We start from the raw sequence: 144,179 nt of genomic DNA, 5'->3' as shown, positions 1-144,179 counted from the left end.
CCGAACCCGCCGCGGCCCCTTGCCTGCGGGAATCCCGCACCCCGATGACTTGGAGCAGCAAACCGGAGTCTTACCGGTTCCTGGGTTCCTGCTAAGAGCCCGGGGCTTGCCCAGACTGAGAGAGTTGGCGCAGTCGGGACTCGGCGGTCCCTTAGGCGCTGCGCTTTTACAAAACCGGGTGTATGAAGAAATCGTTTCTGCTTTTTAATCCAAACACAGCGCGCGCGCACGCACCCCGACACACCCACGGCTACTTGTTCTCAATGTGTATATTAATCAAAAGAGTTATGGAAATTAGTGTTGGTGTAGAATTTTAGTTTAAAAGGTAAAACACTTTTTTTTTTTTTTTTTCTTTAAATCACGGATTTGACAACAGATTCCTTCTCGTTTAATCAGACCCCTAATTCTTGTGGGCCTGACTGCCAAGGGAGGAGGCCGCCCTACCTTGCTGGTTTGGTTTGACCTTCCTCGAGGCACCTATGAAGCTGTTTTTGTTCTGTTTTGTTTTGTTTTGTCTTGATTCTAAGGTGGATTTTTGGAGTAGGGAACAACCTTTTGCTTTCCTGTTTTTCACCTGGGATGTATGTAAGTCTCCCACCTATTACAGAGGCTGAACTGCTTGTGGTCTTCCAGTTTCCAGCAGCCAGGCTGGGGCTGCAGGACAGATGGAGCAGAGAGGCTCTGGCGGAAAGGAGGACCTCCGGTTCCACCTGGAAGGGCGATACCTGCTGGAGGACAGGGGTCTCAGGAGCCTCCAGGAGATGATCCTGTAGGAGGCTCACCAGAAGTGGCCTTTTGTAAGAGCAAAGGATTAAAAAAAAGTCCCTTACATCTCTGACTTAAAAATTCCTTGATTCTCAGTCCAGTCGCTGGAGTGGAGTTTCTCAAGGATGTGGGGCCTGTAAGAGCCATTATCTGGGCCCACCTCTCTCCCACCCAGCCCTTCCTCTCTGCCCTGACCTAGTGTAAGTGAAAGGCTGGCGATCTGACCTCACAGCTCCTCGTGTGCCACATCCTGTTTTCAGATTAGTGAGCTCATTCGCTGGAAATTTACCAAGGGAAATAGTTTAATTTTGGAAAGTACCAAAAACTTATTTGTAGTCAGTCAACTTAATTTTGGGGGCTCTTGGAATAGAGGGGGGCATCACTGGAGGACCTCTGAGAGGCCAGGGAACAGTAAGGCTACAGAAATTGAAAGTGAAGCTCTCTGAGGCCGAACCTGATCCAGAAAGGAAATAAACCTTTTGGAAACCACGCATCTCAACCCAATAGATTTTTTTTTTTTTCTTTCTAAAAATGGCCTGAGATCTGGTGGTCTGAGTATGGGGGCGTGATTGAGGAACAAGAAAGCAAAGACAGGGAAATGAGATGTTTGAGCTCCAGTAGGCTCTCTTCTTATCCACATCTGTTCCCCTTGTTCTCAGAGGCACAGAATGACTTTCATTCTTCAGTTTTGCCCCATCCTCCAGCTGTCAGACTCTGGACATTGAAGTGGCCTGGCATAGTCTTTAGAGCTTGTGATGGCCAGGAGGACTGGATAAGGGCCATTCTGTGTGGAAGATGGTAGAGTACAGTTGGATCCCCTGAGACTTGCCTCCAAGCGTCTGACAACCTCTTGGCCTGGGGAATAGGTAGGAGCCACCTGATTCCTTAACCCAGTCCAACACACCAGACTGCTCTTCAGTCTCTTAATTTTGACATTTGTTTATCAAGAGACTGATCCATGAGTCATGGTGACCTATATTTCCATCCAAGGATTACAAAGAGTCTCTCATGGGAACAGGTTGGGAGAGAAGGAACTGGAGAGTCCAAGGTGGGGGGAAGGTGAGGCTCCATGGAGAGGTGAGAAGCAGCATGGACTGAGGTTGCAGCAGACATTATTGTTGACCCCCCCCACATTTATTGAACACTTATACCATATTAGGCCATCAGCACATTCCACCTTATAGCTGCAAATGAGATGGACAAGGCCCTCATTTCCTGATGGCTGCCGCTAGGGCAGGATGATGTGAAAGAAGTGAATGAAACCAGCTGGCTAACTACAGCCATTTGGATACATCCCTGTTTGTCAACAGCCCTTAAAATGGGGAGCCCCAGAGTGGGCTGCCACTCCCCTACTTAATGCCAAGCATTCCTCATTTTCTCCTTATGTTCTTTTTTATCATCACCAGCAGCATGTCTTGTCTCTGTCATATTTGGTAAAAACAATAGTGACCGGCCTTACCATTAGCATCATCTGAATCTCCTATGATAACTTCTGACTCATGAACCAGGAAATTTAATTAAACAGATGATTACAAGCTATCTGCAGTGCACTAGATTAAAAGACCAAATGGTGCTGGATTCTTCAACCCAAATTCAATGTCTCCTGGTGTGGCTTGCATATAATTGATATTCACAACAAAATGAAGAAACATACCAAATGGTCTTATCAAAACTAGAGCTTATCAGATGTATTTTTTGCTTGGTGTGATGATTAAACACGTGTTGAGTTTCTTTGTGTTACTCTCCGTCTTGGTTGTTCTTATATTTATTTTAACTGGAAGTTTGAAAAATGTGCCCATTTATGAGTTTTTCCTTTTGGTCCTAGTAGAATAGATGAGCCCACGAAATGATAAGGACACATGAAATTAGGTATATGAATACATAAACTATATGAGACAAAGCCATAGAAATAAAGCTGTGTCTGACTTTACTGTTGTTCCTCTGATTGAGCTCAAGGCACCTGGATACTGTCAAGAAATAAATGTTCCCTGACTGGCTAACACGCACGACACTATTCATGAAAATGTTTGCTTAAGGTAACAATAGTTAAGGATGATTTCACTACACTCAGGAAGCATTGATTCAGTGTATCTTTAACCGGGTCTTTTCCGGGATGTTGTGAAATTAGAAATAGTATTCTAGTAAAATATTTGAAAAGAAACCCAGGAATGTTTTGTTGAAGGGAGTTTCTGTGTCTCAACAGATTTCCATATTTTAAGACAGAAACAAAATAAAACAAATGAATCAACCAACCAAACCAACCAAAAAACCCACCTTTGAAGTTCTTTGAATTACAAGCATTGAGAGGTCCCTGGGGTTTTTCCAACAGTCTGGGACCGGCAGCCAGTGACACTCATGAGTGAATGAGGTGGTCCAGGGAGAAGCTTAGCAGATAGACCTTTGGATAGGGACAAGCTCTAAGGTGACCATAACAAGGAAGGCCTCGGTGCTAGCCCACCTCTGCTTCTTTTTTTCTGCTCACCCGTATGCCCTGTTCTGAGTCTGCCTTGGCCATTGTCCATTCCTTCTAGAATGTGTGGACTCTGGAAGCAAATCCTCTCCCATGGGTGGATGCTAGACAGGGGCCTTTTGCTGGGTTATGGAATTCCTGTTCTTCCTTCGCTCTTACCTTCGTCAGGCTCAGTTTCCCTGGCAGTTGGTTAGTGCAGGGTGGGAATGCTCGTGTTCTGCATCAATAGCCGCCGGCATCTGGTTGAAGAGGGTGCAGCCTGGCGGCTCTCATCTTGCTCCATCCTGAGGAAGAAAACTCGAGGAGTTCCACCTCTGTGTTTGACTAAAGGTCTGTGGGGAAAGTTCCCCCAACCAAGGTCTTATTCTTTGCATCTGCAAAGTGGGAGAACAACCTCAGAAGAATCATCATGAACTCTAAGCATTTAGACTTTCATCATTCAAACTCTGGTGCTGGGGAAGGGGAATACCCTCCCACCTGTCTAAGGGGAGGCTTCTCGTCTGGACTTGGGGAGGCACCAGGGACCCTGGTAAATGATGCCAGAAGCTCCCACCAGAGGCTAGTTCTTTTGGACTCCAGACCTTCCTTCCTTCCTTCCTTCCTTCCTTCCTCCCTCCCTCCCTCCCCTCCCCCCCTCTCTTCTTTTCTTCTCTTTCAGAAAACCTATGTGAGAACCTCTTCTGATGGATTTCTTTCAGAGCTCAAGCCAGATGACTTACCAGCACAAGCCAAGGCTTGGGAGCAGGAATATGGGTAGGAGTAACAGGCTAGGACACGGGTCTGCAGCCCTTGCTCTGCAGAGAATTCCCAAGTTGGGGGCCAGGAGGACTGTGAATGTGGGGTTGGTGTTTGCTTATCCTTTCTGATCTCCTTGTCTTACAAAAGGGGAAATGGGCCCAGAGAGAAAAGTCAGCTCACACAGAGGGCCAGAAGTGTTTTTCTCTCTTCCTCTGCCCTTTTGTCCCAAACTGTCTCAGTAATACCTGTCCCTTTGTAGCTGCATTAATTTCTCTTGTAATATTTCTGCAACTCTGGGCCTCCTGAGGGCCAAGGAGCAGGGCATATACATCTTTGTAATCCCCTGGACCCATTCTACATATTGCACACAGGGAGAGCCCAGTTAATATCTACGCAGAGGGACCAATTCGCTATCCTAAGAGGATTTAGTGATACCAGGAAAATATCAATCCCACCCTTCACACTTATGGGCTCCCAAAATGTATTTAACAAATGCGTATTTAGCTTCTGCTATTTTTTTAAAAAGTATCCCTTGCATAAATATGTGGCACCACTTTCTGGGGGAGGTCATTATCTTACTCATTTCAGATCTACACTTGCAACATTTTTAAATGCAAAATCAAACAGACAAGAAAAGCTGTTCTGTCTAGTTGCCATCCTCAGTTACTGTGCTCTGTAAGTAGCATCCAGCTGCAGAGCAGAGAGCCTTGGGTTGGGCCTGCAGCTCCCTTTGGCCCCTCTGCTGAAACCAGAGCTGCTGAGGGAGGCCCAGGGCCTGGCACCAGCTCCTGCCCCATCCTGCTTCTCCTTTCATACAGAACATGTCTGCACACAAGCTCTCCTGAGCCGCCTTGGAGGCCCTCCAAGGACAGCCCTGGAGACCAGCCAGGAGAGAGGGTGCCCCTGGGAAGGACACATTCAGCAGGAAGCAGAGACCACGGCAGGCAGGCACTCACATGCACATTTGCAGGATGGCTGGCTCTTGCAAGGTTTGAAAAGAAACTGGAAATCTGGACTTTGATGTGAAATGTCTTGATTTTTAGAACATTCTGTGAGCCAAAAAACAAACCCAAACCACATGAGATTCCCCACAAACCACGTCTGTGGGCCACTATTTGCGACCTCTGGTAGAGCCTGGCACTCCATAAACACATCATGAGCAGACGTGTGAACGTGCTGACATGGAGCTCACCCGACTGCACACATACTGTGTGTGTTCATCCAGATGTGGACCGGGTGCACGCACCAGAGGAACCGCCATTGAAAAGCAACACAAGGTCTCCTAGGATGTGGTTTTAATATTCTCGTTTTCCAACTGAGGAGACTGAATGTCAGAGCCATCTCCAAGGTCACGTAGCTAGTGGGTGGTTGGACTAGGATCCCAGGCTGCCTGACCACAGAGCCTGAACCACCGCACAAACTGCCCTGTCTCTGGCCTCTGGGTTGAAACTGCCTGTGATTTTGCATCCCCCACTAAGCTAAGCATTTGGAGACTGTGTCCCCATTACCTATCGCTGTGCCTAGCACAAAATAGAAGTTGCTCAGTAAATTGTTGTGGAATTGCACCCACAGGTGCACACAAACAGGTATAGGCAAGGCACAGGTACACACCCATAATGCCACCAGTCCCAAGAACACAGCACACCCAGGCTCCCACATGCACACCACCACCCCTGTCCCACCTCCCAGGGTGCTGGAACCTAAGCTGTGCCGACCCAAGCTCCCTCTGCCAGCCTCCTGCCAGCCTTGCCCAAAGCCTTCCCAAATAGTTTCCTGGAAATCTCTAGGCAGATGTGGTGTTCTGTTCCCCTAACTCAGGAGACAACTCAGCAGTTTTGTTTTTCAAAGTCTGGGACTCATAAACCTGGAATCTTTTCTTCATTTTTTCCACTAGTTTTTTTCTTGGCCTGTTGCCTTTCCCCAGGGCCGTGGTCGGGAGGTTACTCTTGGAGCGCCCTCTACTGGGGGCCTAGCGGGCAGTTGCGGAGTGGAGGGAGACCTACCTACCTCAGACTGCTTTGCTCATGGGGAAACGGAGTCAGAGGGTGGTTGGAAGGGGAGAGACGGGGGATGTGGACTCGTTCCAGTGTGTGTGTTATTAATAAGTGGTCATTTGTGATTTTTTTGTTATTGAAAACAATAGAAGAAACAGTTCCCAGAGCTCTCAGGTCCTCTACTCTACCTAGGGTCCTTGTGTGGGACAGATGACAGAGATTTGGGGACATCACTTGATTCAACTTTATTCTTGAATGCCCATCACATTTAATAGACGAGGAAGCTGAGCCACAGATCTTGGGGAAAGGGGAGGCAGAATATTTACTGAGCATCTGCCAGTTGCCAGTTCTGCTTCTAAATCTCTATCGTTTAATCTCTGCAAGCAACCCTGCGAGGTGGGTGCTTTTGTTTTCATTTTACGGATTAAGACTAAGGGGCTCAGCGAGGTCTCCAGATCAGAAAGGGAAGGGGAAGAGCTGGGATTGGAATCCACCCGGCTGTGCTCTTGGCTTTGCAGCTTCTTGGCTTTTCCCCATTTGGCTCCAGGTTTGAATTCAGTGAGGCCCAGGGCAGAGTCTGTGGCAGGACTCATTGGAGGTGAGGGCTCCTTGGTCAGAAAGGGAAGCCCCTCTCCTTGGACTCCGCAGACTGCCATGTTTGGGGGGCCCGGCACGTGGTCAGACAGACCCCCCCCTCTGGCTTTTGGAGCCTGGGTCCTGGCACTGGCAGTGGTGCCAGGGTCCCTTAATAAACAGTGACAGCAGGGTTGCATGTCTTCATAAACTGAACCCCTGAGAGGCTCCCCGGGGCAGGAGTTTTCTTGGAAAAGAAAGTGGGTCCTGGAGGTGTTTGTTTTGTTTTTCTTCTTAATGGGGCTGTGGTTAATGACTCAAGGAAATGAAGAACATGTTTCACCAAGAGTCAGTCACTGCCCTCCCTCATCGACCTCCTCCCGCTGCCCCGTTCAGAAACTCAAAACGTCTCACTTCCTGCAGGAAAATCTCCAAACATCCTTTCTTGTTCATCTTTGGTCCCACTTGGCTTTCTCTTCCACTTGTCTCACAAACAAGGTCACATTCTGGGCACGGTGGGTTAGAATTTCAGTACATCCTTTGGAGGAACACGGTTCAACCCGTAACATCTTTCTTCTTTTCCTGAATGTGCACCTTCTCCTGTCTCCCCCACTGTGTCAGTGGCACCTGTAGTAGCTCAAGCTAAGGGTCCACGCACAGTCCTTGGTTCTTCCGCTTTCCTCGCCATCTCGATTCCTTCGCCAAGTCCTTCAACTGCACCTCCCAAATTACCCTGACTCCATCCATTCCTCTTTAACTCCATTTCTATGGTTCGGTTTCAAGCTAGTCTCACCTTGCCCCAGACAGCTGCACTAGCTCAGGGTCCCTTTTCTCATCTCCAGTCTGGTTGCAGGCCCTTGCTTAATACTTACAACTGACTACAATCCAAATGCCCCACAGGTGCTTATAAAATCCTATTGATCTGGTCCCTCCCACCCCTCCAGCCTCATGTCCCATAACTTGGTTTCTTTGATCCAGTCACATCCGCCCTCCTGCTGTTCCCTGGACCACTGGGTGTTTACTTTCACTAGCTTCCCTTCTAGAAAGATCTCTTCTGCACCTTCATATGGCTGGTCCTTTTTGTCACCTTACATAGTGACATTTAATAGACCTTCCCTGACCATCCAATCTCAGCAGCCACCCATTATTCTCCATCACAAACCTTTATTTTAGTTCTCTGCAAGGAATTTAGCAAGTATATTATTTTTCTAATTTATGTAGGTATTGTTTTTCTCCCCACATTTCAAATCTCCAGGAGAGCAGAAGCCTTGCTTATCTTGATTACACCACCTAGAACTGCCTCTGGCCCGTAGGAGGTGCTCAGTAAATATTTGTTGAATGAATAATTAATCTTCCACAGAAGACTTTTGTGTGTGAGCTCTTTTTTTCTGTTTGGGAATTTAATTACAGAAATAATTCATCAGAAGGAGGGTTATCGGATCAAGAGATATAAACATATTTTGACTCTTGAAATTTACTGTCAAATGGCTTTGCAAAGAGGTTAAGATCAGTTTTCATTTGTTAGGCAACTTTCTGAGTCCTAAGTGCCAAGCCAGTGATTTTTGGTATGTGGGGGGAGGGGAAAGGAGGGCATGCACCAGAGGAGGGGGTGGCCAGTCAGAGCTGCTGCCCTGGAGGGTCAGGGAGGGAGCTGCAGCGGCAATGAGCCAACTGAGCAGGTCTGGCGTGGGGGCAACAGCCCGGCCCGGGCCGAAGGCCCGCACAGGTGGGGTGCTGATCTGTTCTGTGAACTTGGGCAGGCAGAAAGCTGACAGGTGCACCTGCTCTTGGCTCAGTGAGGCCCGTCCTGCGTGCCTGGTTGGGCAGCAGTGGGGGGACAGAAATGAGGACACAGAGAGGACTTGGATCTTGTGCTTGAGGGCTCTTTGTAGAGGCTATTTTTAGATTGGAGCTATTCTGCTTAGGACATGGGGTCTGGGACATGAAGTGACATGAGCACCCCTGTATATAAAAGCCTGTAGGAACAGAGAGACCTGTTGGATGCTGTTTCCACGGCCAGGCCTGTTCAGCAAGACCCTGCCCTGTGTCCCTGCTGGGCTATTAGAGCAATGGCTGGAAGACAAATGTCACATGCTCACACACAGAAGCCAAAATAGTTGATTTCCTAGAAGTAGAAAGCTGAACGGGGGTTCCCAGAGGCCCAAAAGGGGGACAGAGGGAGTTTGGATAACAGTACCACAATGCAGATAATGGCGCCTCCTGACAGGTAGCTGGATGTGAACGTGCTCTCTAAAGGAAAGTGCTGGGCAAGTAATCGGTTTGCTAACTGGATGGCATAATACTGGAGAAAGTTCTACTCAGTGTCTTCTGCTTGGTGAGGGAGCCTTGGAAGAGCTGGAGGTGGGCACAGGTGGCTGGGGTGTTGGGAGGTTATTTATGGTGCTGTGTGCTTGGATCTAAACACTGGCATCTTCCCTGCTTAGTGTACGTGGGACACTCCCCCTCTCACCTCCAGCCCTACTGCGCACTGTGACCCGCCTCCTTCCAATCAGTGCTCTGCTCTTCCCCTACGTTCCCTGGATCTTTCAACCTCTGTCCTGCAGGACACAGCCCTCCACCCTCCTGATTGTTCTCCTTAGGATCTGCTCTGATTTAGGTTCCATGTAACTTGTGAGGCTTGGTCTGCCCTCTTTTCATCGCCAGGGCCACAAGCCAGGGTGCTCACCAGCCTCTGTCCTGGCTTTGTCTCTTTGCTTCTCCCTTCCTGGGATCTGAGTGTCTCCATTCTATCTTTGCCTTTGCACCATGCATTGGTTCCGTGCTCTCTCTCTGTCTCTCTCCTTCTTTTTCCATGTTTCTTCCTGTTACTGGGCCTCTGTATAGGAGCAGTTTCCCTGTATTATTATTGCTACCAATAAATATTTAATTGCATAAACAATGTCTTTACTGTCAGTATTCCCTTCCAGAAGCCGAGTGTTTTTGTCTGGCCTCTTGTGTCTTGCACATATTTACTGAATGTACAATCAGCCCAAACCAGAGACTGATACTTCCTAAAATATCATTCACCTCTGAACTCTTCCATGGGTGCCTCTCGGCTCCAAAGGAAGGCCAAACTCTGAGTCATGACCTTGGGACTCCTCATGACCCCCACCCTCCTTACCTCTCCATCTCCTCTACCCACCAAGGGACCCACCACACTGAAGGGTTTTGGTTTCTTCACATCTTTGATGCCTGGTCCCATTTTGCTCTCGCAGCTCCCTCTGCTCAGCTGTCCCTTTCCCTCTGTTCCACTCTGGTCCTCTTTATCTGCCAAGTCCTCTTACTTCAGATATCAGCTCAAATACCACTTGCCCCAGGAGGCCCAACTAATGGGTTCGGTTCCTCATCGCACTCTCCACTTCTAGCAAAGGCCCCCAGGCAGTGCCTGGCGGGCCTGGGCTCCTCCAAAGTGTCTGATGTTAGGCAGGTTCACTTAATCACTTGATTATAGAGGGAAGACGACAATCATGGTCCCTGTCACACAGGCTTGCTCCAGGACCTAGGGTAGTAAATAGATGTTAAGTGCTCGGAGTGGTGCCTGGCACGCGCAGGGCATCATCCCAGCGCTGGTTGGGTGGAACCAGCCAGTTTTCCCCTCTGGACTGTAGGCTTCCTGAGAGACTGTGTTCGCAGCAGCAGAGTTTAGTGCCAATGAGTCAGGCAGCCTGGGTTCTTTTTTTTTTTTTATTATTGTAAACAAATGGGATACATGTTGTTTCTCTATTTGTACATGGCGTAAAGGCATACCATTTGTGTAATCATAAATTTACATAGGGTAATGTTTGATTCAGTCTGTTATTTTTTTCCCTTCCCCCCACCCCTCCCACCCCTCTTTTCCCTCTATACAGTCCTTCCTTCCTCCATTCTTGCCCCCCTCCCTAAACCTAACTCTAACCCTAACACTAACTCTTCCCACCCCCCATTATGTGTCCTCATCCACTTATTAGCGATATCATTCTTCCTTTGGTTTTTGAGATTGGCTTATCTCACTTAGCATGATATTCTCCAATTTCATCCGTTTGCCTGCAAATGCCATAATTTTATCATTCTTTATGGCAGAGTAATATTCCATTGTATATATATACCACATTTTCTTTATCCATTCATCAATTGAAGGGCATCTAGGTTGGTTCCACAATCTGGCTATTGTGAACTGAGCAGCTATGAACATTGATGTGGCTGTATCTCTGTAATATGCTGATTTTAAATCCTTTGGGTATAGGCCAAGGAGTGGGATAGCTGGGTCAAATGGTGGTTCCATTCCAAGTTTTCTAAGGAGTCTCCATACTGCTTTCCAGAGTGACTGTACTAATTTGCAGCCCCACCAGCAATGTATGAGTGTACCTTTCTCCCCACATCCTCGCCAACACCTGTTGTTGCTTGTATTCTTGATAATCGCCATTCTAATTGGGGTGAGATGGAATCTTAGGGTGGTTTTGATTTGCATTTCTCTTATTACTAGAGATGTTGAACATTTTTCCATATGTTTGTTGATTGCTTGTAGATCTTCTTCTGTGAAGTGTCTATTCATTTCCTTAGCCCATTTGTCAATTGGATTACTTGCATTCTTGGTGTAGAGTTTTTTGAGTTCTTTATAGATTCTGGAGATTAGTGCTCTATCTGAAGTATGATTGGCAAAGATTTTCTCCCACTCTGTAGGCTCTTTCTTCGCATTGCTGATAGTTTCCTTTGCTGAGAGAAAGCTTTTTAGTTTGAATCTATCCCAGTTATTAATTCTTGCTTTTATTTCTTGTGCTATGGGAGTCCTGTTGAGGAAGTCTGGTCCTAAGCCGACATGTTGAAGCTCTGGACCTACTTTTTCTTCTATAAGATGCAAGGTCTCTGGTCTGATTCTGAGATCCTTAATCCATTTTGAGTTTAGTTTCATGCATGGTGAGAGATATGGGTTTAGTTTCATTCTGTTGCATATGGATTTCCAATTCTCCCAGCACCATTTGTTGAAGAGGCTATCTTTTCTCCATTGCATATTTTTGGCCCCTTTGTCTAGTATGAGAAAATTGTATTCATTTGGGTTAGTGTCCGTGTCCTCTATTCTGTACCATTGATCCACCTTTCTATTTTGGTACCAATACCATGCCGTTTTTGTTACTATTGCTTTGTAGTAGAGTTGAAGATCTGGTATTGCGATACCCCCTGCTTCACTCTTTCTGCCAAGGATTGCTTTAGCTATTCTGGGTTTTCTATTCTTCCAGATGAATTTCATAATTTCTTGCTCTATTTCTGTAAGGTACATCATTGGGATTTTAATTGGAATTGCATTGAATCTGTATAGCACTTTTGGTAGTATGGCCATTTTGACAATATTAATTCTTCCTATCCAAGAACATGGGAGATCTTTCCATCTTCTGAGGTTTTCTTTAATTTCTTTCTTTAGTGTTCTGTAGTTCTCATTGTAGAGGTCTTTCACCTCTTTTGTGAGATTGATTCCCAAGTATTTTATTTTTTTCGAAGCTATTGTGAATAGGGTAGTTTTCCTAATTTCTCTTTCTGAAGATTCATCGCTTATGTATAGAAATGCCTTAGATTTATGTGCATTGATCTTATATCCCGCTACTTTACTGAATTCACTTATGAGATCTAACAGTTTTCTGGTGGAATTTCCTGGTTCCTCTAAGTATACCATCATATCATCAGCAAATAGGGATAGTTTGAGTTCTTCTTATCCTATTTGTATTCCTTTAATTTCTTTGGCCTGTCTAATTGCTCTGGCTAGAGTTTCAAGGACGATATTGAATAGAAGTGGTGAAAGAGGGCATCCCTGCCTTGTTCCAGTTTTTAGAGGGAATGCTTTCAGTTTTTCACCATTTAGAATAATATTAGCCATGGGCTTAGCGTAGATGACCTTTACAATGTTAAGGAATGTTCCCACTATCCCTATTTTTTCTAGTGTTTTGAGCATGAAGGGGTGCTGTATTTTATCAAATGCTTTTTCTGCATCTATCGAAATAATCATGTGATTCTTGACATTAAGTCTATTGATATGGTGAATGACATTTATTGATTTCCTGATGTTGAACCAACCTTGCATCCCTGGGATGAAACCCACTTGATCATGGTGCACTATCTTTTTGATATGTTTTTGTATGCGATTTGCTAAAATTTTGTTGAGAATTTTTGCGTCGATGTTCATTAAGGATATTGGTCTGAAATTTTCTTTCCTCGATGTGTCTCTGTCTGGTTTAGGTATCAGGGTAATATTGGCTTCATAGAATGAGTTTGGGAGGGTTCCCTCCTCTTCTATTTTATGGAATACTTTGAGAAGTATTGGAATGAGCTTTTCTTTAAAAGTTTTGTAGAACTTGGCTGAGAACCCATCTGGTCCTGGACTTTTCTTTGTTGGTAGGCTATTGATGACTTCTTCTATTTCATTACTTGAAATTGGTCTATTTATATTGTGTATGTCCTCCTTGTTCAGTTTAGGCAATTCATATGTCTCTAGAAACCTGTTGATGTCTTCGAAATTTTCTATTTTGTTGGAGTATAGATTTTCAAAATAGCTTCTAATTATGTTTTGTATTTCAGTCGTGTCTGTTGTGATATTTCCTTGTTCATTCCGAATTTTAGTGATTTGGGTTTTCTCTCGTCTTCTCTTTGTTAGTGTGGCTAAAGGTTTATCAATTTTGTTTATTTTTTCGAAGAACCAACTATTTATTTTGTCAATTTTTTGTATTGTTTCTTTTGTTTCAATTTCGTTGATTTCAGCTCTGAGTTTGACTATTTCCTGTCTTCTACTACTTTTGGTGTTGGTCTGTTCTTCTTTTTCTAGGGCTTTGAGCTGTAGTGTCAGGTCGTTTATTTTTTGAGTTTTACTTCTTTTATTAAATGCGCTCCATGAAATAAATCTTCCTCTAAGTACTGCTTTCATAGTGTCCCAGAGATTTTGATATGATGTTTCTTTGTTCTCGTTTACCTCTAGGAATTTTTTAATTTCCTTCCTAATATCTTCTGTTATCCATTCATCATATAATAGCATATTGTTTAATCTCCAGGTGTTGGAGTAGTTTCTGTTTTTTACTCTTTCATTTATTTCTAACTTCAATCCATTATGATCTGATAGAATACAAGGTAGTGTCTCTATCTTCTTGTATTTGCTGACATTAGCTTTGTGGCATAATATATGGTCTATTTTAGAGAAGGATCCATGTGCTGCTGAGAAGAAAGTGTATTCGCTCTTGGTTGGATGGTATATTCTATAAATGTCTGTTAAGTCTAAATTATTGATTGTGTTATTGAGATCTATGGTTTCTTTGTTCAATTTTGGTTTGGAAGATCTGTCCAGTGGTGAGAGAGGCATGTTAAAATCACCTAGTATTATTGTGTTATGGTCTATTTGGTTTCTAAAATTGAGAAGGATTTGTTTAACATACATGGATGAGCCACTGTTTGGGGCATAGATGTTTATGATTGTTATATCTTGCTGATTTATGCTTCCCTTAAGCAGTATGAAATGTCCTTCTTTATCCCTTCTGACTAACATTGGCTTGAAGTCCACATTATCTGAAATGAGGATGGATACTCCAACTTTTTTGCTGAGTCCATGTGCATGGTATGTTTTTCCCCATCCTTTCACCTTTAGTCTATGGGTATCTCTTTCTATGAGGTGAGTCTCTTGCAGGCAACATATTGTTGGATCTTTCTTTTTAATCCAATCCGCCAGTCTATGTCTTTTGATTGATGAATTCAGGCCATTAACATTCAGGGTTATTATTGAGATATGATTTGTATTTCCGGTCATTTGGTTCATTTTTAAAATTTTATTTATTTATTTCTTTTTTGACACATCTTGGTTCCTCCCTTATTTGACAGTTCCTTTAGGATAATTCCTCCCTTTGCTGATTTGCTTCTTTGTTTTTTATTTCTTCCTCATGAAATATTTTGCCGAGAATGTTCTGTAATGCTGGCTTTCTTTTTGTAAATTCTTTTAGCTTTTGTTTATCATGGAAAGATTTTATTTCATCGTCAAATTTGAAGGTAAGCTTTGCTGGGTCTAAGATTCTTGGTTGGCATCCATTTTCTTTCAGAGCTTGAAAAATGTTGTTCCAGGCCCTTCTAGCTTTTAGGGTCTGGATTGAAAAATCTGCTGATATCCGTATTGGTTTCCCCCTGAATGTAATTTGGTTCTTTTCTCTCACAGCCTTTAAAATTCTGTGTTTATTTTGTATGTTAGGTATTTTCATTATAATGTGCCTTGATGTGGGTCTGTTGTAATTTTGTGTATTTGGAGTCCTATAAGCCTCTTGGACTTGATTTTCCATTTCATTCTTCAGATTTGGGAAATTTTCTGATATTATTTCATTGAATAGATTGTTCATTCCTTTGGTTTGTTTCTCTAAGCCTTCCTCAATCCCAATATTTCTCAAATTTGGCCTTTTCATGATATCCCATAGTTCTTGCAGATTCTGTCCATGATTTCTTACCATCTTCTCTGTTTGTTCAACTTTGTTTTCGAGGTTAAATATTTTGTCTTCAATATCTGAAGTTCTGTCTTCCAGGTGTTCTATCCTATTGGTTATGCTTTCTATGGAGTTCTTAATTTGGTTTATTGTTTCCTTCATTTCAAGGATTTCTGTTTGGTTTTTTTTCAATATCTCTAACTCTTTATTGAAATGATCTTTTGCTTCCTGAATTTGCTCTGTTAACTGTCGATTGGTGCGATCATTCAATGCCTGCATTTGCTCTTTCATCTCATCATTCAATGCCTGCATTTGCTCTTTCATCTCATCGTTTGCTTCCCTAATCATTTTAATTATGTACATTCTGAACTCCCTTTCTGTCATTTCTTTTGCCATGCTGTCGTTGGATTCTGTTGATGTAACATCTAGATTTGTTTGGGGCATTTTCTTCCCTTGTTTTCTCATATTGTTCAGGAATCAGTGGGTCATTAAGATATTGCACATTTCCTCTACCGACTTATAATGTCCCTGTAGATTTCTAGTATATCCCCTCTTATCCTTCAGTAGCCTGAAGTCTTGGAGGAAGTTGATAATGCGGAGCTCCACGTAGAAGCTGCCTCTCTAGGGTGGTGACCCTCAGGTGGCGTATATTCCCTGCTAGTGGTCAGAGGTGTCTCCACTTGTTGACCAATGGTCATCCAATGGGGAACTAGGCTGCGGGCTGAGGCAAGTCCTGTTTGTGCCTGTGTCTCTGGTTTTACCGTCCCTGTGGGAAAACCTCTCCCGGCAGGGAAGACTCACTCGGTGGGAACATCTCGCTGGTCAGTTCCCCTCCTAGAGGTTCCCCTCAATCTACAACTACTGCCTGGGCTGTGCTGTCTTCCTCTGCAACGTTCCCAGGGGCCCGGACCTACCTCCTGGGCCTGGGAGCCTCACCCTTCGCAGGCGAGTCTCCTTAGGCTGCCTCTCCCAGAGAATCTGCCCGCAGTCCTGGAAACTTCGCTCTGCCCCTAGGCGTGTCTCTGTGCGGCTCTTCCAGCAAGAAGCCACCTAGCTCCTGGGACCCTGCTCTGCACCTAATCGCCTGGCTATGCGGCCCCTCCTCTGAGCCGCCACCTGGAGCCCTGTACAATAGCTCTGAGACCCAGAGACCCACCACACACCTCCTCCACCTGACAGCAGCCCGGTTTCCGACGCAGTCACTAGGAGCCCAAGCAATTCACTTCGCGTCTCCTCCTCCCGCCAACCTCCCGTAGCCCTAGGCAGTCACTCCAAGCCCAAGTGACCCACCCTGTTCCTCCTCCTCCTCCTCGGGGTAGCCCCCCGGGTGTTCAGGGGCGGTGGCTCCGAGACCAAGTGACCCACCACGCTCCTCCTCCAGGCAGGCCACCGGTGTTCAGGAGCGGTTGCTTTGAGTGCAATCAACTCACCACTCGCCTCCTCCTCTGGCAACCGCCTGTGGCTCTGATGCAGTCACTCCTAGACCAAGCGACCCACCGCACCGCACTTCTCCTCTTCCTCCGGGCAACACCCCCCCCTCCCCCCCCCCCGGTGTTCAGGAGCGGTTGTTCTGAGTCCAAACAGCTCGCGATGCAGCTCCTCCTCTGGCAACCGCCCTCCAGCCTGAGTTCTAAATCCTGGTTCCACTGCTTACTAACTGAGTGACTGAGGGTAAGTTACTTAATCTCTCTGTTTCTCTGTTTACTTCTCTATAAAATAATAATAGTACCCACTTCTTGGGTGATTTTATTAATTCATTGATTTGGTGAATCAGTGGAGGATCCTGTAATCCCAGCGACTCGGGATGCTAAGGCAGGAGAATCGTGAGTTTGAAGCCAACCTCAGTAACTTGGTGAGGCAGTATGCAACTCAGTGAGACCCTGTCTCTAATAAAATATAAAAAAGGGCTGGGATGTGGCTCAGTGGTTAAGCACCCCTGGATTCAATCCCCAATCCCAAAACCAAAACAAAACAAAAAAACCAGCACATCACACATAAAGGGCGTTTGGTGAGTGAATGGATTAGTTCACGCCCAGACCTGTCCTAGACACATTCTGCACAGGCAACTGAATTTTCCTTTAGTGCCCTCCTTTTCCCTTAAGATCTCTTTCTGATTAATATCTGTTTTTCTTGTCCCTAGTGTCTCTAAACCTTTTCTTCTGCAACACATTCTTGAAAATCCTGTGCAGAATTGCTCTCAAGAGGGGTATTTTCCTTCATGCCGAAATCTCTGACTTCATAGAACATTCTAGAACCTTGTTCAAGGTTCAAGAACCAGTTCTCTCTGGGCATCAGCTAGATGTGGAGGCTCTAGCCCACCCCAGTCCTACAGAACCAGAACCTGCATTTTCACAAACTTTTCAATAACACTTCTTAGACTCTGACGTACCTGTAATTTTCCTGGAAAATTTGTTAAAATATAGATTTCTGGGGTTCCCTGGGATGAAGCCTGAGGCTCTGCTTTTCTAACAACACCCCAGGAGAATGGCAGCCTCCAAGGACCAAAGAAAGAAGGGCTAATGGGGAGATTGGAGGCACTGGGGGAATCCTTTTTTCAAGATGGTGGTTTTTCCCATCTTTTAAAATCACCAGGCTCACTCTGCCTGTGGTTTTATGGCACAAAGATGCTTGTGGTTCTTGATGCTATGTCCATGTTTGTTTAACATTCCACGGTTTAAAAGTTCTTCCCTTTTTTCATTTTATGTCCTCCTTGCAACAATTCTACAAATGACATCGAAAGCCTTCTTTTCAAAAGAGAATCGAGATGCAGGAATTCAGAGAGGTAGAGGCCCACAGCCACCAGCTGCCACAGCTGCATGAGTGGCGTCTCCTGGGTTGGCACCTAGGTGTCTCTCTAATACTTAACCACCTTCAGGGCTGATAACATCACGCCCACTTTATAGATGGACACACCGAGGTGAGGTGAGGTTCGGGAACCTTTCCAGGGTCACCCACACAGGTGAGTGGGTTCTCCAGAGCAGTAGCTCTGCTTCCTGAAGCACCGGGCTCCTGTCAGGGAATGCGGCCCTCCTATCTGCTGGCCAGGCTCCTAATTCTTCACCATGTGGTTATTCACAGTAACAGCTCCTTTCTCATGGTCTGTGTCACACACACACACACACACACACACACACACACACACACACACACGAGGTGTAGCCAGCCGATGGTCCATTTACATTTTGGCTCCATGGAGCACCGTTGCCCTTTGCTTTTAGAGGTGAAAGGAGCTGGGAGGAGGGATGGACGATGACCAACCCGGCCCAAGCCCCTCGGATCCAGGAAACCATTCTGTTTCCTCCTTCTCGGGCCCTATCTCTTTTTGCTTCCTCTTCTTCTGCTCTCAGAGAATTACAGTCCAGTCCTGGCTCCAATTTCCTACAGATTCTTTATTTGGGGGTGGGGAACCCCTTTAAGTCAAACAACCCATGCCTTCGCTTCAATCTCTCTCATCTCATTTGGTTTCAATCCCCCTCCCACCTGCCCCACAACACGCACACACAGCCCAAAATCCAACCAAAACGCTCTCTTTCTGATTCTTCCTCAGCAGAAAGTTCTGATTTCTCTTCTGTGGCTGTTAGAAATGTTAGCCCTGGCCCCTTGCCCTCCCCAGGGCTCTGTTCTGCTGGCCTTTGCTGGCATGGCTCCCGTGAGGCCCAGCTGGCAGGAGGACACACCTGGCTGCCAACAGAGGGCAGAGGAGCTTGGTGCTGTGGTTCTGGGCCCAGTTGGGCTGTGGAGCCCTCGGAAGAGTCCATGCTCCTTGTGGGCTGTTCCCTCGGCTGTGAAATAGGGAGGGTTGGTTAGAGTACCTCCAGGGGTGCTTTAGACATCAATATTTTATGATTCTAAGTGGAATGTTCACAAGGAAAAGTTTCATTGCATTTATTGCCTATGGTGTGCCAGGGACATGTTATTAGGCAGCCACAAGTTACTTTTACTATGCCAGGTACTGTGCTAATAACTTGATATGCATTATCTGTATTAGCTTATTTAAGTCTCACAGAAACCCTCCAACCCGGGAATTACTAGTACTTCCGTTTCTCATATGAGAAAACTGAGGCTTAGAGAAGTGTTTTCCCTAATATCAATGGCCTCTCACAACTGAAGGGAGGTTGGACGGTGATCAGGGCCAGCCCCTCACCTTGAATTGTGCCTGCCCTATTTCTGGAAGGTGGCACCTGGACTCTACTTTCGATGTCCCCAGTGCTGGGGAACTTGGTGTTTTGGAATCATTTTTTGGTCCATTTTTGGAACCACTTTTTGACTGGTCCTGAGTATAAGGAATCAACTTCTTTCTCTGTAACTTCTGCTTATCTGTGTGGTGGAAGGAACACAGGGCCGGGAGTCAGAGGCCTTGGGCTGGAGTCCCAGCCCTTCACTTAGCACCATAACCACAGGCAGGCGGCTCCTCTGGAACTCGGTTATTCCAGGTGAACATGAAGGGATTGGAGGAGCTGAACTCGGGGTCCCTTCTGGTTTGGACACTTGAGGATTATATAATTCGGGATGGAGTGTGTAACATACACATATCTGATTCCAGTGATGGAAACAGTGAAGGAGTGTACGTTGTGTTCCAAGAACAGATCTGTTTCTGCCAACATGTCTGAGAGGGTGGCGACCCTGCCAGCTGAGAAGAATCCAGGAGGTTCTTAGAAATGGAGTTCTCATCTTGTCTTAAAACCAAATCCCTCCTTTTCTTCTCCTTTTTTCCCTCCTTCCTCCTCTTTTTTCCTCCTTCCTCCTTCCCGTCCTTCCTTTCTGATTAAGAGAATGTCTCTAAATCACAAATATTCTAATTTCCCAAGGTTAGAGATCATGTCCCTGGTAAGGTACTTCTCTGCATGTTAAATATACTGAACCGATCTCTTTTCAGGAGTAGAGAAAAACCTATAAAAACATAATCCAGAGTTGTTCCATGCCTCTCAGAATCTTCAAATTTGGTTGCAAAATTCCTGGCTGTTGGGACAGTGGTTTTCAGTCATGAAGTCCCTGCATGGACTTTTGGGGGACCTCTGAATTCATGTGCAAATGTGTGCTTTGTGTGAACATGCATTTTCTGGGAAAATGCATCTGTGAAAGAGAGGAGCAGCCCTTGACCCTGGAGATGGTTCTTGGCATCTCTAGGAGCTAGCCTGGTGTCCGGAGCTGGGCTGTGGTGTTCTCTGTATCTGATGTCACAGAACACCAACCCTCGGACAAAATGAATCAAGACAATAAAAAAAGTACTCCATAATCATGTTTGAGCAGAGAGTAAAAACAAGAATATTGTCCAAGACAGAAACAACCACACATGCCTCTTTCCTGGCCAATGTGAGAGCTGCTTCCCTCCCTTCTTGCTAGAAAAGAGTCCAGATGGCCCAGTATGGTATCGCCCCAGCTTCCTGACAGCGTCCAGTCCAGGGTAGACCTCCATTTCCTTGAAGTTTCCCCCAAATGATCTACTAACAGCCCAAATCCTATGAGGAGTCTGTTCTAACGGCCTCTTTTGGAGAAACCTCTTGAGTTTCATTGCATGTGCTCTCCCTTGTTCCACTCAATAAACTTGACCTTGTCCAAAGACAGGTGTTTCCCGTTGCCTTGACTGCAGGGAATTGATAAGTCTATAGCTTTTTAGAATCTGAATGTGACTAGAGAAAAATATCCCACAACCCACGCTGACCAGTCCCACTTGAAATTCATGACTAGAAACCACAAGTGGACCCTTGAGTCTGAGAGGCAGTTATATCACAAGTCCTTAGTCCATTCAGTCTCCATCTCTTCTAGACAATTGCTCCACCACTTCCTCATTTCAGGTGAGGAAGGAACTTGCACAGGTTCTCTGGCACATCTACCCACCCCCCAGTGTCTACCTCACATACTCTCTCCCTGCCTATTGCTGTGGATGGGGGTTGGGTCCACTGTAGTCCAAGTGCTGAATCCAGCCTGCCTGCCCCCTGCCTGTGCTTAGTCCCTGATCTTGGCTGCATTTATGCTGCAATGATGTTGCAACAGAGACCTTGTGACCTGCAAAGGCTGAAGTGTTACAGATATTTTAATGCATGGCCCATTACAGAAGAAGCCTGCTGATCCCTGGCATAGATGAGAAGGCGATGCACCTGGTTAAAGCCCAGCCTCCATTTGGACTCTAGATCCCATGCCCTCTGACCTTTCCTAGGACATTCCTCTGTCAATCATTTTTTCTCTCCTGCAGGGTCAACAATGTCCTCTCCTCTGGATCACTCCCTTCATGCACAAATGTGTTCTTTCTTCCATCTTAACCTTTTCTTCACTCTACTTCTCCAGTATATTTCTTTTGCTCCCCTTTGTGGCAAAACTTCTTTAAAGAATGATCCTCCCTGTCCCCAAATTCTCTCCTCCCTTCCACTCCACCACCTCTGCCCTGCCCTATAGTGAGGACTGAACCCAGGCTTGCTTTACCACTGAGCTACAGCCCCAGCCATTTTTATTTTTATTTTGAGAGAGGGTCTTGCTAAATTGCCCAGGTTAGCCTTGAACTTGTGATCCTCCTGCCACGGCCTCCAGAGTCACTGAGATTACAGGTGAGAGTCACTGTGCCTGGCTCATTCACTTTTTCTTTTTTTTAAACAAAATTCACATTTTATTTAGATTGAAATAAACTATACAAAATTGATTTTCTTCACCAAAAATAACAGCCATATTTTCTATATTATTTCTAGATAAACCACAACACATTTATTTTGTATGTTTTCCGGGTTTTTGCTTATAAATCAAGATGAGGCAGTCATGGAAAAAGAAAACAGACGAGTTGCCCATATCAACAGCCTCTGATTGTGTCTTGGCCATGAAGCAGAAGTGTTCACCCTTTATCTGCTAACATGAAGGTGTAGGCTTGTGAAGATGCAGGCTCAACAGAGGAATGTAGACAGCAACAATCGCCTGCCGAACGACAACGGCAGGCTGTCCACTCACACTGTGACTTGTTCTTTAAGTTCATTTGATAAAGACAAAATCTATACTGAAATCTGTTTGGTGAGCTCACAGCTCTCGGGTTAATTCCTTTAACTGTCCATTCCAGATTTTAACACACTTAAAACTCCTAATAGTCAAAGGTCAACAGTAGGCTTCATGGTAACATATCATAAGATGCATTTTTTTTCTTATAGCTCCTTGAAATTGATTTCTTCAAAATTGGTAACAATACCTGACAACTGGATCCATGGTAATAATACATTCATTCACTCTCAGTCCACTCTAATTAGACTTTTGCCCCCACTACTTCACCTAAGTGGCTTTTCTCAAAGTCTTTTCTCCATCAAATTAATCTCGGGATGCTTCAGGGTCTGTGCTTGGTCTTCCTCCCCCTCTTTTATCTATATTCACATCCTTTGTGATCTTGTTCAGTCTAATGGCTTCAGGTATGAACTTCAGATTTATATCAGCTCAGACCTTTCTCTTGAACTCCAGAACTACACGACCAATTGCCTCTTTGACTCCTTCCCTTGGATGTTTCCTAGATCTTTTCTACAACTCCACACAACCAAAACGAACCCCTGCCTCCCTCCTGCCTCCCCGTGGTCAGCTCCATCAGCGGCCTTCGCAATCGTTGCCAATGGCAACTCCATTCTTTCTTTTCTCAGGTGAAAAATCTTGGTGTCATTCAGACTCTTCTCTTTCAAACTTACTTCCAATCTATCAGAGAATTCCATCGAATCTGCTTTTATAATATATCCAGAATTCAACTGTGTTTCAATACCCACTGATACCTCTCTGGGCTGAGGCGCCAACACCCCTCTGGTTTACTGCAGTGACCTTCTAACTGGTCTCTTTACTTCTACCCTCACATTATTTCAATGTTGCAGTCACAGTAGCCAGAGGGTAGCCACAAGGGTAGGTAGATTGTGACACCCCTCCATTCAAACCTGGCAGGCGCCAAAGCCCCTTCCATCGGCCTACGTAATCTTTACTGTTAGCCCAGCCTTCTTGCTTGTCCTGTGGCGCCCCATGCTCCTGCTGTAGGCTCCTGCCTTAGGGACCCCGGAGTACCTGGAACACTCTTCCCCTGGCTACCCACTCTGGTCACTCTTTCATATCCTTCAAATCTTGGTTCAGATTTCCCCACTGAAGCCCACCCTGGCCTGACCACCCTATCTAAAATGCAGACCCCCCCCAAAATAAATAAATAAATAAATAAATAAAATGGAGACCCTCCCCCATTCTCAGTCCCCTTGGTCTGCTCTACTTTCTGTTTTTCTTATATTTCTTATCTTCTAACATCCAAGATCAATTTCCCAATTATTGTCCTTATTGTTTCCTGCATGTCTCCCTCAGCTGGAGTCTAAGTTCCACAAGGGTAGGAATCTTGGTACCAACCACCTAAAAATGGACTTGGCCTAGAGTTGCCAATCTGTACATATTTGTTGTATGTTGCTGAATAAATGAAATACTGAACATTACTTTGGTCCAGATTTCCTCACCGATTCCTTGAACTTGGGTCACAGTCAATTTTATGTATCTTCTTCAGAGTTTCTTAGACTTTGAACCACCTGCCTGCCAACCTCTTGATTTCTGTCCCAAGAATAATCTGTATTCTTATTTACTTTATGTTTTCCTTAAATAAAGTTACTTTTTGACAAATAAATTTATAAGAAAAGTTCATATCATGGCTGTGATGTGCTAGCTCTGTTTCTTTTAATACATGCTAAAATAAACACATAGCTATTAAATGAAAAAGGCTTATTTGTTATTAGCTAAGACCATCTTGCTTAGCCTCTATGGTGACCTGCTTATTCTTTTTCCTTCCACCAGAAAGGCCCTCCAGCCTCTCTCACCTCCTCAAATCCCATTGTCCTCTGAGAGGCCTCAGGCAGCTCCTCCAGCCTCCTTCTTCGAACTTCCTTCACACTTACACACAGAGATGCATAACCCAACACTTGGATGCTGACGTTTGGTGTGGTTGGGCTCATGTGTTGAAGGTGTGTTTCCCAATGCAGCAAAGCTCATAGGTGGGCTTTGGGCAGTGACTGGACCAGGAGGGCTCTGACCTCATCAGTGGATTAATCCCTTGATAGCTGAATGGACTATGGGGCAGGGGTAGAGGCTAGAGGTGGTGGAGCATGAGTGGAGGAAGTAGGTCACTGGAGGCGTGCCCTGGAAAGGTATTTCTTTTCTTTTCTTTCTTTCTTTCTCTCTCTTTTTTTTTTTTTTTTTTGGTACCAGGGATTGAACCAAGGGGTGCTTAACCACTGAGCAACATTCCCAACCCTTTTTTATTTTTGCTTTTGAGACAGGATCTCAGTTGTTTAGGGTCTTGCTAAATTGCTGAGCATGGCTTTGAACTCTCAAAGCCTACCTCCACCTCTTGAGCTGCTGGGATTATAGGTGTGCGCCCAGCTGGAAAGGTATTTATTGACGCTGGCTTCTTTTTCTCCCTTGCTCTCTTGCTTCCTGACCGCCAAGAGCTGAGCAGCTTTCGTCCGCCATGCCCTTCCACCACTGCGTTCTTCCTCACCTCAGGCCCAGAGCAGTGGAGCCAGTTTGTAAAAAACTGACTGACATGTAATTTAGTTTTGTTTTCTGTTTTGCATCATAGGATTATCACATGTCTTCCTAGAGCTATAGATAAAAGAAATGTTAGAGTGTTCAACTTCCTTATTTTACAGGCTGTTAAGGACATTAAAGGACTTTCCCCAAATCACTACCAATTAGGGACAAAACCAAGTCTCCAACTTGGGTCTTCTGATTCTTCACTCTCAGTGGGGGAATCCACCAGCACTTACTGGGTCCCTGTAATGTGTAGGAAAGAACTGTGACTAGAACGGACTCAGACCTTGCTCAGAGCTTGCAGCGTGCTCAGGAAGACACCACTCCACACACAATTCTACATGATTAAGTAAATCACACCCACTTTGGGACTGACAACTCAGCTGCATTATGGGTTAATTAGGCCACGGTGGCCTCACTTATTTGCCACTGTGCTTAGGGAGAAGGCAGCGAGCTCAGGGACACTCAGCCTTAGAAGCAGCTCCAGGGTTTCTACCTCGCTGTATTCAGCTGGAAGGTGACAGGAGAGACTGCCAGGTCTCCTCTGGAGGTGACCCCTCAGTTTTCAGAGTTCGGGCATCGTGGACATGGTTTTGCTTTGGTATTGGCGATTGAAGCCAAGGAACTTTACCACTGAGTTACATTCCCAGCTCTTTCTATTTTTAAAATTTTGATACTGGGTCTTGCTAGGTTGTCTTGCTAAGGTGCTCAGACTGGTCTTGAACTTGCCATCCTCCTGCCTCAGCCTCTTGAGTTGCTGGAATTACAGGCATAATCCGCCATAACCTGCTTGTTGGTCATTTTTGCTAGGGAGGTACCCTACAATGTGAGCTTTGATGTTGAAAAAAAAAGGTCCTAAGTTTCTGGATGTGGAAATCTTAGTGTCATTTGTGAGGCATACTGCAAAGCCTGAGATAGTTTCACCTAACTGGTAAAATGCAGGTTCTTCTAAAGGGGATGCACTTTTGTCCCTGTTACCATTACATCCAGAGTTTGTGTATTTCCTTGAGATAGTTTGGTGGGGCTGGTTAACTCATGGCTAAGGAACTCCAATTCCATCCTGTCTTAGTCTTAGAAAATTAAACCTAAGAAGCAATGCCATGTGTAGTGATTTGGAACAGGGGTGCGTTTAACTGAGAAAGCACCGTGGGGCTTCATCTCTGATTCTACCCCTTGTGAGCCTAGGCAATTGGCTTCCTGTTTCTGAGCCTCAATTTCTACTGCTGTCAAGTGTGGACAATAATAACTGCTGTACCTTGTGAGAGACTTGAGACATTAGATGGGAATACATGTGAGAACCCTTGTAAGATCTAAAGTGCAACAAAATGTCACTTAAAAATTAACCTCCTATTATGAATCATCTTTTGTGAAGTTCACACAGATGCTCAGAGAGAGACCTGTTAAGGCTAAAACCAATGTCTCCAGATTCTTACTCAGTTTTCTTTTCACCAGGTTACTGCACTGGGGCCTGCCTTCTGGTAGAGCAATTATTGGCAAGAGCAAGTTCCTGGGAAATTAATAAGGGCTGGGAGGGAAAGAAAGGGAGGAGAGTAGAGGGATCTCCTGTCAGGGTATGGAAAGGGCAGCGGAGAGGAGGGGGCAAAGCTGAGCTCTCCTACCTTCTCAGAGTGCGGAGGCTGTGAGCTTGGGCCTCCTCAGGGTCAGGTTCTCTGCTGCCACCTTTCTTACCCTCTCTCAATTTGCCTATGTGTGGGTGAAGATGATCTAGTATAAAATAACATGCATTCTAGTACATTTTGAAAGTCAAGTTTTAATGATCAGTTTTCTGTCGCTTGGTATTTTTCTTTCAAGCAAAGGCCATGTTTTTATAAGATACTCCACTTCAATGAGGCTATTCTTTTGCCCCAGCAAACATTCCTGAGTGGTAGGGTTTAGAGGCGTTCCAGTTTATTGCTTCTGGTGTCCAATAACTTTAGAGGATCCGTCTTCATATCCCCCAAGGTCATGTTATTTCAGAAAGGTACAAGCTCTTAAAATTGTACACTAATAAAAGCAAGTGCCAGTAATTCTAAAGGAAAGTGGGCTTTCCAAATAAGACAAGCTGTGAATGTTGGGAAAATAAAAAAGGAAAAAGTGGAATTTCAGCAACAGGAATCATAATTCAAAATTCCATGCAACTGGACTTCTTCAAACATTTTCACAGCCATTTAAAAAGATATCTTCAGCAAACTCATCTAAATGAGCTATAAAGGCTTGGCATGATGGACACGACGTGTCTGTGGGCCAATATTCAATCCAGGTCGAGGAGTCTAATGGGTAGATGTACCTACCGAGAAGAAATGGAGACAGAGTTTGTGAGGACCGCCACACAGGGAGGGAAGCTGTATCAGATCTCCGTGGTAAGAGCCCATGGGCAGGGCCCGGGGTCCTGGCTATCAGCCACACTCTTCTGGACCAGCCTGGGGAAGTGCATAAACCCTCAAAAGACCAGGAACAGCTTGGGGCTCCCATGGCTAAAGGTGGTCAAGGCATTATGTCATGGTCCAGTTTTTGTAAACAGATTTTACGGTGCATATTTAAACATTTTCTGAGGACAGAGCGAGGGAGCCGGTGTGGCAGTCAGGGAGGTCGGAGGAGCACCTGAACTGGTTCACCACACTGGTTGGGTCGTGCAGAGCTGCCGCGACGTTCCCAGCACTGCTCTGTTGTAAGCCTGTATTAGTTCTGTTACGTTCGCAGTGGTTTCTTGGCTCACAGCAGGTGCATACGAAATATATGGCACAGATAAGAATGAACTATGCACAGTTTTTTTTTTTTTTTTTTTTTTTTTCAGTACTGAGGATCGAACTCAGGGCCTAGTGCTTGCAAAGCAAGCACTCTACCAGCTGAGCTATCTCCCCAGACCTACGCTCAGTTTTGAACAGAAGATCAGAAGCCTCAGACTACTGGTGACTTACTTGAAGCTGAAATTGTATTTTATCTGCAGGGCTTCTTTACCCATCATTAAATACTGTCTTCCTTTTACCAGGGCTGCGTTAGCACAGGTGGTCTTTTTGATGAAGGTGATTTCAGACCCTTTCTCAGCGACGGCTTCTCCTGCAAGATACACAAGGAAGCGTATCACATTCTTGTTCTCATATCACAGTTATGGACCTTCTCAAGCCGTCCAGTTCCTCATGGCTTCTGAGAGGTTAATGGCTGCTGGACAGTGGCAATATCCATATGGTTAAGACTTCAGACTCTGGAGCCAGACTGTCTCACTGAAACTCTAGCTGTGCCACTTCTTGGCTGTGTGGCTCTGGACAAATACTTTATGCTGTCTGTATTAAGGACTCAGTCCTCCCATTTGAAAACTGGGCATGAGGATAACCTACCTTGTGGAACAGTTGGGAGATTGAATGGGTCAATGCGTGCAAAGTGCTCAGAACATAGTAAAAACTGTGTGTGTTTGTCCTTTCTACTCTTGTAGACGCAGAATTATTTGGTCTATAGTTGGTCTATAGTTGACCAATATTAATCTCCATGTGTCATATAGCAAAACAGAAAAGCATTTGTTAACTGGCAATGGTCAACTTTGTTGAAAAGTGTAAGACATGAAAGACTTGGAAAGTTTTAAGGAGAATAACTGGAATTCCCAAAGGACTCAGAGGAGCCTAGAAACTGGTTCTCCTTCCCGGAATGCACTCCTCCCCATGTTGGTCTATTGAATTTTACCCATAATTTTTTTTTGGTGGGGTGGATACTGGGGATTGAACTTGGGGACACTCAACACTGAGCCACATCCCTAGCCCTATTTTTAAAAAATGTTTTTTAGTTGGAGACAGACACAATCCCTTTATTTCATTTATTTTTATGTGGTACTGAGGATTGAACCCAGTACCTCACATGTGCCAAGCAAGTGCTCTACCACTGAGCCACAACCACGACCCCCACCCCCTCAGTCCTATTTTGTATTTTATTTAGAGACAGAGTCAAACTGAGTTGCTTAGCACCTCACTCTGGCTGAGGGTGGTTTTGAACTCTCGATCCTCCTGTCTCAACCTCCCAAGCCGCTGGGATTACAGGAATGCGCCACTGTGCCCAGTGAATTTTACCCATCTTTAGACTCACTTTCAATCTCCGCAGTACCCAATAAGACTTTCTTGTCTACTCTTTGTCATATGAGTAATGGGGATGGAACCCAGGGCCTGGAGCAAGCTGGGTGAAAGCTCTACCTCTGAGCTACACCCCCAGTCCCTCCCTCACTTCTTTTATTGTGAATTTCTATCAGTGTTTCACACCACATGTGTGTCTCCTTAACTAGACTAGAAACTTCATAAGGCAGGGACTGTGTTTGATCCACTGATGTATATTCAGGACTGATATTTAATTATTAAACTCTGGCAGAGCTGGGCACGCCTATAATACCAGCAATTTGAGAGACTGAGCCAGGAGGATCACAAGTTCAAGGCCATACTCAGCAACTTAGAGCCTTCCTCAAAATAAAAAAAAAAAGAAAAGGGTTGGGGATGTAATTCAGTGGTAAAGCAATCCTGGGTTTAATTCCCAATACCAAGTAAATAAACGAACAAACAACAAGAACACACACACGTGCGCGTGCACACACACGCACAACCCTCTGATGGAGTCATTTTTAATTGAAAAAAGTTTGAACCTGTCTAGAAACCATGTTTAATAACTGTGTACATGGAAAAACTTTAATTTATAATGTAAGTTGCTCAAGCTAGTTTTCTTGGGCTGTCCCAGTGACATCGAATCCTGTTACAGCAACATCTGAGCCACACACCCAGAACTGTCTGCCAAGTCAACCACTGTCACACTATGCAGTGTGGTTATATGGGCCTTATTATTTAAAAAAACCTTTTTTGTTAGTGGAAAATTTCAAGCATCTTCAGGAGAAAGAATAGTTTATTAATGCCAGCTTCAACAATCACAAATCCTTTTTCTGTTTATATCCTCACCTAATATAAGCACTCTTATGCTTTAGGAGAAATACCAGTTTATCATTATCTACCAACTGCATCATTTATCCTTGATTCTGAATGGCTTCTTGTTAGTATGCAACAATTCTTAAGCAAGTAGTGTATGTTGTTTTAATATTTATGTAAATTCTAAATTTATAAGTATTAAAAATGAATATTCAGAAAGGGGAGATAAAGTATGTGAAAATGGCTTAACATTCCCTTTTAGGTATCATAAAAGTTAATCTTCTGCATCTGTAGAGTAATGAAATGACACTTGTAAAGGACTTGTAAAGGACTATGGCTTGGGAATCATCTGATACTGTGTAAAACTCAAGACAATCTTGAATTTCTTAATGCATTGCAAAAATTGCAAACTAAAATAAGTAATTTTATTTTGGGAATGAAATGCACTTTATTACCTCAGTAAAAAAGGAACAACTTATTGTTTGTGATGTGGATGTTGAATGCAAATGGTGCTCAAAAAATGAATGCTGGAATGATCAGAGTGCTAAAGGCAATCTGTTTAAATGGAGAAAACCTGTGACCACCATGGAGGAAAAATGAAACAGCATCACAAATCAGTTTTATAAAGTGAAACATTTAAAGTAATAAAAACTAGGGAAAATGTCAGTATCGATAAAGCAAATTAAAATTTGGAGAATATTATTATAATTTTTTAACCCTATCTTGAGGAAGATTAAAAATAATCAAACATTTTCAGACTCAAATACTCAAAATACTTGATAAAAATTCAGAAGAGAAAAAAATTGATATAAACATATTATTACAATTTATGTTTAGAATCTACTTATTACTGAACTTACATCTACTGAAATGAGAAAATAGCTGTTTGGAAGATACAAATAAGGCAATAAGAAAATTTCATCACATTGCATAAATAAACTGTTTCATTTAAAAAGTGTTTTAAGTGACTCAAAACAACAAATTGAAGACTTTGAAGTTGGTTTATGGTTTTTGTTGACCTCAAAGTGCTGGAAGGAAAAATCAAACAACACATCAAACTCTTTTGCTGAGGTTTGAGATTAAAGGATTCGTTGAGAAATATTTATGTAAACACCTATAAAAGATGTGTCTCCCCAAGTATAATATAAAACTTTATCAAGGCAAAAGTCAGGCTGCTTTATTCAAGTTGATATAACATTGGGTCTAATAGAAGGCCTGTCAAATGGAAAGTGCTAAAGTTTTGTTGAATGAACGAAGCAGTGTGTGAAGGCTCACCTGCTTTGTAGATATCCAGGAGAGTTGCAGAGTACTTGACAAAAACATTTTCTTCAGTGACCGATGTGATGCTAACTTTGTAAGCTGGTCAGAGAACAAAGCAAAATAGGACAAAAATGAACAATTTGGGCTGAATACCACTGATACTATGTTCAATAAAAGTCAGAATTTGACAAACAAATGAGAAATGAAGGTTGGCAGCTATTATGGGAACCCCGAGGTAGATCTTACCTCTTCCAAGGAGCCTTCGTAAGCCCCTCAGACTATTAGAATTATTAGCCCTGGCCATGGTTACAGAACAGCTGATTAGGGTAAGAGACATACCAAACGAAATGACAGAAGCACATAAAACCAAAAAAATAAGATAAACCTGTGTTAGATGTAAAGTTCAGATGTTAATCCTTTTAATTACAGACCCCCTTCCTTCTCTACCTGGAACAGGTGGAGTCTTTATCTTTCTGTCAGGCCTTCCGTGGGAAACAACCTACCAGCTTGTTTCCTTGCTTTGCTTCCCCATACAGCTTCTCTGGTTCCAATGTCCCATTTTTAATAGGATTCTGTTTCCTAACTCATCCTTGCTTGGATGGGCAACTGTCAGACATGGGCCAATCCTACATTTAAGGTTTAGGTCTCAGGGTTTGACTTATGGTATGTTGGACCTCAGCTCTGGAATGACTAGCTTGAAGGGACCCATCCCTTCTATTTGGCTTCCTAATAGACTCCTTTCTTATTTTTGCTTTTGTTGGGGATAGAGTTGCAATAAAAGAATTATTTATTTCTGAGATCCTTGTAGTTTGTCAGTCTACACCAGACAAAGATAAATGATTGATAGTGAACTCACCGTGGCAGAAGAAAAAGTTATGTAATTCCATGGCTTAGGATGTAAGAAAAATGTCCTGAATTTCAGATTTGTGTCTTTGGACTGGACACAGACAATGTATTTACTATGTGAGGAGGGGTGGAGTGAGGGGACTATTTTGCTTCCATTGTGCTTTATGGTACTGGTCTATGGTCATTAGAACAAGTCAGCTAGGTTTTTTTTTTTTTTTTCAGTGCTGGGGATTTGAACCCAGGGCCTTACACTTGCAAGGCAAGCACTCTACCAACTGAGCTATATCCCCAGCCCTAGGTCTGTTCTTGAAAGTAATACTCTGAATCCAGGTTGCATGTGTTCTCTATGTGAAAATAGGTTTCTGATATTTTGGAGTAAAAATAGTTCTAAAATGGAAGGAAAAAAGAACTTTAGCAAAAATTTTGTTTGCTAAAGAATATAATATTCTCTTTAAGTTTTGATACATTTAAAAAACTGCAGTGGGTCTTGGCTGAGTCAGACTTTTTAAAAATCAAGATGAATTCACAGAAAAGAAACAGTTTAAAGCATTCAAAATTTATTCTGATAGCAGTGTTTCCTTCCAGTGAGAGATTTCAGTATATTGTGATGGAAATAATATTGGAGATCAGGATGCATTCTAGTTCTACAACTTCCTGCATGACCTTGAGTAAAATTTTAAAATCTCCCTAAGGCCCATTTTCTTAATGAGTAGAACAGTGATAAAACTCTATTATCTCAAAGTTTTTTTCCCCACCCTGTGCTGGGGACTGAATCCAGGGCTTCCAGAGCTTCACACTTGCTAGGCCAGTGTTCTACCACTGAGCTACATGTCCATCGCTTTTTTTTTTTTTTTTTTTTTTAATATAAAATTGTAAACAAATGGGATACATGTTGTTTCTCTGTCTGTACATGGCGTAAAGGCATACCATTTGTGTAATCATAAATTTACATAGGGTAATGTTGTTTGATTCATTCTGCCATTTTTTCCCTTCCCCCCTCCCCTCCCACCCTTCCCCTCCATCTATACAGTCCTTCCTTCCTCCATTCCTGCCCCCCTCCCTAAACCCAACTCCAACCCCAACACTAACCCTTCCCACCCCCCATTATGTGTCATCATCCACTTATTAGCGATATCATTCTTCCTTTGGTTTTTTGAGATTGGCTTATCTCACTTAGCATGATATTCTCCAGTTTCATCCATTTGCCTGCAAATGCCATAATTTTATCGTTCTTTATGGCTGAGTAATATTCCATTGTATATATATACCACATTTTCTTTATCCATTCATCAATTGAAGGACATCTAGGTTGGTTCCACAATCTGGCTATTGTGAACTGAGCAGCTATGAACATTGATGTGGCTGTATCTCTGTAATATGCTGATTTTAAGTCCTTTGGGTATAGGCCAAGGAGTGGGATAGCTGGGTCAAATGGTGTTTCCATTCCAAGTTTTCTAAGGAATCTCCACACTGCTTTCCAGAGTGGCTGCACTAATTTGCAGCCCCACCAGCAATGTAAGAGTGTACCTTTCTCCCCACATCCTCGCCAACACCTGTTGTTGCTTGTATTCTTGATAATTGCCATTCTAATTGGGGTGAGATGGAATCTTAGGGTGGTTTTGATTTGCATTTCTCTTATTACTAGAGATGTTGAACATTTTTCCATATGTTTGTTGATTGCTTGTAGATCTTCTTCTGTGAAGTGTCTATTCATTTCCTTAGCCCATTTGTCGATTGGATTATTTACATTCTTGGTGTAGAGTTTTTTGAGTTCTTTATAGATTCTGGAGATTAGCGCTCTATCTGAAGTATGATTGGCAAAGATTTTCTCCCACTCTGTAGGCTCTTTCTTTGCATTGCTGATAGTTTCCTTTGCTGAGAGAAAGCTTTTTAGTTTGAATCTATCCCAGTTATTAATTCTTGCTTTTATTTCTTGTGCTATGGGAGTCCTGTTGAGGAAGTCTGGTCCTAAGCCGACATGTTGAAGCTCTGGACCTACTTTTTCTTCTATAAGATGCAAGGTCTCTGGTCTGATTCCGAGATCCTTAATCCATTTTGAGTTTAGTTTCGTGCATGGTGAGAGATATGGGTTTAGTTTCATTCTGTTGCATATGGATTTCCAATTCTCCCAGCACCATTTGTTGAAGAGGCTATCTTTTCTCCATTGCATATTGTTGGAACCTTTGTCTAGTATGAGAAAATTGTATTCATTTGGGTTTGTGTCCGTGTCCTCTATTCTGTACCATTGATCCACCTTTCTATTTTGGTACCAATACCATGCCGTTTTTGTTACTATTGCTTTGTAGTAGAGTTGAAGATCTGGTATTGCGATACCCCCTGCTTCACTCTTTCTGCCAAGGATTGCTTTAGCTATTCTGGGTTTTTTATTCTTCCAGATGAATTTCATAATTGCTTGCTCTATTTCTGTAAGGTACATCATTGGGATTTTAATTGGAATTGCATTGAATCTGTATAGCACTTTTGGTAGTATGGCCATTTTGACAATATTAATTCTTCCTATCCAAGAACATGGGAGATCTTTCCATCTTCTAAGGTTTTCTTGAATTTCTTTCTTTAGTGTTCTGTAGTTCTCATTGTAGAGGTCTTTCACCTCTTTTGTGAGATTGATTCCCAAATACTTTATTTTTTTCGAAGCTATTGTGAATGGGGTAGTTTTCCTAATTTCTCTTTCTGAAGATTCATCGCTTATATATAAAAATGCCTTCGATTTATGTGCATTGATCTTATATCCCGCTACTTTACTGAATTCACTTATGAGATCTAAAAGTTTTCTGGTGGAATTTCCTGGTTCCTCTAAGTATACCATCATATCATCAGCAAATAGGGATAGTTTGAGTTCTTCTTTTCCTATTCGTATCCCTTTAATTTCTTTGGTCTGTCTAATTGCTCTGGCTAGAGTTTCAAGGACGATATTGAATAGAAGTAGTGAAAGAGGGCATCCCTGCCTCGTTCCAGTTTTTAGAGGGAATGCTTTCAGTTTTTCACCATTTAGAATGATATTAGCAATGGGTTTAGCGTAGATGGCCTTTACAATGTTAAGGAATGTTCCCACTATCCCTATTTTTTCTAGTGTTTTGAGCATGAAGGGGTGCTGTATTTTATCAAATGCTTTTTCTGCATCTATCGAAATAATCATGTGATTCTTGACTTTAAGTCTATTGATATGGTGAATGACATTTATTGATTTTCTGATGTTGAACCAACCTTGCATCCCTGGGATGAAACCCACTTGATCATGGTGCACTATCTTTTTAATATGTTTTTGTATGCGATTTGCTAAAATTTTGTTTAGAATTTTTGCGTTGATGTTCATTAAGGATATTGGTCTGAAATTTTCTTTCCTCGATGTGTCTCTGTCTGGTTTAGGAATCAGGGTAATATTGGCTTCATAGAATGAGTTTGGGAGAGTTCCCTCCTCTTCTATTTTCTGGAATACTTTGAGAAGTATTGGAATGAGTTCTTCTTTAAAAGTTTTGTAGAACTCGGCTGAGAACCCATCTGGTCCTGGACTTTTCTTTGTTGGTAGGCTATTGATGACTTCTTCTATTTCATTACTTGAAATTGGTCTATTTAAATTGTGTATGTCCTCCTCGTTCAGTTTAGGCAATTCATATGTCTCTAGAAACCTGTTGATGTCTTCGAAATTTTCTATTTTGTTGGAGTATAGATTTTCAAAATAGCTTCTAATTATGTTTTGTATTTCAGTCGTGTCTGTTGTGATATTTCCTTGTTCATTCCGAATTTTAGTGATTTGGGTTTTCTCTCGTCTTCTCTTTGTTAGTGTGGCTAAAGGTTTATCAATTTTGTTTATTTTTTCGAAGAACCAACTATTTATTTTGTCAATTTTTTGTATTGTTTCTTTCGTTTCAATTTCGTTGATTTCAGCTCTCAGTTTAACTATTTCCTGTCTTCTACTACTTTTGGTGTTGGTCTGTTCTTCTTTTTCTAGGGCTTTGAGTTGTAGTGTCAGGTCATTTATTTTTTGAGTTTTACTTCTTTTATTAAATGCGCTCCATGAAATAAATCTTCCTCTAAGTACCGCTTTCATAGTGTCCCAGAGATTTTGATATGTTGTTTCTTTGTTCTCGTTTACCTCTAAGAATTTTTTAATTTCCTTCCTAATATCTTCTGTTATCCATTCATCATATAGTAGCATATTGTTTAATCTCCAGGTGTTGGAGTAGTTTCTGTTTTTTACTCTTTCATTAATTTGTAACTTCAATCCATTATGATCTGATAGAATACAAGGTAGTGTCTCTATCTTCTTGTATTTGCTGACATTAGCTTTGTGGCATAATATATGGTCTATTTTAGAGAAGGATCCATGTGCTGCTGAGAAGAAAGTGTATTCGCTCTTGGTTGGATGGTATATTCTATAAATGTCTGTTAAGTCTAAATTATTGATTGTGTTATTGAGATCTATGGTTTCTTTGTTCAATTTTGGTTTGGAAGATCTGTCCAGTGGTGAAAGAGGCGTGTTAAAATCACCTAGTATTATTGTGTTATGGTCTATTTGGTTTCTAAAATTGAGAAGGATTTGTTTAACGTACATGGATGAGCCACTGTTTGGGGCATAGATGTTTATGATTGTTATATCTTGCTGATTTATGCTTCCCTTAAGCAGTATGAAATGTCCTTCTTTATCCCTTCTAACTAACATTGGCTTGAAGTCCACATTATCTGAAATGAGGATGGATACTCCAGCTTTTTTGCTGAGCCCATGTGCATGGTATGTTTTTCCCCATCCTTTCACCTTTAGTCTATGGGTATCTCTTTCTATGAGGTGAGTCTCTTGCAGGCAACATATTGTTGGATCTTTCTTTTTAATCCAATCTGCCAGTCTATGTCTTTTGATTGATGAATTCAGGCCATTAACATTCAGGGTTATTATTGAGATATGATTTGTATTCCCAGTCATTTGGTTCATATTTAAAATTTTTGACACATCTTGGTTCCTCCTTTATTTGACAGTTCCTTTAGGATAATTCCTCCCTTTGCTGATTTGCTTCTTTGTTTTTCATCTCTTCCTCATGAAATATTTTGCCGAGAATGTTCTGTAATGCTGGCTTTCTTTCTGTAAATTCTTTTAGCTTTTGTTTATCGTGGAATGATCTTATTTCATTGTCAAATTTGAAGGTAAGTTTTGCTGGGTATAAGATTCTTGGTTGGCATCCATTTTCTTTCAGAGCTTGAAAAATGTTGTTCCAGGCCCTTCTAGCTTTTAGGGTCTGGATTGAAAAATCTGCTGATATCCGTATTGGTTTCCCCCTGAATGTAATTTGGTTCTTTTCTCTCACAGCCTTTAAAATTCTGTCTTTATTTTGTATGTTAGGTATTTTCATTATAATGTGCCTTGGTGTGGGTCTGTTGTAATTTTGTGTATTTGGAGTCCTATAAGCCTCTTGGACTTGATTTTCCATTTCATTCTTCAGATTTGGGAAATTTTCTGATATTATTTCTTCAAATAGATTGTTCATTCCTTTGGTTTGTTTCTCTAAGCCTTCCCCAATCCCAATAACTCTCAAATTTGGCCCCTTCATGATATCCCATAGTTCTTGGAGATTCTGTTCATGATTTCTCACCATCTTCTCTGTTTGTTCAACTTTGTTTTCGAGGTTAAATATTTTGTCTTCAATATCTGAAGTTCTGTCTTCCAGCTGTTCTATCCTATTGGTTATGCTTTCTATGGAGTTCTTAATTTGGTTTATTGTTTCCTTCATTTCAAGGATTTCTGTTTGGTTTTTTTTCAATATCTCTAACTCTTTATTGAAATGATCTTTTGCTTCCTGAATTTGCTCTGTTAACTGTCGATTGGTGCGATCATTTAATGCCTGCATTTGCTCTTTCATCTCATCATTCAATGCCTGCATTTGCTCTTTCATCTCATCGTTTGCTTCCCTGATCATTTTAATTATGTACATTCTGAACTCCCTTTCTGTCATTTCTTCTGCCATGCTGTCGTTGGATTTTATTGATGTAACATCTAGATTTGTTTGGGGCATTTTCTTCCCTTGTTTTCTCATATTGTTCAGGGATCAGTGGGTCATTAAGATATTGCAGATTTCCTCTATCAACTTATAATGTCCCTGAAGATTGCTAGTATATCCCCTCTTATCCTTCAGTAGCCTGAGGTCTTGGAGGAGGTTGATAATGCAGAGCTCCACGAAGAAGCTGCCTCTCCAGGTGTGGTAACCCTCAGGTGGCGTATATTCCCTGCTAGTGGGCGGAGGTGCCTCCACTTGTTGACCAATGGTCATCCAATGGGGAAGTAGACTGTGGGCTGAGGCAAGGCCTGTTTGTGCCTATGTCTCTGGCTTTACCGTCCCTGTGGGAAAACCTCTCCCGGCCGGGAAGAGTCACTCGGTGGGGACGTCTCGCTAGTCAGTTGCCCTCCTAGAGGTTCCCCTCAATCTACAACTACCACCTGGGCTGGGCTGTCTTCTTCTGCAACGATCCCAGGGGCCCGGACCTACCTCCTGGGCCTGGGAGCCTCACCCTTCGCAGGCGAGTCTCCTTAGGCTGCCTCTCCCAGAGAATCTGCCCGCCGCCCTGGAAACTTCGCTCCGCCCCTAGGCGTGTCTCTGTGCGGCTCTTCCAGCAAGAAGCCACCTAGCTCCTGGGACCCTGCTCTGCACCAATCGCCTGGCTATGCAGCCCCTCCCCTGAGCCACCACCTGGAGCCCCGTACAATAGCTCCGAGACACAGAGACCCGCCACACACCTCCTCCTCCGGACAGCCGCCCGGTTTCCGACGCAGTCACCAGGAATCCAAACAACTCACTTCGGGTCTCCTCCTCCCGCCAACCACCCGTAGCCCTAGGCAGTCACTCCAAGTCCAAGTGACCCACCCTTTTCCTCCTCCTCCTCCTTGGGGTAGCCCCCCAGGTGTTCAGGAACGGTGGCTCCGAGACCAGGTGACTCACCACGCTCCTCCTCCAGGCAGGCCACCGGTGTTCAGGAGCGGTTGCTTTTAGTCCAATCAGCTCACCACTCGCCTCTTCCTCTGGCAACTGCCTGTGGTTCTGATGCAGTCACTCCCAGGCTAAGCGTCCCACCGCTCTCCTCCTCCAGGCAGGCCACCAGTGTTCTGGAGCAGCTGCTCCGAGTTCAAACAGCTCGTCACGCAGCTCCTCCTTTGGCAACCGCCCGCAGCTCTGATGCAGTCACTCCCAGGTCAAGCAACACGCCGCGCTCCTCCTCCTCCTCCGGGCAACCTCCCGGCACTCAGGAGCGCTCGCTCTGGGTTCAAACAGTTTACCACGCAGCTCCTCTTCTGGCAACCGCCTGTGGTTCTGGTGCAGTCACTCCCAGACCAAGCGTCCCGCCGCGCTCCTCCTCTTCCTCCGGGCAGTCCCCCGGCACTCAGGAGCGCCCACTCTGAGTTCAAACAGCTCACCACACAGCTCCTCCTCTGGCAACCGCCCGTGGCTCTGATGCAGTCACTCCTAGACCCAAGTGACCCGCCGGGCCTCTCCTCCTCCTCCGGGCAACCCCCTGGTGTTCGGAAGCGGTCACTCTGGGTCCAAATAGCTCGCCACGCAGCTCCTCCCCAGGCAGCCACCCGGAGCCCCAGCGGCTGCTGGAGTCCAAGCGCTATGCTGAGCCGCCTCCTCTACGATGATCCCAGTTGTCCGTGTTTACCGCTCCAGCGGGGGGAGGGGCGTCTCGCCGAGCAACTCCACTTCACAAATTCCCTGCGTTCCGGGGCTACCGCCCCATCTGGGACGCCTCCCCAACGGGAGAGACTCACCCGGCGGCTTTGAGTTGGTCCCAAGTCTCTCACTATCTCCTCTTTTGAATCTTGCGTCCTGGAGCAGCGTGAAATGCAGCCGCCCTCTAGTCCGCCATCTTGGCCCCTCCCTCCATCGCTTTTTAATTTTATTTTGAGACAGGGTCTCGCTCAGTCACCCAGGCTGGCCTCAAAATTGTGATCCTCCTGCCTCAGCCTCCTGAGTTGCTGGGATTACAGGTGTGTGCCACCACACTCGGTTTTCCAAAGGGCTCTTCTGGAATTCCATTGAGAAACCACACACAAAAGCAGTTGGTAATTACAAAGTGCCAAATCAACTGTACCTGGTTTTTTTTTTTTTTTAACTTAGAAATGATACCTTTCAAATTTTCAAAAATAGATTTGAGATAGTGTACAATATGATCTCTCTTAAGGAAATAAAAAGGGGCAGAAATATACATGGGAAACTATGGATAGAAAACAAAGAAGCTAATTCTATCAGGAACTGGAGACAAGGCTACAATGGTACTTGGGTATTAATTTAGCTTTGAGTTCTGGACAACCAGAAGGTGATCCTCCTTTGAAATACAGTCTGAAACATGGATTGCAATTCTGAAAATATTAAACATTATTTAGTACTTTTATTTTTACCTTGAAGAAATTTTTAAAAGAACCAAGTTCCCCAAGTCGCCCTTCCCGCTGCTTCCTCTGTCAACTGGAGGAATACACAATGGAAATCTTAAAACCCTCTGGAGTCTCAAAAGTTCCCTTTGAATAGGTTTTAGTGTCTGTAATTCAAAAGGATCTAGTAAAGAGTCTGGATAAGCATGCCACTTTTATTATTTATAATGAAAATCATATTTCTTTGCTAGAGAATAAATAACTTTCCATGTTAATGTTGAAAATTGATACCATTTTCCTTCAAGGGAGCAAATGGAATATTGTATCCATATAATCACTATTTAAGGCTTTTGGCCTTTCTAATTGATCATGGATTCATAAAATTTCATGTTTAAAAGAACTCTAGTTGAACTTACCATATGCAATCTCTGGTTTACATGCTGTTGCTTTCCTAGTATTTGCAGAGATTGTCAGATCCAAGTCTTCCTGCATTTGCCCACAATCAGCTGGGTGTGAAAAATGGCACAAGTTAGGTCACTGTGAAGAAGCCGGTGCTGTCTTTGGGAATAAACATGGTGTCTTATGAGCCCTGAGACAATCCAATATAATCTTACAAGTGCCAGATTGCTAGGACCTGTCCATTTTCTTGTCTTCCATAAAGTGAAACGGTACATAAAGCAAAAATAAAACCAACAACCCAATGCATGCCAAATCTAGAACATAAGACTTAGAATAGGTATTCACTCCATAGCCAGTTTGTTAGAAATGTATATGCGTCCCTTGAAGAATGGGGGAATTTTTTCATTTGAGTCTAATCAAAAGTCCCTTGAACAACCTAAAATGAAAATATGACTGATTTATAGCTATAAGATGGTGTGATATGTACATAGCAAACATGTAGATATCAAGGATTTTGAAAGAACCAAAACCAACCCAGACCCTCCTGGAACCTGTGGTTGGTTACTAGGGAGTTCTGGATCTTTTCCTTGGCCAAGAAAACCGTTTTCAATTTATGAAAGATGGAGCTGAACTAGACCATAAAGAGACTTCCCTGAACTGGGAGGGACAAGGAGAAAGAGGAGCTAGTGGTTTAGCTCTGAGTCCACTCTCTTGGGCTGTGGTCCTATGATAAAAAGACTTGGTGAAAGTAAAAATTTGCCATCACGTTACCCTGAGGTATCCAACGAGCACCTGGACAGTGTGTCTCTGCTCCAGTGCAGTATTCCATGGAGTTGTTCAAGAGTTATGGAGAAGTAGCCTCGCAATGCTCAAGGAAAGGAATCATCACCTTTCCATCAGTTGAGATTACACTTCTACTTCTGAGAAATAATGACTTGCCCAACAGCTTCCCCCAGATTAATTTTGGATTATTAATAAGCATACAGTCTAAGCATGTTAAGTGAAGTTTACCTTCTATACACTTGCACGTTGGTCCTTCACAGACTTTTTGAAGTTTGGTGTCAGAAGTGCTATAAAACATGGTGCACTGTTTATCTGTGGCAATAAAAGAGTGGTTATGAGAAGTGGCTAACAAACAGAGCTGCCCAAGTTCAAGTCATACACCTTGTGAACCACGGGCTCTTCAATCACCTATCTTGGGAGTGACTGAGTAGTTCAATGTAGGATCATTCATTCAACAAACACTCTTTGGGAACACATCATGTACCTGACACTGTGTAAGGTACTAGGGATGCAAGGGTGAAAACACTTTGGGGTTGGTGAGAAAGATAGACAGCAAATAATTTCAATGCCATGTGGCAAGTGCTGTAACAGAGCTATCTGCAAATTGTAACGGGAAGACAGGGTAGAAATTGTTCTGGGAGGGTCAAAGAAATAGAAGGGTAAGTGGGCTTCTCTAAAAAGGAGTGATACAATGAATACTGGCAGCGAACACCACAGATAAACTTGAGGCAAAGAATTTTAAGTTTAGGCAATATAATTCAGTTCTTTAAAAAATATATTTTTAGTTGTATCTCGCCTCACGTTCCATGTGGGGCGAGGGAAAGGGTTCCTGTAGGAGGGATGGGCTGGCTGGAAATAAAAGCTATGAAATTTATTTATCAGAAATAACAACAGAAGACAGAATTATCTTAAGAGCAGGGGCATGACCTATTGAGCTGTCCAGAAGGGTCTGGCTCTAACAAAGGAAGGAGCCCACGCTTGCTTTATTTATAGTGGTATAGATCAAAAGGGGACCGGTAGGAGCTTCTTTGAGAAAAACAGGATGGGGGGTGGAGTTAAGCAAGTTATTTTACTGTAGCGGGTCACTCCCACAGCCAGTGCTTGTATTTGAATTTCAGAGGTGAAGCAATGCAGGATAACCACATGACTCAGGCAGTTCCTGAGGACAGATCCTCCTGTCTAACAGCTCAACCAAGCTTGGCTCTCATACAAGCCATGGATGGCTCCCTACAATTGTAGATGGACATAATAACTTTATTTTATTTATTTTTATGTGGTGCAGAGGATCAAACCCAGTGCCTCCTGTGTGCAAGGCAAGTGCTCTGCCACTGAGCTACAGCCCTGATTCAGTTATTTTAAAAACAAGGAAAGTGAGAACTGAGACATGAAGTGATTTTCTCAATGTCATGAAGCGGTTTGTATATAGTAGATTAATAAGAAACTTGTATGCAGTAGTTTGAATGTTCTGATTGGGACTTTTATGAAGTGGGTTCTAAGAGAGGCCATATATAAGTTGCATAGATCTCTAGTGGGTTTCTATTGGTTAAGTGAAGACTATCAAGTAGTCTTCTGAAGAAATTTTAGAGTAGAGTTGATTACCTGGTCTGTGATATTCATACACTGTAAAAGTGGCAGGATTCAGAAAACCAACTTGGAAAAGTTCAAATATCCGGAATCGGACACAAAGGAACTCATTGGAGGGAATCTGTTTGATAAATTCAAGGATTTAAGGAAATTATGAAAGAGAAGACATTCATAATAGCTTAGTCTATGAATTTTGAATAGCAGTAGTAAGGGGAATATTGCAGGAGGTGGACCTTACCGAATTCAGTTGCAGGATGACATGTCCATCTTTGATCTGGTAGTCAGTCAGTAGTTGATCTACCCCTTCCACAAACTAAGGAAGGAAAGAGCAAAGCTTACATTTCATTTCATCATCTTTTTGTTTCATTGCATTCATTTGGTGATGGGATGTTAAACCACAGGCATGTGATTCACTATTTAAAGAAGTTCAAGTGCAGTTTTCTCCTCTTGAAAAAGCCTGAACATGTTAGCACAAGCACTCACACTTTTTGGACCATGCTAGTATAGGTCCTGGTTTCACTTGTGTAAATCAAAATGTAGGTAGATTGCTGCTTTGGAAAGAAAAATTGGGGTGATTACATAAAAGTGGCATATGAGAATGAAAAGACAAATGTGCCTACAAAAATAATGCAGAAAAGAAATCCAAGCATTCACAGCAACCGTTACAAGAAAACACTTACCGCTTGTAAATCCTCTTGGTTTGCACCGATTCCAGTAGGCAAAGAGATGTCCATCACTGCATGGGAGGACCCGGATGATGATTCCTCCCTGCTGGACTTGTAACTAAGATGAATAAGAGATTAGGAATTAGAATAAGATGCTTTAATAAAGGACTCCATGCTCTAGATTTTGAATTTGGGTCTCCATTTATCTATTCCTCTCCATTACATGAGTTAGAGTTTCTGAATTTTAGAGTTTCAAGAGGTCTTTGACTCATCTCTTCTGTTTCCTTGATTTGTCCAGTAATCTCAGTACACCCTATTCTGGAGCGCAGAAGGCATCACTCCAAGAGAACTAACTGGAGAAACTGAGGATCAGCGTGAGATGCTCACCCAGCCAAGGTTACATGGCTAGTTCATTAGAATCCAGGTTTCTCGATTCTCACTCTAGTTCTTTTTAATTGGGTACATTTGAAGTTGAAAACTAGTTGTATTATTGAAGAAGACTCCATAAGCAAGTCTAGGAACAGATTGGAAGAAAATACACTTAAATGTTAGCAGCTACTTTCTCTGGAGGGTGAGATTACACTTGATTATCTCTTCTCTTTCCCATGCTTTACTCAGTTCTTAAACATTCCCTCAAAAGGTTGATTTAAAAAAGTGGACCTCAAGGATCGTCCCTTTCTGAGAATCATGCTAGGGGGAAATTAAGGAAAAAGGTGAAAATGGAGCCGGAGGTGTTTGGGTTTTTTGTTTGTTTGTTTTTGGTTTTGGTAAGAGAGAAAAGAACACGGAGAGGGAGAAACAGGAAACCTGGCTTTACCCCAGTTCCGCTGAGAGATTTCCAGAAATCATTTCCCCTTTCTAAGCTCATTTTCTTATTTGCAAAATGATTTGTGAAGAAGCATAAACTCAAGTTTTACGTTTGTCTTTATGATTCTGAGGCTTTGGCTGAGTGGCAGAGGCTCGGCACTACCATTAAGGGCAGTCAGAGGATTGAAAAGAGGGACAGGCAGGGGCAGAGGCAGGGCCCCAGCAGAGAGCTGACCTCCAGGTTCCAGCCTCCACACAAGATGCCTCGGAGGCAGCCGTGTCCTGGAGGCTGGAGCTGGGAAGAGCAGAAGAAACCAAGAAGACAGTTTCAAAAGGTGCGGGGAGGATGAACTGATCTCACCCAAAGGAATGAGTGGTAGTGAGGCAGGAGACTTTGAGTCGGTGAGGGGTCAGGCACCTCTTTTCCTCAACCACACATAACAGAGCACTCACAAAACACCTCTATCAGAAGTTTTAGGTAGACTATTTACCCCAGTAATAAAAAAGGATTAGAAAATCTCTGACTCATACAAATGTAACCCCATTCTCCACCAAAGGAACCATTTAGAAGAGAATATAAGACTTCTTTGAATGTACTGTGACACCCTAATTGGATGGGTAGAGGCAGAGAACTCTGGCTCACAGATGCAAATACTCCAGGACAGGATGGAAAAGGGCCCCCGGGGTGGAGGGTGTCCATGAAAAGGTCGCTGGAGCCTTGATGACTGGTTGCCATGGAGACTGTTTCAACCACGGAACAGAAATCCTCCTTTCAGGAAGCCCTTTGCCTGCTGCCAAAACCAATCTTCCCCAAGGCATTTTGTTGTGAGAGAAATGAAATCCTCTTTTTTCCGTCTCCTTTTCTTATGAATACAACAGAGAGGCTGTAAAAAGCTAAATGCACGAAAGAGACCCTCTGAACACAGAGACTGTGTGCTGGCTTTTTTTTTTAAATCAGGAGAGAGAATATTTGAAGGCAAAGAATTTCTTACATGAATAAGGATTACACAGTTACTTTTGGAATTGACCCAACCTAACTTCTGTATCACAGAGCCAAAAACATATTCCACCCACCTTTTTTGAATATTCAGTCTCCAACATGTACAAACGGAAAGAGAGATATTCAATATGACACTTTTACTTTCTTTTGTACATTGACCATGTGAAATTAGGCTTCCGATCAATGAAGACGAATGAATGAATTTTTAAATAAGAGCCTTTTGATCTGTAGCAGAGTTGTGGACGTTTGGAACTGGCAGAAATGTTAACATAAGACTGTCCAGTGGATCTTGCTTTACAAAACGGTGGAGAAGTGAGCTGATTTGCCGAAGGTCACTTGAGTGCACATGGGTAGAGGCGGCTCGCAGGTGTGCCACTCCGTCACCAAGAGCCTGGCCTGGTGCCGACTCTAGAAGCCTCCCTAGGGAGTCCCGCACACTGATTCTGACTCTGCCCAGAAGTTTGCTCACACCTCCCTATGACAATGGCGACGGACTTAAAGATAACTATGATTGTGTCTCCTAAGTCGACAGGTACCCAAGATGAGGCATGGGCAGTTAGGAGGAAGGAAACTGCCTTTCATAGAAATATGCTGTCTCTGTCAAGAGAGAACAGAGAGAGAACTGGCCAAGGCAGGAAGCACAGAATACTGGAAGGAAGGAACGCTGCCAAGGAAAGAAGAGGACTAGGGAGCGAGGGAATAGCAAGAGTGGCGTGAAGAGCTGGGAGGCGGGCAGTGGGAAACAGTTGCTTTCTTGGGATCAGTGGTCTCAGATTACACTGATGGACAGAGTTGGTTTAGATACCGAATTGGGTGTCAGGGGTCAGGGAGTTGAGCACCTGGCTCTGCATCTAACTGTGAGAAGGTGGCAGCTTACATTACATCGTTGGGTCTTAGTCTATTTCTAAAATCAGCCTATCTCCACATCATCCCCAAAGTCCTCTTGCGCTCTAATCTGTTACACAGCCCCACTGAATGTCTAAGTCGTCCACAGTGAGGGCTTTGGCAACATACGTGATTACAAGTAAAAACAGCAGAAAGCCTTCCACACATGCCACTGTGTATGACAATATGAAGAGTTAAGGATGTGACAGAACAGGACAGGGGCCTCAAGAGGAGAGGGAAGGAGCTTGGGTTCTCGCCTGACTCTACCACTAACTGATGCACTCTTTGTGAAGCAAAAACACATGCATATTTTCAAAACCAGCGTGTTTTGAAATGTTCACAAACATTTGAGGATGGTGACTTGGTAAGAGACTAATGGCTCCCAAGCTCCATATCCTAATCCCTCAAACCTGAAATTATGTTAGTTTATGTGGCAAAAGGGAGTTGACAGATGTGATTGAATTAAGGATCTGAGGTAGGGAGATATCTGGGATTTTCTGGGTGGGTACAATAGAATCATGGATCTTTTAAAGGAAAAGAAGCAGAAGAGTCAGAGAAGTGACGAGGAAAGCAGGCACCAGAGTCAGGAAGGGCAACAGGAAAAGCTCTGATGCTGTGTTGAAGCTGGAGGAAGAGGCCACAAGCCAAGGCACAAGGCAGCCCCTAGAATCTGGAAGACGCAAAGAAACAGAATCTTTTCTAGAGCCTCCAGTTGAAACACAGCCCTGCCTACTCCTTGATTCTAGGATTTTTGATCTCTAGACGTACAGGAGAATAAATCTGAATTGTCATGAAGTTGGTAGCAAATTGTTACTTAACAGCAATAGGAAGCTAATGAAGTAGCCAATCCAGGCCTCCGGGTTCAGTCACAGATGGTTTAACATAGATGATTCTCAACCTTGGCTTCATTAGAATGGCCTCTGGGGCGAGGTCTGAGCTTTGGTCATTTCTGAAACTTCTGATTTCAATGAGCAGCCTGAGTTGAGAACTGCGGGCAGATAGTGGCCAGGGATTTTGTTGAGTGAACATGATTTTTCTAAGAGGGCAGGAGGTGCTAATGGGAGGGTCTTTTGTATTTTCTTTTCCTAACACATCAAAGATGGAAAAAGTCATATGGTTTAAACAAAAATAGGGGAGAAAACTATATGTGAGCAGAACCCAAGTTCTTCTCTATAATAAGCAGTTATAGAAGAACACATGTTATATTTAGAACTTAAATAAAAATGAACAACTTTGTATCTTCTGGACATCTTAAGAGATACAAAGGAATAATACTATGATAAAAGTGAGACCCTTGAACTCCACACTCCACTCTGTGGAAATGGCTCACCTGGCACATGCTACAATGCGCTTGTATCCCGAGTCACCGAAGCCACTGTAGCCGGACGCTAGCACACACAAAGGAACAAATGAGCAAATACGAAGCAAACTGTTTTGATCAAGTCTCTGAACACACTTCAAAGGATTTGTCATTTGGAGGTTGGCACTTTTGGTGATTTTAATGGAAATTCATGGCTATGGCAATACTAGGAAATCTTTAAGTCATTAGAACTGCTCTCTGTTCTCAAAGAACTTATAATTGAAGGAAGATATCATTTAAGGTAAGTATATATTGGCAATGTGTTTTGGAGATTTGGAAGGAGGAAGAGCCGATGCCTGCATTTGCAGTAGTTGCAAGAAAGTTGTAGGAATAGGCCTCTGAGCCCGAATGGAAGCTTTCAGGGCAGAGGCAGCAGCAAGCACCTTGACCCTGGGGCAAAAGTCAGAGGAAATGGTCTGGAGTGTGCAAGTGGACATGCTTTAGGACAGGGGAGTGAGGTCCAACTAGCAGAGGCATGGGAGGACCACAGGTCAAAAAAAAAGAAAGGCACATAAGAAAAGGAGGAGGAGGGAGAAGAAGAGGAGAAAGAGGAGGAGAGGGAGGAGGAGGAGGAGGAAGGTGAGGAGAACGACTTCGAGTATTGAAGAGAAGAACAAGATAAAGATGGAGGCAGAGGACTATGCATTTGCTGGACCTCTTGGAATCCAGCAGAAAAGCTAGGGATGGAAAATAACAGGGTTACAAGAGAATTCAAGGTCCTGAATGAAATGCTGACACAGAATTAACAGAAAATCAAAGGAATTAGACCTTTCTGCAGCTTTACAACTAATTACAATCTTTAAAAGTAACATGATCAAAACAACTTCTTCATCAATAGTGAATACACTTAGGTTAGTCATTAAATCATTTAGTTTCCAACAGTTATTAAGAATTACAGTTATTATAATTGCAGTAATGTTTCCTTGGATATTAACCTGCTTAGGAATTAGATTAAGAAATTTTGTTTTTTGGGTGAGTACATTTTTTTCTAACCAGGGAAACTTTCTCTTTGGCATTCTTTGTGTTTAGCCAAAATCACAGGTAAGTCATTCTGTTTTACCTTCAACGTCCTGGGTATCAATTTTCAAATAAAAGCTGCAAACTTCCTCAGAGGTACTGGTTTTGTGAACTATAGTTTTTACCTACATTAAGACATGGAAACAAGAAAATTCTATTTAAAACAGGAAAATGAAAAAGGTATCATGGCAGTACTGCTGCTGAAAACGGGAAGCTTGAAGTTTCGCTTTCAGAATCCGGTATGAATGGTTTATACTAACAACTTCCTTCCTGGCAGCTGAACTTTCAGCAAACTCCAAACCTGAAACATAGCTGGGAAGCCCAACATAAGTGAAAAATGACCTTTGGCCACGCAGACTCTCTCTGAGCACCTTACACTATAGAAAATTCCCAAGGGCCTCATCCCTGAGCTTGTACACATTAATTTTACACATGACCCTACAAGACTGGGAAGTGTGGTTTTACACCAGCCCACACACCATCAAGACAAGCAACACAGCGGTGTTTGGATGGGTGAGGGAGTTGCCAGAAGTAGGTACAGTGAGAGCGACCAGAAGGGCAGAAAAGTGGGCTACCCCTCCTCATGCAATCTTATAAACAAAGCTTGAAGGAGTAAAGGGATTAAAGACAAGAACATAATTAAAACCACCAATAGATCGTTAAATTCAGCTCAGAACACACGGTTTAAGACTACACAGACATATGTAAAGAAATTAGAAAAACTTGTAGCCACAGAATTGTTAAAATAAAAGAAACTTAATCCTTGATGTATAATCCTTCAATCCCTAAACATGCTGGATAAACAAGATGTGACTACATAGCTAACAAAAGAAAACATACATATCCATACGTGATGTACAATGTACTCATATATAGCCAAAAAATTATAGACCTATACATAGTCATGCACCACATAACCCTGGGGATATGTTCTGAGAAAGGAGTCACTAGGCAGTTTTGGTGTTGTGTGATCATCGTAGAGTTTACTTGCAAAAGCTAGGCAGCTATGACATCACTAGGTGGTATAATCTTATGAGACCATTGTCTATGTAGTCCCAGGGTTGACAGCAAAGTCATTATGCAGTGCATAGTTGTGTATAATTAGGTTTATATAATTTCCACAAATATACAGAAGGTAGGCATACAAGGATTAACATAGTCATTATCAAAACTAAATTGTATGAACAGCTGTTAAGATAGCTAGGAAGAATTAGAAAATTCTCTGAATCCTACTATGGCCATGGTTATCTAAGTTCAGATTTCTGTGACTTTGTGGCAAAGTCCTTAACTTTTCTGTTACCTAGTAGAATAGAGACAGAGTTCCCTACTGGCTTTCAGGTACATACTTACGTGTACCGTAGCCAGGCCATTGCTATATCCTGTACTGATGACAAGGTCATCATTGAGAGGCACCTGGAAAGAAAGCACGCTTTTTATTATTCAATAGGGAGAGAGGACAGAATTAATGACAAGATATGACTGACACCCGCCAGCCTCCTCTCAGAGCTCTGGTGAGAATCAGTGGAGAAGACCTATGACTATAGTTGGCACAAAGTTGCTGGAGCTTCCCCTTCGCTCCCAGGCGTAGTTAAGATGCCCGCACTCTCCTAATGAGAGCTCACTCATGTCAGAGGTCACTTTTGGTTGCACTACTGTTTACAGATGATTGTAGTAAACCTGGGTCTTTGTTTCTTTTTGCCAGCCAACTACGTTTCTAGTTCAGGAGTGGGTATCCTATGTGCCAGCGGAGACTACTTTCATTAGCATGGAGACACATAACTCTGAAGTGGGTGCAGAATGTCCTAGGTCCTCTCCCACCTTCCCCTGTGCACCCCTCTTGCACCTCTTGATGGTTCATCTTCCCCCACGAGTTGCTGGCCTTGTTTGTTCAACCCCCTGGCAGCCCAGCCAAGCCTCCTAAATCCATTGCTGCTGTTGCCTTTCTTCCCAGCCCACTAGGAGCAAAGTGAAGACATGAACTCCATTAAGTACTTCTCCTCTCCAGAGAAATTCCAGTGCTCCCTGATTTGTGGGAAGCCTGGGAGAGGTCATGCTGAGGTGTCAGCCTGCAGTCTCCCCTCCCTGTTCTTAGCACACTAGTGTAAGAGGGATCCAGGGTACATTAAAGTTGGTCATCCTTCCCCTGAACGTTAGCAAGCCTAGATAATCGACTGACTTTCCTATTCTACCTGTCAGAATCTTGCAACATTTACCGGAAAGCTAGAGAAAAGGTCTCTTCAGACAAATAAGTTTGGGAAATGCTGTGCACCCGGCCCCACCTACACCACCCCAGTTGCTCACATACATATTAAAGAATAGGAGAATCCTGTACTAAAGAACTCGTTTCACTTAAAGTTTCCATACTTAATTGAACCATCTAACATTCTTTCATTTCATGTAACATGTTTAAAGAAATGCAGAGTGTAGAGAATTCCAAACTAGATAGTAACAGACCAGGTTTCACATGGAAGCAGGATTCTGGGCTGAGGTTTAAAGTATTTTAAGATGACAACAGACTCCTTTCTCTGAGGGAGAAAAGTGCTTCCAGCTACCTCAAACAAGCCACTAGGATCCTCAAGCCAATAGCTCCTCATTAGAACTTGGACTCAGAAAGTGAATCCGGTGAATTCTAAATGCTCTGGGGTGGGGTAGGTTTGGGTGGGGTGGGGATGGCTCAGTGGTAGAACGCTTGTCTGGTAAGAGTGAGGCCCCAGTTCTACAAAAACAAAACAACAAACAAAATAAAACAAAAACCAATAACTGAATGCTCCCAGGGGCAGTGACACATTCCCAAACCAAGGACCACAAGAGCAAATGCCTGCAGAGGCCCAGGGAAGCTAGTGTGGACATAAATTCATATGTCATTGACTAGTGGAGATTGCAGCAAATTAAAAATGGCATGCCAATCAACGCCTAGAGCCCTATCATGGATCTTTTGATTTTTTAAGGGAAGTTGATAATCAGATTTGTATTTGATGTCTCTGGATCTTTAAATGTTGACATAGATCGGTATCCATATCCATATCTTTTTAAAATTATGGGCCACTGGTTTGCAATTTTTGTGTTAATTTTATTTTTATTTTTCATGCCTATTTAATACTTTTCACAAGTATGGAATTGTGGAGGATGTAGACAGTGAGGACTATCCCAATTATCTGTATCTTTAAATATGCCTAATAATACAAGCATAATAATCAGAAAAATAAATATTTGCAGCTGCATAGTGACTGCTAATAGTAATACAGAACCCACTTTCCCCAGCACGTCCTTTTCTTTGGGAAATTTTCATAAGTCGTTCAAGTTTTCACTTTTAAAAACTGTCAGTAGCAAAGGACATGAGGCAAGGAGTTTGGGAACCCACAGCCAATTCCTACTTGGCTACAGTCTGGTATAGGATGGAGGCCACAGAAACCACCAGGAGTCTCCCAGACAGGTCTTCTTTCCCACTGCACAACTGTACCTTTGTGTGTGAGGCACCCATACAAAGGAATGTTCCTCCCTTTCTTTGCCTGGCTATCTCACTCTGATTGCTCCAGACCTGACCCACACATTGGGACAACTTAGACAATGCCCCCACCTTTCAGCCTGGATCAGGAGGCCCCCCTTGGAACGCCCACGTACCTATGGAGGTTCTTAATTGTCACTGCTTAAATGACTGTCTCTCCCCAGTACACAGCTTCGGGTTTTACTTTGGAGTCCCCAGCACTCAAGTTATAGCAGGCACCCCTACTTAGGGCACAGCAGGCACTCAGCAGATGTTTAAATGGTGCATAAATACATTTGTTCAGTGAGGGCGGGTCAGATGATTTTGGTGGTCTTATCCAATCATGAAATATTATGAAAAAATTCTTTATTTACCTCTACTGGCCTTCCAAGGAAATTCTTCTCGGTCACCTTGTAATGGTGGAAGTTACCTTTGTTCTTGTAGGAGACATTGATGTCCATATTCAAGTGGAGTTGTTTAACCAGGAGTGAATATTCTGTCAGGCCCTCGATGGCATTGATTGTATCCTATCAACAAACAGCAAGGCACGAAACACGTTGAGCTTATTCGTATCCCTCCGCTGACAAATGCCCTTCCTTACGAGGTGCCAGGCATCATTGTCGTTGGAGGCAGGACTCTAGCGCCCAAGCGAGACCCTAGGTGAAGGTCCCCATTGTGGAGGTGGAAGGGAGGTCTCTCCTCCTCAACAAGGATGCTGCTGTTAGCAGCGACAGAAAGTACGCGTGGCCTCAGACCTGGGTGCTCTATGAATTCTGCCCACGGAACCTCAGGCAAGTCACTCTGCAGAATCCCCCTGACCCTGTGAGAATCTCTCTCTCTAGTATTTAGGTCTCGTTTAAATACTGTCCCCACAAGGACAAAAAAAAATCTCCCTTCCTAATATTCCCTGTGTTAATGTGCCCCTTCTTCCCTGTGTAGCACCCATCTCAATTTACGATACTTCTATTTATAGTTAGTGGCCTCGATTCATGGTGAAAGTGGGTACTGAATCTTTCTTGGTATCCACTATGGTTTGATTGTGTCCCTCGGGTTCAGAATGGAAATCTAATTCCCCAGTGTGGCAATTTTGGGAGACGGATTCTAATGGGAAATTTCTGGGTCATAGGGCAACTGTCCTCACTAATGGAGTAATGCCATTTTTGTCCCTTATAAAAGTATGAATTTGACGCTCTTTCGTGTGTGATTGTTCTCTCTCTTTCCTTCTCTTAACCTTTCTTTGCCCTTCCTTCATGGGATGGTGCAGCAAGAAGGCCCCTGCCAGACACTGGCTCCTTAATCTTCTGCTTCCCAGCCTCCCAAACCATGAGCTAATACCCTTCTGTTCAGTATAAATTGCCTTGTCTGTGGTATTCCGTTCCAGCAGCAAAAAACTGACTTACATAACATATATTCCATTTAGTAGGTAAATATGATAGCTACTCAAGAAGTATTTGTTGAAGGAATAAATTTTATCATTTTGGACATCATCTTCCTCATCTATAAGATGAAGAAATGTGGCTAGATCCGAGATGTTAAGTACACAGCTCTTCTGCCTGTGCCCATGGAAGCCAGTGCTAATCAGTAGGGCATTTTTTCCTGCTAAGCCTACAGGAAAGACAAAACCCATAAGATGATCACTAGATTAATCCTGGAGGAACTCCGTACTGTATATTTACATGCATCTATATAAATACATGTAGATATACAAGCTCCATCATTATTTAAACATTCAGAGGACAGGAAAAATGTTAACATTTGAGCTAAATTTTGAATACAGATGTATAGTCATGTTCTGCTTAAAATGCATCATGACTATACATTGTTAGGCAATTCCATCATTGTGCAAACATCACAGAGTATCTCATACAAACTGAGGTTTCAGGACAATCACTCAATGTGGCCTCTTGATAAACAATAAAGAGATGTGGTCAACACAAGATGTATGTGGTCTTCACAGGTGATACGTGGCGTACTATTTAACAATGAGTTTTTTTTTTTGTAAGTAGAATAAGTATACTCTAAAATAATGACAGGAAGTGCATGTAGAGGTGGGGGGGCATAGGTCAATGTAGAGCAGGTGCTTGGCAAACTCAAGGCCTAGGGTTTAGTAATCCCCAGCACCAAAAAAAAAAAAAAAAAAAAAAAAAAAAAATATATATATATATATATATATATATATATATAGTATCAATAGACAAACCAGTACCATACTCATTTATTATCATTATCAAGTATTAAGTACACAACTGTATGTGCTATGCTCTCCTAAGGCCAGTAGTGCAATAGGTTTGTTTACACCAGCGCCACCACAGGCAGGTGAGTCGTGAGTCACACTTTAGCATTATGATAAGCACAGGTCACTGGGGAACAGGAATTCTTCAGTGCTCCATGGAACCACTGTTGTATCTGTGGTCTATCCCTGACTGAAATGCTAGTGTGTGGCACATGACTGTATTTTATACAACCACATAATAGAACATAAGCTATGCAGAGTCAAATGATTGATAGGTAGGTAAACATATAACCGTGAGTGTTTCACTTTTTAGTTGTTTTCTGCAGGGACAGGGACATCAGTACCTTTGTCTACATGGTAACCACTACATGTTACCTAAGACATGATGTACTTGTTAATAACCTTACCAGTCTTTCATGGTGTCTAAGATCAGAAAGGAAGCCCTGGGCTGAGTCAGGAGACCCGAGTCCTGAGTTATCTGCCACTAACTCCCTGCGGGAACCCCCAGCTCCCTTCCCTCTCCACAGGGGAAGGCTATCAATGCAGATGGCTCTAGGGCCTTCACTTCTGAACATTCATTTTTAACTATAACGTGCTCATTTGGTGGGCAAAGCATGGAGACCAGAGTAAGGGGGCATGTGGGTGTGGGAAACAATAAAAATGTCTACAGGAGGGTCAAAGAAGCCACAGAAATACTACCTGGGTGGAGTAGAAGCCGCCTCCGAACCTCTGCTCCTCCGCTAGCCATTTGATGATTGGGTTGACATAGTTCATGTCTTTCAAGCTGAGACTGGTGAGCAAGGCGTAGGCGGTGGTTTCCACCATCCCCGCTGTACCAGCGTTAGGCGTGGAGCTGCCTGTGCGCTGGAGGCTGTCTTTCCAAAAGCGGTAAATGGGTGGATTACCTGGTATCAATACATCACATTTATTAATATGATCAAAAACTGACTTTGATGCCACTTTAGTAGTGAGTATATATTATGGCCTTCTCATGTGTATAAGTTATTTATTTTCTTTATATGAAGAAATTCCTCAAGGGACCAATACAAATGAGATCCATTAAAACAGCTACTTGTCTTTATTTAAAAGGTCAACATGGAAAGGCCACATGTACCACTGCAAGGTGCTTCAGTGGAGTGGAAAGTGCAATAAGCTGGAGATGAACAGACCCAGGTGCCAGTCTCTCCTCTAGGACTAACTTCTGTCAACTCGGGCAAGTTCCCTTGGTCTGGTGGAACTCAGTCTCCTAATACTTCATGTAGATAATACTTTCTTCCCTGCAGCGAAACTCAAATGAGATTCTAGATGCAAAAGTATTTGTAAACCAGAAAACTCCATGCATATGTAAGAGATTACTACTATTATTGACACTACGAAGTAAATTGGAGATCCTTTCTCACTGAAGAAAAGAATTCACATCCTGGGAATTATTAGATCCCACCCACATCCTTATTAGATCTTTTATTATCTTCTCCCAATTTAAAGTACCAAAGACCGTTTCATATATGCAGCGCTTTTCATAACATAGATTCTAAACTCTCTTTCTCTCTTTATATATATGTATATATATACACATATATATGCATATATATAAATATATGTATATTAATATTATTATATATATTAATGCTTTAGTTGAGTAACCCAGTCACCTTAAATCCTTTTTGGAACAAATTATTATTTTTTTAAACAACAGTATATTTTGAAATCATTCTTGAAGGTTAGTAAAAAATTCCATGTGTCTGTTTATGATTCATTAATTGCATTATTTTCAGGATCTTGGGCAAGAGACTTTCCCATCCCACTCAGAGACTCACATTTGCTACATTTGAAAGGAAAGATTTAGTTTAGGTTCTGAAAGAAACTTCCAGCTTGAACATTATTTGAATTATTAAGTTTTCTTCTAGTTCTTAAATTCTATGATTTTAAGATCCATATCATAAAATGCAAAACTAAACTAAACTAAAATTAAATTAAAATTAAAATAAAAGCATAAATTGCTTTTGGGTGATTTTTGAAGTATCTTACAAGAGGCTTGGAGGTACGTGATAACACTTAGTCATTTTTACATGATGACAGAGCGAAGCTTTGTAGGCCGTAAACCTGTTTACGTTTCATCCACTTTAGAGACCCCCCCACCAGCAGCAGCCTCGAGGGTACCCAACCATGCGGGCGACCTCTGCTTCCTGGAAGAATAGAGGCCAGGCCGAGCGCTCCTTTGCTCCAAGTCCTCCCAGGGCGTCCCTTCTCACTCCAAGTGGAAGTTAAAGATCTGGGGTGCCCTCTGTCCCTCCAGCGCTTTGAGGTGATGAGACACAGACACCTCTTGCTCTGGAGGGAGGCTGCCCTGAAGCAGGGCGTGTGCCTTGAGGAGAGGAGCACAGGCTGGGGTGCTGCTCAGTTTACCTATGGCTTGTCCTCCCCAAACTCATGGTGCAGCAGGGATGGGAGATGGAGCCTAATGGGCAGCGTCTGGATGGGGGCGGGTCCTCATGAGGGGATCAATGCCTTTTCTCATGGGAATGGGAGAGCTACCCCTGGAGTTCAGTCCCCTTTTCTCTTTCCGCCATGTGCCTACTCACCCATCTGCTTTCCTCCACAGGGCTTCATCAGAAGCTGAACGGGGGGCGGCACCATGCTCTTGGACTTCCAGAACTGTAAGCCCAAATAAACCTTTCTCCACTATAAATTGACTGGTCTCTCCCATTCTGTTACAGCAACAGAAACTGGACTAAGGCAAGTAAGTGCCTTAATCATTGCATAACACATACAGAACCCTGAAGAGTTCCTGGAATGGCCTCCAGTGTGTTACATAAGCTTCCCTCACTCCCTTATCCTCTCCTTCCCTGACCTCACTTCCTGTTCCTCATCTCAACCTCTCCATGGTCACACTGGCCTCCTGCTATTCTTGGAGCACCAGGCATGCTCGTGCCTCGGGGCATTTGTGCCTCGGGGCTGGCTGTGTCTCCACCAGAAACACCCTTGTAGCACCACAGGGCTCTCTTCCTCACCTCCTTTCAGGTCTTCACTCACACACAGTCACATACGGGACTGTATGATGACGTTTCAGTCAACACTGGGCTGCTTATACAGGGGCATGTACCACAGGGTCTGGGTGTGTACCAGGCCTGCCTTCCAGGATTGTGTAAACACACTCCACGGTGTTCCCACAATGGAGAGACCCACTGCCAATGCATCTCTCAGAACGCAGGCGGCTGTCAGTCACACGCAGCTGCACTGTCTTCTCTGTGAGGCTTAAGCTGAAGCATCTTCCCTAGCATCCCAACCTTTCCCTGCTCTTAACTTCTTTTCCTGCTTTATTTTTCTTCATATCAGCTACCACAACCTGTTGGCAGTTTCACTTTCGTATCATGCTTTCTCTCCCTGTGGAACGTGAGCTTCATAAGGGGTAGATTTTTTTCCCCTTTGGGGTCGGTTTTATTTGTTTCTTTATTCCCAGAGCCTAGAACAGTGCCTGGCACACAGAAAGTTCCCATAGGACACTCAACACACCGTTTTTGAATAAAGGAATGAATACATATTTACTGCATGAGTGAATAAATAAATGAGTAACAACATTGTCACATCGACGTATGATGTCTTGTTCCTTGTTGCCTTGCTCAACCTCACGGTCACCTGCTTCCCCGTGTTAGCAGACTCCATGTGCTTAGTAAACACTTGCTGAATAACCGTGCAGAATGAGTCTCACCTTTAACCAAAGCTTCCCTCTTTAAGGCCGAAACAATTAACCGGAACCGTGGGTGCATTTTATCTCCCAGCGAAAGAGCATAGGCCACGATGGCCAGAGTAAAGGTGTTCCGGGGCGGGAGGGCGTTTTCATGCAGGAAGGAGTCAGCTTTATTTAGGGCTGTGTTGATTTTCTGGAAACAAGAGCAGAAGAAACCCAAGTTTGCTTGGTCAAGCATGGCTCTCGGGTGGCACGGTCCCGGGCAGGGGAAATGAGGGTGGGAGGACCACACTCGGCGGACACGGACAGTGTGTCAGCAACACAAGCCCTTCTGAGAGAAGGGGAAGAGCATGGCTGAGAAGAAACCTGGTCGTCCACATCGGGTCAGGCTTCTCACCTCTAACTCCCACTTTCCTTTTAGAGTTTGTCCCTTAGCAATGTCTGTCCTGGCCTCTGGAGAGAAGTGCCAAGCACAGACAGAACGTTCCCCCTTCCCTTTCAGCACAGGGGAGACGGTGCATGTGTTCAAAAGTAATTACACTCAAAACTACGAACAGCAGGAAAATAGAGCCCCGTTGCCAAAGAGTTTCTGGTCCTATGAATTCCTGGGAGAAGGTTTCTGTCACTTTGGGTGGAGACCACTAGAGGAGTATTGTGTCCACAATGCGCGGTCGGGGAGAGCCTGAAGCATGCGGCTGCCGTCCGCCTGCTCCTCCTCTCTCGCCCACGCTCTTCTCACTCGCGTGGCCCGGGTGCCAACTGGTCCTTAGGCACCTGGTTACCTGGTGTAACTGCAAATGCTTATTAAACAACTGGAAGTGTTTTGGTTCAGGTTCTGCAAATCCCCTTGGGTTTTTCCATCTCAGCTCTGTGTCCTGGATTGACTCTGCTGTGCAGAGAGAAGTATTTAACCTTAGCTCCAGGATCTAGCTCTTCCCACCCCAAGATAACATCTCCATTAGCATCTGGAGGCTTCTATGTTGGTTCACTTAGGAGGATCCTCTTTACTCCCCTCAACTTCCAAGCAAGCAAAACAGCACCACCCAAAGGAGCAGACCTGTGCCTGTGTGGCCTAAATACTTGCGAACCACAAAGCTTCGATTACTAAATTTAACAGCAACACACATAGAGCAATACTTACAGTCAGAGAGGGAAGCTGGAGACACGGGGTCAGTCCCTCACAGTCCCGTTACTGTGCCAGTTCTACAGTTTTGTAGCCTGTGCCACTGGGTGATTAAGTCACCTTATTTACAGGTCTCAGGTTTCTTAAGTGTCAAGGAATTGAGACGCCATGGTCTCTAATAGCTATCGTAGTTCCCAAAGCCTTTGATTCTGGAGTTAGAGTCATTTTCAAGGAATGTGAAAAGGAGGAAAATAAATCTTTGAAACAAAGTGTTCTCCGATTGGTGGCCTCCCGTGTGAGACACGGCAGAAGCTGGAAGGGAAAGCAGACTCGTACTTACCAGCAGGGGGCATATGTCAAAAGCCTTTCTAATCCCAATGACAGCAAAGGCTGTAAGGTACAGTGCGTTCTCTCCAGCCTCCACAGGCAAGGTGCCCTACAAACAACGTTTTAAGAGAAAAGTAAAATGATCCGGTTCTGATTTCTCTTTGAGACTCACCTCCTCGCTCCCTTCACGCACCCCCGCTGTACTGCTCACGTTCTCCATGAGCTCAGGTCTTATTCCAGCGCCTTCTCTTGCCCGTCTCCCCGCCCCACCCTCTAACCCCACCTCCTACCTCTTCACCACCCTCAAACTCTCCCCCTCCACGAAAAGGACTCCTCTCCTGCAAAGCAGAGCTCTGGCCTCTGTTCCCCGACTCTTCCCTCCCAGGTAGTGATCACCCAGAGCCACGCCTGCAAGGCCTCGGTGAGGTGGATTTGCCCTCCAGCTTTATTTCACGTGGCTCACCAGCTAGTTCTCCAGGTCCCAGTTCTTTAAATGAACCGCCTCCCCACCCCCCTGCAATTCAAAATGCCAGGCACAACAGGCGCCTGAAAGGATCCTCAACGCCACTAACCATAGGGGCATTGCACACTGACACCCGTTAGGATGCTCCAAGCTAGAAGGCAGGCAGTGAGTGTTGGCCCGGACACAGAGAAAAGGGACCGCCGCACGCTGCTGTGGGAATGTACCGTAGGCCAATTAGTGCAGAAAACAGGTTCCTCAGAAAGTGAAGAGAAAGAGTTAATATCTTCCAATGCCGCCACTGGGAGTATGTCCAAAAGAAAGGCCACCAAGGTCTCAAAGCTATATTGTCCCTCCCACATGCACTGCAGCCTGATTTACAAAGGCCAAGATATGGAATCAGCCTCAGGGTCCATCCATGGATACGGGGGAATACAGTGCATATACACACAATAGAATATGACACAGCCTTCAAAAAGAAGGAAATCAGGGCACTTGTGATCAAATGGATGAACTTGGAGGACGTTATGCTGGGTGAAATCAGCCCGTCATAGAAAGACAAGTCCGCTTATGTTTGGGATCTAACAAAGTGGAACTCACAGAATCAGTAACCAGGACCAGGAGCTGGGCTGGATTAGGAAGAGATTGGCCAGATACAAAGTTTCACTTAGACAAGAAGATGGATGGTACAACACTGAGACTACAGCTAATAACAACGTATTGTATATCATTGGAAAGCTGCTAAGAGGGTAGATTTTCAATGTTTTCATCACAAAATAAGTGTGTGAAATAATCATATGCTAATTAGCTTGATTGAAACATTCCACAATGTATACATACAGCAAAACATCAGGCTTTATGCCACAAATAAAAACAATTTAAATTTTAGTTAAAAAAAGAAATCTATTAATACTGATGGAAAAACATCAGGCATGCTGTGACTTTACTTGGAATGCTCTTTCTGTGTCCCTCCTGCTTCTCTGAGGAGGTTGGTCAATGCATTTTTTTTTCTAATTCCTCCAGTCTAGGTTAGATCCCCTGCTTTTAGATATACAAGACTGTAACCTCTATTACATACATGGACTATGACTTCTCGTTCCTGTGACTTCCCATGATGTGGAGTTACACTGGTTGTGCATTCTTATATGAACATAGGAAAGTTCTGTCCTATTCCTTCTGACTTTTCCATTCTCATTCCCACTTCCTTCCCCTGATTCCCCACTGTCCAATCTGGTGAGCCTGCACCCCCCCTCTCCCCTGCCCCGCATTGAGACTCAGCATCCACATATCAGAGAGAACATTCAGCCTTTGGTTTTTTGGGGGATTGACTTATATCACTTAGCATGATAGCCTCCAGTTCCATCCATTTACCAGCAAATGCCATAGTTTTATTCTTATTTATGGCTGAGTAATATTCCATTGTGTATATGTGCCATATTTTCTTATCCATTCTCCTAGGTTGGCTCCATAGCTTAACTCTTGTGAATTGAACTGATATGAACACTGATGTAGCCATGTCACTATAGTACGCTGCTTTTAAGTCCTTTGGGTATATACTAAGGGGTGGGATAACTGTGTCAAATGAGTTTTCTGAGGAATCTCCACACTGTTTTCCAGAGTGGTTGCACCAATTTGTAGTCCCACCAGCAATGTATGAGTGTACCTTTCCCCCCACATTCTCACCAACATTTATTACTTTCTTGATAATTGTCATTCTGACTGGAGTGATCTCAGTGTAGTTTTAATTTGCATTTCTCTAATTGCTACTGATGTTGCACATTTTTTCATATATTTGTTGACCATTCATATTTTTTCTTCTATGAAGTATCTGTTCAGTTCCTTAGCTCATTTATTGACTGAGTTATTTGTTTCTTTGGTGTTAAGTTTTTGAGTTCTTTATATATCTTGGAGATTAATTCTGTGCCTGAGGTGCAGGTGGCAAAGGTTTTCTCCCATTCTGTGGGCTCTCTCTTCATGCTCTTGATTGTTTCCTTTGCTGTGAAGAAGCTTTTTAGTTTGATACAATTACATCTATTGATTCTTGATTTTACCTCTTAGACTTTCAGAGTCTTGTTAAGGGATTTGGTTCCTAAGCCAACATAATGGAGTCTGGGGCCTACTTTTTCTTCTAGTAGGCACAGGGTCTCTGGTCTAATGCCTAGGACCACTTCCAGATGAGTTTTGTGCAGGGTGAGAGATAGGGGCTTAATTTCACTTTATTACATATGGATTTCCAATTTTTCTAGCACCATTTGTTGAAGAGGTGATCTTTTCTCTAATGTATGTTTATGGTGCCTTTGTCTAGTATGAGATAATTGTATTCATGGGTTTGTCTCTATGTCTTCTATTCTATACCATTGGTCTCTATGTCTGCTTTGGTGCCAATACCATGCCATTTTTGTTACTGTAGCTCTGTAGTATAGTTTAAGGTCTGGTATTGTGATGCCTCCTGCTCCACTTTTCTTGCTGAGGATTGCTTTGGCTATTCTGGGCCTCTTATTTTTCCAGATAAGTTTCATGACTGTTTTTTCTGTTTCTATGAAGAATATCATCAGAACCTTAATAGGAATTGCATTAAATCTGTACAGCACTTTTGGTAGTATGGCTATTTTGATGATATTAATTCTGCCTATCCAAGAGCATGGGAGGAGATTTTTCCATCATCTAAGGGCTTCTTCAATTTATTTCTTTAGCATTCTGTCATTTTCATTGTAGTTTTCACCTCTTTTGTTAGATTGATTCCCCAATTTCTCTTTGAGGCTATTGTGAATGGGGTAGTTTTCTTAATTTCTCTTTCAGTACATTCATCACTGATATATAGGAATGCAATTGATTTATGGGCATTAATTTTATATCCTGCTACTTTGCTGAATTCATTTATGAGTTCTAGAAGTTTTCTGTTGGAGTTTTTTTTAAGGTCTTCTAAATATAGAATCATGTTGTCAGCAAATAGGGATAGTCTGAGTTCTTTGTATCCCTTTAATTCTTTCTTCTGTCTAGTTGTTCTGGTTAGTGTTTCAAGGATGATGTTGAATAGAAGTGGTGAAAGAGGGCATCCTTGTCTTGATCCAGTATTTAGAGGGAATACTTTCAGTTTTTCTCCATTTAGAATGATGTTGGCCATGGACTTAGCATAGATAACCTTTACAGTGTGGAGGGATGTTCCTACTACCCCTAGTTTTTTTAGTGTTTTGGACATGAATGGATGCTGTATTTTGTCAAATGCTTTTTCTGCATCTATTGAGATAATCATGTGATTCTTATCTTTAAGTCTATTGATGTAAATTATATTTGTGATTTCCAACTTTTGAACTAACCTTGCATCCCTAGATCCCCTACTTTCAATGAAACCATTTTCCCCTTTTCTCTTTTCTTTTCCTTCTCCCTTCCCTTCCCTTCCTTCCTTCTTTCTTCCTTTTTTTTTTTTTTTTTTTTTTTTTTTTTCATACTGGGGACTGAATCCAGGGCTGCTCTACCACTGAGATATACCTCCAGTACTTTTTTTTGAGACAGTCTCTCTAAGTTGCCCAGGTTGGTCTTGAACTTGGGATCCTCCTGTCTCAGTTTCCTGAGTTGCAGGGATTACAGGTGTGTGCCACCATGCCTGGCTCTTTTTCCTCCTTTTAGCATTTGCCACACACTTGAAGTTATCTGGTGTCTGACTTCTCTGCTGGGTCCCGAGCTCAGTGGTTGCAGGGGCCACACTTCTTGTGTTCACTGCTGTGTCCCTGGCATCAGGCCCTTGACTCACACTCCAAAGGCATTTATTAAGCAAATTAGTGATTTGTATCCACTTTCTCTACCAGCGTATGGACTCCTTTGTGGCAGTGATATTATCTGGGGTCCACTCTTCCCAACTCTTCTGTCCTACCATGCCTCAAATAGGCTCTTGCATCTATCAGGCTCAGTGGATGGTTGTTGAATGAATATGGATGGGTGGATGGGTGAATGAATAGATGGGTACATGGGTGGATAGTTGGATGGGTGGATGGGTAGATGGGTAGATGGGTAGATGGGTGGATGGGTGGATGGGTGGATGGGTGGATGGGTGGATGGGTAGATGGGTAGATGGGTAGATGGGTGGATAGTTGGATTGGTGGGTGGGTAGATGGGTAGATGGGTGGATGGGTGGATGGGTGGATGGATGGATGGGTGGATGGGTGGATGGGTGGATGGGTGGATGGGTAGATGGGTAGATGGGTAGATGGGTGGATAGTTGGATTGGTGGGTGGGTAGATGGGTGGATGGGTGGATGGTTGAATGGGTGGATGGGTGGATGGGTAGATGGGTAGATGGGTGAATGGTTGAATGGGTAGATTAGTGGATGGGTGGATGGGTGGTATCTGAAGAAACAAGTGATATAGAATTTACTGTTCAAATAGTACCTTGATGATGTTAGTTTCCCCAATATTATGCTATTGATGTAACAAGGGACCACTATGAGATCCACTGTCAGTCATGGAGGTCACTTGTGCTTGATGTGAAAGGGATTAGATTAGAACAGGCAGAAAAAAAATTTCTGTTGAATCTTAAGTAAGCATTCTAAGGTGCAGAAGAAATTTCTGAGCTATCTTGGAGTGTTGTAATTTCTTTGTAATTCAAGTTTGTAAATAGATTTTAATCTCAGAAAACTCATTATACTTTTTAAAATAAATTGACCCCCATCTCTCTTTCTAACAGGATCTAAAGAAGTTCTCATCTTTCATGACAACATCTTGTTCTGTAAGAAGACTCTGAACTTTCGGTACAGATTTCACACCAAGGGAAGGCAGGCAAATTCGTACATTATACTTATTCTGAGATCTCTGGAATTTAGCTCGTGTGAGCCACAAATGCTTGTTCTACCAGTTATTTATCTGACTTCCAGGGAGCTACCTGAGGATCTCTCCACTTCAGAGAGTATAGGAGGGCCTTTAGTATTCTTTGCCTCTTCACAAGGGGAGTTTCCTACCAGATTACATATATATTTTTCCTCTTTTCTTCATCCTCCCATAGTAGAATGAGAATAAAACTCAAATTCATAAACAAAATTATTGCTAGTGTGTATATTTGACTTCCTTACCTGTAATTTTATTGGTTGATACTGAGAATTTTCCTTGAAAGATCCATTTTCCAATTGACAATTCTCAACCAGCCACAGTAAAGAATTACAAATGGAATTTTGGTTCTGCTGTACGTATTTATTTACTTGTCCAAGTACTCTTAAAGCAAAAGCTGTTAACCTTTAAGACAAAAATCAAATAAATGTTTAGCACCCTGAATTCCTTTGGGCTTTCGATTTGCAGGGTATGTTATTTCATACAATTTTACGCTGCCAAAGAAAGTAAAAAATTTGAAACACACAATTCCAAAGGAAGTCACCATTTTACAAGGTGATAAGAGAAGATATTTGAAAGATCTCTAAAACATTCAGTCAATAATAAATGCGAACAGCATGTCTTCTGTGATTACAACAGTGTTAGCTAGCACATAAACTAAAATTGATTCCTGATGACAAAGAAAAAAGATTACTTTCTCAAGTTAAAGAAAACCAAGGTGAAAGGAAGAGTTTTGAGTCAAGATACTGACGCATGAACACAAGTCATGGAAGAGTAAAATTGTAAATTCTAGGTGGTAAAATGTGCACAGCACTGGCATCTAAATCACTAAAGCTTGAATTTCCTTTCCCAACACCCCTGGGGATGGTCTGTCCCACTTCTTCCCCTTGAACTCTGCCATTGACACAAAACTTGTCACTACACAGGAAATTTTAACATCAGGATTACTTAGACAAAAGGCAATTTCAGGCTCTCTTAGTATCTAACACAGAGCTATCAGGCAGGATGGAATTTGTGACCTCCCCAAACACCTCTTTCCTCTCTAGCTGCCCAAGAGCCCCCAACACTCAGCCTGCCTCTCAAGGTCTCAAACTCAGATCCCTTGACTGCCCCCTCTACTTCCCCTCACTTTAAAATTTCGATATTTTTTTATCACTTGCTGTTTAAAAATATATTTTAAGTAATTATTTTCAAGAGGGAAAACTTTCATATGATTCAAAAAATTCAAATGTATAAAAGCATAGATAATGAAGACTTCCTCCCAACCGTGCCCTGCCCCCACCTCCCAAAAGGCAGCTAATACTGTTTCTATCGGATCCTTCAAGACAATGAGCTCCCTGTTACCCTACCATCCCAGCCACACCAAAGCAGCAGAATATTTACGTTATCCTGTACTTGGCTTTTCTTATTTAATAATACATCTTAGAGTCTATATTAATACAAACAGTTAATCTATATTAATACATAGTTTCCTTATTCTTTCACAGATTATTTTTTACAGTATTTTGGTACAGATGCACAAGACTATTTTAGCTGTGAACCTATTTATGGGTCATTAGGTTGTTCTCAATCTTTGTTTCAATAGCTTTATTTTTTTTAAATTATTTTTTGATGTTAATTGGGGTTTGCTTCTCCACAGGTGGGTCCCTTTTCTTAATCTCCCTCCGATAACATCAGAAGGCCAATTTCTATTCTGTTGACTTTTAGGGGAAAGAATTGAGAGAGCCTCTTCCTGCAACCCCCGTGTGCTCCCAAGCAGGAGGAACACCTCCACAGATCGGTCATGACCAGAACCCTCACTGGCCCACATTTCATGCTGGGGCTCCCTTGGGATGTAGCTTCTGGAATCGCTCTTCTGTTAGCAGCCTAGAGAGGCCTAAGAGTGGAGTCAGAGGCCACCAGTTAGCTATCTGGCCACTTAAGTACCCTCCCTGGGCTTCAGTTTCATTTCTGAAAAAGGCAATAGCAATAAATGGGGAAAAGTTCTCGCTTCTGGAATCTGTTATGAGGGTTAGTCACGTGACCACACCTAAAAATAGTTCCGGCTTACAGTTAAGTGTCTAAGTGTGTCTCTGCCTCTATTTGGTCCTGGGGAGCCTGGGCGCCCCAGGAGTGGATATTTAGATAGCTCTTCATTAGCAATGAAGCAAGAGCATCAGGCTCAGCCTTTTTGGGTCTCTTCTCACTGACCTGTCTCTTTTCATATCGGTCTGAAATTCAAAATTTAAGTGTGAGGAAAGGAGAAATTGTAGATTATTTGACTTGCATTTGTTCTAGACCTCAGGCTACCTCTAGAAGTTCTTGTAGACTGGCTTAGCTTCTCCAGCTTTATAATTGGGTCTGGTATACTAAGAATTTATAGTGGAAAAGAATGTTTGAAACCACCCTGAAGAGAAATCTAACAAAATGTGATAAAACTGAAATCATGCATGCCCTACATCCCAGAAATTCCACTTCTGGGGTTATATCCTACAGAAACCCACAGGCGTGCATGAAAAGACGTACAAAGATGCTCATGTGAGTGTCGTTTCTGAAAACTGGAAATAATTATCCATCAAATGAGAATGGACAAGGAGCACATGACATGTGGAATATCTGTAGAATGTAATACTGCATGCAATGGGAGGAATGCAGATCTCCCTATACTGCTAGACCTAAAAAAGTAAATATTGAAGGAAATAGGCAAGTGGCAGAATGATAGATAGCTAGTTTGATACTAGTTTTGAAAACTTAAAAAACATACACACAAAAAGGACTCTTTATGAATTACAATAAACTAACACCAAAAAGTTCACCATCATTAATTCTGGGTTTCGTTAATATGAGTGGTATACTTTTTTGTATACGTGTACTTTTCAAAGTATTAATGATACTTTTTTCTATCTTCCTTTTATTTTTCAAGAAAAATTTTGAGGGTATTCAGGTGCTGGCTGTTTCCTCTTATGCATATTATTTCTTTGAAGGAACTTATGGAGTTGAGGGCAGTACCCCTTGCACACAAGTGCTCCTGGGTTTCTGGCTGAGCCCTCAGCCTTGCCCCGACCTCTCGAAAGACTCAGTGTTAACCTGGAGGTCATGCCACATTCTCTCGGGATTTCTGTTCTCCAGGCCTGTTTCCCAGTTCCTCTTGGGGCAGTTTCCGGTCTTCATTGACACCACCCAACTCCAGGAACCCAGTGGTGATCCTCTGGTTGGTGTGCTCCAGGGATCCATGAGTCTTCGAAAATGTGCCACCCACACCCAATTCTAAACTGTGGCACTTGGTGACTGATTGGACTTGGAACCAAAAGGGAAGGGAGGGGTCAAAAGCCAACCGAGGATTCTGACTTGACAGGTGGGGTGAGGGTAGGCATTGTTGTGCACCGAAGCAGGGAACAGAGGAAAGCATGCTGAGAAGGAAAGAGTCTGGCACAAACTGTGCTCGAGGTCTTTGGCTGCAGAGCTTAAGAGAGAAGGTCGGCCTGCCTGGAATTAGGGAGCCATCAGCATTAAGTTATGGAAGTCAGGGGCAAAGATGAGATTGCACAAGGAGAGATTACAGGACATAAGAGGCCAAGGAGGAAATCCTGGGGACTCTTGAGTTAAAGGGAAAAGCTAAAATTAAACTTTTAAAAATGTGTTTCACATAGTGCTACCTACAGAGCACCTGGCACACTGTGTTTTGTTAAGTACTTTGTCAAAGCATGATAGTATTTTTTGAAAACAGACTGCCATGTGGACTTTTAATTTATTCAGACTATCTGTACCTCAAATTATCAGGATTACAAAGTTATACTATGTTGAATAAATACTTATTGAGCATCAGGTATGTACCAGGCATTAGGAATATTTGAGACTGCCTATATGCAGCTTATGTTCTAATGGGAGAGACAGATGGTGAAATAAGCAAGAACATTAGTACTATATGTTAAGGAGAAAAGGAACACACAGAGAAGGATAAGGAGTGATGGAATGAGCTGATACGGTGGCACACACCTGTAATCCCAGCAGCTTGGGAGGCTGAGGCAGGAGGATCTCAAATTCAAAACCAGCCTCAGCAAAAGTGAGGTGCTAAGCAACGCGGTGAGACCCTGTCTCTAAATTAAATACAAAAACAGGGCTGGGGATGTGGCTCAGTGGTTGAGTGCCCCTGAGTTCAATCCCTGGTACCAAAAAAGTGCTGTAATGAAAGTGAGTTGCAATTTTAGATAGAATGATAAAGCAGGGGCCTAAGACGGTGACTTTTGGTAAAGACTGGAGGAAATAAGGGAACCAACCTTGCTAACACCTGGGAGGTGGTAATCAGACAGGGAACACTCAGTGGAAAGGTGCAGAGGTGGAAGCACCTTTATATGTGGAGAAATCATATAGATGAGGAGAGCCAGATCAGATAGCGCTTTCTCAATTAAAAGTTTGGGTTTTACCCTGGGCAAGATGGGAAGTTCCTGAATGGTTTTGAGTGATGTGGCCTAACTTGTGTTTTAACAGAGTCACTCCAGCTGCTGCGTTGAGCACAGACCAAAGAGGATCAAAGTCTGCAGTCAGAAGGCTAGAGGAGGCTAGTGCGATCATCCAGGGAGGATGCTGGCTTGGGCCAGGATGGTGTTCTGGAGTTGGTGAGAACTAGTCAAATTCAGGATATATTTTGAATGTGCAGCCAAGCATATTTACTGGACCAGATGTGGGTTGTCAGAGAAAAGGAGGAGTAAAGAATGAGATAGGCTTTTAGTTGGAGCAACAGGAGGAATGGAGTTCCCATTATGAGTGCTATTCTTTAATTAATCAACTGCTTTATGACAACACAAGTAAAAAATCTACTTACCAAGTGCTGGCGCTTCCGCCCTTCCACATGCTGTAAGAGTGGTCAGCATTTTTGTAGGACATGATGCTCACCATCCCTAAGAAGCACCAGAAAAAGAACACAGAGCTCCCCTGAACTCCATTTCTACTCAAAGGGTATCAGCCCCTGGGAGCAGTAAACTCCCTTTGGTGTTGGGCAGCAAGCATGTGCTCTGTGGCCAACACTCAACTTTTCAAAGGAGGTGCAGGAATTGCTCGAATTGGGAATTATCAACTAGAACATTCTAATCTCATTCAAAGAGGAAGGAAGTGTTCAGTAGGGTTTGGAATGCAGGTGTCTTGTCTTCCATCCAGGCATTTTGTTAAGTTAAGCCAAAATGCTAAAGAAATAGTATCTATTTATAGGGTAGGGTCCAAATCATTTTTTTTGGCTCAAATTCTTTTATAATTGTTTTTATATAATTCATAACTTAAGTGCTAGTTTAAGTAGATATTTGCTTAAAAAAACCACTAGATTATTATGTAAAATAGATTATTTTTACCTTCTTTTATTTTTTTCTTCAGGTTCTGTTTTTTAGTTAATGAATTAGGATGAAAAATATTCCAGTGATTTCCTGTTTCCAGGTAGTGATAAACATAGAATACAGGGACGATGCTCATCAGCTCTGCCTCTGCACTGCCCTTGGGGAGGTGGGTTAGGATGTCAATGCCTTCCGAACTCAGAACAGTAGAGAGCACTTCACCTAGAAGCAATCCTGAAACAAAAAGAAATCAAAGTTGACATACCCCTTTCTATCACCTTCTAACAGTGTACTCTAAAGACAGAAGATCAACCATCTCTACTCTGCTTCTCAGAAATGGTTGAGGAGAATGAACTGGATAGGAACATGAACTTTAAAGAATCAAAAAAAGAAGACTTAAAAAAGATCACTATTATATGGCGGTAGATCATGTAATATGGCGGACAGATTACTGCCTAGGGAACATGGCAACTTGGTTTCCATTCAACCTGATAGATTTAGACCATTGTAAATCATACTAACAATCCTTCCATGAGGCAAAGAGCCAGAGAAGGGAGTGCTGGATCACTCTGCTACACCTCCCTGTGCAACCTTAGGCAAGCCATTTTCTTATACATCCAACAGCAGCATTGCATGTGATCAAAAAGGTCCTTTCTGGTAGCAATGATCTGTGATTCCAAGGTTTTGTCTGAGATAAAACACAGTCAGGACATTCTATCATTTTGTGGCAAGTTATTGAATTGTGAAGGCCAGAGACCAGGAGAAACCCACCAAAGATGTTGTGTCTGCAAACATACTGGAGGGAGAGAAGCTCGCGATGATTGGAAGGTATGTGCCCCTCCAGAACCTACGCTGAACCCTAATCTCCAAGGTGGTGGTATTAGAAAGTGGGACTGAGAGAGAGGTGACGACTAGGTCATGCAGGCTGAGCCCTCAAGAAGGGATTAATGACTTTATAACAGAGGTGTGGGACGCTGTCCCCGCCTTTTTATCATTGAGCCCCTGTCTTTGGCCTTGTGAAGATGCAGCAACACACGGCTACTTGGGAAGCGAGAGCAGCCCTTGCCAGACACCAAATCTGCTGTCATGTTGATCTCCAACCTCCAACCTCCATGACTGTGAAAAATACATTTCTGGTCTCTATTAATTACCCAGATTGAGGTATTTCGTTATAGCAGCACAAATAGACTAAGGCTCCTCTGGGACTGGTCATTCCATAGGGTAGTGGGCACGTCACGAAGCCTTCTGTGGAGCAGGGCTGGTTAGGACCATTGAGTCCAGAAGCAGCTGCACGCCCGTTTTAGAGATGTCTCTGGGCCCACAAGAGCCCTTATCCTCCACCATGGGAGAATTAATCTCCATTTAAATCAGGTCAGTGGAAGAGGACAGCTGCAGAAGTGACCGAGTGTTTGAGGGGCGTGTGAGTGGGAGTAGTGAGGGACAGGGTACGCTCAAAGGCAGATCTGTGTGTATCAGGAATCGCAGAAATGTAAATCACGAGGATATTCGATTTTTATGTGAAGCACAAAGCGAAGTAAGTAATAAAATGGAATTTGTTAATTTACCTTTTACACTCAAAATCCTTTTGACACTTGTTTTGGGGACCAAATCTAATGGAATCCTGTATGGGAATTCCTTTCGTCTGCTAATGGCACCTGTAAATCAAAAAATGATGAGATTTACAGACTTCTTAGGGGAAGAGACTCTTTGCAGATTATTTATAAGTTACCTACTGCCAAATAATTTTTCAAAACAAAAGACTTCAATAATAACAATTAAAATCTTAAAAGAAAGAAAACTCAAATCCTAGGCTTATATAATCTTTTTATATAAAATACTAAATTTGGCTGTAAGCTTCCTACCATGGAATAAGTAGGATATATCAAATTTATCCACCAGTATAGGGTAGCATGCCATTTTGTCCAAAGGGAGAAAATTGTTCCTGGAACTGAAATCTAAAAATAACTAACATGTAATTTGTTCGTCAAGGTTATTTGAACACTGGCTCTGTTGGGAAGCATGACCTGAAATTCTTTCCACTTTCCCCTCCCAGTCTAATTTAGACTCTATTTTTCTTTATGTTCTCAACGACAGAGTTTTAGCATACTGGTATCAAGAGAATTTTTCTATTATAATCATTCAGTGGTTTATATCATAAAATGATAACATTTATCATTGTCCTGATGGAGTACCAAGCGCTGCACTAAGTTCTTTAGATGTGTTATTACAATGGATCCTCACAACACTTCTGTGTACTACATAGATAAGCTAATTGGGTTTGGAGAGGTTGAAGGCCACAGGACTTGTACAGGGGGAGCTGTGATCTGAGCTAAGGAAGTTTACTACAGTCCTTTGTAGTCTCCAGAAAGAGACTTGACCTCCTGTTGTCCTGCTAAGAAGACTCTTTCGGGGCAGGAACTATCTCTGACTCAAGTTGAAGTTCCAGCACTTCACATAGTCCCTGGCTCATGGAAGATGCTGAAGAAAGAGTGACAGTTGGTGATTTAATGGACACACCACGTAGCTTTGCCAAAGATGTAGGAATGCTCCTTGTGAAACCTCTTCCTCCATGAACCCTAAAAAGTGCCGAGGGTATTATATTAAGATGAAAGTCAGTGAAGGCATTTAAGGGGCTTGCGGTATGGCTGACGGAAGTTGGACTTCAGAGAGAACTTACTGTATAAGTGGCACTGAGCAAGACACAACCTTTCTATGCCTCAGTTTCTCTCTTAGTTGGATGGAGGTAATAATTTTTTCCTCAAAGGATGTGTGTGAGGTGAAAATAGTGTAGATGGAGAGCTTGGCATCCAGTTCATGCTCAATGCATGGCGCTTACTCACAGAGAGGTTGTTTATGAATATCTAAATTTGAACCTCTGCCATTCTCTCCGTTGATACCTGCTCTTGACTATTTTAATTGTCATCGACAACTCTACTACCAGATGGAAAAGCTAAAGGAGGAGGTTAGAACTCAGGAAGTCAATTCGACTTCTTTTAAGAGATCATGAAAAAAGAGCCGTCATGGCATCACAGATTCCAGAGAGAGTACAACATGAAAAAGCCAAATCTGTAAAGCCAACAGAATAAAATATTCAGCGATGTCTTTTTGAACTAAGGGTAGAGGAAGACTTCTTAATGATTACCCCCAAAATAAATAATCGTAAGTCGACATTATGATGGATTTGACTATCTCAGCATAAAGAATTATAGTTCAAAACCCATTAAGAGTTCTTTTTTTTTTACTTAAAAATGAAGTACATTTTTTACAAAATGAAAATGAAATAGACAAGTCCAGTGGAAAATAGAAAAAGTTCAAAAGATGTGAATGGGCAATTGGTAGATGGAAAATCCAAATGGCTAATAAATAGATGAAGAAATGCTGAAAATCATCAGTAACCAGAATAATCCATACCAAAATGATAATAAGATATTATTTTATAACTATCAAAAAGATGCCACATTTCAGAGAGGTGAGTAACAGCAAGAGTTGGTGATGGTGGGGGAAGGAAGAGAGCCCTCGTGCTGGTAGAAGCCCAGGAATACTGAAGAGTAAATGACATTAAATACGTGTGTGCCCTTTGACCGGCAGTCCCACTTCTGGAAATATAGTCCAGATAAATGCCTTCCAGATTTTTCAAGGGTAATACTTCCCAGTTTGAAGTGAGACCCTGTTCTTCCTCACTGACACATATATTTTCAGATTTCCTTTAATAGTATTATTGTCCATTCACTTTTTCAGATACATCTTGACTTCTTCTAAAAAACTGAATTCTGCAATGTCAATATATAAATATTGGTATAGCAATTTCAATATATAAATATTGGAAGCATTTAATAAAATCTCTAAAATAACTGGACAGAATGGATTGCCACCTTTAGCTCCTTAGAAGGTAACAAAGCTGCCTAAATCTAAGTTGGCAAAAATTTACAAAGAAAAAAAGGCACATGATCAGATTGGAAAGAGGCATAGACTTGCTTTCCCTTCTCGGTGCTGGGTTGGAACCCAGGGCCTTGTGCATGCTGGGCAAGTGCTCTGCCCCTGAGCTACATCCCCAGCTCAGGAATTTTGTAAACTAAGAAATTCTCTGGAGAGATTTATTCTAGGAAAAGAATTCCTTCCACTCTTGTGGCCCTACGGTTCACACCCAGGACAAATAAGACAGGGTTGAGTTTTTTCCTGCAATAATATCAGGATAGGAGGCACTGTTGGTGAAAAGGACACCGTGGCTCTGAGGCTCGATGGCCCTGCCCCAGGGCTCAGATCTCAGAACACACAGCGTCTCCTCCACCCCTACCCACTCACCATGCCCTGTGGGTTCGTGCCTATATGGCTACCCACACATAGGGAGGAGTTTCTGTGTATTTCTCTTCTGAAATCATCCTTACTCAGTTTGTGATATCGAGCTGATTTAAAATGTAAAAGTAGTAGCACTTTGTTCTCCCAGAGGAAACAGCACCCTGAGTCTAGTGGTCTTTATTTGTAAGTAAATTTTTTTCACCCCACTGTTGAATCATGGAAAGAAAACAAGAATGACTGGATATGACAAGAAGGTGAATTGTAACAACTTAATATGAAGACAGCCTGTCTTCCCTTGTTGAGAAGAATCGTTAACAAAGCGCATTCTAAATTTCAGAAATATATATTGTATATTTGCGTTTAGGCCTTGACCTAATACTCAAATATTTGCAAGAGTCTAGCTTTAAGGAGATTCACAGTATCTCAGTTAAGGGAAAAGCAGGGAATGAGGAGCAATGAGGAATGGATTTGTTAAGTGATCAATCAACATTACTGTGTTTTCAAATAATGCATGCTAAATAATTATGCAGATGACCTTTTCTTTGGACTTATGGTTCTATAATATAATAGTATAAATTATTATTGTGACGTAATATTGTCAGGATAGGAGGCACTGTTGGTGAAAAAGACACATAACTGATGTAACTGGTGTATGAGGGAATCCACACAGTTCTTAATATTTCAGTATTTTGTATTTAAGATTAACAGAATAATCTTTGGTCTCAATCATACAGTTTATACCATGACACATGTTATCAGGAAGGTCAGTGATTTAGGAAGCCGATACTTCTGATTTTACACATTTAACATTTCGAAAAGTAGTGTTTTAAGTTACACTTGCATTTCAATTTCTAGAGTAAAAAGACAACATATAAAATACAAAATCATTTTCTTACCATAAATTCCCTGAGGATCCAGAGTAACACCAGCATAACTCTCCCTTTTGACTCCTTCTGGCTAAAGTGAAGGCAGAAAACATTAGCTAAGAACATAATTACATTTATATGACCTGAATTCCTTGAATCAACTTTTTGGGTCTAGTTTCCCAATTTAAACAATCCTCTTTTCTTGAAAAGGCAAACTATGTATAAATACTTGTATATAATAATAAGATTTTCTGGCTATTTGTATAACAAGCAGAGCAAACCCTTAAATGGAAGTTATGATAGGCTGGGTAATTTGTCTAAATGCATTGTTTTTATTAGCTTTTAACCTCTAAAATACTTTATGAGGAAGGTGCTATAATTACTCCCATTTGTCAAATGAGAAAATTGACATACGCAGAGATCAAGTAACTCATGCAATGTCACACTGATGGAAGTGTGAAGCCAAGCAGCTTGCTCCAGAGTCTGTGCATGAAACCATGAGGTAAGGATGCACAGCAACGTGCCTTGCACAGAAGTGAATTCCATAACTGAAAGCAGAATTTGGAGGATGGAGATTTAGGGAGACCTATCAGTAACTAGTCATGTGACCCTTGCCAAGAATCTGACCTTGGTTTAAATTAGCATTGTTTTAAGTTGACAAATCTGAATTGTATGAGAGAGTCTTAATCTTGACATGGAAACATTCAACAGACTATGGGATTAATAGGATTTCATAAATCATTATTTTCTTCCTTTTTTGGCCTGTTTACTCGTTTAAAAATCAGAAAGTTTTCTAAACTGTGAGTTCTTGAAAGTCAAGGACCATGTGTTATTTTTTGTTTTAACTTCAGAACCTAGTGTGATGTCTGACACGTGTATTTCAAGATGTACTTTCTGAATTTGTCTGGAGAGAGCCAGGAAGACACGTACCAATTATTAAAATCGGGAATCTCTGGGTGTGGGGATTACTGGTGACTTTTTTTTCTTTCTGTGTTTTTTCAGTATTCATATTTTCTACAATAAGCAAGTGTTATTGCTTTATTTTAAAAATCGAAGCATAATTTCAAACTTACAGGAAAGTTGGAAAAATAGTACAAAAAAAATCAGGGATGTCCTCCATTCAGATTTCTTGACTGTTAATATTTTGTGACATTTACATTATTATTTTTTTCCTCCTCTCCTCTGCTCACCTGAATTATTTAAGCCTAAGTGATTGAGAACATTTTTTTTTCCAGAAAAAGGTATTTTTTAAAAGAATGCATTTCTTACCACCACTCGCAATGTTTTTACTAATATTTCTCTTCCAAGTATCGTCTCCAGGGAGAAGTTGATGCGGTGAAGGCCGATTTCCAGGGGGAGCAGACTGAAGGTCACCAAGTGACTGGAGGAGCCCTCTACTCTCTGGCGCACACATTTGGAGGACCATGTCCCCTGAGGGTCAATGGTTGAACTTCCCGAGGTACAGATTCCCTCCTCAGTTGACATTTTAACACAGAACTGAAATATCACCAGGCAAGAATCATATCATCACATGTTATCATTTGAGTCATACATTTTATGAGAAACAAAAACAAAACCCTTTACTTCTGGGAACATTTACCCTGAGTTATTAGACACACTCTTCCCTGTGGCTTTAGTGATATTAAGGTAACTCCTGAGGTTCCCAGGCATGGCAGAAAGCTTGCTTCTGATTTCCTAACATACACACAAGCTGCTGGGGAGTTTAGTGATGGGAAAGGAAGTCCAGAAAACTCAGCACTGGCGTGGAGATGCCTGGCCTTTCTTAGGCCATTGCCTCATAAGTGAGGTGCAAAGGCACTGTGGTTCTTCATGCTATTCTGAGAGCACTTACATTGTCTCTCTGCGTGTTTATGTTTGGAACAGTGGGAGCCTCTGGCTCAGGTCCTCCATGTCTTATTCCTCTTTGTATCTTTTGGCTCAGCCTCCGATTTTCACTAAATGATGGTTTGATGAAAGACTGAAAACTACTATTTTGGCCCATGCACAACCCTGTCCACTATCTCCCCACCTTCTTTTTCCAATATTATTAACTTCCCATGTGTACCCTGTTTTACAATTAAACTCTAGCTCTAGAAATACCTAGATTCAAACCTTGGCTCTCTTCTTATTAACTGTGACATGGGAATGGATTGCATGACCTCTCTAGTCTTCCATTTCCTCGTCTTTACTATGGGAATAGTAACGGGACTCACTGACTTTTGGCTCAAACACCGAATATGTTTCACCTTCCCTCCAAAACCTGGTGAACTGACAAAAATCAAGAACTATGCCTGAAAGATTGAATCCATAAAATCCAGAGTGAATCAAGATAAACAAAGAAAGCATCAACATTTCATAACTAATTTTGAGGAATTTTTAAAAAATGTGACGTTCCTTCTCCCTCTTAACCACCCTCATGACAGTGACAACCCGGGTTAGTTAGGAGCTGAAGAAAACTACAGGGTTACCTGAAGCCAGTGATTCCCCCATCCTAGCCAGAGCAGGATGGAGAAGGATGGAAATGGAAGGGTCATTTGATAAAACTCAACATAATTTCATTATAAACATTCCTAATAAGTTGAAAATAGGAAGGGACTTTTGAAACCGATGGACAATACTGATAAAAACCTACAGCAGCAGTTCTGGCTTCCAGCAATAGCTGAATAGCTCATACTGGGCAGCCCTTCTATAAAAATAACTATAATCTCTATGCAAGAAAAATACTGAAACAAATAAACTCTTGCCTGAAGGCCCTACAGAGCGGAAGGGACAGTGACACTTGGAAGAAGGGAATGGCACTGGTTAACTGTCCTGTTCCTTACGACTTTAACTGAGGGCAGCCCCATTGAGCAGTGAATTCCCAGTAGAAACCCACCATCTTGCTGGCTTGAGGAACCAGAGGACACAGCCCGAGGCAGCCAGGCAGATGACCAGGGAAGGAGCTCTGAGTCCTGTGTAGAATCTGCTCAAACCCCGCTGGCCCCTGAACTATGCACAGCACGGACTCCACGCATCGAAACTAAGCCTATGAGAACTGAAGGGGGATTTCAGAATTTGGGATCAAATTCAGCCAATTGCTTGTTAACATATACGATCCCAAATGAAAGCCCATAGAGGAAAATAACAGAATCCAGAACCTCTATGACATTTCATTAATAAGGTGCAAGGTTCAATCCGAGATATAAGGAAATAGGAAAGCATAACCCATATTCAAGGGGAAGGTAATTAATAGAGACTAACCCTGAGATATCATAGGTGAACTTGTTTTGCATCTCAGAAATACACTGAAAACTTTAAGATTAAATAAAATATGGCAGTGCAGTGATATGTGTGACACTTTATAATGCTGTAAGTTTTAGTGGTTTCATTGCAATTTCTAGGGCACCTTCATCACGTCTACTCAGCTCTGCTATGGACAATGTCTGCAAAAATGACTGTGGCTGTAGAGTTTATTTATGGCCATTGAAATTTGAATTTCATATAATTTTCATGTGTCATGAAATCTCCTCCCCCAGAACCATTTAAAAATTCAAACACCATTCTTAGCTTCTGGGTCATAAAAAAGAGGTAGCGGCGATCCAAGATGGCGGCCTAAAGGGAGACTGCACCCCCTGTCGCTCCAGAACCCAGGAGTTAAGAAGGGGAGGCATTGAGAGACTCGGACTGAAATAGAGCCACGGGTGAGTCTGCCCACTGGGTAAAGCTCGGCCCGGGGGGCAGGCCCAGATAGAGGTGGCTTATCGGAGCCGGGCAGGGCAGCTAGAGTCATCCACAGGCAGCCCTGCGCACTCCGGCGGTGGGCCCCGCCCACACAGCCAGCTTCTCCAGGTTCTCGGAACGGAACTGGCCCGCTAGTGAGAGCCTTTCTGACCAGAACAAGCTCCGAGTCCCGGAGCCAGTGCAGCTCAGCGTACTCTGGCACGCAAGCAGATTCAGGGTCCAGACAGGGCAGCCAGAGACTTCCCCAAGTAGTCTGGACCCCTGCGGTGGGAGGTGCCGTTCAAGGCTAGTTTCTCGGAGCTGATCGCCCAGTGAGAGACTTTCTACATAGAACCAGCCACAAGCCCCCGAACCAACGGAGAGCCTCGATCTGCAAACAGCCTCTAGGATCAGGGCAGGGCAGCCAGAGACCTCTTCAGGCGGCTCTGCCCACTCCGGCTACAGGCTCTCTTCTCGGGGCGATCCAAGATGGCGGCCTAGAGGGAGACTGCACCCCCTGTCGCTCCAGAACCCAGGAGTTAAGAAGGGGAGGCATTGAGAGACTCGGACTGAAATAGAGCCACGGGTGAGTCTGCCCACTGGGTAAAGCTCGGCCCGGGGGGCAGGCCCAGATAGAGGTGGCTTATTGGAGCTGGGCAGGGCAGCTAGAGTCTTCCCAAGGTAGCCTTCCACACTCCGGCAGTGAGCTCCTCCCACACGGCCAGCTGCAAGGTGCAGGCCCACAGTGAGAGCATTTCAGCACAGAGCCAGTTCCAAATCGTGGAACCAGTAGGGGGCTAGGGGCAGTTTTCTTTGGATACGCTGCTTTCTCAGATTCCTCCAAGACATCAGGCTACTGAAGGCTGGGAGGTGATACACTGGAAATCTACCGGAACACTATAAGCCAGTAGCGGAAAACTGCAATATCTCAGGGTCCCACTGACAGCTGACCAATATGAGAAAACAAGGGAAGAAAATGTCCCAAACAAACCTAGATACTACATCAATAAAACCCAATGACAGCACAGCAGAAGAAATGTCAGAAAGGGAGTTCAGAATGTACGTAATTAAAACGATCAGGGAAGCTAATGAGGAGATGAAAGAGCAAATGCAGGCATTGAAGGAGGAGATGAAAGAGCAAATGCAGGCATTAAATGATCGCACCAATCAACAGTTAAAAGACCAAATACGGGAAGCAAGAGACCATTTCAATAAAGAGTTAGAGATACTGAAAAAAAAACAAACTGAAATACTTGAAATGAAGGAAACAATAAACCAAGTTAAAAACTCCATAGAAAGCATAACTAATAGGATAGAACACCTGGAAGACAGAACCTCAGACATTGAAGACAAATTATTTAATCTTGAAAGCAAAGTTGGCCAAACAGAAAAGATGGTAAGAAATCATGAACAGAATCTACAAGAATTATGGGATATCATGAAAAGGCCAAATTTAAGAATTATTGGGATTGAGGAAGGCTTAGAGAAACAAACCAAAGGAATGAACAATCTATTCAATGAAATAATATCAGAAAATTTCCCAAATCTGAAGAATGAAATGGAAAACCAAATACAAGAGGCTTATAGAACTCCAAACATACAAAATTACAACAGACCCACACCAAGGCACATTATTATGAAAATACCTAACATACAAAATAAAGACAGAATTTTAAAGGCCGCGAGAGAAAAGAACCAAATTACATTCAGAGGGAAACCAATAAGAATATCAGCAGATTTTTCAATCCAGACCCTAAAAGCCAGAAGGGCCTGGAACAACATTTACCAAGCCCTGAAAGAAAACGGATGCCAACCAAGAATCTTATACCCAGCAAAACTTACCTTCAAATTTGACGATGAAATAAGATCCTTCCATGATAAACAAAAGCTAAAGGAATTTACAAAAAGAAAGCCAGCATTACAGAACATTCTTAGCAAAATATTCCATGAGGAAGAGATGAAAAACAATGATGCAAATCAGCAACAGGAGGCGCTAGCCTAAAGGAATAGCCAAATAAAGGAGAAACCAAATCATGTCAAAAACAAATATGAGTCAATTGACTGGGAATACAAATCATATCACAATAATAACCCTGAATGTTAATGGCCTGAATTCATCAATCAAAAGACACAGACTGGCAGATTGGATTAAAAAGAAAAATCCAACAATATGCTGCCTACAAGAGACTCATCTCATAGAAAGAGACACCCATAGACTAAAGGTGAAAGGATGGGGAAAAACATACCATGCACACGGACACAGCAAAAATCTGGAGTATCCATCCTCATCTCAGATAATGTGGACTTCAAACCAAAACTAGTCAGAAGGGATAAAGAAGGACATTACATGCTGCTTAAGGGAAGCATAAATCAGCAAGACTTAACAATCATAAATATCTATGCCCCGAACATTGGCTCATCCACATACGTCAAACAAATCCTTCTCAATTCCAGAAATCAAATAGACCACAACACAATCATACTAGGCGATTTTAACACACCTCTCTCACCACTGGATAGATCGTCCAAACAAAAATTGAATAAAGAAACTATAGATCTCAACAACACAATCAACAATTTAGACTTAACAGACATATATAGAATATACCATCCAACAAAGAACGAATACACTTTCTTCTCAGCAGCACATGGATCCTTCTCTAAAATAGACCATATTTTATGCCACAAAGCTACTGTTAGCAAATACAAGAAGATAGAGATACTACCTTGTACTCTTTCAGATCATAATGGATTGAAATTAGAAATAAATGACAGAATAAAAAACAGAAACTTCTCCAATACCTGGAGACTAAATAATACACTATTATATGATGAATGGATAACAGAAGAGATCAGGAGGGAAATAAAAAAATTCTTAGAAGTAAACGAGAACAAAGACACATCATATCAAAATCTCTGGGACACTATGAAAGCAGTACTTAGAGGAAGATTTATTTCATGGGGTGCATTCAAAAAAAGAAGTAGAAATCAACAAATAAACGAGTTAACACTACAGCTCAAAGCACTAGAAAAAGAAGAGCAGACCAATACCAAAAGTAGTAGAAGACAGGAAATAGTTAAAATCAGAGCCGAAATCAATGAAATCGAAACAAAAGAAACAATTGGAAAAATTAACAAAATAAATAGTTGGTTCTTTGAAAAAATAAATAAAATTGATAAACCCTTAGCCACAGTAACAAAGAGAAAGAGGGAGAAAACTCAAATTACTAAAATTCGGAATGAACAAGGAAACATCACAACAGACACGAGTGAAATACAAAACATAATTAGAAGCTATTTCGAAAATCTATACTCCAACAAAACAGAAAACCTCGAAGACATCAACAAATTTCTAGAGACATATGAATTACCTAAACTGAACGAGGAGGACATACACAACCTAAATAAACCAATTTCAAGCAATGAAATAGAAGAGGTCATCAAAAGCCTACCAACAAAGAAAAGTCCAGGACCAGATGGGTTCTCATCCGAGTTCTACAAAACCTTTAAAGAAGAGCTCATTCCAATACTCCTCAAACTATTCCATGAAATAGAAGAGGAGGGAACCCTCCCAAACTCGTTCTATGAAGCCAATATCACCCTGATACCTAAACCAGACAGAGACACATCGAGGAAAGAAAATTTCAGACCAATATCCTTAATGAACATCGACGCAAAAATTCTCATCAAGATTTTAGCAAATCGCATACAAATATATATTAAAAAGATAGTGCACCACGATCAAGTGGGTTTTATCCCAGGGATGCAAGGTTGGTTCAACATCTGGAAATCAATAAATGTCATTCACCATATCAACAGACTTAAAGTTAAGAATCACATGATTATTTCAATAGATGCAGAAAAAGCATTCGATAAAATACAGCATCCCTTCATGTTCAAAACACTAGAAAAAATTGGGGTAGTGGGAACATTCCTAAACATTATAAAGGCAATCTACGCTAAGCCCATGGCTAATATCATTCTAAATGGTGAAAAACTGAAAGCGTTCCCCCTAAAAACTGGAACAAGGCAGGGATGCCCTCTTTCACCACTTCTATTCAACATCGTCCTTGAGACTCTAGCCAGAGCAATCAGACAAACCAAAGAAATTAAAGGGATACGAATAGGAAAAGAAGAACTCAAACTATCCCTGTTCGCTGATGACATGATTATATATTTAGAGGAACCTGGAAATTCCACCAGAAAACTTTTAGAACTCATAAGTGAATTCAGTAAAGTAGCAGGTTACAAGATCAATGCTCATAAATCCAATGCATTTTTATACATAAGTGATGAATCTTCAGAAAGAGAAATTAGGAAAACTACCCCATTCACAATAGCATCGAAAAAAATAAAATACTTGGGAATCAATCTCACAAAAGAGGTGAAAGACCTCTACAATGAGAACTACAGAACACTAAAGAAAGAAATTAAAGAAAACCTTAGAAGATGGAAAGATCTCCCATGTTCCTGGATAGGCAGAATTAATATCGTCAAAATGGCTATACTACCTAAAGTGCTATACAGATTCAATGCAATTCCAATTAAAATCCCAATGATGTACCTTGCAGAAACAGAGCAAGCAATTATGAAATTCATCTGGAAGAATAAAAAACCTAGAATAGCTAAAGCAATCCTCAGTAGCAAGAGCGAAGCAGGGGGTATTGCAATACCAGATCTTCAACTCTACTACAAAGCAATAGTAACAAAAACGGCATGGTATTGGTACCAAAATAGACAGGTAGATCAATGGTACAGAATAGAGGACATGGACACAAACCCAAATAAATACAATTTTCTCATACTAGACAAAGGTTCCAACAATATGCAATGGAGAAAAGATAGCCTCTTCAACAAATGGTGCTGGGAAAACTGGAAAACCATATGCAATAGAATGAAATTAAACCCCTATCTCTCACCCTACACAAAACTCAACTCAAAATGGATCAAGGACCTCAGAATCAGACCAGAGACCCTGCATCTTATAGAAGAAAAAGTAGGTACAAATCTTCAACTTGTTGGTTTAGGATCAGACTTCCTTAACAGGACTCCCATAGCATAAGAAATAAAAGCAAGAATCAACAACTGGGATAGATTCAAACTAAAAAGCTTTCTCTCAGCAAAGGAAACTATCAGAAATGTGAAGAGAGAGCCTACAGAGTGGGAGAATATTTTTGCCAACCATACCTCAGATAGAGCGCTAATTTCCAGAATCTATAAAGAACTCAAAAAACTCTACACGAAGAATACAAATAATCCAATCAACAAATGGGCTAAGGAAATGAACAGACACTTCACAGAAGAAGATGTACAAGTAATCAACAGATATATGAAAAAATGTTCAACATCCCTAGTAATTAGGGAAATGCAAATCAAAACTACCCTAAGATTTCATCTCACCCCAATTAGAATGGCGATTATCAAGAATACAAGCAACAATAGGTGTTGGCGAGGATGTGAAAAAGGAACACTCATACATTGCTGGTGGGGTTGCAAATTAGTGCAGCCACTCTGGAAAGCAGTGTGGAGATTCCTCAGAAAGCTTGGAATGGAAACACCATTTGACCCAGCTATCCCACTCCTTGGTCTATACCCAAAGGACTTAAAATCAGCATACTACAGAGATACAGCCACATCAATGTTCATTGCTGCTCAATTCACCATAGCCAGATTGTGGAACCAACCTAGATGCCCTTCAGTTGATGAATGGATAAAGAAACTGTGGCATATTTATACAATGGAATATTACTCCGCAATGAAGAATGATAAAATTATGGCATTTGTAGGCAAATGGTCGAAATTGGAGAATATCATGCTAAGTGAGATAAGCCAATCTCAAAAAACTAAAGGACGAATGATCTCGCTGATAAGCGGATGAGGACATATAATGGGGGTGGGAGGGGTTAGCATTAGGTTTAGGGTTAGGTTTAGAGTTAGGCTAAGGAGAGCGGTAAGAATGAAGGAAAGAAGGACTGTATAAAGGGAAAAGGGTGGGAGGGGTGGGGGGGAAGGGAAAAAAAATAAACATCATTACCCTATGTAAACGTAAAAAAATAAATTAAAAAAAAAATAAATAAATAAAAAAAAAAGAGGTAGCAAACCCAGTTTGGCCTGTGGGCATAGATTGCTGACCACTGATCTAGTACATAAAGCAAAAGAACAAAGAGATGAGAAGGTTCAACATTGTAGGCAGATCAGTTTCTCTTACCTTAATTTACAAATTCAAGATAATATCTATAAAAAAAATCCTAACTCAATTTTAAAAGTAGAATTTGACAAAAAAAATGTATTTGGCAAAGTACATGTACAAAAATAACAACATAAAAACAGTTGAAAACTAAGAATACCAGAGAGTACTTGGCTAAAAGATACATGATTTAACCATAAAGCTATGGTACTTTTACACAGTGTGATTTCGGTACAAACAAAAACTGACAGCTCAATGGAGCAGAGCAGAGACTCAAGGGAGACCCACATATATGATCGAGATGACCCGTGGGAAGGAATGAGGTCTTTAACAAATACTGCTGGGTCAACTGGAGTTTTGAGCTTTGATCTTTATTTCAGATTAAGAAAAAAAACAAAAACCTAATCCTGGTGATAGTCATCAAAGTACTAGAAGAAAATAAAAACATTTAAACAACTTATTGTGAGGAAAGATTTTCAAAACCAAGAAGACATGAAGGAAAAGACTTATAACTCTCATGACATACAAATTAAAAGCACTATTAACAAAGATAAAGACAAGTAGCAGATTGGAGAAAACACCGGCAACATATATAGCCCCAAAGGATTAAAAGCTATCACATACAAAGAGCTCCTGTAAACAGTAACTGTCAATCCTTATTGAGAACCTATTATAGGCCAGGTACTACATTTACCATGTTTGGCTGATTGAACCTTCAATCACCGGGCACAGACTTTTATTGTCTCAATTTTCAGGAGGCTGGCACATCTATAGACCCAGGTTCTTGGAAGGCTGAGGCAAGAGGATGACTTGAGCCCAGGAGTTGGAGGCCAGCCTGGGCAACAGAATGATGTTCCTCCAGCACAACTACTGCTACCGCTAATGCAAACATGGTCACTCTTCCATGTTTCAGATGAGGAAACTAGGCGAGGAGGGGCAGGTAACGTACCCTCAGGAAAAAGTCAACGGGAAGCGAGGGAAGAATATGAAGGAAGCAAGACAAATGGATAACAGACAAAGGAAAAGAGGCTCAGCATTGCTTGTAGTGGGGTGACAGAAATAAAGCGCCAGTGACATAGCTTTTCTCTCCATCAGACTGGTAAAATTTTATGTTTATGTAAATATTTTTGTTGTGGTAAGGAACTGATTTTTCTAACTAGGTCATATGGCAAACGTATTACATAAATTGGATAAGCTGAATGTGATGCTCCACAGCTTAAAATTTATTTTAGCAAATAATTGTTTGAAAAAGTGTTAATAAGAAAATAAAATTGACAATGTTTTAAAATTCCCAACCTTCCTGATTATATGGGGTTAAGCAAGGAATATCTACTATTAAAATGGTGAAATATGAATAGGTTTAATGTTGAGATTACTTTCATTTTTAGCAATAAATACTATTTATCCATAGTTATTGGACCAATTGTTTAATGACTTTAGAAATATAGGTCATGTTTTCTTATCAGTTATGTACTAATGATATTTAAAATGATAACTAAATCCACAATTCTTTGCCACCTAGTGTTATAAACATGGAATTTGAAAAGACTTCATTTTTTATGTGTCATATTTTTACTGCATCATACTATGATAGGATGATCAATAAAAGGGAAAAATTCATCCTACCATAGTTTGATAGGATAATCAATAGAACAGAAAAATTCAAGCATAAAATATTGGGCAGTGGAATAAAAATGATTTCATAAAGAAAAAGGAATAATATATAATTGGTTGTTAAGAGCTTATTCAGTTTTAAAAAATGGATTACTTTGTTATTTAGATTATGTTATGTATATTCCAATGTGACATACAGTCTTATTTAAAAATATATATTTAAATATTTCAAAAGCTATAGATTGGCATCTTTTATAACTCATAATGAAAAAATTTAGATGATAATTTAAAATATGTCAGTGCAACCACTCTGGAAAGCAGTATGGAGATTCATCAGAAAACTTGGAATGGAACCACCATTGGACCCAGCTATCCCACTCCTTGGTTTATACCCAAAGGACTTAAAATCAGCATACTACAGTGATGCAGCCACATTAATGTTTATAGCAGCTCAATTCACGATAGCAAAACTATGGAACCAAACTAGGTGCCCTTCAACAGATGAATGGATAAAGAAAATGTGGTACATATACACAATGGAATATTACATGGAATATTACTCAGACTTAAAGAATTATGAAATTATGACCTTTGCCAGTAAATAGATGGAGCTGGAGAATGTCATGCTAAGTGAAATAAGTCAACGCCCAAAACCAAAGGCTGAATTTTTCTCTGATATGCAGATGCTGATCCATAATGGGGGGGGCACTAGGGAAGAATGGAGGAACTTCAGTGAGGTGAGGGGAGGGGGTTTGGAGGTGGGAAGGATGGTGGAATAAGTCGGACATTGTTACCCGATGTACATGCATGAGTGCACGGCCCGTGTGACTCTGCACCATGTATAGCCAGAGGAATGAGAAGTTGTGCTCCATTTGTGTACAATGTGTCAAAAGGCCTTCTGCTGTCACGTATAACTAATTAGAACACATAAGAATAATATGCAGTTGGATATGAGGACCACAATGGATCCCATATGAAGTTTGTGTTTGTGATTTTCAAGGGCAGCCAGCCAGCCTGGGTACACTTCTTAGAGGTGTGCTGGCAAAGGGGAGACAAGTGGTGGGTCCCCTCAGGGCTGGAGTCCTTCACGGATTGTACTGGAGGGACAGGATCAAGGGAGTCGACGTCATCTTAATCAGTGTGGCTATAATGATGGCTTCTGAACTATAACCTGTACGAGGACTAAAGTAAAAATGGCAGAGGGCCCATAGTTAATTAAAAAGTGATCGAGTCGTAGACTGGAGGTTTGGCCAGTGCTGCAGAGCCATGGCTGTGGAGGCCACAGGGGTAGCCAGTCAGAGGACAGGAAGGAGGTTGTGACCCAAGGATGAGATGTTTGAAATCAAGACTCCTGGGAGGATGTCAAGATCCCCAAAGTTAAGATGCATATGAACAGCTAAAATGGACACAAGGAAAGAGGAGGTAGGGTCAAGGAGATCAAGGAACTCAAAGGTGTTAGACGAACTGAACGTGAACTCGCCCCTCTCTGAACTGCCAGAGCACATGGACTGTCTTGGGCATTTTGTTCTGGAGTTACATGAACACTGGTCTCAACCCTTCCTCCCTCTGCATCCCTTCTTGTACCACGCTGCACATCCAGTGCCACACTCTTTGTGGCTTATATTTCTGAACTGAGCTGAATTTCTGTTTTAGTGTGTATGATAATCACGCCAAGGACATTCCCAGAATCCCATTTCTTCTCCCACACCACGAATGCCTACTCACCATCATGCCAGAAGTCCTGTAGTTGTAAACAGTTCCCTTCAGTTGGATCTGTTCCCCCCGCACAACAGAATATGGGATGTTCATTTCCAGGAAGACGTCTTTGAACACTGTAGCCTTCAGGGTATTAGCAACACACAAACCTTCAGTGCAAAGGAAAAGCACAGCAGGGGCAGATCAGGGAACTCCAGTCCTTTTTTGTTAGTACTGAAATGTCTCACATTAGCTTTACGTCAAGGTAGGGAGAATATTACATCGTGTTTTTCTCTGTGCTATCATCCATATCCTTGAATTTTCTGCTCATTGGTCTTTATTCTTTTTTTGGGGGGGGTATTGGGGTCTGAACCCAGTGGCATTTAACCGCTAAGCCACATCCCCAGTTCTTTTTATTTTTTTTATTTTGAGACAAGGTCTCGCTACGTTCTTATGGCCTCGCTAACCTGCCAAAGCTGGCTTGAACTTGAGATCCTCCTGCCTCAGCTTCCCCAGTGACTGAGATTATAGGCATGTGCCATCAGGCCTCAGTAATCTTTAATAATTATTGTTATTTACAGACACCTTTATTCGTTCAATAAATATTTAATTCTACTTAAAGCATCAAAGTGCTTATTAACTAATAAGCATTCATGATTGGCTTTTAGATATTTATGATTGGCTGCAAAAATTGGCATAAAATTTTGATTGTGGAAAATAAGATTTTGTGAAAAGAAAAACAGCAAACAACCAAACAAAGCCAATGCTGAAGTTATTCATAAAGTAAGTCGTCACAAAGGGGCATTCGGCCAAGAGGGAAGTCACGTATTTATTTTTAACTCAATTCAAGCTCCTAGTCACTGAGAAAAGTGAAAGAAAATAGGGACGTGACACTTGCACTAATAAAATGACAGCTAATAGAAGAACAAAAGAAGAGATCACTAGGCTCAAAGGTGTGGGTATGTCTAAGTCTCCTAATACATGAAGAATATTTTTTTTAATGACGCCACTTAAGTCCTGGGTAAACTGAACACACAGGAACGAGGAACTACATCTTGCTAATCAAATCACTCCTTAAACGAGCATTTAACTTCGGTTTTCTTACCACCATATGAAATGCCAACACCTTGAATTTCCCAGGTGGTTAGAGAATCAGGGAGCACAAACTGCAGCTGTTTCCTAGAAGTTAAAATGTTGATGTTCAAATGCAGTAAAACTTTGAATAACCCAACTTGACAGAATGTTTGCTTTTTACTTCTTTAGAAGAAAGAAAAAAAAAATCCTAAGACAAAATCAGGTCAGGTATTAGGGAAAGACTTGTCAACAAAAACATATTCAGCAGTTCTCCATTCTATTCCATGATTTTAGGCATTATAAGGGGAGCACTCAAGGATGCATTTCAGAGCATCTAAGGCAAAGAAAAACTATGTTTATGGTATGTTCTAAAATAGGAAAGCAAAGTAATATAGCCGAACATTGCTCACAACAAATTGATAAAACCCAAATTTTCTGATTATGAATAAGTGTGGATATTTGTTTGCAGCTCTTGGGGACCAGCTTTGCATCAGTACCATCTCAAGTACTGAATATACAGCACTTGTCCCTTTTAGTCCTGTTTCCATCAGTTTATAGTCTAGTGGGAGAAATCTTTAAGTAAATAAACTGTACTTCACTGTAATAGCTGTACCAATAGATGCTAAGAGAGGTCAGAGGCCGCATGTGTTTATCAGCACATTTTCTTTTCATACCTCTACAAGTAGGATCTTAGACCAGGTCCTGGATATGAAAAGTAATCTGGGTTTAGTTTTTACCCTTGAGGTATTTACATTTTAATGAGAAAGACAGGAAGTAAACAGACCATTAGAATACTGTGATACGGGCAACAGGGTTGATGGGAAAGGGTGATTAATGCAATCACTGGGCAGTACCAGAAGTGTTAGCTTGAGCAGTGTCAGATGAAATGGACAAGGGTGTGGAGGAAGAACCAGAGGGGACAAGGGTGAGGACAAGGAGACCCATGAGGAAACTACTGCTGGCTCTGACCCTGGAAATAATGTGTCCTGGAGACTCAGAATTACCTATCACTGTTCTCAGTGCCTGATCCAGCACAAGCATCCATCCCATTAAGATGTGTCAAATAAGACTTTAACAACAAAATAACTTATCTTTTTGTTTATCAATGTTTGTTTTATAGTACAGATTCTTTCATTCTTAGGATGAAAACAGCTGCTTACTGTGGTGCAGAGCACAGAGCTACATGTAGTGAAGGGACCCTAAAGGGAAACGAAATGGAATGGAAGAGTACTCTCCCTTACCAATGATGAATGCTGCCCTGGAAGGAATTATCACAGCAAAGTACATCGTAAAACAGAACAAACTCAAAACAAACAAACGAACAAAAAAATCATGAAGCTAAACAACAAAATTGGACCAGATGGTGAGATCATCTTAACTCTAAAGCAAACTATGGGGAATGAGTAGCATCGAGATTTTTGGCCAAAACATTTTCATTTTCCACATTCTTTTTCAGAGGAACATGAGAGAAGTATAATACCTTTGGGGAACATGATGAACTTCCCATAACCAGCTTTCTGGGAAGTAGCTCCGAATTTCTGGCTTGCTTACTGGTAACAGGGTCTTTATATCTAGAGAGTGGGGGAAAGCATATTCGGTTATGGAAAAACAATATAAATTCTCTTTGAAGATGAAATTTAAATATGACTGTTAATCTATTACTTAAGTGTTTTCCAAAAGGCCAATAAAACATTTTGCTTAGTAATTTCAAAGCAGAACCATAGGATTTCTCCACTAACAGCACTGATGAGACAAAGTAGAAAAATATCTTAATGATTTTTTCCTTAGAGTGTTAAATGTTTAGTTCTACTGAGGTTATACAAGGTACTGGCTAATCTATAAGGTTATAATCACTACTACAATTTTAATAATTGTGTCTATTATTAGAAAATGGGGATTTTATGTGATTCCCTGCAGTACCTCAATGTTTTATTTATATTTACTTTAATAAAAATAATCAGAACTTTTGGTTCTATCCAAGTTGTATTGGATTTATCCCTCAGCCTAAGATACCTAGAAAACTCTACACAATATATAAAGCAACAGTTTTCAGCCCTTAGGGCATAAACATCATGGGACTATGACCCCTGAGAGGAGGGAGCCCTAAAATCGCCCCAGCTTACTGCTTGGAGGCAGTTTACAGGCAGGGCAGCCAGGGAGGCCACACACAGCCTGGTGGTCTTGAAGGCAGCACAGCTGCCTAGAAAGACAGGTAGCGTCTCCAGAGATGAAGGGGCCATAGAGGGGGAGTTACACACACACACACACACACACACACACACATAAACACAAACACACATATGTGTGTGTGTATATATATATATATATATATATATATGTATATGTATGTATATATATATGTATTGAACTTTCCATCATAATGCTGTAATAAACCCAAAATTGAAAAAAACCTAATTATACCTAATGACATGGTTTTGATATTTGATAGATGGCTATAACATTTATATGTGTTGAAATGCATCCTCTTCTGAGAAGACAATGTTTCTTTTTTTTTTTTTTGCGGTGCTGGGGATTGAACCCAGGGCCCTGTGCTTGTAAGGCAAGCACTTTACCAACTGAGCTATCTCCCCAGCCCAAGACAATGTTTAAAATACATAGGTAGGCAAAACACTCAGGGTAAAAGCAGAAGCTACCACTCTGTTTTTCTTTGTTTTTTTTAAAGGCTATCTGCTTTTGTTTGTTTTCTTTAAGATGATATATAAATGAAAGTCCTAAAAGTTCAAAAACATTAAAGAGAGTTTTATAAATTCTGGGAACATTTATTATGGCTGAAACAAAAATAAGATTTCAACTTTTATAAGTACAAGTAAACTTAGGCTAGATCTAAAATGCTTTTGCTATGTATTTGGTCAGTGTAGATATAAACCATTTTCAATGGCTGTAACACCACGGCACTACAGAACGATAGAACTCTAAGGCATGTTGGAGATATCGGGTCCAACTTTCTTGCTTGGAGCTCACAGAGAATAAGGAGTCATTCACATTTACAAACTGAGCTGGTTTTAGGTTTTCACTGGGTTTTGGCTCTGGATTAGTGCCCTCTGCTCTGTACTACATCTCTTTGATTTTCCAAAAATGATAGATTTCTTTTTGTCAGCACTTATAAGCTATTGTTTCTACTTTCGACTGTAGCATGAAAACTGCTTTTCTTAGCAGCATAAAATTACACACCATTCTCCACATTGGGCAGTTCTGACAGAAAATGTCATACTCACGCAGCCTTCCCAACTGGATATTTTTATGAGGATTTGCAGCTCGGTACTCGTTTGCGATGATACAACATTGATTGAAAGCTCTGATACAGAATGGGCCTCTGGTGATTCGTGCCACCCGCTGCTCGCAGGTTTCATCATCATTACGACGGGCTCCATCATAGCAACACTTCTTTGGCGGTTGATGTTTGTATTTAGCAGCTAAAAGAATAATGATACAAGTACCTTTGATCAGGCTGAGTCATGGCATCTCTCATTTGGTCTCTACCAAATGCCCCCTTACCCACGGTAGCCATACTTAGTTGACTGACCAGTCTGTCCTAGGAATTAGACCAGAATAGGGAGAATGTGACCCCACCAGGTGGTCCATCCCAATTTACACTAAATGGTTAAAGGACTTCCTGCAACTAAACTACCTACTGACTTTTTTTTGGTGGGGGGGGCAAGCTGGGGATTGAACCCAGGGCCTTGTGCTTGCAAGCACTCTACCAACTGAGCTATATCCCCAGCCCCAGTACTGACTTTTGAAAATGGCACTTAGGGTTCAGCACATTTTGAGTATAGTAAGTTAAGTATCGAAGAAGACCTTTAAATATCTGAAGGTGGCTATCATTATTATACAGGAATTTCCTTCTGTACGCTAAATATCCTACTTTTTGAAAGATTTCTGATGTGACACGATCTGTAGAACTTCACCAGTGGCATCATCCTTCATTGTAAAGTGCTCAGATTAGTCAACCTCTTCTTTCACATCATCAGGACTAAGAATGAAGGTTAGAATTACAGCAGCTCATGTGCAAATGAAAGAAGTCATTATGTTACTGTAAAGATGATCCTTAGCTGAACTCAGACTCTGGACTCTCACACAGATATTCTTTTTACTATAAGATGATCAGTTGTCATATTACCATTGAAATAATTTCTATTAGAATTATTTTCCAATGAATGAACCAAAGTGCTATTAGCTATATATTGAGAGGAAGGAGGAAATGCTGGGGAGTGATATTGGCCAAATTATGTTGTTATATTTTGTGTGTGCACAAATATGTAAACATGAATTCCATCATTATGTACAGCTATAATGTACCAATAAAAAATGTGGAAAGAGGAAAAAAAAAGAAATATATATATTGAGGTTTTGTGCCTCAGTTTCTTGGTCTGTGAAGTAAGGGGCTTGGACCAGATAATTGTATAGATTCCATATAGAAACAGAGGTGTATGTGTGCCCCAAAGTTAATCAAATCATGGATATTTTTCTGAATAAAATGGAAGAACATGATTTAATTGACAGATGAAGTTTGTAGAGAAAAAATACTTATGACAAATCAAAATGCTATTTTAGATTTTAGAGATAAAACTAATACAGAATGATTCTCATAGTAGGGCTATGGCAAATGGACTACTGGATATATTTGGATTAATCTTTCTGAGGGAACCGAGCTAGACTTCCATACATATCTTTTTTTTTTTTAAATCCATTCTATTTGAATTAGGGGAAATTACACAATGTTTCATTTTCTCCAGCTTTTGAGTGATATGACCATAAATTTTCTACAATTGCATGAAAGTTGTAGAGTACCTTGTTCCTCTATTATCTGTTGCAGATCTCTTCTCGGCCTGAGAATTTCTTTACAAGGTTTATCTGTTTAATTAAAAAAAGAAAAGAAAAAGGGAATAAAAGATAAAATCTAAAAGAAAGACAGCATGGTCCTAAGTACTTAAGACGTTCACAACTCATTCATTTAACAAATTTTGTGGAGCGCTTACTCTGGGGCACTGTGCACTACACATCTTAATGTGACTTGTCTTATCACAGTGGGGCTTATGGCATGGTGTCATATAGATTGATTTGTTTTATCTGGATTTGGATTTGAATCTGAAAACGTATGGACCCACTAGTTATTGAAAACTACCTAAGCATTTAGAGTGGGAGTGAATCCTAAATAAGATGTTAACCACCCTCATTTGAAAACACACTAAGATGATATGTCATGATCAAGCTGGTTTCACTCTAGGGACCCAAGGTTGGTTCAACATATGCAAATCAATAAATGTTCTTCACTACATAAATAGAATTAAGGACAAACATCATCCCAACAAATACAGAAAAGCCTTGGACAAAATTCAGCACCCACTCATGTTAAAAACAGTGAAGAATTTAGGTATAGGAGGAAGTTACCTTCAATATCATAAAGGCTATAAATGACAAACCCAAAGTCAATATCATTCTCAAAGGGGAAAAACTGAAAGCATTTGTTCTAAAATCAGGATCAAGAAAAGGACGGTCATTCTTATCATTCCTATTCAACTAGGTACTTGAAATTTTAGCCTCAGCAACTAGACAAGAGAAGGAAGTAAGGGTTAGAAAAAGGAAAAGAAGAAGTGAAATTATTTATTTGCAGTTGATATGATTCTATATTTAGAAGACTCAAAAAACTCCACCAGAAAACTTTGCTGATAAAAGCAAATTCAGCAGAGCAGCAGGATACAAAATCAACATACAAAAATCAATCGTTTTTCTACAAACCTATAATGAAACTGATGAAAAAAAATCCAGGAAAACAATTCCACTCAAAACCAAACCAAAACAAAACACCCCACCCAAATCCACAAACAAAACCCTGGGAATAAATCCAGGTGAAAAACATTTATAATGAAAATTAAAGAACACTAAAGAAAGAAGTTGAAGAAGACATCAGAGGATGAAAAGATCGCCCATGTTCTTGGATTGGCAGAATTTATATTGTCAAAAGGGCTATACCAAAAGCGATCCCTAGATTCATGAAAAGATTTTTCTTATATGCTCTTTGAGCTATATTACTACAAAGCAAATAAAAATAGCATAGTTAGAAAAAATAATCATGAACTATTTTAAAACCACAGAAAGGTAATAAGATGTGGTCGCTGCCCTTGAAGAGCCCTCATTGCTGTGGGTGGGACGTGACCTACAATTAAGTGTGAGGATATGCAGTGACCCAGTGCTGTCATGTCATAAAGCGGTCTGTCCCTGCCACACGCTCCTATTGAAGCAGGAGGGAGTGATCCATTCTGGGTGGGGAAGAGGCCTCCTAGAGGAGAGGGTTCTTCTACTTGCTTCTCCAGGCTCATAGGGGGGAAGCCATCCCCATGAGAAAAGGCCCAGAGGTGTGAATAGCTCAGCAGCAGACCAGAGCTATGCCTGGTGCGGTGTAGACAGACAGGAAGAGCAGGGCGGGAAAGGATGGAAAGACCAGGGAGAAGATCACAGGAGGCGCTGAGTGCTATGCTAAAGAATCTGCTCTTCATCTTGAAGGCCACTGACACACTCTATACAGGGGAGTTACGCAGTAACGGCATTCTAAGATCATTGTGGGGAATATTCTGGAAGAGGGACAATAAGGAGAGATCTGGGAGGCAAGTGATCAAAGTCAATCTCAGTATAAATGCTGGCTTTACCATTGTCTTGGGAGTCCTCTGCATTCGCATTGGTGAGGAAGGTGAGTCCAGCCAGATGGAACACATCTGCATTGTTTCGGCCACCACCTGCCCCACAGCCCAGGTCACTCTTCTCTAGAGCTTGGAACACCTGTCCAGAAAGGTGGAACGGTGAGCATCTTCAGGTGTATGAGGAACTGAGGGTACTGGCCATTGGATGGTTAGCCCAACCTGTGAGATGCACAGGGCACTGGTTTATCCAAGAACCAGGACCATCTCCCATCTCCATTCCTTTAGTTTGTGGTTTTATATTTACAAATACATGCCTATTCAAAATTCAACTGAGAACAGAGATTCTTAGAAACTGACCCAGGGTGTTTTGTACATAGAATACCTGCTGCAATCAATGTCTAAACCAGATGAATGAGTAAGTGAAAGCACAAGGGGTGAATCAACAAATTAATTTCAAGTTGCTAAATCAAAAAAGGACATACCCTCTTATGTTTTCAGGAGAGAGCTCTGGGTTCTAAGTGGGAAGGACTGCTCTGGGGGCTTATTTCAGTTTTGATTTTGACTTCAAATGTTCTCTCCTCTCCGAATAGTTTCAACTTTGCAATTTCTTACGTTGTTCTTCCCTTGTTCAAAGACACCCAAGCCAAGACAATACTCGCTGAGTGTCGTGGAAATAAATGGGAACTTAGGAATGGAGTGATTTTCAAATTCTTCTGCACCACAGATTTTAATGAGTTAAACAAACCCAAGGGTTTTGTGTCCGGGCTTCTCTTGTGCCTCTTCTGTCACCACCACCTCATGCTCCCAAATCCTCCAACTCTCTTAGTTGAGGGCGCTTTTGCTCCAAGGATGCAATTGCTACCATGATGGTGTGTTTTTAAAGTGCTTGGATCTGTATTTGGAAAACGAAAAAGCACTGACCTGTGCTTTGGATGTTGGCTGAGCGTGGCTCACCTTCCTGAGACCCACGGTGCTGAGGACATTGTGGAAAATCAGGCTGTGTTGCCTTAACTCTGCCCTCCCCTGTGCTGGTGGCCACACTGGGTGAAGGCTGCACTGAGCCCCACCCCCCACAGAGACCCCAGAACAGCACTACTTAACCCTTTCCATGGGCTTTCTGGCTCCTGGGACTCCATACACAGCACTGTCCACCGCTGCCACTGCCACCCAGGACTCTGACTCAGTGGCCAAGTTAAGAGATACAGCTTGACCTGGAGAATATGTATCTGCATCTGGAGACAGATGAACCTAGAAGGTCATGTGAAAAAGAAGGACATTTGTATGTGACAGAACTAATCAGAGGCCTCCATTAAAAAAATAAGCACAACCTAGTTGTGACATGTAATTTGTGTCTCACCTGGAGCTGGTTGTCACACTTCTCTTCAATATTTAACCAGACTGAGTCAGACACCAACTCTGCAGTCTGCTCTCCTGTGACGATGTAATAGACCAGGAGTCGAGCCGAAGGAACCATGTTCTGAGTCACTGGAATGTTTATACTTTGGTAAGATGAATCTAGAACCTTCTCTCTTGTGCCAAAGTGTATAATTTTGCCCCTGGATAAAATCTAAACATAAAGAGTAGCCGTGAAAAAAATTACAGAAACAAAACCTGTGCGTCAGGGTGGAGCTTGGAGAACAAGGTTGACGTGTATGTATGTTCCTACTATGTGCCAGGAACTTTAACACTTATTTAACTCCTTTAATTCTTACGGTACAGCAGTGGGGTCGGCATGGTGCCCCCACTGGAGAATCTGAGGCTCAGGAACTCTGAAAGTCATACTGTTTTTACTTGAAAATGACATATCTAGAATTAGCTAATATTTGAACTCAGATCTGTTTTAGTCATATACTGTCACTAAGTCCTCCTGTGTTTCATTGATTAAAAAAAAAGATGAGTAGGTAGAGTGTATCTTTTGGGGGAATTCAGGTTTTAAGCATGGATTTGATTCTAAATTGGAAGGCTAAGTTTTTTTTTTAATCCTTTAAATTGATCAATAAAAATATATTTTGAGAAATTGTCTTTAGAGAGCAGGACTGCTTACATGGTTTTGGCATGAAATCCATACGCAGTTTCCCTGTTCTTCACCAGTCAATATTTTTGTATGGTCCTCATTTATTTTTTTCTATTTCTTCCTCAAAGTTATTCAAAGGCCCTCACCACCTGCTTGACCTGGCCTGTGGCAGGATTCGTTCTGTCTTTGGAGATCGTCGGGAAGCCCTCGAACGCCTTTGCACACTCCTTCCTGGGCTTCGCCAACAGGCCTGACTGACGAACCTTCCGTCAAATGTGCATGTGGCAGTAGGGACGCTGCTGACGGCAGCACTGAAATAGGACAGTAAGACTCAATTCTTCAGAGCTGGATTGGGGTTCCCCCGTCTGTGCTTATGAAAATGCACATATTTGAACTAGATGTGGGAATATACTTTTTGGCCATGAAATAGACCAGAAGAGATGTAATTTAATCAGGCTCTCTCTTTGATGAGAAGCATTATCAGATCAGGAAACAGAGGTCCTCCATTCAAGCCAAATTTTTCTCAGTTGAGCTAAGTGAACATGGTAAGTCATATCACCTAGTTATCCCTCACCTTCCTCATCTGTGAAATGGTCATGAAAATCACGCTTTATGTGAGAAGTTTTTGAAAAGCTAATATTCAAATTAGATGTTTTGGGGGGTGGGTGCTGGGAATTGAAGCCAGGACTGGGTGCGTGGTAGGCAGGTACTCTAGCACCTAAGTGATGTGATTGAAAGTGCTTTGTATTTACAAATGTAAAGAATCATTCCAATGCTTCTCTAAGCAAAAGCAAAACAGATTTCTCCAGGTGGGGGATGAGATGTAAATCTATCATTATTGTACTTACCAAGAAATTGTAGTGAGTTATTTTGTCAATATATGGACTTTTGGGAGTAACAATAACATTCAGATATTCTCCCACTAGCAGAGGCTTATAGTTTCCAGTCCAATCGATATAAAGGTAACTTTGACTGAGAGATGAGTATGCTATTGCTCGGTAATCTCTGCTGGCCTGATTTTCTTCTGGAAGATCTGGGGCATCGGTTTTGACCTGAAAAGGAAAATTTCCAAAAGACATGTGGACTATGAGTCATGCTTTTATTTAAAACAAACAAAAAAAAAAAAACACCTTTTAAATTCTTTACTTTTTAAATTTCAGAATTTCATAATGCAAAATACCAAAGGATGGGGGGAATCTCCAGTACTCCAGTGTTTGTACAGCTGTAGTATCAAGTAACTTTGCAAAGACTATGGAAAATAACAATGGGATTATGGGCCATGGTGGAAAATTCTGGTGAAATGAAGAGAGAAAGATGCTCCAGGAACAAACACTGGCTCCCTTCCTGAAATACTGAGTAAGTTGGACTCTTTCTGGGGGTGGGAGGACAGGGACTGAGGGAGGAGAGGGGAGGGAGTAGGAGGTAGCACCAACTCAAGCACTGGGGGCAGAAGTTAGGAATGAACATCACACACACCATCTGTGGTATCATGGCAGGAGTATCTGTCTTCAGGCAGCAGAAAGGTTACTAGCTTGTGATCTGGGGTCAGATGCACATTGGTTTGCATCCTGGTGCTGCCACTTATAAATTCTAGACAAGCTATTTGGTCAAAACAGGAATCAAAGTCTCCTTTCCTCTGACCACAAAATGGCAAAGATAACATTTTCCAACTCTTACTGCTGATAAATAGTTATGAAGTGTGTTCCTCAGAAATCTCTTAGCACAATGTGCAAGTATTCAGTAAGGGCTGGGTAGATGGTAGTGAGTCTATGTGTGCTGCAGTCGTTGACCTGGGTATTTAACTTATACCTCAGTTGAGACTGGGAACCCAAACATTTTTTGTGAGAAAATCAGATTGAGCCCTAAAGTAAAGTGATTTGTGCAGTAGAAAAAAGGAGGCTTCCACATTTGACCCTTATGTGGCCCTGAAAAGAGATGAAGAATGGGTGTGTGTAGCAGGGGGAGTTCCTACCACTGGTGTCCACTGCTATTCCTGTTCTGAAACTTCTGGATTGTAATATAGTTTTATTGGTGTAAGAGAAAATAATTAATTCCTAAACAAAATACAGATGAATATGGATCTTCCTCAAGGATCATTCAATGAGTTAGAAGATTGTCTTTTGTAGTCATTTGGTTTGCTTTCAAATTGTAGAACTGTTCACCGGACTCACTTATAAAATCTGCCACATCTGTTCTCTACACTTGCCAAAACATGCAGTCAAAAGTGCACTTTGTCCTAGAAAATACAGCCAGAGATTCAGCTCACATGAAACTCCAGTGCCTTCACTCCAGATGGGAGATTAACCACAAACGAGGCTACTCCATCATCCAGACGTGTGACGCTTTTCTGCAATTCCAAGTCCGCCGTCTCTTGGTTTTCATCCACGCTTTGTGCATTCAGGGTCACAGGGACCCCTCCCACCAACTGGTCCAGAGAATCCTTGACCTGCACCTGTTTGTCAGAACAATTCCATCCATGTCAACAGCTCATCATGTCCTTTGAAGCCCAACAACTCTGAGTCATTTTCCTTCCTCTCCACCGTGGCATGAATTCATTACAGTTAATTGAGTAAGAAGTGTGTTTGTGACATATAGAAATGTTCAATTGTGTTCAGTTTAATCATTTTGAGTGAATTCCCCCATATATCAGTCAGACTCAGAACATAAATATCATTCCTTATGCAAACCCACAAGATGTGACAAGATCTACCGAGACCCAACTTCTGGGTTTCTTTAAATAGGACTGGATAAAGGAAAAAATGAAGCAATGACTTCTGGGAACAATTCAATAAATAGATAACATTTTTTTTCTTAACTTCTATCTTTTACCACCATATATATTTTTTTCCAAAAGGATACCTTTTATTTTATTTTTGTGATACAAAAACTAATATTATATTTCAAAGATTTTATTATGTAATATGCTACGTATCGCTGTATATTCTGTGATAATATGTATTGTGCAAGTATGTAAGAAGTTATAAGTACATCTAAAGCTTGCTTTGGACTTGGTAAATCTTGTTCTCTTAAAAGCTGGTGGCCCACTGTAAGTAGTAAGTAATGCTTTTTTTTGGGGGTGGGGTACCGGGAATTGAAACATGGGACACTCAACCATGAGCCACATCCTCAGCCCTATTTTGTATTTTATTTAGAGACAGGGTCTCGCTGAGTTGCTTAGCAACTCACTATTCCTGAGGTTGGCTTTGAACTCTCGATCCTCTTGCCTTGGTCTCCTGAGCCGCTGGGATTACAGGTGCGCACCACGGCGTCCAACCAGTAATGCATTTTAATTAGTCATTCCTCTGTATCCATGGGTGTTGGTTCCAGGAGGATGCTCAAGGCTCTTATAAAATTCTGGCATAGTAGTCTTACTCTTTAAGTCAGCTCTATATTTCTTTAATACCTAATATGATAGAAACCTCATGTAAATAGTTGTCATGCTGAATTGTGTAGGGAATAATGATAAGGAAAAAGTTCTGTATGTGTTCAGTCTGCAGGTGGTTGAAGTCACACACACAGACACCATGGATATAGAGGGCTTACTGGTTACCTAAGTTTATTATTAAAAGAAAAATGTTCTCAAAGAAAAAATTAAAACATCATGCTCTAACCTTTCCAAAATAAAGACAGAATATATAACATTATAATCTTTAAAACTATTTTTTGGTTGCCAATGGACCTTTATTCTTACTTATTTATACGTGGTATTGAGAATCAAACCCAGTGCATCACACATGCCAGGCAAGTGTTCTCCCACTAGCTACAACCCCAAACCTATAAAATATTGAAATATTGACTAGAATAATAAATACAATCAACATTAAGAGGATGTTTTGACTTCACACTATTAGCATTTTAAAAAGGAAAAGTAGAGGAATAAGGGAGTTAAAAAGGCAGAAGGAAGAGTCAGAGACAGAAAGTGTCAAAATGGGAAGGAGGGCAAAGAGAGCAACGCAGAGAAGAGACCAGACAGGGTTGTGCACAGCAGAGAAAGTGAAACCCACAGAGAGGCACACTCAGACACAGCAGGAGCAAAATGATCTACCTTGATAGAATATGGAATCCCAGGCTTCAAGAAAAGGGGAGTAGCGACCAAGTTCAGTTTGTAGGGAGACAGAACATATTTGATGCCAGGTACTTCCGCCTCTTCGGAAAATCCACCTAAGGAAATGGCAAGTGCGATGTCAGCATATTTGAAGCCTAATGTCCTGTACGGGTCCCTACATCATCTGTAGGACCCCACAGACTTACTCTTTCTCTCACTCTCTCCCCTGCTCATTCATTTTTCCTGACAGTCAGTAGAACACAGTTCTTGGTTCTGAGGGGCAGAGAGGAACTTAGACCTGAGGAGTTTCCAAGCCCACGTAGAAGGCTCACTGGTAGATGCCTCTGTACAAACAGAGCTTTTGCAGTGGACTGAGGAGGAAGGAGGAAGGATGCTGCTTTTCAGCACTGGCCCCAGTCTCAGTTGAATCTGTTCACCAAGCGAGGAGACAGCAAAAGGTCAAGCCAGAGATTAAGCCTGACAGGTAGGTGTTCAGTCAGATAGTAGGATATGAGAGACGCAGAAGAATCAGAAAAGAGCTTTTTGGAGAGAGAACCTGAACATACAAAACTCTAGTGTCCTCCGACTCCATTCCAATGTCGCATCCCTGAGGCTCCCAAACATATCTTATACTGTGGTAAAACTGTAAAATCTTATTCTCAAAGATACTCTTCAGCCAGGCACGGAGGTGCACGCCTATAATCCCAGGGGCTTGGGAGGCGGAGACAGGAGGATCGTGAGTTCAAAGCCAGCCTCAACAATGGCGAGGTGCTAAACAACTCAGTGAGACCCTGTATCTAAATAAAAAATACAAAATAGGGCTGGGGATGTGGCTCAGTGGTTGAGTGCCCCTGAGTTCAATCCCTGGTACTACCCTCCCCCATAAAGACCAGTCTTTATTTTCCAGGCTTCTTGGTGAGCCCTCTCTATGGAAGGAGCCCCCCTCCACCCTATCTACCATCCCTGTCTCCAGACCCTTTCCTTCAAGACTGATCACCAAGACCCTGTTCTTGGTTCCTGTACAATCGTCCAGAAGCTTGCCCTCTTCTCAAGGTCACTAGCATTGAATGCTTTGTTTAGAGCACATTTGAAATTGCTTCTTGGACTCTGTCTTCTACATGATGTTAGTTTTTAATCCACTTGAGTGCTGGCATTATACATCATTCCTATTTATAAGCCTGTGTGTTTAGCGACACTTTGGATATTTCATAAATATTGGTCAAACTGAATTTAGGTAAGATAAATCGAGGAACAAAAATGTAAGAAAGAGACGTTGAAACAGTGCTGAAAACAATAGCCAGGGTAAGTCACTGCCACTCTCTGACATCTGCTGGGCATTTGGTATAGGTGAGGTGCTCAATGACTGCACAATAACTCCGATTTGTTATTCTGGTACCACAGAAGGACAAACTTAAAGGGCAAGAAAAAGGTCAGAGGAATTACCTGATCTAACTTTTTTTTTTTTTTTTTTTTTTGGTACCGGGGATTGAACCTGAGGCACTTAACCACTAAATCACATCTCCAGCCTTATTTATATTTTATTTAGAGACAGGGTCTTGCTGAGTTGCTTAGGGCCTTGTTGAGTTGCTGAGGCTGGCTTTGAACTTGAGATCCTCCTGCCTCAGCCTCCCAAGATGCTGGGATTACTGGCCTGAGACATCATGCTTGGCCTAACTCTTATTTTATGGAAAAAATGTTGGGCTTAATCAATGTGATTAAATTATTTAATGAAGGTTAGGTGGGGGTTCAATATAAAATTTAAAATACAAATAACTCCTTAGTAAACAAGAGATAATAGAAGCAAGACAGTTTGACTTGGAAACCACAGAGTAGGGTTAAAGCACTGGCCAGGATGTTAAGCGTGCTAGGAAGGTAGTAGGGAGACCTTGCAAAGGAGGAGGAGAAAGGCAGGAAAGAAGAGGGAGAGAGAGAAAGAAGATGTCGGACGTAGGGTTAGTTTGACAGGTACCGTTTAAGCTTTGCTTATATTGACTCTTTGATCCTTATCCTAACCCTAGAAGGTATAAATTATTACTATACTCATTTCAGAAATATTATTCTCTCTAATTTTAGATAAAAATCCTGAATTTTACATCTAAAGGATTTAGGAATCATTTAGTTCAACTTCACTGTTGCACAGATAAGGAGACCAGAACAGTAATGATTTTCATTAGCATAGTATTCATGAAACATTTTTGCATATATAATCTCATTTTTGGCTTAGATTCTCTTTAGGGGAAGACACAGGGTAGCAGACCTTCCAGCCTGATGCCTGCACGGCCACTTCAGATATCACCTGGGTGCTGTGACTCTTTTCTGCAGATAACAGAGCAGGGACCCAGTGGCTTGCCTAGCAACTACAGTGTGGTAGACCTCTTTTCTAATACCAGTCTTTAATGATGTGAAAGTAAAATTTAACTGTGAAAAAATATATAAGGAAACTTTATAAGTCATTTGCACCCTTGATACACTATTTCCCAAGAGAAGTTAAATACACATGCACACTCACACACAAAAAAACTTACCTGTAGACTCTATGACTGTGACGGCAATATAAAGGTACTTGTTGTTTAAATCTTCTAGACTGTCATATGACAGCTCTTTAACTGCCGTTTCAGAATTAAATGTGACACGAGCAATTCCATTTATCAACTTTTTAAGAGGGGAAAATGGAAACATTAGAGAAGAATTTATAAGAAGAAATTAACAAAATATGTGTTATCTAGACTCTAAATTGAAAGCAAATATTATAAGACTGTTTTAGCATCACCCACGTGGCAGACGACTGAGGCCACAGTTAGGCCAGCACGTCGCTTCCTGCTTCCTCCGTGGAGCTACAGACGTGGAGGAGCTGGAACATGACAGGGAACAACAGGCCTTTTGGGTACTAGAGACACAGATGTCTCTTCCAACCCCCGAGTCCTCATGCACCTTCAGAGGCCTTTCATGCTGCTTCTGCCATTAGCTGAGAGTTTGTTGGATTTTATACTTAGTTTGTACTTGGCTGTTGATAATTCTAAACACTAACTGAGAAATATACAATCAATAGAGGGAGATGATGTTAAGGGCATATCATATTATTTAAATATTTAAAAATAGATTTTCCTTATTTTTTAATTCTAAATTTGACTTGAAGACTTGTTTGTCTGATTTAGTTTTATTTATTTATTTATTTAAAATGTTTATATATATATATATATATTTAGTTGTAGGTGGACACAATGACTTTATTTTATTTTATATTTCATATATATTATGGTGCTGAGGATCAAACCCAGGGCCTCATGCGTGCTAGGTGGGCGCTCTACCATTGGGCCACAACCCCAGCCCCTAGTTTTATTTATTTTTATCCTTTTTATTTTTTGATGCTAAGGATTGAAAGTAGGGTCTCACATATGCTAAGTACTTGCTTGAGAACTGAGCTACACCCCTATTCTGATGTAGCTGTAAGTCTCATTGTCTAGGGTAGAATTTTAAAAAAACTTTTTTTTAAAAAATTTGACTTCCCAATGTGGTGGCATGTGCCTGTAATCACAGAGACTCAGGAGGGTGAGGTATGAGGATTGCAAGTTCAAGGCCAGCCTCTGCAATTTAGTAAGACCCTGTTTCAAAATAATAAATAAAAAGGGTTGGAGATGTAGCTCAGAGGTAGAGTGCCCCTGGGTTCAATCCTCAGTATGAAGTGAAAAAAAATGACATTAAACTTATGTCTTGAAAATATAAAAAACAGAGGATAAATAATTGATGATGCAAAATACATGAATATGCAAAAGTAAGAAAAAATGACATAAGCTTGTATTACCCACAGTATAATGTAAAGAATGCTAAATAAGAGGAAAGGGGCCAGGGCTCTAATCTAAGTTCCAGCAATCACTAGCCCTTTACCATGAACAAATAACTTCACAAATATTTACAGAGCACCTACTCTTTGCAAGGAGATATACTGTCTCTGGCCATATAATGGGAATTATTTGGACCTGCAAAGAGTTTAATATCTAAAATGATAAATAAGTAAATAAGCCATCCCAACAGAAGGACTTCTTCCCCTTGGCATTACTGACATTTTGGACAGGATAATCTTTGTTGTTTGGAGGGGTGCTCTGTGCTTCCTAGGAGTTTAGGGGCATCCCTGCCTCTACCCACTAAATGCCAGTAGTACCCTCTTCCCTAGTCGTGATAACCATAAATGACTCTGAGCATTGCTAAATGTTCCCTGAGGATGAAAATCATCCTGGTGGGCACCTGCCAGGCAGTATGGCGCATGTCTGATGAGAGAGGCTTGGGCCTTGGGCGCTCATAGTGGGGACAGCCATCTTAGTTCAGAGGAGCCAGGGGAGGCTTTGGGGAGAGGGTGTCAACTTTGAAACATATAGAATGAGAAGGAATTAATCAGGTGAAGATGAGCCAGGAGGAGACAGCGGGAAAGAGCAAAGACCTGTAGACAGGAGAGACCGTCAGTCTGAGAACTTGGCGTGGTTAGGAGGACAGGGAGGAAGGGAGAAGTGGCTTGAGAGCAGCTGGCAAGAGGCTGATGCCCTGGCCTTTATCCCAGGGGCAACTGGAAGCCAGTGGAGGATGTTAATCAGCTTCTGCACCGAGGAAGAACAAGGGATTGGACCAGAGGGTTCTGAAACAACCTTGCAGCGCTCACGCCATCCTTATGAGTGAACACGGCTTAGCATCTCACCCTGGTGTTTTGCATTGCTTTTGGCATCATTTCTTTTTGATCATCTTTTACATCTTCTCTTATTCCAAAAGTGACATAGACTTCAGCCTCAGTGACTACTTTGTTGTAAAAATATCTGTCAAACAATACCATAAAATTGTGTTGCCAACATGGTTACAATAGCAATCAGATAAACTGTAATGATCTGAAATCACATAAAGCACTTGATACACTTCATCTACTATTACACTTCATAAAGCCACACTAAGAAAGCTGGAGTATGGACTTTTACTACTATGAGAGAAAAGAAGGAGCTGATCTTGGGGAGAAGAAGACACCTAACTCCAGGGCCTTTCCTCCAGCCCACATGGCTTCCTGGATGATCTTGACATTAGTAGGGAGTGATTCCCAATTTTCTTTTATGTCTTTAAAAGGAGCATGCTGATATCACTGTTGTGAGATAGTTCTCTTGAAAAAAATGTAAACTGCATATTTCCTTTCTAGTTTAGAATTAGAGTAAGAATAAAGTGAATTTTCTACATAGCAAATAATACTATAGCAAGAGCTAACTTTCCTTATTCACAGTTTGAACAAACTGCATTACAAGAGGTTAGTTTCTATAATTTTCTCTAAAGTGTGCCATTTACATGGATGTAGACTAAATGACACTATTTTATGTACGAGTAAATGCTACAAAAGAAGCTGTATGGGGCAGCGTTTGAGGGCGAGGGCTCCAGAGCCAACAAGCTGTGCAACTTACTAGCTGTGTGATCTTGAGTAACTTATCTAGCATTTATCTACCTCAGTTTTTTCACTTGTGCTATGCAGAAGTGCTGTGCGGACACATGTGCTGTATAAATTGGCTTTTAACAACTACATTATACTGACATTTCTAAATGACCTTGGCTCTTGCCATACTTGGCTGCAACGCTGACCCCAATTCTCTCCCTCTCCCTGGATCCACGACATTTGCAGTCCTGGCCTGCAGAAGGTGTGGAGGAGCCCACTTCCTCTGGGCTGGCCCTGTACCTTGATTTGGACAAAAGGACACGGGGAAGTCATGGTGTGCCAGGACCAAGCGTGGGCCTCCAGGGAACTTTCCTGCTGGCATTTCTGTCAGAGCACTGCTGCGGCTAAAGGCTGGCCTGCTGGGGAGGATCCATGCGTGGTCCAGGCACCGGGAGTGCCCCTCCCTACCAGCTGTTGACAGACATGTGATGAATAAGACTTTCCTGGACCAGCACCCCCACCCCCCAAATGACCTGTCTACTGAGTGTAGACATGTGGGTGAGCCCAGCTGACATCAGCCTGGCCCAGATCAGCAGAACTGCCCACTGACTAGGAAACAGGGGTGACATCAAGGCATGGGTCTTGAAATGGTTATGGAGCTTTTGCTGGCTGAGTAAGCCATTAAAAATGACAAGAAGTGAAGGATTCATATTTCAGCCCAGATAAGCTCAGTCATCCTGGTTTCCAAACATACACACAGCGTTTAAGTCTTTAGGACCTTTTCTTTTTCCTTTCTTTTCACTAATGAATAACCAACAAAACTAAAATCAGAATAAGCAAATAAACTTTGAGCACGATGTTTCCTAATTTAGCCGGGTAATCTGAAAAAACAGAACTTTCTTACCTTGCTTTTATAGTAATTTCAAAATTCTTAAAATTCTTGTAACCAATGAAATTGCCTTCTGGTTCTATTAATACAGAAAAATGTGGCAAGACTGAAAATAAAGAGGAGAAAAAATAATACTGAATGAATGAGCGAGGCCTTGAAGACACAGCACAGGGCTCTCCTTGCTGGCACAGTTGGGCAGGCTGCACCATCAGCACCACATCTGCCTTGGCATCGTCACCGCCATCAGCAGCAATGCTCCTGGGGAACCTTCCTGGTCCAGTCAGTCCAGCCTCCCCACCAGAAGCACCTGGCTTCTTCCATTTTAGTGATAGCATTTATTACGGGCAATAGGTTATTCCCTCCACTAGGTATGGGCTCCTTCAAACAAATGAAAGACCATTCTCTGTTTTTCTCTATCTCCCTTCATCCTTCCCCTAAGTCTTTCACATACTTTATATTCAATGAGTATTTATTAAGTTGAAAATAGAAATGGAAAATTCTGGTTTATTATGCAGAATTATTATCTCCCTATTATTATCTCTCCCCAGTGCCCCCCCTTTTTTTGTCTAGCAGATAAAATGCATCCAGTCTGCAAGTGCCAGCATACAACTCTGGCTTTTGTAAGGAGAGAACTCACAATTATATAGAAGAATGTACATCAATGTCAAATTTAAAAATAAGACCAAAAGGAGGCAGGGGTTTAATTTTTCTCTTTTATCTCTTTGGTATCTTGATTGCCTAAGAGAAAACAATTCAGTCTGCTGAAATGGCTCTGTCTTCTCTTTACGCTAACTCAGACCACATCGGAGGGTGATTCTGGTGACCTGCACTACAGTTAACAGAAAACCAACCGGGTGACTGAGGGAAGTGGATATTGTGCACCGAGGGGGTGAGTCGGTGCGGCTGTGGCTCACAGGTCTGCCAGACAGGAAGGGGAGAAACAGAATGAAGCAGTCTGTTCATCAGAGACCAAGGTGGGCGTGCTGTCTGCAGGATAGGAGGGCAGGGAACGATTTCAGCCTTCCAGCAGACACCTGCTTCCCGTGCAGGAGCACACGTCTATCAGCAGGTACACACGGATGACCAGGCCAGACACAAACAAGCAGCAAAGATAGGACAGGGAGCTAATTACACAGATCCATATCCAAGCTACTGTGACGAGCACGGATGTGAATACAGGGATCCCACCCAGGGAATGGAGTTCAAGGAAAGCTTCCTGTCTACAGGGCTTTTCGACTTGGACATGAGCCATGAGCAGGAGCTGGCTGGTCCAGGAGGGAGGGGAAGAGTGTTGGAGGCAGAGAGAACATCGGTGTAAAGCCCCCTGTGCTGCAGGTCAGGGAGCGCAGGAGTGAACTGAAGTGAGGATGCGGAGGAGCTGGGGCCAGTTCCCAATAAGGATTTTGATTTTCATCATCAGAGAAATAAGTGTTTTTGTTTTTGTTTTTGGCTAATAATAAGACTTGGAAGCAGACAGCCGATGGAGAGGCTTTTGCAGTCATGGAGAAGCCTAGTGATGACGTGACCAGGTGGCTACAGAAAGTGGGTGAATTCTACACACACGCAGGCAGCAGCAGAGCATGTGGAGGAAATGAGATCAGTTCAAACACCGTGTCCCTGGCAGCCTGTAGTCTTTCAGTTTTCAGTATAAATTTTTGTCACTGTTTTCCTTGTTATTTGTCAAAATTTCCTGTTACGTATTTATCCTTCTCTCTCTCATTATGAATCTCCCGAGGAAATGAAAAAATGACTTCAAGCAGAAAAAAAGTTAAATCTGATAGTGGAGCATACAGATATTCTAGTTAACTACTACAAGAACTGCAAAGAGTTATTGATATGTTAATCATTAGTTCATTAATATGATTGACTTCAAATAGAGTACCCTAAATTTACAAATCGATATGTTAGGGATCCATGAACTGGAAGACAAAGTACTGGACTAGGTGTAAGGAAATCTGATATTTTTACTCTGTCACTAAGTGACTGAGACTTGAGTGACTCATTTATCTTCCTGGGTTCCATTCTCCTCAACTCTGATTGTTTATTTCCCCTACGATCATAATTCTCTAAAGGACCTTAACAAGCCAAGCTCTTTAGGGGACGAGTCTCCTCTAGCTCTATGAAGAAGAGCCCAGGTGGAGAAGCTGGTGACTTGCTCAAGATGAACCAGGGCAACCTACTTGGGTATTCAATACCCGCTACCAGCTATCTCCCTGCCAAAAGGTCCTAAGCCACACCACCAGGTGTCCCCATCTTCATCTAGGATGATTTTACTTGAGGCACGCTAATGAAAAGAATTACTGCAAAATCCTGATTTTTAGTGGTAAACTTCTAATTGTCAGAAATTACCATATTCTTTAATTTCAAAGTATGTGGTTCCAGCAGTTGAAAAGTCTTCTTTATATTTAGCTTTGATTGTCCACACACCATATCTGTGGAAGCAAAATATTAAAAATTACACATTATCACATCTTTTCTTTCACACAGTGGAAACTGAACACATTTCTATTTTAAAGAAGTTATATTTATACACCTACATGTGGCCTAAATAAACGTTTTGTTTGTGCAAGATTTGAAAAAAAAAAACTGAGCATTTTCAGGACAATAAAAATTGTTTAGTAATTAGATTTTCATATACTGTGTTATTTTTCTAGATCTACAACAGAACTGCAACCTTAGCACTTTTAATTTTTTATACTGAGACAGGGTCTCACTAAGTTGCTGACACTGACCTTGAATTTGTGATTGTCCTGTTTCAGTTCCCCAAATTACTGGGATTACAGGTGTGCGCCACCATGCCTGGCTATTTTATCTTAATATAGATTCATTAGCTTTGATTTGAAGAGCTGATGATACCTTGAGAATTTATTTAATCCTGGAACTTAACTATGCTAGCAAAACACTAAGATTCACAATAGAGTTGAAACTTCATAATAATATATCTGGAAACATACACTATAGGTCGAGCCTGGCTGGATGATAAAATTCATACCTCACACAAATGAAATTCTGGTTGGAGACAAAGTGTGGTGTGTTTAAAGAGGTAGTAAAAAATAATAAGATCAATAAAGATTGGTAAAATTATAGGCTTAGTTCTTTACTCGGTATCTGTTTAATTAACAACATGCATTTAAAAATATTTACTGAGCAGTAGATTAAGCACTAGAAAAAAAATTGGAAAAAATAGAAGAAAATTCAAATTCTCACTTTTCCATTTACTACCAGGTTTAATTGTACAAGTTACTTGACTTGTGAAATGAAAAACAGAACACCTATCTGCAGATTGGTTATGTTGTCAGTCAAGGTTAATGTTATGCCTATGATTATCATCATCATCATAACTCAATGAGTATTTATCAAGTGGCTATTAGGTTGAAGTCCTGAGACACAGCAGTGAGCTATATGGACAGGAGCCCTGCCCTCAAGGAGTTTACAATCTAGTGGGGAAAAAAAGGCAAGTCAATTAACAAATAAACAATCACCATATTGTGGTGCCATGAAGAAAATACACAAGGTGAGAAGACAGAGTAAAGAAAGTGAAGGACTCCATAGAGCATGTCCGGTCATGGCCTCTTTAAAAAGCAGCATTTTCTCTGAGGCCTAAAGGTGACAGGAAGCTCACTTGATGAAGGACAAGATGAAGTACACACTAAAGAGAGGCTTGGGAAAGTCGTGGTCATGATCATGATACATAATCTTCCCTGGGGAAAGTAGCACAAGATGAAGACAGAGACATGATAATGGCAGTGAAATCATAGGCTTGATTCTGTATTGTAGGGCATGCAGCATATTCAAGAAGGGACACATTGTAAATTATCGAAATTATTCAAATCCCCCGATTTCAATCTAAATTTTTAGATTGATAATCCTATGAACTAAATGCAAACTCCCTTCTAGAGGACAGAGTAAAAATGACCATAAAATCATTGTGCCTCAAAGTTACAATGTAGCCATTTCTTGGTGCCCCCGTTTTATGCATCCTCTTGTATTTTAATTTCCTTCAAAGCAGGGATTGTGGATATTTGGTTTCCATTGGGCACCTCTCCTCCTATCGTGACTTATAAGGACCAGGAATGTGTCCACTAAAGATGTATTACATCGAATTCTGTGAAGACATGACTTTAAGTCCTTTCACATGAGGACCAATGAGAAAATGGCTTTAAATGTCCACCCCTTGGACTCTACCTTTTGGTCTATGCAAAGAAAAACTACAGAGGACCTGATTATCTAACACCCAGGAAAGTAATGACACCACGCCAGCCTCTTCAATCCACAGCATACTGGATTCCTTCAGAGGCCGGAGGTGATGCTCTAGATAAAGGGAAGCCCAAGCACTATTTTTGTCTCTTCCCAATTTTTATTTCTGTATGGAAAGAGAATGAATGAGATGCAATGAGATTTTTTTGTTTGTCTTTACCTTTTGAGACAGGGTCTCACTACATAGCCCACCATAGCCCCAATCTCCTGGGCTTAACCAGTTCTCCTGCTTCTGCCTCCTGCAAGGTCTATCAACTTGCCTGATCAGGTTCTAGTACTGGGATTCCCCCCGCCCCAGGAACTGATCCTAACTTCTCAGAAGACTGAAGACTTTGCATCCCCACATTTGTGACACCCTTCCTCAACACTAGGTGGCTCCATTTGACTGTTTCTCTGTTCACAGTCAAGCGTTCCTGATGAGCTGTGTAGGGAAAACTTTATCAAGTAATATTTTTACATACATAGGATTAGATGGAATCTTGAAGTCCGGAAAAGAGATAATTCCAGTATAATCATTTTCTTCTACCATGTCGACTTCTGATCCTTGGGGATCCTTTGAATAAAAACAAACACCCTTGTCTTAGTTTATTATCTGAAGTTATCATAAAATATCTGAGACTGGGCAATTGGTGAAGAGCAGAGATTTATTTGGGGTCACTATTCTAGAGCCTGGGAGGTCCAAGAGGATGGCGCCTGCATCTAGGGGGACCCTGGTCCTGTTTCCTCCTATGGTGAACAAGGGGAGGGGCAAGGAAGCCCATGGGAGAGTTTGCTCTGAAGACAAAGCCTCTCCCAGAGAACCGCCCAGCTCCCCTGAGAATGGCCTCATTCATTCATCAGGGCGGAGCCTTCTGAACTAACCCTCCCCTGACCCCACCTCCCAGCACTGCCTCACCTGGGCTTGGGGCACATACTCAACCACAGCAGCCCCCAAAGCACAGAAACCACATTTTAACAATTTCAAGTAACTGTATGATCTTTGACCCACAGAAATACTTGCCAACAAATACTCCTGTTTTTAAATTAAATATGAAAAACAAAATTCGATGTAATGTTATAAAAGGTACATACAGTTCATTTAAAGCCATTTCCTTCCTGGTTTGGGAACCTCTCTCATCTGTCCTCATTATCTAGAAGAGGCTCCACTCTTCATTTTACAATTAAAAAAAGAAGTGCAGCAACGTGTGGGCAACAACGGCAAAGTATCCCTGATGCCTCTGATAAACCAAATGTGAGCCTAGCAGGCTTTAGAAATGCCAAAATTTATTTTTTATGTATGTTCATATTAAATTTCCAAAGCAAATATTCTAGAAACTGAATTTTATTAACTAGACAATTGTTAAACATGCAGTGTGGACATTTTAAGCCTCTAGAACCCTCAAAATTACTGAACAAACTTGAAAATCCTCATAAAACTTCCCCATATGCTTAATTCTGTGTTCGGTTTAGCAAATTATTAGGATGAAGTTTGTGGGTCTCTGAACTACACTTCGAGGTCTGGTTGCACCTTAACTAGAAATCTTACACTATTTACTCAGACTGAAATTCATGGTTGGAATTTTAAGCTTTTTTCTCTTCAATGACAAATTGTAACCATTAATTACAAAAGCCTATCCTGTGGAAGATGGACACTCAACACATTGATAATTCTCTTCCCTGGTGTTCTTTATCCCATCATCGGTTGTACATGATCCGTCTAAGATGATCTTTCCTAGTATTCTTTTCAGGCAACTTCCCACATACCGGCTCCCTGCAGCTCTGCGATCAGTTCCTCAATCTGCTCCCTGGGGAAGCTCTTGCCTGGGATGACTGACATTCAGTGGTTCTGCTTCACTCAAGTTCCACCATGGAGCGGTGGGCTAAGGAGCCTGAGTCCACAGCCCTGGTGTTTGTTCTCCAGCAGAGCTGAGGTTGCTTCTGCTTAGCTCTCTTCCAGACATTCTATCAGTCTGCAGTCAGTTTATTTACTACTACCTCTGCTTAAAATTCTTCCTCCTCCCAGAGATTAATTCACACTGTTTCTTACACAGGATGACCTTTGTTCTTTTAAAAGAACCCATGTCAGTTCCTTTCATTAAGACCCAGTTCAAGGTTTCCTCCGCCTCCTGCATTTCAAAACAGGGTTATGTCAGCCCTCCCTGTGACGCTGTTTTGTCTTCTCGGAGCTCCTGTCTCCCATGTCATTTATTCTAATGCATAATTAGTTTGGTTTGTATTTAGGGTAGTTTTGTTCTGTAATATCCCCTCTTTTTACCTGCATTCTGATAAGGATTTTTTGCTAGTGTTTTATTGTTTTTGGAGTAGAAGAGGTGCCACAGCCTGCAGTGGAGGACTGTCACTCCTACACCTAATGTTAATAAGTGAGCAGTTATGACTAAGGCAGTATTTTATATCCCTACAAAAATATCACGGGTGTGAAAACTGGGTAAAGTCACAAGAGTCTGTTAAAATCTCACAAACTAGGTGAGAACCTGCAAGCTTATTTCACATCATCTGTTATGTTTATCATGTCTCACAAATGCATGATAGCTGCTCACCCCATCAGTTAGCAAAAATTTCCACACGTTACCATATTAGTTATTAAACTCTGTGTAACTTAAAAGTAAGCACCATGGTTATAATTCTTCATCTTAAATTAGGCAAATCAAAAATCTTAAACATAACAGATATTCAATTAATTCTTAGTAATTGCTGGGTGTTCTTTAAAAAGGGAATCACAAAGGAGGTACTTCAATGGTTTAGCTCAAAATCTTTCAATGTGTAGAGATTTAATTTTTTTGAGCTTTCTGCTTATGTCCATAGCATACACATAAAAGTCTATAGTGTTATTCTCACAGTAGATGTTTAATATCCATTTTTATGGGACACTGAATGACTAAGTGTGCTGTAAGGACAGGGTTATGGAATGGGATGTCCGTCTTAAAAACATGAGTTAGTGTTATTTGAATAAATTATATACTTACTATGAAAGTTAAAACAGTTTCTCTTTTGGCTGGCTTCAAGTCGTCATTCAGTGAATAAACTCTAACCTTTACTGTAAGGAAAATTAATATAATCAAAAGCTCTGCTAAACACAAGGTTATTTTCATATTTAAAAAAAAATCCTGAAAAAAGAGTCTCATTGAAATGCCTCAATAAACAAATCTATACACAACCATCCATTTTTAGAAGAAAGTAAGTTCACTTTGAAGACAGAGTCTATAAATATTCTTTATTCTAAAGTGACTCCTCTGAGATTTCTAAGAGTGCCTTCTTCCAATGAATTTAAAGTACAGTTCACTTTATTAAAATATGCTTCCATACAACTTTTGGGGAACACACCCAGAGTACAAAATTAGTTATATCTATACTTAGGTTATTTATCGAGAATCTCAGAGCAGCAGAATAGTGACCTAGATCTACCATATGGTTATAGGAAACATAAAATATTGTCTTAAATTATGGTTAAAGATTTCAGTGAAAAATTTGGAGTTTGATTCAGATCTATATACTTTTCTGCTTATAAAACACAACAAGACCTCAAACGAGCGCTTACAAAAGTTTTGAATTATATGGTTTTGTTACAGAGTGAGCCAGTGCTACCATTATTTTCTCATGTTTAAAACAGTAATGCCAGGGGCTCAAACTTTTCATTGTCTTCCTTTCACTTCTGCCAATTAATGCACCTCTACTTTTGAACAAAAGCCTTTGTTTAGCTGTCTGATACACAATGAGAAAGTGCTTTTCAAAGGCATGTTGTAATTTCTCTAGCAAAAGCTGGGGCTCAAATGTTTTCATGGTCAAAGTTTGCCCACATAATAAAACTGGATTGATACCATAAGCCCAATATGATTTAGAGAGTCAGTATTAAGCAAAACTCTATAAAGAAGCCATGTTAAAATCAGTTTTACCAAGACCACAAGATAAAAGCAACATACTCAGTAAGTCTTGCCACCTTCTTCTTTCTCCTCTGCTTTACACCTGTCTGCCACCTCGAATCATCGCCTGTCTATGGACACACCAGCCTGGGTCTGAGCATCACTAGGAGAATGTCAGAGGCTGCATGTTGCAAAAGCTAGAGCACCGGCCCTGGAGTTCAAAACATTGGGTCCACCTTCTAGTGTGACCTGGAGGAGGGCACTTAACCCCTTGAGGCCTGATTAAGCTCCTTGATAAAAACAAGGAACACTCCAGGATCTCCTCCTAGTGTTGCTGAGAGAACTACAAAAGACAACGCTTTTCACAGCCCAGCACATAACAAGAATTGATAAATGTTTATTGTTATCTCTATGATTATTGTTAATCGAGTTTCTAACCAAGTTTGTTTTAAGACAAATATTAATCAATGGGGTATCAGAGGCAAGAATTAAATCTTTGTACTGAAGATATGGTTATTAATTTTCAAAAAAAATATCAAATGCCTTCTAGGTGCCAGGCACTGTGCTAAGCAGTAAGATGCAGCTGTGAAATAAGCAAGACATAGGTGTCTTCTATGGGGAGGAGGAGAGGGGTAAATGTAATTATATGTAAAATTCAGGAAAGGGTGGAACAGACCAGCCAGGCACAGAAGGGCAGGAACGGACCATGCAGAGGGAACAGCACGTTACACAGGCCTGGACATGAATGAGAAAATGGAGCGAAGAAGCAACTGAAATGAGGACAGCGTGGCTTGTGTTTGTCCCGTGTCCTCAGCTGAGGGGCACGGGAAAGGTGAGGAAGCTGGAAAAGACGCAGGTCACAGGCTGCAGAGAACTGAAGGATTTTAGCCCTTATTCTACAGTCCCTTGACCTATAAAGCCTTGAGACTTAAGCCTTTATCCTGGGAAGCTTATACTGAAAGTCCCTTGTGGATCTTCAGATTAAATATGTCAATCAGGATATTAGAGCTACACACACCAAGATTTCATCAATTTTTAAAAAAAATATTTAAAAATTATTTTCAAGTAATTCTTTTTCTTCTGCGTAAATAAGCTTAGATAATAATGGTAAGCACTAGTGTCTACTGTGCTGGGCACTGTCTTAGTGCTTTACACCTATGAATTCGCTTAGTTCCCACAACTCTAAGAAGTACATTGTGTTATTAATTTTATTTTACAGATGAGGAAAATGGGGATCTGAGAGTCTATTCACACAGTCATACAGGCAATAACAGCCCAAGCCGGGATTTGAGCCCAGGAAATCTGGCTCCAGAGTCTGCTTCTACCCCTACACACGCTCCTCTCACGAATGGGGCGCTGTTTAGAGGAAGTGCTCTCATCTCCGTGACTACAATACACAGGCTCCTTGGCCTTCTTACGTTAAAGCCCTGGTAGAGAAGTGAGTAATGAGGAGCTCTTCAGGAAGGCACTGGTGGCCATGGAAGGTCCTAGACATTGGACGTTAGGCTAAGTTCTTACTGGACGTGACTCCTGACCCTAAGAGGTAGGCCGTGAACAGCACCCAGTCAGGAGCATCATTGACACAGGAAGGAGAAAGGGCGAGGTTGTGCTCCTTTCTAGGTGTGATCCCGCTTAAAAGGACCTTTGTGGGCAGAGACTGTTGCCTTGCTGACCAAGTCATTGTCAAGGGGCAGGAGAAGGTTCTGTTCCTGCAAGGACATTCTGTCTAAGATGATGGCAATCTCCCCAGCCTCTCTGGGCCCTTCCAACATGAGTGGATTGTAACAGGTGCCCCTGCGGAAAAGGTAGTGGCCACCCCACCTCACTGTTTGCGTCCACGCCCACCAGCATTTAGCAAGTGCCCACAGTGCGCCAAGCTTTTCAATGAAACCTGCTGGTTCTGCCCCCTTTACTCTGTCCTTTCCCAAAACTATCACTAATAAAATGTCAGAGGCTCCCCTTCTCCACAGACATCTCATGACCCTGTCTCTGAAGTGCTCAAAGGCAGGATGGAGAGGAGGAGAGGTGGGGAAGGGAAGGCTTTGCACACGTGACCCTGTGGGCAGCGTGGTGCCTTTCTGGTTGAACTTTTGGTCCAGTGAGACTAAATCCAGGCACTCCTCCATCAGGGTTTGACTAGCTCTTCTGCCTTTCCCCTCAACCAGAAGAACAGAGTCTTTAACAGACTTTTTCTCAGGTAGAAGCTCTTTGAAATTTCAGATGTTAAAAAATTCTACAATACAGCATCAATTTTCCCCAGAGAAGGAAGCATCTTGCACTCTACCTGACTGGTGTGGAGTGTACACAGGTTTGTCTGTATGAATGAAGAGATAGCCGTTGTCATAGCTTATCGGCATTTTTTTCGATTTTGAAAAATGCTTGGAAACGACTTCCAAATACACATGTGAAACAGAGTCTAGACCTCCAGGCAGCTGTTTGGGTTGTATCTGTAAAAGAAAACGTTGATGCAGAAGAGAAAAGTAATTCTAGGGTTCTAAGACGTGTTGACTTTCTCAACACCACAGCACTCTCATTAAAACCGAAAATGAGCGTGCGCATCTCACCATTTGTGAAGTGGTACAGGAGCCAGAGTAGTCCATCAAATTTGCCCAAAGCCCTTCAGTGTCAACTATCATCGCCAACTTTAAGAACTGACAGTCTTCTGGCTTCCATGCTTGCTAAGTTTGGCACACTCTTAAGGCAGCCCTGCCACAGAACTTGTGAGAAGCTGCTTGGTCAGCTCCCAGCATGATCCCTGCTCTCCACTGCCTCTGTGGCAGCCTGGCTCATGCTGGGCACACTGTGCCCATCACCCACTGCTGCTCCAGGGGCCACCGTGCATGCTTCCCAATCTGAGCATGTACTTATGCTGATCCCCTTTGCATTCAATGATGTGCAAATTTTACACAAAAATATGTAATACAGGAAGAAAAGTGTTTCTCAGAAAATCAGGAATTAAAACCTGGGGTGAAAATTAATACTAAAACCAAGAGCTATAGAACTACATATTTGAGATTATTGTAGCAATTTTGAACTCATAGTAAAAATCTGTAGAATTCTGCGCTCAGATTATTTTGCAAGCATCCTAATTTCTTTCTTAAGAAACACTACAGAACACACATAATTCATTAAAGGTGTAACCTGTAATAAATAAAATTTGAACTTGGTTCAGTGGACTTGTCCTTAGAAGATAGTGGCACAACACCCAATTGGCAAAGAAAGATACATTAGAATGTTAAGCTAAAATTAAATGCTTCAGAAACATTGATTTTTAGATTCCCTCGCCTTCATCTCCGTTTTCAACAGACTGTTCAATAGCACAGCTAGTGATTTAAATTTAAAGGTGAGCACCACAGGTGGCTAGTGGCAACCTTGCATTTTATGAAATGAGAGAGTGCCTACTGAAAACAACACCTGTGGGGGATAAATTTTAATTCTTAATAAACCTGATAAGTGCAAGTATTTGTTGAGATTAGAATACTTGCCATCCAAAACTAATGACAGAATTCTTATATTGGTCACAGTTTATTTAGATAGGTGTTGCTTAAATGTGAGTAATAAATACATGACTTTTAAAGGATTATATATATGAAAGACTCTTGATGTTGACATTTTATTATTTGTAGTATAATGAAAATCATTTACAGTGTCTTAAATATATCCAACCTAATATTAGCTGTAATATTCTTATGCTTATGACTTCACATAATTAAAAATCAAAACAATTGTAGAACTGATTCCAAAATATTAACAATCAATATGATTCTAACTTGAAGTTTTCATAAAATTTCAATTTTTTAATTCTTTTTGAATATTTTTTGGTTGTAGATGGACACAATACATTTATATTGTTTAAAAAAATTTTTATGTGGTACTGAGGATTGAACCCAGAGCCTCAAACGTGCTCAATTTTTAATTTCTTTATTAAGAACTCACTTTAGATAAACACAGGTCTCAATGAGCCCTAGAGCCCCTTCCAACTTTGATAATTCTTTGATTTTTCTGGTTCTTTTTTAAGTATCATAATTTTAAATAACAAATGACTTGCAAGCATGTCTCTAATCCATGCATGTCTTAATAGAAGAAGTTGGTTGATCAAGATTGATCTTTCTATATACCATGGGTTGTCAGTGAGAGCTATTTGTTTTGGTAGTCAATAGTTTATGACTTTGGGGATTTTAGAATATTGGAGTTTAGATAAACATACATTCAATAGCATCCATGGATGTTTGTGAGCAAAGTACTACAGATCGACATTCATATTCATATTCTTCTGTATATTTGCATGATAATTTCATAGCAAAAAAGGATTTTCAATTCCTTACCAAATAATTGCATCTTACACAATTCTTCTGTTTAGATTTTTATGTTTCAGTCATATTATCATTAGCAACCAATAATCATCTAATAATTACAGAGGGGTAGCATGGCACAAATGGTCAAATCTTAAGTTTATCAATACTCAAATATTGTACACATTTTATCCGAAATATTCTGTATATATAAAGAAAATGAAGGATAAATACATACGGTTAAAATTGTAGAGCTTTGGAATTTATTTTGTGGACTTAAAATAACATAGCTTGAAGAGTAACTAATTTTTTTATCAGGATAGCTTTTAACAGAGACTGTTGCATCAAATGCTTCGGTGTATCCATAAACTTGAATTACAATATTTTCTGATGCTCCCACATGAAATACTTTCGGTGCTGAAATGACATAGCTGTTGAAACATAAAAGGTTCAGTATCTTTATGTGACATCTGTTCTTATATTTTTTCTCACTTGTGAGACTCAACTTGAAATAGACATATTTCAAGTTAAATGATATTTTAAAATCAAAATTTATTTTGTGAACTTTGATAATTTCAGCATAGTTTCCAAGAATAAAGACCTGGGAAATGGAACTGGGAATTTGGTTTATGTTTAGAAAGGTAATAATAGCAGCCAGGGAGAACTCGAGGGTGTTCACTGCAACATACAAATGGGGACTTGCTTTTCTTCCTCCTTCCTCCTTTCCTCCCTCCCTCTCTCCCCCTTTCTTCTTCCTTCCTTCCTCTTTCTCCCATTGAAGAAAGAAGAAATACAGGCGCTAGACACTGAATTTCAGCTCTGCCATCTGCTGGCTGAATGATCGAGGTAAAGTCACTAAACTTGCCTGAAGCAAAAAGAGTATGTCCGTTAAGATATTGGGTTTTGTTTGTTTTTTAACCAGGCTGTGGTCAGGGTTAAATAAGATCATGTATATGGCAGCACCCAGCCTACTTAGTACTCAATAAAGAATAAGATCCACCAATTTCACCAAGTTAGTTCAAAGAACTAATCGTAGAAATATGTCTCTCTAGTGAGGGGATAAAGACAGAGAGAGAATGCAGGTGAGCTGGAGGAGGTATCTGGCAGCAGTGATGGAGCCCCATGAGGTCACAGTAATAACAATCATGACAATAATCACAATGGCAGCACTTGGGCAGTGATGTCAGAGCACGTTAGCACTTCCCTGGAACTCTTTTCATCTTTGCAAGCTAGGGGTACTGTAGGTACTATTGCTATTCCTGTTTTACATGTGATCAGAGGTTGATTTGATCAAGGACACGTGACTTATAAGTAAATGAAGTAAAAGTTTACATTCTGGTCTCTGTTGTATGTGTATAATTGAGGTCAAGGTTACAAGCATTGTTCCAATCATAGTTTGTCTCAATTTTATTTTTATGCATTTTATATAGGAATAGAAGTGAGCTATACAAACTTTTGAAACTCAAGTTTTAAAATATGATTTTTCATTGTCTTATTAAATAGAAACTTTCACATATAAACTAGATTATTAATTACATATCACTTGAGTATCTAATTTGAATAGTGAGAACTGCATAAGAAGTACCTATCAATCCAAAAGGGCCTAGTGATTGACTGATTGAAGTGTTCCCACAGACTTGGGATGCACCCATCACCCCACTGGGCAGAATTACCTCAGGCTCCTACCAACAGCTGATATTTTTAAAAAGTCTTTAAAGATCAACAAGTCTATAGTAACAAAATTAGTTTAGCAGTAAATAATTCCTTTAAAGTACAAGAAGTTCTCTACATAACTAATTTGGAGCCAATTATAGGTAGATTTAAAAATCTCCAGACTTCCAACCACCAGCCAATCATCTCAGTCATTTGCTTAGCAGGGGACTGCAGGAAATAAGAAACGGTAATAAGATATTTATTGAAGTCTCCCTGTGTGCTAGGCACCATCCCAAACTGTGTGTGTGTATCCTTATACATTATATATTATTACCCATTATATAGTGTATATTACTCATTATATATATTAAATTATTACTTACCACATTCTATCTATCGTTGTGTTGTTATAACTATTTGGTGAGGACAGTCTTATTATTGCACCCATTTTAAGATGAGCAAGTTGCTTATTAGCTTGGTTAAGATCACAAAGTTATAGAATTAAGAATTGAATCTGAGAAGCCCTTTTCCAGAATTTGCATTTTCAACAGCCAGCCTAAACAGAACTTAAGACTTTTTTCCTACTCACATTATTTTATTTTAAATTTTTTATCTTTACAGGGTGTATTTTGATTCATTGTACACAAATGGGGTACAACTTCAATTCTGTGGCTGTGCACGACGTAGATTCACACCATTCATGTAATCACACGTGTACGTAGGGTAATGATGTCTGTCTCATTCCACCATCTTTCATACCCCCACTGTCTCCCCCATCTCATTTCCCTCTATGTAATCCAAAGTTCCTCCATTCTTCTCTTACCCCCAGCCCCCCCACCCCCATTATGTATCATCATCCACTTATCAGGGAAAACATTCGGCCTTTGGTTTTTTGGGATTGGCTTGCTTAACTTAGCATGATATTCTCCAATGTTTGGAAGACTTTTGCAATCAGAACATTTGGAGATAAAAAGCTATTTTAATTTGTTTTCTTAGAAACTTGTCACTTTTCATTTTGTATTGTTTTGAGTTGTCTTTTTGGTGGTAGTGGTGAGACATTGTGTATTCAGTACCTAGAAGCTCTTAGGAGGCCCACACCTGGAATTCCTGCTATTTGGGAGGCTGAGGAAGAAGGATTACAAGTTTGAGGCCTGCCTAGACAATTTATAGCAAGACGCTGTCTCAAAATGAAAAACAAGAAGGACTGGGACATAACTCCGTTCCTTGGTTCAGTCCCCAGTTGTATGAACTGGGTTCATACAAGTTTTGGTCCGTATTGATGTACTGATATTATGATCTATCCATATGATGAATTTCATATTTTAATTTTCTTTCAACAGCTATAGAGGATCAGGCTGCTGAGCTTTCAGAGGCAAGAATGCTTCTTCAGCCTCTACCTAGAATGTTTTCCCAGCTGATCACACGGGTTCTTCCCTCACTTCTTCAACATCTGCTAGAGTGTCACCTCCTTAAGAGAACTCTCCTGCTCACACTTTTAAATAGTGTTCCATCATTTCCTTATCTTCTTACTTTCCTTTATTTTTACTTTATGATACTAGTAACTACCTGTCCTCATTTATTCCTTCCTTCATTGATTCGTTCATTTGTCATTTGCTTCTCCCATGAGAAGCAAGCTCTAGGAATCATCTTTTCTCATCTGCTATACCCTCAGTGCTATCACGTGCTAGGTGCTTAATAAACAGTTGTTCAATCAATTAAAGTGATCGATTATCACTTTTTCAGAACAAGTAAGGAAGTGCTTTTTATTAAGGGCAAGGCAAGGTAGTAGGGGAGAATTCAGAATGTCCTTGAATAAAAATCTTGAGACCCTAGTGTCTAGCCCTAGTTCTGACATCAATGTGAAGTCAACTAATACCAATTTCTATAAACTTCAACTCATTATCTCAAAAATGAAAAAATAAATATATATACAAATATAATGCATCAATTAAAAAATAGATAAATAGAAAACCAATAAAGCAGAGGAAGGGGAACAGGGGAGGAAGGAGGAGAGGGAAGGAGGTTGTACTTGCAATTGAAATAGAGAAAACTGTTATATACATTTATGAATATGTCAAAATGAGACACAGTATTACCTATAACAATAATGCACAAAGAAATTAAAAAACATTAAAAAGTAACAAAAACTAAGGTAATGGGGTGATTGTGGCCATGTGATAAAATCTCAGACTAGAGATGGGAAGATGCTATAAATTTATGACAGCCTAAGCATTTGTATTTATAATATATTTAATATATTTATATGGGAAATTTTGATAAAATGGAAAAATTGAAGTGATAAGGAAAAGACATGAATTAAAGTCCTGCCTCTGTCTCTCTCTAGCAGTGTGACCTTTGGTCAATCACTTGCCATATCTGGACTTACCTTCACATATGAAATGAGTTGGTTCCATTAGACAATACCCAGTTACTTTTCAGGATTCAAATATTGTGTCTAGATATGAAATCACCATTAATAAGACATAGTTTAAAATGCATATGATCTCAATATCACTAAAAATTGTGAAGAATTAACTCACGAATGTAGAAGTTAATTGCAACAATAAATTTTCAAATCACAGTATTAGAATTAACTACCAAGTAACTCTGGTTTAGCTGTGTATAGTCCATCAAAAACAAAGAAAACTAAGCACCAAATACAAATAAGCAATAAATGCCAAGACAGTTATTATCCTGAGTTTACTTTGTGCCTATTTTGAAGAGGAATTTGAATATTCATTTATGTCAATTTTTTATAAATAATCTTATAAAATCTGTCGCTTTATTAGCCACTCATCAAATCAAAATGCTTCTATGACTTTCTCATCTAGAACTGAGACTATTCATTTGGTTCTCTCAGGAGAAATTATTTTCAAATTAACACAATCTGTTGAACTTACTTTTTCACTCATCACTACTAAGATACATTATGAAATGAAGATGATTTGTCTTACTTACGTTTGTTCCTGACCCCAACTTTTCTCCAGGAAGATTAAAAGACAAAGTATTTCCAAAAGGCCCATGGCTAGAGGTGGTTTAAACCATGGACTCAAACTGCTTGAAGCTACTTTCCTTTTAAATAAACGGAGTTTAAAGAATTTGGATAAATTAGTTTTATGGTTAATTATTAATTCTGAAAGAGGGTATCTCTGAGGAAGAAAACTAAAATTGAAACGAAAACACTAAAGATAGAAGGTACTTTATAGCAACTTATACTCAGGGGACTTAATTCTATTAATACAAATAAAAAGACTCTATAGTGAGAGTTTAGCCCTATGAAGACCAGCTGAGTGCTAGAAACCAGGAAGCCACCTTTAGCCCTTCTTCTCTAGACTAGAGCAATTGCTCTGATGTTGTTTCCTGATTTTTAGCAGGTGTCCAGTCGATCCCACTTGTTCCTGATAGTGATGAAGACCTACCTTGATTCAGTTTCAATCTGAGATGATTTTAGAAGAGTTCTGAATGAATCAAGTGTCATAAGATTGTCTCTTTGAGAGAAGACTTAAAGGTGGTACTGTCATTGATGCTGGAAATGGTCTAAGGATAACTGAGATCTGCAAAAGGGGTTCAAAGGATAGTTGCTTGGTCTTTCCCAGTCTAGACAGAAAGCTGAACATTATGTAGAGAAAAGCTTGAAACTGTCAGTGGAACACTATGCTGAGGATGCTAAGTACCAACCAAACACTGGAGTTTGGAGGGAATGCATATCCTCCAATACCCATCTATTCATCCACTGCTCCTTCAAAATCTGCATTCATTTAGACACAGAATATCCGTATTTAAAAGTTAATGTATTTGTGTGAAGACTTTAGAATTTTGGTACTACAGCTCAAGAAAGACAAAGCTTCCTATAATAACTGAGTATAGCAATTAATTTACAATTAAATAAAATTTTAACTTTATTTTTTTGGTACTGGGGATTGAACCCAGGGCTTCATGGCTACTAGGCAAATTCTCTACCACTGAACTATATGCCTAACCCTTTCTTTAAGATTTTTAATTTGGTTTTATAATTTTTATATTCATTAGAAAAATTTTACTCCTAATTTCTACCTCAGTATGTAACATATACTCTACTTAAAATAGAGTTCACATCCCAAACATATTTCTATAAATCAGATGTGGTCCCATTGACATTCTTTGCTTTGCATTGATAAGGTTCTATTTACTTACACCTTCATACTGAATTTGGTAGGGGAAAAAGGACACATGGATTTTACTAAAGGTGTCTCTTACACATGTCGCTGAAATGACAGAAATCTGCCACTTCTGTCTGGCCACTTAGCCCATTAACATCAGAAGAAAATCTGTCAAATGATTAACTGAGTTGCGAAAGATAGGTCAAGTTAAACAAAGCACTTTCGCCATCACTTTCGGGAAAAGAAACTTAGAGAAGAAAACACTCCAATCATCGTGGGTAATATTTGCATTTTAAGTGCAAAGAAGTTTCTTTGCTTGTGCTATAGTACAAATGCTATGAATGGTATTTGCAAAGCTTTGGCATGTTTCGCTGTAGAACATATTTAAAGAATGAAGTTCAAAGATTCTCAAAAGAACTGAAGTTGAACAATTTATAGATTCTCAACCATTTCCATTTTTTTCCTTTTAGAAGTCCATCAAAGATGGATTTTTTTCTTTTATGGTAAAATGTGACCTTTGAGTCAATCTTTGTTTTGTTTATTTCATTTTATTTTTGTACAAATACTGCATTTCTAAAAGAGGAGAATCTCAAATCTGGCAGAAGTTTTGATACTCACTTAACCTTCCTCTTGATACTACCTGCATTCTGCCCTCCAGGTGGAGCCCAGAGGACTTAACCTCATTTACAAGCCCCTCCTGATCTGGTCCTGCTTGGTTCTCCAGCCTCCAGGGTCCCATTCCTCCCCACAGCCGAGGGTCTGAAGTATGTGTGATGATTCCCTGAAGTCACCATGACAGGAAGGTGCTCCTAGAAGGATGATAATTTTGCATCTTTCAGGTTTTTTGTTCATGATTTTTTCATGATTATTTAGTTAAAAGGTTGTAGAAACCCATTTTCTATTAATACAAACTACATACTTTTTTTATATGTGATAAAGGATTTTATTGTGTATCAATTTCAAAACCAAACTACTCTAAGGGAGGCAATATCATTGGGTTGTAAATTCAGAGAATGCAAAAAGCAGCAATATTTTATGTGTTCTTATTTTGAGAAACTCAGCCCACCAGACTGCTGGCTTCAGGTGCCTGCTGCCTGGCTGGTGCAGGAGAGGTGGTATGGCCCATGAGTGCCCCATGCAATTTGCACAGGCCTGTTCAGTCTCTGGGGCCCACCAGAGACTTTTTCCAGAGAAAAGGAGATGTCTCCCCAGAATTAGATCATTCTCCATTGAGACTTGGGATCACTCAAGGTGTGTTCAACAGTGGAAGGGCGGCACTCGGTGCTTCTGGGTACGGCACCTTTGCTCCTCAGCCTGCCCGTAGTCTCATGCCTTCCTGCTGTTCTTCTTCATCTACTTATACCCTCTGTTAGGCGTGTCTGTGGAACGCTGGGTAATATATGGATTACTGCTTCCAGCTCTGGAGAACGTGACACACGCAGTGCCTTTATTTAAGTGCTTCCTCTTAATAGTGGCATGGAAGGAAATCTCAGAGTGCAAACTACATCCTGTTAGGAAAATTTATGAGTAAATATCTCTCATCAGTCTGTTGTTTCCTGTTGGGCATGTGTGTGTTTAAATGGATTGAAATGTGCATTGAGCTACCAAAGTGTTTTTTGAAACAAAATCTTACAGAGAAGTTTGATGTGTGAACCGAGTGGGACAGCCCGGCCATCTGCCCATTGTCCACATTTAAACCTTCAAGGGCCCTCGAGGAGGCTACACAGGAACCCTGGGGTCCCTGGACATGTTGTTTAAAAACCACTGACTTAAACCACCAAATAACTTCTTCCCAAATTTCGTTTAATTGTTCTATTCCTGTTAGTTCCCTCTACCAACTTACCTAAATCCAGGTTGAAATAAGGTTTTCAGTTGATCAGACCAAAGGAGAAACCCACTACTATAGTTTAGATCTGGAATGTTCCCCAAACTCCCAAGTATTAACAGCTTTCTTTTCAGAGTGGAACTATTGAGATACGGAACCTTCCAGAGGTTGGGTGGGGCCTGGTGGGAGGTCTTCAGGGCCTCGAGGGCATGCCCTGGGTGGTAGTGACCTTAGCCCTGTCCCTTTCTTTTTCTCTTTCACTTTCCAGCCATGAGGGGAGTGGTTTTTGCTTCACTACTCACTGCTGTGGTGATGTGTTGCTTCAAGTCCTATCAGAGCCCAAAAAGCAATGAGCTTCCCATACTGGAAACTCCAAAACTGAGAGCCAAAATAAACTTCTTCCCTTTATAAATCGATTATCTCAGGTGTTTGTTATAGTGATGGAAAGCTGACCACAGCCTCTTTTCTCCTTGTGCCTGTGATCCACTACTTTAGCTCAAGTTAAAATTATTTTCCCAAGTGACTTGGGTTATCAAAACCAGACCCTGAAACAGCCCTGTTCCTTCATAATTCTGTACCAGGCAGTATCCATATCCAAATCTAGTATCCCACACCTCATCAAGAGTTTATCACATACCATGATAACCTGGTAGAGGAGAACAGAAAGGTGACTCCTAGGTATATACCTCAGGAAAAAATTCACAAAGTGCCTAGAGATTAGTACAGAGGTGTTCTTTGTGGTATTCCTTGTAATATCAAAAATTAGAATGCAATTTACAAAATAGGATGATAAATTACTGTATATTCATCCATTCCAAGGTGTAATACACAAAAAAAACATAACTTTTGTGAAGCTCAAAAGCACACGAAGTAACCTCCTTGTCTACTGACACATCTATAGTAATAATACAAACATACCGTTCTTTCTGTTGTAGATGAATTTGTATTTAAATCCCAAATGGCAACTGAAGAAAGATAAAGGGGAAAGATGTTGCTCACAGTATTCTTTTAAGTTACTAGAGTAGTGGGTTAGAATAGCAAGTTCCAAAGGCCACTTTGGGTGCTAATTAATGAGACAGGAGAGGACTTCAGAGTAGGGGAGGGGGTGGCAAGCCATAAGGTAATCGAGTGTCAGCAATGGAGTGCAGTTAAGCACATTTGCTTCAGAAGAAACAAAGAGATAATTCCCACTCTGCCTTTCCTGCTCCGCTCCAGGGAATCTATAGATGTGTGGAAGAGGACCTCACTGGCCCTCTTCTGTCTACACCCCATACCTTTTAATGTATCAAGCTCAGTCCATTAATCCCCTCTTTGACTCCACTGATACACTTTTTCAGACAACCTTACTTCTTGTTCAACACAAGTTCCTTCTTCTAACTACAGTACCCAGTACAGTACTACAGTACCTACTACTCCTCCAGTGACCAGGGGTGGCCTCAAGATGGCCCCCATTGATCCTTACCTCCCGGGTATTCAAGGCGCCCTCCTGTGGTCCCCTCCCACACTGTATCAGAGTTGGGCCATTAGGCAAATAGAATACAGCAAAAGTAAAGCTGGGTGACTTCTGAGGTTAGGTCATACAAGACATGGCTCTTCCTGACTTGCTCTCTGACAAATTTCCTTTTCTGGGGGTGAAGCGGGACAGAAGAAGCTGGACACCTGAAGAATTTTCAGGAAGCAGGTTTATTGATTGCAGGTTCAGAGGTGGCTTGCACCTAAGAATTCTTCCTCTGAACAATGAGTACAAAAGTTCTTTGAACTTTATGTCCAGGGGAGGGGGCAGGAGGTTCACATGACAGGCACGTTTTATTCATCCTCTAGACAGAGGTTTCATAAGTTTTTTTTTTCCTCTCCAAACCTGGCATTTACAAAAAAGAGGAAACTACCAACCATAGTGCCTTCTGCATGCAGAAGATTTTGCTGATAGAAAGCTGTCTGAAGAAGAGGAACTTACATGTTACAAACATAGTGGGAACATAATTAAACACTGCTTAATTATGGCAAGGGTCTTTTGGGTGGGGGTCTCTGGCCTGCTTCAGGGGTATCCAGCGACTGTGCAGTGAGGACTCTGCAGAAGACTATGGAAAGGCCCCTGTAGAAAGGAGGTAAGTCCTCTACCAGAGCCTGTGAGCAAGCTGCGCCGCCCTAGCCATGCGCTCAGGTGACTGCAGCCCCCCCCCCGCCCATCTCAACTGCAACCTCAGAAGAGCGCCTGAGCCAGGATTAGCCAACTAAACCATTCCTGAATTCTTGCCCATAGGAGCCGAGGAGGTTAATTAATGTCTGTTGCTATTTTAAGTCACAATTTTTGAGGTAATTTATAATACTGTAGTAGTTAACTTCTACCCTGGAGCAGATATTTTTCCAAAAAGGTAACTTTCATAAAAGCTGCTTACATCCACTACCACCACAAACAGGAACTTAATCCTTTGGCATCAGCACTTTGCAAGTGTTCTGAAGTCCTTAAAGAACAGTGGCTTTAAAGGAAACCTGCTTTGAAAGCACCACCTGCTGATAGTAAGTTAACAGCTTCCCAAAGAAAGCTGGAACAATCCATTCTGCTCTAGCAACACCTTTGATTCTGGTTGACTCTGGCTTCGGATCTTATATCTCTTCTGAGAACTAACTTCTTCAATTCCTGGAAGTAACAGGAATGCTGATGTGTGACATCCTTTACAATTGAAAAATCATATACACATGCGAGCAGGTTTTAGTCAGCCTTTTCATTACTGTGACCAAAACACCTGACAAGAACAATTAGAGGAGGAAAAGTTTATTTGGCTCATAGTTTCAGAGATCTTAATCCATAAATGGACATCTCCATTGCTCTGGGCCCAGGTGAGACAACATCATGTCAGAAGGGGATGAAGGAGGAAAGCAGTTCAGGACATGGCAATCAGGAAGCAGGGTCTCTGCTCCCCAGGGATGAAATATAAACCCCAAAGGCACACCCCCAGCGTCTCTCCAGCCACACCCTGCCTGTGGATTTCATCCATATCAGTGGATTAGCCCACTGATTAGGTTACAACTCTCATAAACTAATTGTTTCACCTCTAAATATTCTCGCATTGTCTCACACATGAGCTCTTGGGGGACACCTCATATCTAAACCATAACAGAGTTCTTCTTGTTAGGGAACAGACAGATGAGGATGGTGGGAACATGAGATTAAGAGAATAATTTCATAAAATGGGCCCCCAGTGCTGACCCACACGTACCTTCTTTTCCAAGAAGCGCTTACCTGTAGCCCTGCCTGGCCTAAGGGACAGGATATGTCTCCTTCCTTAGTGAACTACCTGTTAACTGCAGGAAATGCAGGCCCCAAATAATGTCCATGGGAGGGACCCTGGAGACTTCCGTGACCAGATCCTGAAACTCTGGGAGATAAGGACTGAAGGGACAATGGGTTAACAAGGCTGCAGCCATTTCTCCCTTGATTCTGCACCCCTAACCGCCCCCCCCCCCCCACACACTCACCATTTTACAACCTAGATTGTTACTGACTGTGAGCAATCAAGATAACTCACTACCTTCCTCGATTGTTAACCTGCGAACTTCCTCATGGGTCATTGGTCCGATTGTTATTAGCCCACAAACTTTCACTACTTAAGAAAAGCTCCCCCACCTCTCCCTCTCTCTCCCTCTTTCTCTCACGCTTAAGGGCAGACACTCTGTTCATCTACTTAATAAAATCTATTGTGTGAGTTCCTATGTCCGGAGTGGTTTTCTGGGTGCTTTTAAGGACAGTTGCTTCTAACCATAAAATCTGTAAGAATGTATGGTTAAGAATCCAATTAGAACCAGTCAGTATTGACCAAGTGACCTAGAGTTGCCAGACAGTAGGGACTTCAGAGTCTGATGTCACCCTGCTATCAGTCAAAAGTCTAGAAGGGGACCTAGGCAGAACTCTTTGAAAACTTCTCTGGGATTCCGCAGTAAAACTGAGGTCTATTGACCCTCTCCTCTCTGAGAGGAATCGCTCTCTCTCTTGAGAGTCCCTGTTCCCTTTTGCTCTCTTCAATAAACTCATTCCTGTTACTCTGAATGACATGTCTGAAATCTTTGACTTGTTTGCAAGAATCGGGGTTTGAAAGGGGGTCTTCATGCTGCCTCAGTTTCTCTGAAGGCCCCAGCTTCGTGCATAACATTCAGATTGTTCTTTCTAGCATCTTATTTCTCCTGCTTTTCCAATTCTTTCTGCCTGAAAAAGTTTTTGAAACAAAGATATGCAGTAATCTGTTTAAAAAAAAAAAAAGCCAGATATCACAAAACAACTTTTCAATGGATTCTTTTCTTCTAAAACAATGGCCAAATCTCAAATGTGTGGTCTATTCTCCCAACCCCACCAACTTTATGTAGTTTTCTTCCCCTCATCTATTGAGAGACACCCCCTCCAATGCTTTATGGATATGCACACGAAAGTTAGAAAGAAAAAAAAATTAATGAAATGATTGCCCACTGCAGAAGTCCTTTGATGTTGACTGGCATGATTGAGCATTATCTGCAGTGTAGCAAAAAATCTGATGATTAGAAAGTCTTTACAAAAAAACAGAATCCCATAAAAAGTAGACCTGGTCAACTCTATAATTTGAGGGACCTAGTGCAAGAGGAAAATGTGAAGGCTCTCATTCAAAAAAGCAAGGAAGAGTGCTGTTCAGGTATTGAAATATAAAGCCTTTTCCTTTCTTCTGTATAGTATCTCCCTCAACTTCTCATGGTGCTTTTTAATCTTATTTTTAATGCACTTGACAGTAAAGTAAAATTAAAAATTTAACTCATTGGCATGAATTTTACCATTTCTCTTCCTCTTGTGCAAAGGCAGTTTCAAATGCAAACATAAAAGCATTTCACTCCTTGTTTGTTTTAGTCAGTTTTTTCACTGCTGTGACTAAAAGAGCTGACCAAAACAATTTGAGGAGGAAGAGTTTACTTAGGGGCTCACAGTTTCAGAGGTCTCAGTCCATAGACAGTTGGAAGGACTGGAGGTGAGGCAGATCCTCATGGTGGTGGAAGAAAGCAGCTCACATGATGATCAGGAAGCAGAGAGACACCTCTTTCCAGTTATGGGTATATACCTGAAAGACATGCCTCCAGTGACCCACCTCCTCTGACCACACCCCCGCCCCTCCTTCAGTCACCACTCAATTAATCCCATCAGGTGATTTTAATTCACTGATTGGGTGAAGGCTCTCATAACTCAACATTTCTCCTCCAAACCTTCTTGCATTGTCTCACACATGAACTATTGGGGTACACCTCACATCCAAACCATAACATGGGTGGAATGGCCAAATTACACGACTCCCATTGCACAGCTTCTTCATGCACGTCTATTCCATTCTTCCCAGCACTCTATGAATGCTGCATAAAATTGGCTCAGTTATTTTAATTTTAGTTTTTGATGTATTCTAACAACACTCTCTACCTTTGCTAACAAATGAATAAGAAAGTCTGAAGGGAAAAGGAACTATGGTTTATCTTTCCTTCTCTTATATTATATTCGGTGTAAGTGGTTGCTTGACACAGGGAAATAACATGCATAGTAAATAATATAAGATTCCTTGTTTTTAGAACGTCACTGCCTTGGTCTGTGCTCAGAATTCTGGTTCCAAAGGGAAATGTGGCCTCTTTGGGCTGCCATTGAGCCCTGCTTGCTCAGCTGTAGAACAGACGCAGCTTGACTGACTTTGAGTCTCTATAAACTTCCACACAGCACGGGTGCCCTGGAACTCTGTGTTCATGGGGTATTGTACATACTCTATGTGAATGAGGTGGCAAGGAATGGTGGGTGTAAGCCTTGTGCTGTCTCCTGATTCTGTGCATGCTCCACTGACCCACCAGAGTTCACTTAGAAAAACCAGCTTTAAAGATAAAATTATTATTAATTTCAAGACAGCAATGGCAGAACACTTTAGTTTTCTAAGTTTGGAATCCTTCTTGAGTGAAAAGCCCTGGGAAATTGCTCAAGTTGCTTGTCCCTGAATCACGAGAGGATCTAAATTAGGAGTGAACTTATATCTGATACCGAAGACAAATTCTTAGCATATCATCAGATCTTTTAATAATGCAGGGCAATGTGTTTGCAGAGTGATCAAAAATTTCAAGAGAAATCTTTTTTTTTTTTTTTGTACTGGGGATTGAACCCAGCGGCACTTAACCACTGAGCCGCATCTTCAGCTCTGCCCCCACCTGTTTTGTGTATTTTATTTAGAGACAGGGTCTCACCGAGTTGCTTAGGGCCTCGCTAAGTTGCTGAAGCTGGCCTTGAATTTGCGATTCTTTTGCCTCAGCCTCCTGAGCCACTGGGATTACAGGTGTGGGCCACTGCGCCTGATTCACGAGAAAATTTTAAGAGGCTAAAATAGGTAACATTGAACAGGTGCACTTGTGTCCTGTGATGGTTAATCCTGTGGTCTGAATGTTTGTAACCCCTAAAATATATACGTTGAGTCCTAACTACCAAAGTGATGGTATTATATAGAATTTTTGGTTGATAGTCTTTTTTTCAGCACTTAAATATATAATGCCATTATCTTGTGACCTCCCTGTTTTCTGATGAGAAATTGCCTGTTAATTTTATAGAGGATCCTTTATATCGTACTGTGCTGCTTTTCTCTTGTTATTTTCAAGATTCTCTTTTGATCGTTGACTCTTTTTTTTTTTTTTTTTTTTTCCCTCTCATTTTCCCGGCAGGGGATTTGAACCGGGGTCCTTAGGCATGAAAGGCGAGCGCTCTCCAAAGGAGCCATTACTTCAGCTCCATGATCGTTGACTCTTGATGGTTTTATTTTAATATATCCAGACGTAGCTGTCTCTGAGCTTATGATACTTGGAGTTTAGGGATGTGTAATTAATATTTTTCATTGTATTTGGAAGTTGTTGACCATTGTTTCTTCAATATTTTTTCTGCCTTTCTCTTTCTCCTTTCCTGGAACTCGCTGTATGCATATGTGTTTGGTGTTGTCCCAGGGGTTTCCCTTTATGCACATGTGGGTACATTTGATATAGCAAGAAGGTAGACAGAGACTACTTATTTTTCTTACTCTTTCTCTTTTTTGCTCCTCAGACTGGATAATCTCAATTCATCTATCTTTCAGTTTGCTGAGTATTTCTTCAGCATGCTCAAATCTACTGGTGAATACCTCTGGTGAACTTTTCATTTCAATTATTCTAGTTTTCAACTCCAAAATTTCTGTTTGGTTCTTACTTATAATTTCTGTCTCTTTGATGATATTCCTTATTTGGGGAGACATCATCCTTATAATTTATTTTATTCCTTTACACATGGCTTCCTTTAGTTCTTTGGTCATGTAATGTCTGTATCCAGGAAGACCAATATGTAGACTCCTACGGTGCAGATGTTATTGATTTTACAACTGTGTGTCTACACTCTCCTGCTTCTTTGCATGTCTTCTAAACTGCATATTAACCCATTAAGTTCCAGGTTTTCAGTTTCTGTGAATATTTCCACAAAATTTACATAGTTGCATTAAAATAGGTTGGAAATGATATTAATTAATATTAAGCAATACTAAATAATGTTATATTATGATAATTATGTTATTATACAATCATGTTATATATTATGTATTATAAACTATATTTAAGTTTTTATAGGCATCCCACATCTGGGATAATGGGACGAAATGGGTTAATAATATATGAAGAAACTCTGGAAAATTCAATCAATAGGTTAGATTTGAACCTTAATTTATTTATTTTTATTTATTTGTTTATTTTACTGTGGATTGAACCCTGGGCACTTTACCCATGAGCTATACCCCCAATCTTTCTCTTTTTTTGAGACAGGGTCTCGCTAAGTTTACTGAGTTTGCCCTCGAACTTGCAATCCTCCTGCCTCAGCCTCCCAAGGTGCTGGATTATCGATGTGTGCCACTGTTCCTGGCTCAAACTTTAATTTAGAAAAGCTTCCATTTTCGAGTGTGAGTGGCAATTCCTAAAATATTTTTGAACAATTTTTAGCAGCAATATTCAGAAAGGTCATAGGACTGGATTGTTTTTCCATGAAGTTACCCCTTTAATTCTTTGAAACAAATGTGATGATTCCCAGTTAATAGAATAAAAAGTGATTTATTCTACTGTAAATTATGAAAATACAGGTATGTAAAAATGCCTTCCAAAATTTAATTAACTTAAAGTTAGTGCTTATTCTGGGAAATTTGGGAAATAGTATTTATTTAGTATATCTGGAGTAGATTTCTTTGTGAGAATTGGATCATTGCTTTTCATGAATCTTACCAACATTGACTTCTGTCCCCTGTCTTTCTTTTCTCCTCTATCTTTCATTTCTATTTCTTTTTCTCCACTATAAACAGTTAAACACATTTTTGTTGGGGGCTGTGCCATGCGGGCTGCACCGGGATGGCACCCGGCGGCCAGCGGAGGTTGTTTTGATCACATCGGCAGTGAGGAGGTTGATTAATATAAGCACACCCAGGTGATTTATCATTGGCCATATTCAATTAAGTTCACGCACACGACCTGTGCACTGGTGTTCTCAAGTGCTCCTGCTCGTACCTGCTCCTTTTAACCTTTGCCATAATAGGGCAGCTGGCTCCTCGCCTAATCTCAACTGCCATGGCCCCGCCCTCCGCCTCCTGGAGGGAGTATAAGCGAGCAGTAGACAGAAGGCAAAAAGTAGCAGCTAGCAAAGAGAAAAGAAGCAGCAGAGAAAAGAAGCAGCAGCTAGCAGAGAGAAGCAGCAGCTAGCAGAGAGAAGAAGCAGCAGTAAGCAGAAGCAGCAGTAAGAAGAAGCAGTTAGGAGAAGCAGCTAGCAGAGAGAAGCAGCAGCTAGCAGAGAGAAGAAGCAGCAGTAAGCAGAAGCAGCAGTAAGAAGAAGAGTTAGGAGAAGCAGCTAACAGAGAGAAGCAGGCAGCGGCAGAAGGCAGATCGTAGAGCAAAGAACTGAGAACACACCTCTAGGTCGTAGATCACAGATAGATAGCACCTAGTTCACAGGATGCAGGATGCACCTGTAAGAAGAAGCAGCAGAACTCTAAGAAGAAATAAGCATAGAAGCCTGTCTTTCTCTAAAACTTTTTCTATAAGCAAAGCCTATCTTTCTCTCAAAGCCTCTCTTCCTCTAAAATCAAGCAAGCTTTTCTTTCTCTATAAGCTAGAGAATAAGCAAGCAAGCAAGGAAGCAGCACAGGAATAGAAGTAGTTTATTTCCAGTCCACCTCAGATAAATACCCATGCAATTGTTGCTGCAGGCGGTAACAAATATCCGCGGGATTGTTGCTGCGGGCGGCAACACATTTTAACTATTTTCAAAACTTAACATGATTCATTTTTCTCTTATAAAATAGGGATTTCAATCTACTCTACCTACCTAACAGAGTTGCTGAGAGTTTCAAATGATACTTGTTACATCTCAACAAACCACAAAACAATCCACTTCAATTTGTTGACTTCCTCATACATTTCTTTGCATGTTCTTTTTCCCCTTTCATATTAAAATTGCTAACAAGAGGACATATCCTAATTGATCTTACTTGTAACCAGAATTTCAGCATTTCTGATGTGATCAAATTTTTGCCACAGGTTTTCATATGTGAGGGGATCTGTTATTTTTAGTATAATTTTGTAGTAATTCAAATGTTAGCAATGTTTTTTGTATTCTCTCATCATCAGTTCCTTAAATGGTTTACTGACTTGAACTTTGTATTTCTATCAAGAATATCTTTAAAATTAAATTAAAAAACATCAGAAAACATCAGATTTAAAAATTTTTAATTTTAAATGCTGAATGTCATTTAAGTTTTAAACAAGTTAAACTTCACTCAAATTTCAAATGTAGATTAAAAAATGCAAGGTATATGAAAGCATAAATTTTATTTTAATTTGAAATTTGAAAGCACCCAGAAAAAAACTGGGAAAATTCATAAAGGAACGTTCCTGTCAAAGGTGTCAAAGAGATTCCTGATGAAACTGGTCTGCCATTCCAGTTCATAAATTTGGTGAAGTCAGTGAGGTTGATATTGAGTAACTGATCCTCCATAAACTGGCTCTTTTGGTGACATGGTTTTTTGTGAGTTGGCATTTTGCAGATTGTGCTGCTTCTCTGGGTGGGAGAAAGCATGCTGATAGGGAAGAAAATGTGGATAGTCTGTATGTAGAAGTATTTTCTAAATATTTTTATAGTTTGATGTATTGACTTACCTAGGGGATACCTCTCATCTCCCATCATTTCCAACAAAAAGTGACTTTGTCCTCACCTGAATCTTCATCTGGCTCCCTCCTGCTACAGTATAATTTGGAAGAGGGTCTTTTTCCTCTTCCCTATCTTTGCCTTCCTCCAACACACACTTAGATACCTTGAGCATTAAAGTGAAGTGACTTTACTATTAGATTTCCCAACCATGGAGTCTCCGTTGTGCATTTACCTACTTCCCTGTAATCCTGGGGTCCTAATGCTGAAAACTGTCCCTTTTAATTGATTCTTGTAGCACGATCACTTGTGACTGAGAAGTGGTCTTTGTACATCTACAACTGCAGCATGTCAGCTATACACAGGCCTACTTCTGTGCACTAGGTTCTTCCTGGGTTACTTTATCTTTCAAATTCTTGCCTTTACTTTGTGGAAAAGAAGACTATCTATAATCAGGTTTCCTTCTCCCCTCGTATATTTCTCATGGCTCTTGAAAGTTATGTTTTGTGACCTGTATTTCCTCAGAATCGATTGATATTTTGAGTCTACTGTGGGCCAGCCGCAGTTCCAGATGATGTAAATGCAACAGAGAACCAGGCAGACAAAACCCCTGCCTTTATGGTGCTTATAACGTAGTCAGAGGCACAGCAGATGTGACAAAATGTCAGGAAGTGATACATGAAGTAAATCAGGCAGGGTGGTTTGAGAAAACACAAGGAACAGATGGTCTTTCAGGCAGACTCACCTGTGTGGGGGCAGATACCTGGGGCACATAGCTTTGTCTTGAATTTTCAAATAATGCTCATTCATAAAGAGTTTTATTATGATTACTTGTGAACTTAAAACTTTTTAATAGAAATATTTAAACCTATACAAAAAAAAAAAAAACAGAGAGAATGCTATACTGAACCCCCACGTACCCATTACCCAGCTTTAGTGATTACCAACTCATGGACAAGTTTATTCCCTCTATACCTCCTTCTCCCTACATTTCATAGATTGTTATTATTGTTGTCATTATTGTTGTTGTTGTTATTATTTTGTACTGGAGATTGAACCCAGGGGCACTTTACCACTGAGCCATATGCCCAGTCTTTATATTTTAAGACAGGATCTCACTAAGTTGCTGAGCCTGGGCTCAAACTTGTGATCCTCCTGCCTCAGCCTCTGAAGTTGCTAGGATTATCAGCATGCACCACCGTGTCCAGCTCCATTTCCTGGATGATTTTAAAGTAAATCCCTGAATCATATTATTTCCTCTGTAAATATTTCAGTACATATCTCTCTAAGAAGTAATTTCTCTTTTCAAAAAAATCTGCAATATCATTATGTCACATCCCTCAAATAATTTCTTAATGTCATAGTGTTCATATATCTTCCAATAGTTCATGAACTTTTAAAAAATAATAGAACACAAAAATAGTTTCTTTTTAGTCCCAAGGTCATTTTCTTTAAGGCACTAGAGTAAAAATATTAATCACATAATTACATACCCACGTTTGTTTTTAGGTCTTGTCTCTTTGGCGACAGGTGTAGGCCTGAATGCTAATTAGTTTACAATGACTGAAAAGTAAGGGAATGATAACAAGGTATCCCATGGATTCATCTGCAATTTTTTCTAGCATATTAATATTTTTTATCACTATGTAATATGAGCTGAACAGAGTATGCTGCTCGGCTGAACATAGCCAACAAATTGAAGTGGATTGTTTTGTTATCTCTGTTAACTCAGCAGCCTCAGCCCTTCCTCAACCTCCCCCAACACACTCCCTTTGACTGTGTCTACTGTAATGTTCTCTGTTAGAATAAAATTCTTTTTTTAACTTCTCAGGATTCTTGCTCCATTGTTGATAGGGAGGTAGTTACAAAGTTACATAGGTTTCTAAGCAGTCTTTCCCTATCCTGTTTTTTCAACACAGCAAAAAGCTCTTTCATGATTATAAATCCCAGATGAAAGGTGAAGATATTGAGTTATGAATATCAGATAAACATTATTAAAAATAATTTGCAAATGGTACTTTATCCATAGCTTGTGAGAGAGCTCACTAATGGATTCTGCATTTATCCCTCACCTCGAATCCACAGTGGACTGGAAAGCTTTTAGGAAAGTGGGAAGTTGTCATTTGTTGCTCACTGAAGGATGGCTTATAAAAACATTAAATGAATAAAATATGTTCAGAGACAGATATTTTGGTTTTATCCTGGATTATGATGAGAGTACAAAATATGTTATTACCAAAGTCCTGGGTGAACTGTCAATAAGACCATAGATATATCTCAAAGAGCACACTCTTCCCTAATTCAGTATATCAGACCGGCTACTTACTTTATCTGAAATGCCAACACCCTAAATTTCCCAGGTAGTTACACAGTCAGGTAGTACCAACTCAAGCTGAAGCCTGGAAGATAAACAGTCCACAGTCAATGAGCACAGGTGGGCCTTGATTAATGGCAACCAACCTGGTGAGATCTGAATCAGAATGTGCTTTTCTCATCTGGGCTCTTGAGGCAAATCACAATGAAGTTAACTTATCAGTGACTGTGAGTGAGGATGAGACTAAGAAAAGATTCGAAGATCAGAGGATAACAGGGTGTGCCTTCAAGTGTTAAGGGGTGCAACTTAAGGACAGACTGATTACCACTGAGAAGTCCAAATTTGAGAGTCTTTATTAAGCCAGCTGGCTGACTGTCTCACACAATGCCCCAAAAAATGGCTATTGGGAGAACAGCCCCTACCACAGGGTTGTAGGGGTTCTTATACCAAAAATCACATCAATCATAAGTGTCTGTTGCTATGATTCAAAATTACACATTAACATCATGAGATCATCGACAGAGGGGGAAGTGGGTCAAAATGACCCTTACCTAGGACCAAACTAACAAATGGTTATACTAACATCCACACAATCACTGTTCACATGGTACATTGTTTAGGAGCAATAGGGATCAAAAGAGAGCAATGTTTCTTTACGTAGGAATTGTCATTCTGTATTGTTAAACATGTCACATTAAGTAACTGATGATGGGTACAGAGGCGGGGTGTTCCCATGGGAGAAACTTATTTCCTATATAACATGGAGTCTCAGAGCAAAATGGAGTCTGTTTAGCCATTTCCCTTAGAGACTGGCCTAGAACATTCTCATGAAGTCAGATCTGTCAGCCCATCACACAAGAAATGTACTGAAGAAGAGGAGGGAAATATGTAAGCAAATTATCATAGAAGGTAGTAAGTGCTTCAGTAGAAGCTTGTACAAACTATAGTTAGTGTGCAGAAAAGTCATCTATTTAATTCTCTGGAGGTTACTTTGTGGAGAACCCATGGACTGAATTGGGTTTTTAAAAGTGAAGTGGAGTTTATCAGGAACTAGGAAAGGATTTCCAGGAAAAGGTCTGAAGACTGCAGGGGGCATGGGCATGTATTGCTGGAACAGAAAACCAGCAGCAGGGGCCATGGCAAGGGCCACAGGAAGAAGCAGCTGGAGCTGTGGGGTGGGGCACGAGACTGGGCTTAGGTGGGGAAGCAGCATGATTGGACTCAGAATTTAATATAATGATTTGGCGGCTGTGCTGGGAGAATGGAGGAGAAAAGTGGGTAAGACTGGGGCGGGGGGCGGGGACGGGATGCCGTTGGACATCAAACCCAGTGTGATAACTGAACAAAACAACGTTTGCTAAGCCATTTGGCTAGTTAGTATCTTTCAGAGTGTGTTTATTATATTAGGAAAATATTACCTCTTTTTCCTAGGTATATAGAAAAATATCATTGGATATTCATGTCAACATGGACAATATATATCCTTAGTTTGTTTTAAAGAGGGAGTTTGGAAAGACTGAAATAATTATAAAAAAGTGCAAAGCCCAGAACATCACCCCAAACTACAGACAAGCTCGGTTATTGTTCAAGGCAAGTTGAATGAAATTCTTCTGTCAAGATCCTTCATTTTTGTAATCAGGTACTGAGGAAAAAATCAACCCAACCACCAACCGAATTAACCTTGGTCAAATGTCAGCACTATCTTCAGTTAATGAAGAAACTTTTGGAAGAGTGGCAGATCATGTATTCAACATATTTGAATGTTTTCTAAGGAAAATAAAGATAAAAGTTTAAACTAACTTTTAGGAATGTGATACACTTTCCATCACCGGTTTTCTAAAACAATCTTCCTCACCACATGCACTATGTCCGCTGACATCTCTAAATTAAAAATAAATAAATAAATAAAAGCACAGGGATTGGCAATGTAGCTCAGTGGTTGAACACTTGCCTAGCATACATAAGGCCCTAGGTTTGATCCCCAACACCACAGGAAAAAAGAGGAAAGAAGGAAGACAGGGAAGAAGGAAGGAAGGAACATACGTAAGGTTAAACAAAACTTACAGAGTTATATGTTAAAGCAGGATGGTTTACTTTTTTTTTTTTTGGTACTGGGGATTTAACGCAGGGGATGTTTAACTGCTGAGCAACATCCCCAGCCCTTTTTAATATTTCTTTTTCAGACAGGATCTTGCTGAGATACTTAGGGCCTCCCTAAGTTGCTGAGGCTGGCTTTGAACTCTCAATCCTCCTATCTCAGTCTCCCAAGCCACTGGGATTACAGGCATGTACCACTGTGCCGGCTAAAGATGGTTAACTTTTAATTAAAAATTATAAGTAATTCAGTCAAATATTTAATTGTTGCAATACCCAAATAGGAAAATAAAAGCATTAAGCTGTCTAGAATATATTAAGTGCAATATATATATGAAGTATATATGAATATATATACATATATATATATGTATATGTATATGAAGTGCAAAACCAAGGCACAGAATGGAAATATCCCCTAGGCATAAAACAAAAGATACAGATATAGATCCAGATGTAGATGTTTGTATAGGAAAGAACTTTTCTGAGAGGAGATGAAATCGTCCACAATGGCCATAACTTTGAAAGCAAGTGAAGTCAAGGACATTTACCTTGCACTTCTTACTCTTCTATATAGTGTTATTTTTATCAAGGAAACTAACATAACATTTTAACAGGATAAAGAAGGATGCACCAAAGTGAATCAACAGGAAGAAAAGGATATAAAGAAATAGAAAACAAGGGAACAGGAATAAGTACAAACTCAACAAACTCAGGCAGGTTTAAAATATCCCCTTCAAAGTCAGACATTCTTGAAAATGTTGAAGAACAAAAATTTTCAGCAATAAAAGAATTTTTTTTAAATATGCAAAGTCACCAAATGATATGGGAAGATTGAAAATAAAGGGTTTGATAAAATAGAACTCACAATACTCAATAGACAATGAGGAGTATTTTATGTAGATAAAGTTATGATTTACTAAAACTATGGACCAGTCATATGCCTTTTGCACTTAACATAGCTTTGAAACACATAAAGCAAAACCTGTTAGAAATATAAGGAGAAGACTCAATTAAACATTTACTACTGAAAATACAGTAATTCACTTAAAAATTTCAAAAGAGAACAACTGATAAAGAAAGTAGAAGGAAGAGGCTAAAGGGATCTATAGAAACATCAATTCCAGAAACTCTAGACAAATTTTACCAACTATTAAAAACTCCTGCTACCTAGCAAGGTTAATAACCCAATGGGTTGGAAGAAAATACTTGCAACATATTGAGTATATTTTATGTCTGCATGTTTGTGTGTATGTGTGTGTGCATGTACTTAATACACATGCCTATATTTGCAACTTACGTAACAGACAAGGGTTGGTTTCCATGATTTATAAAAATGTCTATAAAACCACAGGCAAAAAGATAGACAAGGCAAAGAAAAATTGGCC

General features: G+C 41.2%; 2 protein-coding genes and 1 long non-coding RNA gene across 4 annotated transcripts in view; all 3 read right to left on the bottom strand.

Annotated features, from left to right (window-relative positions):
• Positions 1-162, bottom strand: part of Traf1 (TNF receptor associated factor 1) — a 19,131-nt gene extending 18,969 nt beyond the window's left edge. Inside the window, 1 exon segment of the mRNA XM_047524901.1 lies at positions 1-162. This exon segment is cut by the window's left edge and continues 41 nt beyond it. The gene's annotated coding sequence lies outside the window, so the exon portion shown is untranslated.
• Positions 163-26,209: 26,047 nt separating this feature from the next.
• On the bottom strand, positions 26,210-125,336 carry LOC124964350 (complement C5). 2 transcript variants are annotated; one of them, XM_047524470.1, is made up of 42 exons: positions 125,207-125,251; positions 124,635-124,703; positions 120,834-121,026; positions 118,588-118,750; positions 115,410-115,480; positions 112,908-112,999; positions 110,539-110,621; positions 108,205-108,295; positions 106,593-106,707; positions 104,431-104,557; positions 101,906-102,021; positions 100,127-100,312; positions 98,709-98,912; positions 97,204-97,413; positions 96,948-97,094; positions 95,856-95,985; positions 94,000-94,062; positions 92,424-92,621; positions 90,668-90,758; positions 89,219-89,292; positions 88,144-88,283; positions 76,188-76,415; positions 74,949-75,009; positions 71,322-71,411; positions 69,778-69,990; positions 69,258-69,333; positions 64,702-64,861; positions 59,193-59,288; positions 57,751-57,922; positions 54,741-54,946; positions 52,183-52,335; positions 49,675-49,737; positions 48,368-48,449; positions 47,278-47,335; positions 43,271-43,373; positions 42,829-42,903; positions 42,606-42,711; positions 41,235-41,318; positions 40,241-40,330; positions 30,623-30,706; positions 27,377-27,515; positions 26,210-26,745 (listed from the first exon to the last, which is right to left on the bottom strand). In XM_047524470.1, exons 4-42 carry the CDS (start codon positions 118,658-118,660, stop codon positions 26,607-26,609), a joined length of 4,689 nt encoding a protein of 1,562 aa, XP_047380426.1. In that variant the 5' UTR covers positions 118,661-118,750; positions 120,834-121,026; positions 124,635-124,703; positions 125,207-125,251; the 3' UTR covers positions 26,210-26,606. The 2 variants fall into 2 exon arrangements, with proteins under 2 accessions (XP_047380426.1, XP_047380425.1); XM_047524469.1 differs by lacking the exon at positions 124,635-124,703 and having other exon boundaries at positions 125,207-125,336.
• A 17,863-nt stretch (positions 125,337-143,199) lies between these two features.
• LOC124964958 (uncharacterized) overlaps positions 143,200-144,179 on the bottom strand; it is a 23,244-nt gene continuing 22,264 nt past the window's right edge. Inside the window, exon 5 of the long non-coding RNA XR_007105048.1 lies at positions 143,200-144,179. This exon is cut by the window's right edge and continues 4,876 nt beyond it. This is a non-coding gene — a long non-coding RNA (uncharacterized LOC124964958).

Source organism: Sciurus carolinensis, chromosome 14 (assembly GCF_902686445.1).
Source record: "Sciurus carolinensis chromosome 14, mSciCar1.2, whole genome shotgun sequence".
Classification (NCBI taxonomy): domain Eukaryota; kingdom Metazoa; phylum Chordata; class Mammalia; order Rodentia; family Sciuridae; genus Sciurus; species Sciurus carolinensis.
The sequence above is the reverse complement of the archived record's forward strand: the minus strand, read 5'-3'. Positions and strand labels throughout refer to the sequence as shown.

What these genes read in the sequence shown, in the direction of transcription:
- LOC124964350 (XM_047524469.1), bottom strand. Translation starts at nt 125,271, where the DNA reads ATGGGCCTTTTGGAAATACTTTGTCTTTTAATCTTCCTGGAGAAAAGT. An exon ending in CACAGTCATAGAGTCTACAG is followed by an intron (nt 102,022 to 104,430) that starts GTAAGTTTTTTT and finishes CCATTTCCTTAG; the next exon opens with GTGGATTTTCCGAAGAGGCG. An exon ending in ATGGCCTGGCTACGGTACAC is followed by an intron (nt 48,450 to 49,674) that starts GTAAGTATGTAC and finishes GTCTTAATGTAG; the next exon opens with GTAAAAACTATAGTTCACAA.